This window comes from Salvelinus fontinalis, unplaced genomic scaffold (genome assembly GCF_029448725.1).
Source record: "Salvelinus fontinalis isolate EN_2023a unplaced genomic scaffold, ASM2944872v1 scaffold_0065, whole genome shotgun sequence".
Classification (NCBI taxonomy): domain Eukaryota; kingdom Metazoa; phylum Chordata; class Actinopteri; order Salmoniformes; family Salmonidae; genus Salvelinus; species Salvelinus fontinalis.
In genome coordinates, this window is record NW_026600274.1 from 270147 (window position 1) to 412586 (window position 142440).

At 45.7% G+C, this 142440-nt stretch overlaps 9 protein-coding genes across 13 annotated transcripts in view; 6 read left to right on the forward strand and 3 right to left on the reverse strand.

The window, feature by feature from the left end:
• Positions 1–3028, forward strand: part of LOC129842769 (mesothelin-like protein) — a 24954-nt gene extending 21926 nt beyond the window's left edge. The window contains exons 12-14 of the mRNA XM_055911408.1: positions 878–1039; positions 1166–1456; positions 2899–3028. Of these exons, the coding sequence (XP_055767383.1) occupies positions 878–1039; positions 1166–1306 (303 nt within the window). The 3' untranslated portion in view covers positions 1307–1456; positions 2899–3028. The remainder of the gene's footprint in view (positions 1–877; positions 1040–1165; positions 1457–2898) is intronic.
• Positions 3029–22760: 19732 nt separating this feature from the next.
• On the reverse strand, positions 22761–41303 carry LOC129842767 (thioredoxin domain-containing protein 11-like). Its single transcript, XM_055911407.1, has 13 exons — positions 41112–41303; positions 40201–40593; positions 37313–37529; positions 36602–36699; positions 36024–36153; positions 35276–35369; positions 34602–34714; positions 31934–32137; positions 30908–31685; positions 26011–26165; positions 25389–25501; positions 25001–25081; positions 22761–24410 (listed from the first exon to the last, which is right to left on the reverse strand). The coding sequence occupies exons 2-13, from the start codon at positions 40323–40325 to the stop codon at positions 23786–23788; spliced, it is 2733 nt and encodes a 910-aa protein (XP_055767382.1). The 5' UTR covers positions 40326–40593; positions 41112–41303; the 3' UTR covers positions 22761–23785.
• A 2085-nt stretch (positions 41304–43388) lies between these two features.
• On the forward strand, positions 43389–47503 carry LOC129842800 (phospholipase A2-like). The gene is made up of 4 exons (XM_055911460.1): positions 43389–43592; positions 44109–44337; positions 46829–46935; positions 47253–47503. The coding sequence occupies exons 1-4, from the start codon at positions 43550–43552 to the stop codon at positions 47399–47401; spliced, it is 528 nt and encodes a 175-aa protein (XP_055767435.1). The 5' UTR covers positions 43389–43549; the 3' UTR covers positions 47402–47503.
• A 365-nt stretch (positions 47504–47868) lies between these two features.
• LOC129842796 (bifunctional apoptosis regulator-like) lies at positions 47869–81589 on the reverse strand. Its single transcript, XM_055911456.1, has 9 exons — positions 81250–81589; positions 76493–76822; positions 72804–72902; positions 67533–67632; positions 63116–63285; positions 62033–62177; positions 59829–60011; positions 54408–54604; positions 47869–53086 (listed from the first exon to the last, which is right to left on the reverse strand). The coding sequence occupies exons 2-9, from the start codon at positions 76813–76815 to the stop codon at positions 52894–52896; spliced, it is 1410 nt and encodes a 469-aa protein (XP_055767431.1). The 5' UTR covers positions 76816–76822; positions 81250–81589; the 3' UTR covers positions 47869–52893.
• Positions 81590–81938: 349 nt separating this feature from the next.
• Positions 81939–88007, forward strand: LOC129842797 (zinc finger and SCAN domain-containing protein 2-like). Of its 2 annotated transcripts, XR_008757682.1 has the most exons (4): positions 81939–82632; positions 82835–83493; positions 84239–87652; positions 87719–88007. XR_008757682.1 is itself a non-coding variant. In XM_055911457.1 (3 exons), the coding sequence occupies exons 1-3, from the start codon at positions 82227–82229 to the stop codon at positions 84548–84550; spliced, it is 1377 nt and encodes a 458-aa protein (XP_055767432.1). In that variant the 5' UTR covers positions 81939–82226; the 3' UTR covers positions 84551–88007. The 2 variants fall into 2 exon arrangements, 1 of the variants encoding a protein (XP_055767432.1); XM_055911457.1 differs by having other exon boundaries at positions 84239–88007.
• A 2107-nt stretch (positions 88008–90114) lies between these two features.
• LOC129842770 (zinc finger protein OZF-like) lies at positions 90115–97505 on the reverse strand. Its single transcript, XM_055911409.1, has 9 exons — positions 97400–97505; positions 96587–96776; positions 96428–96509; positions 94724–94752; positions 94216–94638; positions 93861–93967; positions 92104–92297; positions 91108–91276; positions 90115–90999 (listed from the first exon to the last, which is right to left on the reverse strand). Exons 1-9 carry the CDS (start codon positions 97409–97411, stop codon positions 90718–90720), a joined length of 1488 nt encoding a protein of 495 aa, XP_055767384.1. The 5' UTR covers positions 97412–97505; the 3' UTR covers positions 90115–90717.
• Positions 97506–97568: 63 nt separating this feature from the next.
• Positions 97569–121979, forward strand: LOC129842785 (zinc finger protein 850-like). Of its 2 annotated transcripts, none has more exons than XM_055911437.1 (18): positions 97569–97916; positions 98315–98896; positions 99252–99315; positions 103814–104049; positions 104859–105252; positions 108668–108989; positions 112156–112245; positions 112361–112456; positions 112625–112754; positions 112987–113137; positions 113434–113930; positions 116957–117178; positions 117674–117839; positions 118092–118253; positions 118331–118504; positions 118752–119118; positions 119531–119602; positions 119703–121979. In XM_055911437.1, the coding sequence occupies exons 1-18, from the start codon at positions 97908–97910 to the stop codon at positions 119947–119949; spliced, it is 3981 nt and encodes a 1326-aa protein (XP_055767412.1). In that variant the 5' UTR covers positions 97569–97907; the 3' UTR covers positions 119950–121979. The 2 variants fall into 2 exon arrangements, with proteins under 2 accessions (XP_055767412.1, XP_055767414.1); XM_055911439.1 differs by having other exon boundaries at positions 118107–118253.
• Positions 121980–122414: 435 nt separating this feature from the next.
• Positions 122415–133152, forward strand: LOC129842793 (zinc finger protein ZFP2-like). 3 transcript variants are annotated; one of them, XM_055911449.1, is made up of 7 exons: positions 122415–122513; positions 123709–123853; positions 124181–124722; positions 125568–125837; positions 130229–130296; positions 130510–130705; positions 131771–133152. In XM_055911449.1, the coding sequence occupies exons 3-7, from the start codon at positions 124323–124325 to the stop codon at positions 132310–132312; spliced, it is 1476 nt and encodes a 491-aa protein (XP_055767424.1). In that variant the 5' UTR covers positions 122415–122513; positions 123709–123853; positions 124181–124322; the 3' UTR covers positions 132313–133152. The 3 variants fall into 3 exon arrangements, with proteins under 3 accessions (XP_055767424.1, XP_055767422.1, XP_055767423.1); XM_055911447.1 differs by having other exon boundaries at positions 122422–122787; positions 124198–124722; XM_055911448.1 differs by having other exon boundaries at positions 122422–122787; positions 123769–123853; positions 124198–124722.
• A 1660-nt stretch (positions 133153–134812) lies between these two features.
• Positions 134813–142440, forward strand: part of LOC129842795 (zinc finger protein 664-like) — a 16323-nt gene continuing 8695 nt past the window's right edge. The window contains exon 1 of the mRNA XM_055911455.1: positions 134813–135099. Coding sequence (XP_055767430.1) covers positions 135049–135099 — 51 coding nt within the window. The 5' untranslated portion in view covers positions 134813–135048. The remainder of the gene's footprint in view (positions 135100–142440) is intronic.

The following is a 142440-nucleotide window of genomic DNA, read 5'->3' on the forward strand; positions in this document are numbered from 1 at the left end:
TGATATAAATACAGTATCATTACATCTGATATAAATACAGTATCATTACATCTGGTATAAATACAGTGTCATTACATCTGATGTAAATACATTATCATTACATCTGATATAAATACAGTATCATTACATCTGACCTGATATAAATACAGTATCATTACATCTGACCTGATATAAATACAGTATCATTACATCTGACCTGATATAAATACAGTATCATTACACCTGACCTGATATAAATACAGTATCATTACATCTGACCTGATATAAATACAGTATCATTACATCTGACCTGATATAAATACAGTATCATTACATCTGACCTGATATAAATACAGTATCATTACATCTGACCTGATATAAATACATTATCATTACATCTGATATAAATACAGTATCATTACATCTGACCTGATATAAATACAGTATCATTACATCTGACCTGGTATAAATACAGTATCATTACATCTGACCTGATATAAATACAGTATCATTACATCTGATATAAATATAGTATCATTACATCTGATATAAATATAGTATCATTACATCTGATATAAATACAGTATCATTACATCTGATATAAATACAGTATCATTACACCTGATATAAATACAGTATCATTACATCTGACCTGGTATAAATACAGTGTCATTACATCTGATATAAATACAGTGTCATTACATCTGATATAAATACAGTATCATTACATCTGATATAAATACATTTATCATTACATCTGACCTGATATAAATACATTTATCATCACATCTGAATAACAGAGAGAATGTATAGATAGTATGACATGGGTGCTATGAAGCTTTATCCTTCTGTTAGATTATGTGACTGTACTTCCTGTTTCCTGTGTCCCGCCCATTAGGCCTACTCCGTAAACGCCACCATCCCAGAAGCGAAGGTGCAGGTTCTTGGTCCGGCTTCGCGCGTCGCCACTAATGCTGACATCACCATGTGGAACATCACCAAGATCGACACACTGTCAGCTCTGATGGACCCCTCCTATGGAAACTGGGATGCTGCCATGGTAACCAGATGTATTTGTCTGTCTGTCTGTCTGTCTGTCTGTCTGTCTGTCTGTCTGTCTGTCTGTCAAGTGATTAACCAATCAATCAGTCTGCCATTTACCAATCTAATCATGTCCCCCCTATAGGCACAGGCCATCATCAGTAAGTACCTGACGAACTCAGGAAATACACTGGGCAGTGCAGAGCTCAACTCCATCGGTGGACCCAACCTGTGTTCACTAGACATCAGCCTCCTGAAGATCATTACACAGAGTAGCCTGAGGTAAGACAGAGAGGAGGACCCAACCTGTGTTCACTAGACATCAGCCTCCTTAAGATCATTACACGGAGTAGCCTGAGGTAAGACAGAGAGGAGGACCCAACCTGTGTTCACTAGACATCAGCCTCCTGAAGATCATTACACGGAGTAGCCTGAGGTAAGACAGAGAGGAGGACCCAACCTGTGTTCACTAGACATCAGCCTCCTGAAGATCATTACACAGAGTAGCCTGAGGTAAGACAGAGAGGAGGACCCAACCTGTGTTCACTAGACATCAGCCTCCTGAAGATCATTACACAGAGTAGCCTGAGGTAACATTATTACTAAGATGGGTAACAGGGCTAACATTTTCCATAGGAAAACATGTAACACTTAGCCTCTATGCTAACACTAGCTTGCCAGCATCCTGAAGACCGTTACTACAGAGGAGAGCCTAATGTAAGAGACAGAGGCTCCTCCCCTCCCCCCGTTACCGTGGAAACACCACAGAGGCTTTTTTTTAGATCAGTCCGGGGGAGGGAGATGACAGCAGCATTTCAGTTCTATTGGATCATTTTTAAAGCCGCTGGTTTCAATTTGTTGGAATATTTCAAATGGAAACTAATGACCTATTTTGTGGTTTGATTCTGTACTCAAATGTGACGGGCTGTTACAGTCTGGGCTGTTACCAGTCTGGGCTGTTACCAGTCTGGGATGTTACCAGTCTGGGCTGTTACAGTCTGGGCTGTTACCAGTCTGGGCTGTTACCAGTCTGGGCTGTTAAAGTCTGGGCTGTTACCAGTCTGGGCTGTTACCAGTCTGGGCTGTTACCAGTCTGGGCTGTTACCAGTCTGGGCTGTTCTAGGAGATGGCTGTTACCAGTCTGGGCTGTTACCAGTCTGGGCTGTTCTAGGAGATGGCTGTTACCAGTCTGGGCTGTTACCAGTCTGGGCTGTTACCAGTCTGGGCTGTTACCAGTCTGGGCTGTTACCAGTCTGGGCTGTTACAGTCTGGGCTGTTAACAGTCTGGGCTGTTACCAGTCGGGGCTGTTACCAGTCTGGGCTGTTCTAGGAGACACAGGTCATCACCTATAGTGTGATGACCTGTGTCTTATCCTGAACTACCTATAGTGTGATGACCTGTGTCTTATCCTGAACTACCTATAGTGTGATGACCTGTGTCTTATCCTGAACTACCTATAGTGTGATGACGTGTGTCTTATCCTGAACTACCTATAGTGTGATGACCTGTGTCTTATCCTGAACTACCTATAGTGTGATGACCTGTGTCTTATCCTGAACTACCTATAGTGTGATGACCTGTGTCTTATCCTGAACTACCTATAGTGTGATGACCTGTGTCTTATCCTGAACTACCTATAGTGTGATGACCTGTGTCTTATCCTGAACTACCTATAGTGTGATGACCTGTGTCTTATCCTGAACTACCTATAGTGTGATGACCTGTGTCTTATCCTGAACTACCTATAGTGTGATGACCTGTGATGTATGTTTTATCCTGTTTGTCAACAATAAGACGGGTGTGATGTATGTTTTATCCTGTTTGTCAACAATAAGACGGGTGTGTTGACGTGCGCTATCTGTTTAACCGTGTTGCAGTAAGGCCAGTGCCCTGACGGTGACCAACTGCAACATAACGAAGAAGAGGACGCTGTTCATCATCGCTGAAGGAGCCTTCCAGAGCCGTAGTGCTGTCTCTGCTACCTCCTACCAGCTAACACAGCCATACATAGGTACCTCCTACCAGCTAACACAGCCATACATAGGTACCTCCTACCAGCTAACACAGCCATACATAGGTACATCCTACCAGCTAACACAGCCATACATAGGTACCTCCTACCAGCTAACACAGCCATACATAGGTACCTCCTACCAGCTAACACAGCCATACATAGGTACCTCCTACCAGCTAACACAGCCATACATAGGTACCTCCTACCAGCTAACACAGCCATACATAGGTACCTCCTACCAGCTAACACAGCCATACATAGGTACCTCCTACCAGCTAACACAGTCATACATAGGTACCTCCTACCAGCTAACACAGCCATACATAGGTACCTCCTACCAGCTAACACAGCCATACATAGGTACCTCCTACCAGCTAACACAGCCATACATAGGTACCTCCTACCAGCTAACACAGCCATACATAGGTACCTCTACCTCCTACCAGCTAACACAGCCATACATAGGTACATCCCACCAGCTAACACAGCCATACATAGGTACCTCCTACCAGCTAACACAGCCATACATAGGTACCTCCTACCAGCTAACACAGCCATACATAGGTACCTCCTACCAGCTAACACAGCCATACATAGGTACCTCCTACCAGCTAACACAGCCATACATAGGTACCTCCTACCAGCTAACACAGCCATACATAGGTACCTCCTACCAGCTAACACAGCCATACATAGGTACCTCCTACCAGCTAACACAGCCATACATAGGTACATCCCACCAGCTAACACAGCCATACATAGGTACCTCTACCTCCTACCAGCTAACACAGCCATACATAGGTACATCCCACCAGCTAACACAGCCATACATAGGTACCTCTACCTCCTACCAGCTAACACAGCCATACATAGGTACCTCCTACCAGCTAACACAGCCATACATAGGTACCTCCTACCAGCTAACACAGCCATACATAGGTACCTCCTACCAGCTAACACAGCCATACATAGGTACCTCCTACCAGCTAACACAGCCATACATAGGTACCTCCTACCAGCTAACACAGCCATACATAGGTACATCCCACCAGCTAACACAGCCATACATAGGTACCTCTACCTCCTACCAGCTAACACAGCCATACATAGGTACATCCCACCAGCTAACACAGCCATACATAGGTACCTCTACCTCCTACCAGCTAACACAGCCATACATAGGTACCTCCTACCAGCTAACACAGCCATACATAGGTACCTCCTACCAGCTAACACAGCCATACATAGGTACCTCCTACCAGCTAACACAGCCATACATAGGTACCTCCTACCAGCTAACACAGCCATACATAGGTACATCCCACCAGCTAACACAGCCATACATAGGTACCTCTACCTCCTACCAGCTAACACAGCCATACATAGGTACATCCCACCAGCTAACACAGCCATACATAGGTACCTCTACCTCCTACCAGCTAACACAGCCATACATAGGTACATCCCACCAGCTAACACAGCCATACATAGGTACCTCTACCTCCTACCAGCTAACACAGCCATACATAGGTACCTCCTACCAGCTAACACAGCCATACATAGGTACCTCTACCTCCTACCAGCTAACACAGCCATACATAGGTACCTCCTACCAGCTAACACAGCCATACATAGGTACCTCCTACCAGCTAACACAGCCATACATAGGTACCTCCTACCAGCTAACACAGCCATACATAGGTACATCCCACCAGCTAACACAGCCATACATAGGTACCTCTACCTCCCACCAGCTAACACAGCCATACATAGGTACCTCCTACCAGCTAACACAGCCATACATAGGTACATCCCACCAGCTAACACAGCCATACATAGGTACCTCTACCTCCCACCAGCTAACACAGCCATACATAGGTACATCCCACCAGCTAACACAGCCATACATATGTACCTCTACCTCCTTCCAGCTAACACAGCCATACATAGGTACCTCCCACCAGCTAACACAGCCATACATAGGTACCTCTACCTCCTACCAACTAACCCAGCCATACATAGGTACCTCTACCAGCTAACACAGCCATACATAGGTACCTCTACCAGCTAACACAGCCATACATAGGTACCTCCTTCCAGCTAACACAGCCATACATATGTACCTCTACCTCCTTCCAGCTAACACAGCCTTACATACAGTTGAAGTTGGAAGTTTACATACACTTAGGTTGGAGTCATTAAAACTCATTTTTCAACACTCCACAAATTTATTGTTAACAAACTATTGTTTTGGCAAGTCGGTTAGGACATCTACTTTGTGCATGACACAAGCAATTTTTCCAACAATTGTTTACAGACAGATTATTTCACTTATAATTCACTGTATCACAATTCCAGTGGGTCAGAAGTTTACATACACTAAGTTGACTGTGTCTTTAAACAGCTTGGAAAATTCCAGAACATGATGTCATGGCTTTAGAAGCTTCTGATAGTCTAATTGACATAATTTGAGTCAATTGGAGGTGTACCTGTGGATGTATTTCAAGGCCTACCTTCAAACTCAGTTTCTCTTTGCTTGACATCATGGGAAAATCAAAAGAAATCAGCCAAGACCTCAGAAAAAAAATTGTAGACCTCCACAAGTCAGGTTCATCCTTGGGAGCAATTTCCAAACGCCTGAAGGTACCACGTTCATCTGTACAAACAATAGTACGCAAGTATAAACACCATGGGACCACGCAGCCGTTATACCGCTCAGGAAGGAGACGCATTCTGTCTCCTAGAGATGAACGTACTTTGGTGCAAATCAATCCCAGAACAACAGCAAAGGACCTTGTGAAGATACTGGAGGAAACAGGTACAAATGTATCTATATCTACAGTAAAACGAGTCCTATATCGACATAACCTGAAAGGCCGCTCAGCAAGCAAGAAGCCACTGCTCCAAAACTGCCATAAAAAACCCAGACTACGGTTTGCAACTGCACATGGGGACAAAGATCGTACTTTTTGGAGAAATGTCCTCTGGTCTGATGAAACAAAAATAGAACTGTTTGGCCATAATGACCATCGTTATGTTTGGAGGAAAAAGGGGAAAGCTTGCAAGCCGAAGAACACCATCCCAACCGTGAAGCACGTGGAGACTACGGTTTGCAACTGCACATGGGGACAAAGATCGTACTTTTTGGAGAAAAGTCTGTCCACTAGGGGGTGCTGACTCAGTCTACTCTGTCTGTCCACTAGGGGGTGCTGACTCAGTCTACTCTGTCTGTCCACTAGGTGGTGCTGACTCAGTCTACTCTGTCTGTCCACTAGGGGGTGCTGACTCAGTCTACTCTGTCTGTCCACTAGGGGGTGCTGACTCAGTCTACTCTGTCTGTCCACTAGGGGGTGCTGACTCAGTCTACTCTGTCTGTCCACTAGGGGGTGCTGACTCAGCCTACTCTGTCTGTCCACTAGGGGGTGCTGACTCAGTCTACCCTGTCTGTCCACTAGGTGGCACTGACTCAGTCTACTCTGTCTGTCCACTAGGTGGTGCTGGCTCAGTCTACTCTCTGTCTGTCCACTAGGGGGTGCTGACTCAGTCTACTCTCTGTCTGTCCACTAGGGGGTGCTGACTCAGTCTACTCTCTGTCTGTCCACTAGGTGGTGCTGACTCAGTCTACTCTGTCTGTCCACTAGGTGGTGCTGACTCAGCCTACTCTCTGTCTGTCCACTAGGTGGTGCTGGCTCAGTCTACTCTCTGTCTGTCCACTAGGGGGTGCTGACTCAGTCTACTCTCTGTCTGTCCACTAGGTGGTGCTGAATCAGTCTTCTCTCTGTCCACTAGTGGGTACTGACTCAGCCTACTCTGTCTGTCCACTAGGTGGTGCTGACTCAGTCTACTCTGTCTGTCCACTAGGTGGTGCTGACTCAGTCTACTCTGTCTGTCCACTAGGTGGTGCTGACTCAGTCTACTCTGTCTGTCCACTAGGTGGTGCTGACTCAGTCTACTCTGTCTGTCCACTAGGGGGTGCTGACTCAGTCTACTCTCTGTCCACTAGGGGGTGCTGACTCAGTCTACTCTGTCTGTCCACTAGGTGGTGCTGACTCAGTCTACTCTGTCTGTCCACTAGGTGGCACTGACTCAGCCTACTCTCTGTCTGTCCACTAGGTGGCACTGACTCAGTCTACTCTGTCTGTCCACTAGGTGGCACTGACTCAGTCTACTCTGTCTGTCCACTAGGTGGCACTGACTCAGTCTACTCTGTCTGTCCACTAGGTGGCACTGACTCAGTCTACTCTGTCTGTCCACTAGGTGGCACTGACTCAGCCTACTCTCTGTCTGTCCACTAGGTGGCACTGACTCAGTCTACTCTGTCTGTCCACTAGGTGGCACTGACTCAGTCTACTCTGTCTGTCCACTAGGGGGCGCTGACTCAGTCTACTCTGTCTGTCCACTAGGTGGCACTGACTCAGTCTACTCTGTCTGTCCACTAGGTGGCACTGACTCAGTCTACTCTGTCTGTCCACTAGGTGGCACTGACTCAGCCTACTCTCTGTCTGTCCACTAGGTGGTGCTGGCTCAGTCTACTCTCTGTCTGTCCACTAGGGGGTGCTGACTCAGTCTACTCTGTCTGTCCACTAGGGGGTGCTGACTCAGTCTACTCTGTCTGTCCACTAGGGGGTGCTGACTCAGTCTACTCTGTCTGTCCACTAGGTGGCACTGACTCAGTCTACTCTCTGTCTGTCCACTAGGTGGCACTGACTCAGCCTACTCTCTCTGTCTGTCCAATAGGTGGCACTGACTCAGCCTACTCTCTCTGTCTGTCCACTAGGTGGTGCTGACTCAGCCTACTCTGTCTGTCCACTAGGTGGTGCTGACTCAGTCTACTCTGTCTGTCCACTAGGTGGTGCTGACTCAGTCTACTCTGTCTGTCCACTAGGTGGTGCTGACTCAGTCTACTCTCTGTCTGTCCACTAGGTGGCACTGACTCAGTCTACTCTCTGTCTGTCCACTAGGTGGTGCTGACTCAGTCTACTCTGTCTGACCACTAGGTGGTGCTGACTCAGTCTACTCTCTGTCCACTAGGTGGTGCTGACTCAGTCTACTCTCTGTCTGTCCACTAGGGAGTGCTGACTCAGTCTACTCTCTGTCCACTAGGTGGTGCTGACTCAGTCTACTCTGTCTGTCCACTAGGGGGTGCTGACTCAGTCTACTCTGTCCACTAGGTGGTGCTGACTCAGTCTACTCTCTGTCCACTAGGGAGTGCTGACTCAGTCTACTCTGTCTGTCCACTAGGTGTTGCTGACTCAGTCTACTCTCTGTCTGTCCACTAGGTGGTGCTGACTCAGTCTACTCTGTCTGTCCACTAGGGGGTGCTGACTCAGTCTACTCTGTCTGTCCACTAGGGGGTGCTGACTCAGCCTACTCTGTCTGTCCACTAGGGGGTGCTGACTCAGCCTACTCTGGCTGTCCACTAGGGGGTGCTGACTCAGTCTACTCTGTCTGTCCACTAGGTGTTGCTGACTCAGTCTACTCTCTGTCTGTCCACTAGGTGGTGCTGACTCAGTCTACTCTGTCTGTCCACTAGGTGGTGCTGACTCAGTCTACTCTGTCTGTCCACTAGGGAGTGCTGACTCAGTCTACTCTCTTTCTGTCCACTAGGTGGTGCTGACTCAGCCTACGTCCAGCGTCTGTCCACCTCTAACATCAGTATGGACATGGACAGTTTCATCAGCCTGGACCCTACTGTTATACAGGTGTGTCTGTGTGTGCGTTTCTACATCTGTCTGTCTGTTTGTTTGTGTGTGTCTGTCTGTGTGCGTTTCTACATCTGTCTGTCTGTTTGTTTGTGTGTGTGTGTCTGTGTGCGTTTCTACGTCTGTCTGTCTGTCTGTCTGTCTGTCTGTCTGTGTGTATGTGTGTGCGTTTCTACATCTGTGTGTGTGTGTGTCTGTCTGTGTGTGTTTCTACATCTGTGTGTGTGTGCGTGCGTGCGTGCGCGTTTGTGTGTGTGTGTGTGTGTGTTTCTACAACTGTATCTAGTTATCCCCCTAACCCCTCCTCCCTCAGACTCTGGATGTGAGCCAGGTCAAAGGTCTGCTGGGTTCTAACCTGCCAGAGCTGAGGAGCTATGAGAACCAGAGCGTGGTCCAGACCTGGATCAGCACCCGTTTCCAGGCCGACCTGGACTATCTGGGGCTGGGTCTTAAGGGGGGCAAGGCTGACCCCACCTCGGTTGGTGTGGGAACCATCCTACTTCCTAGTACCAGTGCAGGGGTAGCTGGAGGAAATGGGGTAGTCACCACCGTGGCTGGAGGAGCTGGAGCAGTCACCACCGTGGCTGGAGGAGCTGGAGCAGTCACCACCGTGGCTGGAGGAGCTGGAGCAGTCACCACCGTGGCTGGAGGAGCTGGAGCAGTCACCACCGTGGCTGGAGGAGCTGGAGCAGTCACCACCGTGGCTGGAGGAGCTGGAGCAGTCACCACCGTGGCTGGAGGAGCTGGAGCAGTCACCACCGTGGCTGGAGGAGCTGGGGCAGTCACCACCGTGGCTGGAGGAGCTGCTACTACAGGTAAAACATGACAGTTCCTTTTTATCTATGAAAGATCAGCCGGTTATTTTTCATTTCTCTGTGAGAGAGTGAGAGAGAGAGAGAGTGAGAGAGAGAGAGAGAGAGAGAGAGAGAGAGAGAGAGAGAGAGAGAGAGAGAGAGTGAGATATGATTCAGTGAACAAAGTTATAATGTATGTTTGTTTCTGTGTAGTGAGCGGCGGAGCGACCAACAGACCAACGTTCGGCCTCCACCTTCTCCTCGCCACTCTGGCCGTCGCTGTCCTGTACATTCTACACTGATTTCACAGATAACTGACTCCATAGCATCAAGTCGCATTAGGCTCAGACAGGGAAAAACATCATGTAAAGTTCTCAAACAGGAAACAAAAATGTATACATTTAGAGTCAAGTAGTGCCTTAGATATTGTAAATATCACTGAATACAAGGATATACTGGACCTATCAAAAGACTATAAAACAATCTAGCACTTTAGTCACGTCAATGTTTCTGCTCTGACAAGTTCTGCACACCATTTTATTTAAGTGTATTCACTTTGTATGTTGTTCTGTCTTGGTGGTTGGAATGTTGTTGAAATGAAGTCTGTTCTGTCTTGGTGGCTGGAATGAAGTCTGTTCTGTCTTGGTGGCTGGAATGAAGTCTGTTCTGTCTTGGTGGCTGGAATGAAGTCTGTTCTGTCTTGGTGGCTGGAATGAAGTCTGTTCTGTCTTGGTGGCTGGAATGAAGTCTGTTCTGTCTTGGTGGCTGGAATGAAGTCTGTTCTGTCTTGGTGGCTGGAATGAAGTCTGTTCTGTCTTGGTGGCTGGAATGAAGTCTGTTCTGTCTTGGTGGCTGGAATGAAGTCTGTTCTGTCTTGGTGGCTGGAATGAAGTCTGTTCTGTCTTGGTGGCTGGAATGAAGTCTGTTCTGTCTTGGTGGCTGGAATGAAGTCTGTTCTGTCTTGGTGGCTGGAATGAAGTCTGTTCTGTCTTGGTGGCTGGAATGAAGTCTGTTCTGTCTTGGTGGCTGGAACGTTGTTTAAAGAAGTATTTTTAGGGCTCTATTCAGTCTGTATAGCTGAAATGTAAAGGTCATTTCCTATTGAGCCGCCATCTGCAGCATTTACCGTGACTGCCGTCTACGCTACGGGAACATGCCCTTTACATTTCAACCACGCCGTAACGCTGAACTTCCACCATGTGGATTGAATAGAGCCCTTTGTCTTCGTCTTCCGTTCAAAATATGAAGCTATTTCATTAGATGACAAAGAAGTCTTGTGTTGGTGATGTCGTCTTTCTGGGACAGCCATTTGTTTTATCAGGGTTAGTATCTCCAACACTTATCTAGCGAGCCAAAACGCTGTTCAATGTCATGACCACCGATTCCACTAGTGAAGGATGATTCTGTCATTAGAATGTCACTGTGCTTCTGTTCACGTCAGCTCAGACTGTTGTCTGTCTTCTCAATGCTGCCATTTGATGCTACTAACTAGCAGATGTTGAATGTATGATTTAATTAATAAAAATGTATATTATTGCACAATCCCCCCCAATTTTTTTACATTTTATTTATAAAGAAATAAACAGCCTATGAACTAACAGCTGATAATAAAAAATGCGTTTTTCAACAAATTTAACAAAATATTTTAGCGGTTGTGAAATGATTGTATTTTTCAGGGCTCAGTTTATTCCAAACAAACCAGTAGAGTCCCGAATCAGAAAGACTCACAGTGCTGCATTGAGTCCATTATACTAATATAACTTACAGATCATACCACAACCATCAAAACATCAATATTCACATTCTATGTTTTCTATGGCACAAATATTTTACCTTTGCCAAGGCAGCGGGGAACTGCATAGCAAGGGACAGGATGGAACACTGTCAATGACAACATTCTGTGACAGTTAAATTGTTCTATTGAGTTAAACTAATTAAGTTGTACATTTTTGCCATTGCCAAGGCAACGGTTAACTGCATAGCAAGGGACAGGATGGGACACTGTCAATGACAACATTCTGTGACAGTTAAATTGTTCTATTGAGTTAAACTAATTTGTCTTTCAAACTGCTGTGCAGTTCTACTGGGTGGTGAGAAACAACAGACTGTTGTGGAAGAACAACTTGTCTCAGAAGACAAGACACAATGTTGTAGCGAGCTTCCCAAAAGACACGGGAGACTCCTGCAGGTTATTATGTGCTTATAAGCGCTTATAAACCCCCAGGATGGTCTTGCAGGAGGGACACGTGTGCTTGGCGTCTTTGAGCCGGTCGAAACAGAAAGGGATGAGGCAGCAACCCAGAACAAACCTGAGGAGGAGAAACAACGGTCAAACATTGTATGGAGATGCATCTTAAGGCCTAAAAGGGATGTTTTTTCTCTTAAATTACAATCAACTTTTACCAGTTAAATGTAGACACAAATAAAAATACACTTTGTATTAAAAAAAAATCCAAATATCTCATTAAATACAGTATATGCATATTTACAGAAATGCATTTCACTCTGGACACTGGATGAAGTCAGCGTGAATATTTTGGTTTCATTTTGTTAAGACACTCCAGAACTGGACTTGACCAGAGCAGCTTGTGGATAAATACAGTTTTCATCTTTCTATCTGTAAAATACTAAAGTCGTAGGTAAAAAATGCAGTTTTTGGTGCATTGTTTCCAAAGAAAATGTGATCTAGAGTAAACAATTAACAACATATCAACAATTCTCTCTGGGCAAGTCTGGAGAAAACATCTAAGCATCACCTCACAACATGTGCTTATCTGAGTCTGACTTTCAGGAAATGGCAGTTAAAAGTACTCTGAAATTAGATCTCCAAAGCCTAATTAGACCCAATCACAATCTCATCAAAGTAAGTTACAAAATATAGTCCAGTTTGTAACATTCTTTATGAAATGGGCTTTTATAATTTAATGTAGTGAGCTTTGAAATTATTGATTCATGTTATTTTTTATGACGGTAGTATGATAAACAAATACATACATTTTCATCAAGTTTGCTATTTGTATGTTTATTTTGTGAAAATACTAATATTAATGGATCAAAATACCAACAAGCCTCAAAATGTATATATAGATGCAAGTCATTTCAGCCTGTGGTGCCTGACCTTAACCCACTGACTAACAGTAGGATAGGCTTTCACCACACACACACACACACACACACACACACACACACACACACACACACACACACACACACACACACACACACACACACACACACACACACACACACACACACACACACACACACACACACACACACACACACACACACACACTCTTGTACGTACCCACAGAAGAAGAGTCCTCCACAGAAGAGGTAGGTGAAGACACCAGAGGAGAAGTCAACTTGAGTGACCACGGTCTGGTGACAGTGAGGACAGGTCATCTGGACAGGACTGTCCCCAAATGCACCGATGGCAACTGGAGGAGGGGGGGGAAGTATTAGTAGACAAAGTATTAGTTCATTCTCTAATGCATTCATTTGTTAATTCATTCATCTCTACAGTACCTCACAGCATGGCTTCAATCATTTATCAATTCATTCATTCATCCATTCATCCATTCATCCATTCATCCATTCATCCATTAATTCATCCATCCATTATTTACTTTCTTCCAACTATCTGTCCACTGAAAACACATGGCTGTTTCACTTCCTTTATAGTTAACAAGAGTTTCACTCAACCCAAAGTACAGTAGGACATACCAACAGGCACCTGGACGTTGGCCATCCTCCCTGAGAGGAAAAAGGAGTTGGGTACTAACGAAGAATACACAGAAAGACATACAATATACTAATGGAACACTCAACAAATGCTGATAACCACAGAGAAAACATTCCAACTACAAAATAAAAGTCTTATTTTTGATAAGCTTACATTTTTCATCATTACTTTTCCAATAACAGACACATATCTCTTATAAAAGTACTTACTGCTCTGCTGTGAGGGAGGGTCTTACTGCTCTGCTGTGAGGGAGGGTCTTACTGCTCTGCTGTGAGGGAGAGTCTTACTGCTCTGCTGTGAGGGAGGGTCTTACTGCTCTGCTGTGAGGGAGGGTCTTACTGCTCTGCTGTGAGGGAGAGTCTTACTGCTCTGCTGTGAGGGAGAGTCTTACTGCTCTGCTGTGAGGGAGGGTCTTACTGCTCTGCTGTGAGGGAGGGTCTTACTGCTCTGCTGGTCCAAAAGGAGTCTGTTACTCAGACTTTTCTTCTACTCAGTAACACAGGAGGGTGAACAGAGTCAGTAGCCGGACCCGCCCATCCTACCAAACAGCCTATACTGTTATCTACTGTACCCCGCCCTTGTCTCCTACCAAACAGCCTATACTGTTATCTACTGTACCCTGCCCTTGTACCCTACCAAACAGCCTATACTGTTATCTACTGTACCCCGCCCTTGTCTCCTACCAAACAGCCTATACTGTTATCTACTGTACCCCGCCCTTGTCTCCTACCAAACAGCCTATACTGTTATCTACTGTACCCTGCCCTTGTCCCCTACCAAACAGCCTATACTGTTATCTACTGTACCCCGCCCTTGTCTCCTACCAAACAGCCTATACTGTTATCTACTGTACCCCGCCCTTGTCTCCTACCAAACAGCCTATACTGTTATCTACTGTACCCTGCCCTTGTCTCCTACCAAACAGCCTATACTGTTATCTACTGTACCCTGCCCTTGTCTCTCACCAAACAGCCTATACTGTTATCTACTGTACCCTGCCCTTGTCTCCTACCAAACAGCCTATACTGTTATCTACTGTACCCTGCCCTTGTCTCTCACCAAACAGCCTATACTGTTACCTACTGTACCCTGCCCTTGTCTCCTACCAAACAGCCTATACTGTTATCTACTGTACCCTGCCCTTGTCTCCTACCAAACAGCCTATACTGTTATCTACTGTACCCTGCCCTTGTCTCTCACCAAACAGCCTATACTGTTATCTACTGTACCCTGCCCTTGTCTCTCACCAAACAGCCTATACTGTTATCTACTGTACCCTGCCCTTGTCTCTCACCAAACAGCCTATACTGTTATCTACTGTACCCTGCCCTTGTCTCTCACCAAACAGCCTATACTGTTATCTACTGTACCCTGCCCTTGTCTCTCACCAAACAGCCTATACTGTTATCTACTGTACCCTGCCCTTGTCCCCTACCAAACAGCCTATACTGTTATCTACTGTACCCTGCCCTTGTCTCCTACCAAACAGCCTATACTGTTATCTACTGTACCCTGCCCTTGTCTCTCACCAAACAGCCTATACTGTTATCTACTGTACCCTGCCCTTGTCTCTCACCAAACAGCCTATACTGTTATCTACTGTACCCTGCCCTTGTCTCTCACCAAACAGCCTATACTGTTATCTACTGTACCCTGCCCTTGTCTCCTACCAAACAGCCTATACTGTTTTCTACTGTACCCCGCCCTTGTCTCTCACCAAACAGCCTATACTGTTATCTACTGTACCCTGCCCTTGTCTCCTACCAAACAGCCTATACTGTTATCTACTGTACCCTGCCCTTGTCTCTCACCAAACAGCCTATACTGTTATCTACTGTACCCTGCCCTTGTCTCCTACCAAACAGCCTATACTGTTATCTACTGTACCCTGCCCTTGTCTCCTACCAAACAGCCTATACTGTTATCTACTGTACCCTGCCCTTGTCTCTCACCAAACAGTCTATACTGTTATCTACTGTACCTTGCCCTTGTCTCCTACCAAACAGCCTATACTGTTATCTACTGTACCCTGCCCTTGTCTCCTACCAAACAGCCTATACTGTTATCTACTGTACCCTGCCCTTGTCTCCTACCAAACAGCCTATACTGTTATCTACTGTACCCTGCCCTTGTCTCCTACCAAACAGCCTATACTGTTATCTACTGTACCCTGCCCTTGTCTCTCACCAAACAGCCTATACTGTTATCTACTGTACCCTGCCCTTGTCTCCTACCAAACAGCCTATACTGTTATCTACTGTACCCTGCCCTTGTCTCCTACCAAACAGCCTATACTGTTATCTACTGTACCCTGCCCTTGTCTCTCACCAAACAGTCTATACTGTTATCTACTGTACCTTGCCCTTGTCTCCTACCAAACAGCCTATACTGTTATCTACTGTACCCTGCCCTTGTCTCCTACCAAACAGCCTATACTGTTATCTACTGTACCCTGCCCTTGTCTCCTACCAAACAGCCTATACTGTTATCTACTGTACCCTGCCCTTGTCTCTCACCAAACAGCCTATACTGTTATCTACTGTACCCTGCCCTTGTCTCCTACCAAACAGCCTATACTGTTATCTACTGTACCTTGCCCTTGTCTCCTACCAAACAGCCTATACTGTTATCTACTGTACCCTGCCCTTGTCTCCTACCAAACAGCCTATACTGTTATCTACTGTACCCTGCCCTTGTCTCCTACCAAACAGCCTATACTGTTATCTACTGTACCCTGCCCTTGTCTCCTACCAAACAGCCTATACTGTTATCTACTGTACCCTGCCCTTATCTGTTTCTGCCACTAACTGTTAAGACTCTTCACATTGGCTGCTTCTACGGTCTATTATCTATCCTGTTGCCTAGTCACTTCACCACTACTCTACAGTGCATTCGGAAAGTATTCAGACCCCTTCACTTTTTCCACATTTTGTTACATTACAGCCTTATTCTAAAATTTAATTTACCACAGGTGGACTCCAATCAAGTTGTAGAAACTTGATCAACGGAAACAGGATGCACCTGAGCTCAATTTCGAGTCTCATAGCAAAGGTTCTGAATATTTATGTAAATAAGGTATTTGTTTTTATAATTTTGAATACATTTGAATAAATTACTATAACCTGCTTTTGCTTTGTCATTATGGGGTATTGTGTTTAAATCGAACAATCAAACGTATTTAAAAAGGCCCTTTTTACCTCAGCTGATGTCAAAGTGCTGTACAGAAACCCAGCCTAAAACCCCAAACAGCAAGCAATGAAGATGTAGAAGCACAGTGGCTAGGAAAAACTCCTTAGAAAGGCCAGAATCTAGGAAATTGATGAGGATTTTTCATATTTTTTATCCACTTTAGAATAAGGCTGTAACTTAACAAAATGTGGAAAAAGTCAATGGGTCTAAATACTTTCCATATCTACCTCAATGACCTCGTACCGCTGCACATGGACTCAGTACTGGTACCCCGTGTATATAGCCAAGTTATTACCTCGTACCCCTGCACATGGACTCAGTACTGGTACCCCGTGTATATAGCCAAGTTATTACCTCGTACCCCTGCACATGGACTCAGTACTGGTACTGTGTATATAGCCAGGTTATTACCTCGTACCTCTGCACATGGACTCAGTACTGGTACCCCGTGTATATAGCCAAGTTATTACCTCGTACCCCTGCACATGGACTCAGTACTGGTACCCCGTGTATATAGCCAAGTTATTACCTCGTACCCCTGCACATAGACTCAGTACTGGTACCCCGTGTATATAGCCAAGTTATTACCTCGTACCCCTGCACATGGACTCAGTACTGGTACCCCGTGTATATAGCCAAGTTATTACCTCGTACCCCTGCACATGGACTCAGTACTGGTACCCCGTGTATATAGCCAAGTTATTACCTCGTATGCCTGCACATGGACTCAGTACTGGTACCCCGTGTATATAGCCTAGTTATTACCTTGTACCCCTGAACATGGACTCAGTACTGGTACCCTGTGTATATAGCCAAGTTATTACCTCGTATCCCTACACATGGACTCAGTACTGGTACCCTGTCTATATAGCCTAGTTATTACCTTGTACCCCTGAACATGGACTTGGTACTGGTACCGTGTCTATATAGCCAAGTTATTACCTCGTACCCCTGCACATGGACACATCGTTACTTATTCTGTATATAGCCAAGTTATCGTTACACAGTGTGTATAGAGCCAAGTTAACATTACTCATTGTGTATAGAGCCAAGTTAGCGTTACGTATTGTGTATATAGCCATGTTATCGTTACTCATTGTGTATAGAGCCAAGTTGACATTACTCATTGTGTATAGAGCCCAGTTAACTTTACTCAGTGTGTACATAGCCAAGTTATCGTTACTCATTGTGTATATAGCCAAGTTAGCGTTACTCATTGTGTATAGAGCCAAGTTAACATTACTCATTGTGTATAGAGCCCAGTTAACGTTACTCAGTGTGTATAGAGCCAAGTTATCGTTACACAGTGTATATAGAGCCAAGTAATCGTTACTCATTGTGTATATAGCCAAGTTATCGTTACTCATTGTGTATAGAGCCAAGTTAACATTATGAAGTGTGTATAGATCCAAATTAACATTACTCACTGTGTATATAGCCAAGTTAACGTTACTCATTGTGTATATAGCCAAGTTATCGTTACTCAGTGTGTATATAGCCAAGTTAACATTACTCATTGTGTATAGAGCCAAGTTATCGTTACTCATTGTGTATAGAGCCAAGTTAACATTATGAAGTGTGTATAGATCCAAATTAACATTACTCACTGTGTATATAGCCAAGTTAACGTTACTCATTGTGTATATAGCCAAGTTATCGTTACTCAGTGTGTATATAGCCAAGTTAACATTACTCATTGTGTATAGAGCCAAGTTAACGTTACTCATTGTGTATATAGCCAAGTTAACGTTACTCATTGTGTATATAGCCAAGTTATCATTACTCAGTGTGTATATAGCCAAGTTATCGTTACTCATTGTGTATATAGCCAAGTTATCGTTACTCATTGTGTATATAGCCAAGTTAACGTTACTCATTGTGTATATAGCCAAGTTAGCGTTACGCATTGTCTATATAGCCAAGTTATCGTTACTCAGTGTGTATAGAGCCAAGTTATCGTTACTCATTGTGTATATAGCCAAGTTATTGTTACTCATTGTGTATAGAGCCAAGTTAATGGTACTCATTGTGTATATAGCCAAGTTATCGTTACTCATTGTGTATATAGCCAAGTTAACTTTACTCATTGTCTATATAGCCAAGTTATCGTTACTTATTGTGTATAGAGCCAAGTTAACGTTACTTATTGTGTATATAGCCAAGTTATCGTTACTCATTGTGTATATAGCCAAGTTATCATTACTCAGTGTGTATAGAGCCAAGTTATCGTTACTCAGTGTGTATATAGCCAAGTTATTGTTACTCATTGTGTATATATTATTAATGATATTAGTGATATACATGTTCCCAATCGTCTAATTAAACATTATCCACCCTGAGGAAGTCATGTGTACATGTTCCCAATCATCTAATTAAACATTATCCACCCTGAGGAAGTCATGTGTACATGGACCCAATCATCTAATTAACATTATCCACCCTGAGGAAGTCATATGTACATGTTCTCAATCATCTAGTTAAACATTACCCTTCCTCAGCATATTTTATGCGCCAATGATTGTATGTATGTATGTATGTATGTATGTATGTATGTATGTATGTATGTATGTATGTATGTATGTATGTATGTATGTATGTATGTACACTGCTCAAAAAAAATAAAGGGAACACTTAAACAACACAATGTAACTCCAAGTCAATCACACTTCTGCGAAATCAAACTGTCCACTTAGGAAGCAACACTGATTGACAATAAATTTCACATGCTGTTGTGCAAATGGAATAGACAAAAGGTGGAAATTATAGGCAATTAGCAAGACACCCCCAATAAAGGAGTGGTTCTGCAGGTGGTGACCACAAACCACTTCTCAGTTCCTATGCTTCCTGGCTGATGTTTTGGTCACTTTTGAATGCTGGCGGTGCTTTCACTCTAGTGGTAGCATGAGACGGAGTCTACAACCCACACAAGTGGCTCAGGTAGTGCAGCTCATCCAGGATGGCACATCAATGCGAGCTGTGGCAAGAAGGTTTGCTGTGTCTGTCAGCGTAGTGTCCAGAGCATGGAGGCGCTACCAGGAGACAGGCGAGTACATCAGGAGACATGGAGGAGGCCATAGGAGGGCAACAACCCAGCAGCAGGACCGCTAACTCCGCCTTTGTGCAAGGAGGAGCACTGCCAGAGCCCAGCAAAATGACCTCCAGCAGGCCACAAATGTGCATGTGTCAGCATATGGTCTCACAAGGGGTCTGAGGATCTCATCTCGGTACCTAATGGCAGTCAGGCTACCTCTGGCGAGCACATGGAGGGCTGTGCGCCCCCACAAAGAAATGCCACCCCACACCATGACTGACCCACCGCCAAACCGGTCATGCTGGAGGATGTTGCAGGCAGCAGAACGTTCTCCACGGCGTCTCCAGACTCTGTCACGTCTGTCACATGTGCTCATGTGCTCAGTGTGAACCTGCTTTCATCCGTGAAGAGCACAGGGCGCCAGAGGCGAATTTGCCAATATTGGTGTTCTCTGGCAAATGCCAAACGTCCTGCACGGTGTTGGGCTGTAAGCACAACCCCCACCTGTGGACGTCGGGCCCTCATACCACCCTCATGGAGTCTGTTTCTGACCGTTTGAGCAGACACATGCACATTTGTGGCCTGCTGGAGGTCATTTTGCAGGGCTCTGGCAGTGCACCTCCTTGCACAAAGGCGGAGGTAGCGGTCCTGCTGCTGGGTTGTTGCCCTCCTACGGCCTCCTCCACGTCTCCTGATGTACTGGCCTGTCTCCTGGTAGCGCCTCCATGCTCTGGACACTACGCTGACAGACACAGCAAACCTTCTTGCCACAGCTCGCATTGATGTGCCATCCTGGATGAGCTGCACTACCTGAGCCACTTGTGTGGGTTGTAGACTCCGCCTCATGCTACCACTAGAGTGAAAGCACCGCCAGCATTCAAAAGTGACCAAAACATCAGTCAGGAAGCATAGGAACTGAGAAGTGGTCTATGGTCACCACCTGCAGAACCACTCCTTTATTGGGGGTGTCTTGCTAATTGCCTATAATTTCCACCTTTTGTCTATTCCATTTGCACAACAGCATGTGAAATCTATTGTCAATCAGTGTTGCTTCCTAAGTGCACAGTTTGATTTCACAGAAGTGTGATTGACTTGGAGTTACATTGTGTTGTTTAAGCGTTCCCTTTATTTTTTTGAGCAGTGTATATAGTGTGTCACTGGCAAACTGATTTTACAGACATGTGGCGCCCTCTACTGTCCATATTGACAAGGTTCTACTCAGATACATGGGATTCTTTAAGCAGACAATATGCAGCTAATATAATTGACATTCTGAAGAAGGTTGAAGCAAAGTAGAAGGTGCTCAACCAATGTCAGACGAGATGCAACCAGCAATCCTATTGGCTGTCGAGATGCAACCAGCAATCCTATTGGCTGTCGAGATGCAACCAGCAATCTTTTTTTTTCTTCTCTTTTTTGGTGGATCAGCTTAATATTGCGGAAAGAATGTTGCTTCCATCAATGTAATTGTCTGCATAATTTCCAATCCCCCATATTTTTGAGGTAAATATATATATCCATACACGCATGCATAGATATACACATACCTATATAGACATATACTTTTTAAAAGAATATACCTTTCTTATTATTCCCCGCAAACCCTACCACCGATCCCCCAATTGGAGTAAACTAATAAACACTTCTGCTTTTACCTTCAATTTATACATCTTATACACATTTTACAGACACAGTCTACTTTACAAAAGTTCTCTCTTGTTTGTTCTTAGTCCTTCCTCTATTTCTGATGTCCATCCAGTTTGATTTCTATTTGTAACTGTGCTATTTCACAACAGTTCTGAACCTATATACATTTTACAGATCCCATATGCTTTACATTGTTTATCTTGTTATTAGTCCCATCCTTCAGCCCCATTCAACCCCTCAACATCATCCATTTCGGATTTCTATTTGCCATATATTTTTCAACTGTGCTGTGATGCTTCACAAAATAATTGAACCTTCCTATTCTCATAGCTTCTACAGATTGTAAATGTAAAAATGTTTTTTTTTGCTAAAATAATAATTATATTATTGATTGATTGACTGGCTTTTCAAATCACCCAGTATTGCTATCTGCAGCGTTAGTTCTAGGCAAATGTTGCAATTCTTCAGCCATTCCTGAACGAGCTACATATGGACAGTACCAAAATAAATGATCTAATGACTCTGCCTCCTCACAGCAGAATCTGCAGAGCTGGGAAGATTGTATCCCCCATTATATATATTACATTCTATTAGTTGCAAGAATTTTGTACAGTAATTTAAATGGAAAAATGTGAAGTTTTGAATCCGGCGTTGTTTTGCGTATATTCATTAACCATCGAAAATCTCAACTATTTTGCAATTTAAATGGCACAGCTGTCAGTTTTTTGGTCCTTAAATGAAATTGGTATATGTTTTAATTTATCACACTTTTCTTTAACCATTTATGTTCTTTAATACTGGGCCGACATACAAGTTCCTTACTTTTTCCCCTTCTACTTGCCTCTTCCATTTTTGTGGTAATGCTGCAATTAATTGGTTGTAATTTTGGGTAGAGCAGACATTTCCATATGTCTGTGTTAGCTGCATGTGTGACATAACTCCACCAGTCCTATTTATGATATCATTCACTAAAATTATACCTTTTTTTCTTCGATAAATATAGTTTTTTAATCAATTAGTATATTTGAATTTAACCACAATATTTGTTAAAGTATTTGTTCAGCCCTTTCAGGTGGATTAAACTAAAATTGCAACCAACTTTCTAAGGCTTGTTTAAAAAAAGAAAGATATTTTGGAGATGATTTCCTTTTCAAACAACTGAAAGTGAGCAGGTGTAATCTGAATAAAATGAGCAGGTGTAATCTGAATAAAGGGGAAAAGGCCCTTCTTGAACATAGGATGAGACATTCCTACCAATTTACTAGAGAACCAGTTTGGATTTAAGTATAACTTTTGTATGACTGATGCCTTTAGTGAGAGGTATAATGCTTTAATATTTAATAATTTCTGCACTCCGAATTCATATTCATTATATAAATAGGCCCTTTTAATTTTGTCTGGCTTGCCGTTCCAAATAAAATTGAATATTTTTTGTTCATATCATTTAAAAAGCAGGTCACTAGGTGTAGGCAAAACTATAAGCAAATAGGTAAACTGTGCTATGACTAAAGAGTTAATCAGGGTGATGTTTCCACAATCAGCCATCCTATTGGCAGTCGGATGAAGGCCAATGCATCTGAGAGTCTGAAGATAACAAATAGTTCACAACGCGGTTGATTAAATTACAACATTTTATTAAATCAGTAAAAATCTGTGCAATATTTTACATGTAAAACAGCTGCATCTTCTTTATACCTGAATTAACGTTACAAAGAAATAGACTTATTTTTTAGCGATTCTTGTAAAAATAGATAAATTTAACAAAAGAAACAAAAAACAAAATACGCATTCTCTATGGAGAAATCACTTGGTGCTCCTTGGAAAATAAAAACCAACCAAAAAGCAAGGAGAAGGCTTCAGAAGACAACACTACTAAATTCACCTAGGGTTATGCCCCAAACGGAACCCTATTAGCTAGACTAGCAATACATAGAGAATAGGGTGCCATTTGGGACGTATTTCTAGTGTTCATCGGCCCATTGGGCTTATTCCATTTATTTTAGTTCCATGTCACCGACTACCCACTTGACATGTATTTGTGTCTCTCTGTGACGGGGCCTGGTCGCTTCTCTCTGACCTCACTGGGTAGAACCTTCTCCCGGACCACTAACCCTTATGGATTCTAGAGTTAGCATTATGATTGGACATTCTAGAGTGTTCCACACATTCTATGTCCGGCGCTTAAAGACGTCATCAACAACACATTTTACAGTTATTTTGTTCCTCTGCACTTTCTGTAGTATCATCTTTTTTCTCTCCCTTCCCGTCTCTCTCTGGTCCCCAAGGACATCCTATGGTACATGGCTATAAAGCTGCTGTCTCTGTCGTGTTCCCTCCATCCACTAGGAGAGAATTATGAAGCTGTGATTCCTCTGGTCTCCCTCCTCCTCTACTCGTGCCACCTGTCAGGGCCCCCCGTAGTATCCTCCTCTTTCTTCTAGGGGGGGGGTGACAGGAGCCTGTGATTCATCAGCTCTGTTTCCTCTCCCTCGGTTTCTGTTCTACCAGCATTACTTGGCATGACATGCCCCTTCTCCATCAAGAGGCCATATAACTCCTCTCCTCCCCAGTCTTCTCCTCCCTCTCCTCCTCCTCCCTCAGGGCTCCCAGTAAAACCCTCAGCAGTGTATTCTCCTCCCCTGTCAAGAGGCCATATAATTCCTCTCCTCCCCTGTCTCCTCCTCCCCTGTCTCCTCCTCCCCTGTCTCCTCCTCCCCTGTCTCCTCCTCCCCTGTCTCCTCCTCCCCTGTCTCCTCCTCCTCTGTCTCCTCCTCCTCTGTCTCCTCCTCCTCTGTCTCTGTCTCCCTGGCTCTCAGGGCTCCCAGTAAAACCCTCAGCAGTGTATTCTCAGTGAGAAGGTTCTCTGATGCGTCTGCTAGTTCCTGTAGTCTCCTGACCGCCTCCCCTAACTGACGACTCTTCTCCTTGTGTTGCTCCACTAGGCTCAGCCTCTCACGTTGCAGCTCGCCATTCTGGGACTGCAGCAGTGCATTGTGGGTCTCCAGGGCCACGGCGTCGAAGGATAACCGCCGGTTGTCTCGCCATAGCTGGGCCAGTTGGTTGGAGAGGCGCTGGCGTGCACGATGTAATGTCTGGACTTCTCCTTGTAGAGCGCGGAACTCCGCCTTGAGGAGAACGTGAGGCTTAGGGTCTGATCCGTCTGCTTTCATTGGCTGGTGGGCGGAGTCGCAGTGCTTCAGGATGAAGCGTAATAGGGTGAGGAGAGTGATGGGCGTGTCCTCCGGGAACTTGACGGACAGGTGTTTCCTAAGAGACGAAGAGAGTCAGGAAGTAACATAAGACTGGTTAGTTTAACTAAATGAGGCATGAGAGGCTGTGGGATATCTTTCCATATTAGTGAATCAAAGCCAACAGGTCTTGTTTAGAACAAAGAGAACAGGGTATTCAACGACAGGTCTTGTTCAGTACAAAGAGAACAGGGTATTCAACAACAGGTCTTGTTTAGAACAAAGAGAACAGGGTATTCAACAACAGGTCTTGTTTAGAACAAAGAGAACAGGGTATTCAACAACAGGTCTTGTTCAGTACAAAGAGAACAGGGTATTCAACGACAGGTCTTGTTCAGTACAAAGAGAACAGGGTATTCAACAACAGGTCTTGTTTAGAACAAAGAGAACAGGGTATTCAACAACAGGTCTTGTTTAGAACAAAGAGAACAGGGTATTCAACAACAGGTCTTGTTTAGAACAAAGAGAACAGGGTATTCAACAACAGGTCTTGTTCAGTACAAAGAGAACAGGGTATTCAACAACAGGTCTTGTTCAGTACAAAGAGAACAGGGTATTCAACGACAGTCTAAGCAGGTCATGTACATACAGGTATGTGTTCTGTCTCACCTGTGTCTGGGGAAGAGGAGGACAGAGGGGAACTGATCCACCATGAACTCCCACGGCAGGTCGTTACGCGCCACATTCACCCTACACGCAGAGACAGTATGACGTCACATCCTGTTACTACAGGAAGTTTAACAGTTGAATATCACTGGAATGTAAAAAAGCTAAATAAAACAGAAACCAATCAACAACCCAATTCAGCACTACGTCACAGCACTACGTCCCAATTCAGCACTACGTCACAAAATAGAAACAACCCCCCCAACCAGCCAACCAATCAGCCAGCCAGCCAGCTAGTCAGTCAACCGGTCAGCCAGTCAGTCAACCGGTCAGCCAACCAGCCAACCAGTCAGTCAGTCAGTCACCCAATCTGCCTGCCAGCCAGCCCTACCTGGCGATGGTGACGGTGCTGTTTCCATGGAACATTCTAGCCAGCTGGATGATGACGTGGTTTAGAACAGAGCAGTAGCCACACCACTGACTGTAGTAGAACAGCAGCACATCCTGGAGAACACAACACGTCAAATAGTCCTTAGTCTGGACCTAGTGCATTTGATTTCAATTATCAGATTTCTGTTGTTTGAATTTGGCGCCCTGGAGTTTTCACTGGCTATTGTCAAATCGATCCCGTTAACGAGATTTGAGCCAAAAGAAGTTAAAGGTCAAATCAAACCACACGGTTATTATGATGTTAAACCAGTGTGAGGTGGGGTGAGGACCATCCACCCTCTCCTTTCTCCTCCTCCCTCTCCTTTCTCCTCCTCTCTCTCTCCTTTATCCTCCTCTCTCTCTCCTTTATCCTCCTCTCTCTCTCCTTTATCCTCCTCTCTCTCTCTCTCCTTTATCCTCCTCTCTCTCTCTCTCCTTTATCCTCCTCTCTCTCTCTCTCCTTTATCCTCCTCTCTCTCTCTCTCCTTTATCCTCCTCTCTCTCTCTCTCCTTTATCCTCCTCTCTCTCTCTCTCCTTTATCCTCCCCCTCCCTCTCCCTGGCTGTCTCCTCTCTCTCACCCACCCTGTGAGGATCCATAACAGTACTAAGGAAAGAGGAGGTGGTCAGCTCTGAGATGAGGGGTCTCTTCTGGGGCCTCCCCTCCTCCTCCTCTCTCTTCCCCACCAGGCGTCTCTGCAGTGGGCTGTGGGGGGTGCTGAAGTTCCTGATGAACAACTCTGAAGGGGCAAGAAGACACACACACACATGAGTAAAGCTGGCTCCTTTAGTATCTTTCAAATGCTTTGCTTTAGCCTGCCTGGAGTGCCAGATGGGTGGGGTTTGCAGTTTCAGGACTTTTCTATTGGTCCATTTAGCCAGGCAAGCTCAATCAAGCACAGCTGCAGAATTTTAAAATGACTTTAAAATGGTATTTAAACCCAGGTCTGTTTCCAACTAGACAGAGACTCTGGAACAGGAGCTAGTTGACCCAGAGACTCTGTAACAGTAGCTAGTTGACCCAGAGACTCTGTAACAGTAGCTAGTTGACCCAGAGACTCTGTAACAGTAGCTAGTTGACCCAGAGACTCTGTAACAGTAGCTAGTTGACCCAGAGACTCTGTAACAGTAGCTAGTTGACCCAGAGACTCTGTAACAGTAGCTAGTTGACCCAGAGACTCTGTAACAGTAGCTAGTTGACCCAGTAACTCCCCAGAGGCTCTGTAACAGTAGCTAGTTGACACAGTAACTCCCCAGTCTTACCCAGTGACTCTGTAACAGCAGCTAGTTGACCCAGTAACTCCCCAGAGGCTCTGGAACAGCAGCTAGTTGACCCAGTGACTCCCCAGAGACTCTGTAACAGTAGCTAGTTGACCCAGTAACTCCCCAGTGGCTCTGTAACAGTAGCTAGTTGACCCAGTAACTCCCCCGAGGCTCTGTAACAGTAGCTAGTTGACCCAGTAACTCCCCCGAGGCTCTGTAACAGTAGCTAGTTGACCCAGTAACTCCCCAGAGGCTCTGTAACAGTAGCTAGTTGACCCTGTAACTCCCCAGTGACTCTGTAACAGTAGCTAGTTGACCCAGTAACTCCCCAGTGACTCTGTAACAGTAGCTAGTTGACCCAGTAACTCCCCAGAGGCTCTGTAACAGTAGCTAGTTCACCCAGTAACTCCCCAGATGCTCTGTAACAGTAGCTAGTTGACCCAGTAACTCCCGAGAGGCTCTGTAACAGGAGCTAGTTGACCCAGTAACTCCCCAGAGGCTCTGTAACAGGAGCTAGTTGACCCAGTAACTCCCCAGTGACTCTGTAACAGTTGCTAGTTGACCCAGTAACTCCCCAGTGACTCTGTAACAGTAGCTAGTTGACCCAGTAACTCCCCAGTGACTCTGTAACAGTAGCTAGTTGACCCAGTAACTCCCCAGAGGCTCTGTAACAGTAGCTAGTTGACCCAGTAACTCCCCAGTGACTCTGTAACAGTAGCTAGTTGACCCAGTAACTCCCCAGTGACTCTGTAACAGTAGCTAGTTGACCCAGTAACTCCCCAGAGGCTCTGTAACAGTAGCTAGTTGACCCAGTAACTCCCCAGAGGCTCTGTAACAGCAGCTAGTTGACCCAGAGGCTCTGTAACAGTAGCTAGTTGACCCAGTAACTCCCCATAGACTCTGTAACAGGAGCTAGTTGACCCAGTAACTCCCCAGAGACTCTGTAACAGGAGCTAGTTGACCCAGTAACTCCCCAGTCTCACCCAGAGGCTCTGTAACAGTAGCTAGTTGACCCAGTAACTCCCCAGTGACTCTGTAACAGTAGCTAGTTGACCCAGTAACTCCCCAGAGACTCTGTAACAGGAGCTAGTTGACCCAGTAACTCCCCAGAGACTCTGTAACAGTAGCTAGTTGACCCAGTAACTCCCCAGAGACTCTGTAACAGGAGCTAGTTGACCCAGTAACTCACCAGTCGTACCCAGAGGCTCTGTAACAGTAGCTAGTTGACCCAGTAACTCCCCAGTCTCACCCAGAGACTCTGTAACAGTAGCTAGTTGACCCAGCAACTCCCCAGAGACTCTGTAACAGTAGCTAGTTGACCCAGTGACTCCCCAGAGACTCTGTAACAGTAGCTAGTTGACCCAGTAACTCCCCAGTGGCTCTGTAACAGTAGCTAGTTGACCCAGTAACTCCCCAAAGGCTCTGTAACAGTAGCTAGTTGACCCAGTAACTCCCCAAAGGCTCTGTAACAGTAGCTAGTTGACCCAGTAACTCCCCAGAGGCTCTGTAACAGTAGCTAGTTGACCCAGTAACTCCCCAGTGACTCTGTAACAGTAGCTAGTTGACCCAGTAACTCCCCAGTGACTCTGTAACAGTAGCTAGTTGACCCAGTAACTCCCCAGTGACTCTGTAACAGTAGCTAGTTGACCCAGTAACTCCCCAGTCTTACCCAGTGACTCTGTAACAGAAGCTAGTTGACCCAGTAACTCCCCAGTCTTACCCAGTGACTCTGTAACAGTAGCTAGTTGACCCAGTAACTCCCCAGTCTCACCCAGTGACTCTGTAACAGTAGCTAGTTGACCCAGTAACTCCCCAGTCTTACCCAGTGACTCTGTAACAGAAGCTAGTTGACCCAGTAACTCCCCAGTCTTACCCAGTGACTCTGTAACAGTAGCTAGTTGACCCAGTAACTCCCCAGTCTCACCCAGTGACTCTGTAACAGTAGCTAGTTGACCCAGTAACTCCCCAGTCTCACCCAGTGACTCTGGAACAGTAGCTAGTTGACCCAGTAACTCCCCAGTCTCACCCAGTAACTCTGGAACAGTAGCTAGTTGACCCAGTAACTCCCCAGTCTCACCCAGTGACTCTGGAACAGTAGCTAGTTGACCCAGTAACTCCCCAGTCTCACCCAGTGACTCTGGAACAGTAGCTAGTTGACCCAGTAACTCCCCAGTCTCACCCAGTGACTCTGGAACAGTAGCTAGTTGACCCAGTAACTCCCCAGTCTCACCCAGTGACTCTGTAACAGTAGCTAGTTGACCCAGTAACTCCCCAGTCTTACCCAGAGACTCTGTAACAGTAGCTAGTTGACCCAGTAACTCCCCAGTCTTACCCAGAGACTCTGTAACAGTAGCTAGTTGACCCAGTAACTCCCCAGTCTCACCCAGTGACTCTGGAACAGTAGCTAGTTGACCCAGTAACTCCCCAGTCGTACCCAGTGACTCTGTAACAGTAGCTAGTTGACCCAGTAACTCCCCAGTCTCACCCAGTGACTCTGTAACAGTAGCTAGTTGACCCAGTAACTCCCCAGTCTTACCCAGTGACTCTGTAACAGTAGCTAGTTGACCCAGTAACTCCCCAGTCTTACCCAGAGACTCTGTAACAGTAGCTAGTTGACCCAGTAACTCCCCAGTCTCACCCAGTGACTATGGAACAGTAGCTAGTTGACCCAGTAACTCCCCAGTCTCACCCAGTGACTCTGGAACAGTAGCTAGTTGACCCAGTAACTCCCCAGTCTCACCCAGTGACTCTGGAACAGTAGCTAGTTGACCCAGTAACTCCCCAGTCTCACCCAGTGACTCTGTAACAGTAGCTAGTTGACCCAGTAACTCCCCAGTCTTACCCAGAGACTCTGTAACAGTAGCTAGTTGACCCAGTAACTCCCCAGTCTCACCCAGTGACTCTGGAACAGTAGCTAGTTGACCCAGTAACTCCCCAGTCGTACCCAGTGACTCTGTAACAGTAGCTAGTTGACCCAGTAACTCCCCAGTCTCACCCAGTGACTCTGTAACAGTAGCTAGTTGACCCAGTAACTCCCCAGTCTTACCCAGTGACTCTGTAACAGTAGCTAGTTGACCCAGTAACTCCCCAGTCTTACCCAGTGACTCTGTAACAGTAGCTAGTTGACCCAGTAACTCCCCAGTCTTACCCAGTGACTCTGTAACAGTAGCTAGTTGACCCAGTAACTCCCCAGTCTTACCGAGAGACTCTGTAACAGTAGCTAGTTGACCCAGTAACTCCCCAGTCTTACCCAGAGACTCTGTAACAGTAGCTAGTTGACCCAGTAACTCCCCAGTCTCACCCAGTGACTCTGGAACAGTAGCTAGTTGACCCAGTAACTCCCCAGTCTCACCCAGTGACTCTGGAACAGTAGCTAGTTGACCCAGTAACTCCCCAGTCTCACCCAGTGACTCTGGAACAGTAGCTAGTTGACCCAGTAACTCCCCAGTCTTACCCAGAGGCTCTGGAACAGTAGCTAGTTGACCCAGTAACTCCCCAGTCTCACCCAGTGACTCTGGAACAGTAGCTAGTTGACCCAGTAACTCCCCAGTCTCACCCAGTGACTCTGGAACAGTAGCTAGTTGACCCAGTAACTCCCCAGTCTCACCCAGTGACTCTGGAACAGTAGCTAGTTGACCCAGTAACTCCCCAGTCTCACCCAGTGACTCTGGAACAGTAGCTAGTTGACCCAGTAACTCCCCAGTCTCACCCAGTGACTCTGGAACAGTAGCTAGTTGACCCAGTAACTCCCCAGTCTCACCCAGTGACTCTGGAACAGTAGCTAGTTGACCCAGTAACTCCCCAGTCTTACCCAGAGGCTCTGTAACAGTAGCTAGTTGACCCAGTAACTCCCCAGTCTTACCCAGTGACTCTGTAACAGTAGCTAGTTGACCCAGTAACTCCCCAGTCTCACCCAGTGACTCTGGAACAGTAGCTAGTTGACCCAGTAACTCCCCAGTCTTACCCAGTGACTCTGTAACAGTAGCTAGTTGACCCAGTAACTCCCCAGTCTTACCCAGAGGCTCTGTAACAGTAGCTAGTTGACCCAGTAACTCCCCAGTCTTACCCAGAGGCTCTGTAACAGTAGCTAGTTGACCCAGTAACTCCGCAGTCTTACCCAGTGACTCTGTAACAGTAGCTAGTTGACCCAGTAACTCCCCAGTCTTACCAAGTGACTCTGTAACAGTAGCTAGTTGACCCAGTAACTCCCCAGTCTTACCCAGTGACTCTGTAACAGTAGCAGTTCCTCTGTGGTCCAGAACGTAGTTCACCTCATCCTTCAGGTTCACGATGGTCGCAAACGACCGTACGCCATCACCGGTCCCGTTGCCTAGCAACCTTCCTAACTCCCCTAGGCCACCGCCACCCATCTCGTTGTTGCCTAGCGCCCCGAGACGCACCGCCAGCGGCCAGTGGAGGGCGGAGTCCAGGATGTAGAACCTGAGCGTCTTATTTGTCCGACACCTCAGCCCTTTAATCCCGGCCGCTTCCTGGTCCTGGGAGGACGGGGAGGAGTCCTGGGAGGAGGATGGTGAGGGAGTGGGTGTCCCGAACACCTCGTTGTCTAGCCCTAGCCCCTGCTGTGGGGGCAGGGAAACCCCTAGCTGTCCCAGAGTTCTACAACAGGCACTGTAGCGACCTGACGACGGGCTGTAGCTACTCAGGATGTTACTACAGACAACCGTCGTTGCCGTCACAGCAACAGGTAGGCAGCATCGTCTGAGGTAGGACTGGAGCACGGCAGCACCACCTGATGTCTGGGAGGGGAAGGTGCAGAGGGGAGAGCGACCCGGGTTGGACTGGGACTGGTTGAGACAAAGCTCACACACCCTGGAGGTGGAGCCTAGGAGGGGGTGTGGCCTGGGCAGAACCACTGAGAGGCAGCAGAGAGGGGGGGACAGGGGCTGGGAGGGTCCACTGTAGTAGGAGTGGTCAGAGGGGTGGTGGTGGTGAGGGGAGTCGCTACAGGAATGGTAGCGAACCGCGACGTCTGCAATCTAGAAGGGGGAGGGGGTCGAAGAGTTCAATTAACGTGGATATAAAAATTTAGAGATTTAGAAATTCTCATCTTCAGAGATCTAAAGTCATCTAATCTAACTAAATCCATCTAGATAGAACAATTCATAATGATGTTCTTGAGACATGTTTTTTTCTTCATCACATCAAAATATTAAATGTTGTAGTAAAATGTATTTCTTTTTCATTGTAGTAGTGGTTGTTGTAAGGGTCGTCGTTGGTGACTCACCTGCGTCAGCAGCAGGTCGGGGACGAGCCCCAGGGGATTGTGGGGCAGGAAGAGCAGGAGGGCAGGGCCTTTGGTCAGTTCCTGCTCCAGGAGGCGGGACTTAGCGCCAGTCGGCGCCAGCCATTGGAGGACGGTCTCGCGGTGCTCAAAGACCCAGGAACAGATGCCTTCAGAGGTGAAGTTACGCTCCCAACTAGGGAAAATCTGAGGGGGGAGGGAGGAGGCGGGGGAGAGGAGAGAGACGGTGGAGAGACAGGGAGAGAGGGAGGAGAGAGGGAGGAGACGGGGAGGAGAGAGGGAGGAGAGAGGGAGGAGACGGGGAGGAGAGAGGGAGGAGAGACGGTGGAGAGACGGGGGAGAGACGGGGGAGAGACGGGGGAGAGAGGGAGGAGACGGGGAGGAGAGAGGGAGGAGAGAGGGAGGAGAGAGGGAGGAGACGGGGAGGAGAGAGGGAGGAGAGACGGTGGAGAGACGGGGGAGAGACGGGGGAGAGACGGGGGAGAGAGGGAGGAGACGGGGGAGAGAGGGAGGAGACGGGGGAGAGACGGGGGAGAGAGGGAGGAGACGGGGGAGAGACGGGGGAGAGACGGGGGAGAGACGGGGGAGAGAGGGAGGAGACGGGGGAGAGACGGGGGAGAGAGGGAGGAGACGGGGGAGGAGACGGGGGAGGAGACGGGGGAGAGAGGGAGGAGACGGGGGAGAGAGGGAGGAGACGGGGGAGAGAGGGAGGAGACGGGGGAGAGAGGGAGGAGACGGGGGAGAGAGGGAGGAGACGGGGGAGAGAGGGAGGAGACGGGGGAGAGAGGGAGGAGACGGGGGAGAGAGGGAGGAGACGGGGGAGAGAGGGAGGAGACGGGGGAGAGAGGGAGGAGACGGGGGAGAGACGGGGGAGAGAGGGAGGAGACGGGGGAGAGAGGGAGGAGACGGGGGAGAGAGGGAGGAGACGGGGGAGAGAGGGAGGAGACGGGGAGAGAGGGAGGAGACGGGGAGAGAGGGAGGAGACGGGGGAGAGAGGGAGGAGACGGGGAGAGAGGGAGGAGACGGGGGAGAGAGGGAGGAGACGGGGGAGAGAGGGAGGAGACGGGGGAGAGACGGGGGAGAGAGGGAGGAGACGGGGGAGAGAGGGAGGAGACGGGGGAGAGACGGGGGAGAGAGGGAGGAGACGGGGGAGAGAGGGAGGAGACGGGGGAGAGAGGGAGGAGACGGGGGAGAGACGGGGGAGAGAGGGAGGAGACGGGGGAGAGACGGGGGAGAGACGGAGGAGACGGGGGAGAGAGGGAGGAGACGGGGGAGAGACGGGGGAGAGACGGAGGAGACGGGGGAGAGAGGGAGGAGACGGGGGAGAGACGGGGGAGAGAGGGAGGAGACGGTGGAGAGACGGTGGAGAGACGGTGGAGAGAGGGAGGAGACGGTGGAGAGACGGTGGAGAGAGGGAGGAGGCGGTGGAGAGACGGTGGAGAGAGGGAGGAGGCGGTGGAGAGACGGGGGAGAGACGGGGGAGAGACGGGGGAGAGACGGGGGGAGAGACGGGGGAGACGGTGGAGAGACGGGGGAGACGGTGGAGAGACGGGGGAGAGAGGGAGGAGACGGTGGAGAGACGGGGGAGAGAGGGAGGAGACGGTGGAGAGACGGGGGAGAGAGGGAGGAGAGAGGGAGGAGACGGGGGAGAGAGGGAGGAGAGAGGGAGGAGACGGGGGAGAGAGGGAGGAGACGGGGGGGAGACGGGGAGACAGAAAGGTAGAGCTAAACCTCCTTAGGAACAAATGACAGTACCAGGAGTTTTTCCTGAACATTTGACCCGACCAGGAGAAAGTCACTGTTTCACATTAGAGGAAAACAAGACTGCTCTCAGGGCCGGCCTGCTGGTGCTCAGTAGCAGAAGTGACCTTTCCCAGCAGGTTAGGATAATTAACGTGGCATGTTAGGATAATTAATGTTGAGGGTTAGTAGAATTAGGTTAAGAAAAGGTTTAGCTAAAATTGTCCCCGACGCGACTCGAACATATCTATCTACAACCAGGTCTGCCCTGAGAACAGTCTTGGTTTCCACTAATGCGATACTGTGAGAAACTCTGGGCTCTGACAAGTCTGTTTGTCATGTGCTGATGACATCATCACTGAGCAGTGAGTAGTTAGTGTCAGTAGACAGGGTGTGTGTGTGTGTGTGTGTGTTGACTGACCAATGAGGAGTTAAAGTGTCAGTAGACAGGGGTGTGTGTGTGTGTGTTGACTGACCAATGAGGAGTTAAAGTGTCAGTAGACAGGGGTGTGTGTGTGTGTTGACTGACCAATGAGGAGTTGAAGTGTTGGTAGACAGGGGTGTGTGTGTGTGTTGACTGACCAATGAGGAGTTAAAGTGTCAGTAGACAGGGGTGTGTGTGTGTGTGTGTGTTGACTGACCAATGAGGAGTTAAAGTGTCAGTAGACAGGGGTGTGTGTGTGTTGACTGACCAATGAGGAGTTGAAGTGTTGGTAGACAGGGGTGTGTGTGTGTTGACTGACAAATGAGAAGTTGAAGTATCAGTAGACAGGGGTGTGTGTGTGTGTTGACTGACCAATGGGGAGTTAAAGTGTCAGTAGACAGGGGTGTGTGTGTGTGTTGACTGACCAATGAGGAATTGACGTGTCAGTAGACAGGGGTGTGTGTGTGTGTGTGTGTGTGGACTGACCAATGAGGAGTTGAAGTGTCGATGCAGGTAGACGGTCTGGTCATCTCTGACTGAGATGGACTCTGCCACCTGTCTACTGGTCACCACCCCGAAACGCACCGCACCACGGAAGTCTGCAGCGGGGAACAGCAACACACGCTTTCATTCATCCTCATTCATCCTCTATTAATGCAGGTTTGCCACTAATCATTTCTATAGACACAGAACTAGAATGAGTAGAACAGGCCTTGCTATGGGCAGAGCTTCCAAGTCTGGTCTATTCATTCTATTTCAATGGCTATGACTCCAGCAGCAAAACCCAGTGAGTAGCGGTTATGAAAGAGACACTGGATTAGAGGACTTACATTTATCCATCTCCCGTCAAGGAGAGGAAATCCAGAAATGTAATAATTGTAAAATATTGGGACAACATGGATGTTAATGTTTAGGTTACCTCTCTTCGGGGCTTTAGGGAGTTAGCCAGTTAGCATGTAGCGGTTAGCTTACCTCTCTTCAGGGCTTTAGGGAGTTAGCCAGTAGTGGTTAGCTTACCTCTCTTCAGGGCTTTTGGGAGTGAGCATGTGGCAGTTAGCTTACCTCTCATCAGGGCTTTAGGGAGTTAGCCAGTTAGCATGTAGCGGTTAGCTTACTTCTCTTCAGGGCTTTAGGGAGTTAGCATGTAGCGGTTAGCTTACCTCTCTTCAAGGCCTGCAGAGCTGAGGAGAGGTATGTGATGTAGCCGGGAGGCTGAGGAGAAGAGTTGAACTGGAAATAACCCACTACCCCCGGCTGGGAGGCAGGAGAGGAGAACAGACAAGAAACACGTGACTTGGGTTGCAAAAATCCAGTAACTTCCTCAAAATTCAAAGGTTTTCCCAGAAACCTTGGTTAGAGGATTCTGGATTTCCTGTTTATTCCCTCCTGATTCTGTGAATCCTCCAAACAGGATATCTGTTCAACCTGGGCATTATGGGAAAGGTACTGTGACATCACAGGGTCATAGAACAGTAGAAGCAGTCAGCCATGTGATAAGCACTCACTTTTATCTCAGTCATATCTACAGGCTAAACCCTGCTAGCAAAACAAACCAGGCTCTCTGTTGTGAGAGACAGAGGCACTGCAGAAAGGATTAAACAAGAAACTGGCTAAGCAGCTCCTCAACACCCTCCACCATACCGTACACTACACCTGACCCACAGGTACACCACACCTAGCGGACCACTCACAAATGGCACCCGTTTTCCCTATATAGTGTCCTACAGTTAACCATAGTAGCACACGACAAAGGGAACAGGGTTCCATTTGAGATATTGTCACATAGAACTCTGTCTTTCTCTCTAACAACAGAAAATAACACCCAGAGCAAAACACTCATTTCCTCTCATCTCCGTTTCTCTGATCTACCTATATTCTTACTCCCTTCAGCATCAACCCCCCCCATACCTCATGATAAGACAGGAAGTCTTGTAGTGTGGCTCGTGATGGTAGGTAGGTCAGTGGGGTGATGACTCTCAGGATGAACCTCTCTACATAGGAAGCCGTGAACGGACCTTTGTATTCTATAGGGCCAAACCTCCAGAGACAGACAGGGGAGAGTCAGATACAACAGGTTCTATGTATCAGACATGTCAGAGTAGGAGGGCCCATTTAGAGTCAGAATGAAGATTACATGGATAGAGGGGGAATAATACCTTATAAAGTAAACAGAAGATTATCACAACGACAGTAACAACCAAACAAGACACAACATGAATATACTAGATTCTCCCTCTAGATATAAAATGAATAGACTAGATTCTCCCTCTAGATATAAAATGAATAGACTAGATTCTCCCTCTAGATATAAAATGAATAGACTAGATTCTCCCTCTAGATATAAAATGAATAGACTAGATTCTCCCTCTAGAACAGGTGGATGACAGGGTATATATAGAGCAACTAGACTGTATCTCCCTTACCTCTTGTAGAACAGGTGGATGACAGGGTATAGATATAGAGCAACTAGACTGTATCTCCCTTACCTCTTGTAGAACAGGTGGATGACAGGGTATTGGTAGAAGCTCTTCTGTTTCCTGCATTTCCCCTGGCTCCACCAACAGTTCACTGCCACAAACTGCACCTGTACAAACAGTGCAGACAGCAGAGACAGAATAAGACCACAGCACACCACCTGCACAGACAAGGAGTCACATTTATAATCATTTAGTACAGTAACTCTGAGGTGTATTGAGTTGTGCTGTCTACAGTAGAAACAGACTGGCACCCAGCCTATATAGCACCATACTGTAGCTGTGCAATAGACCAGGGGTGTATTCATTTGTTGAAAACCGTTGCTAAAACATTTGGTCTGTTGCAAAACATTTAGCAACAGAAACCGCTTCCTCCAAATGGAAAACATTTTGCAATGAAAACAGGTTTCTACACAACAAATTCAAGAAGGTCCCACCCTGTTTGCTTCCTGAGCAGTAAACGGTTTCCATTGCAAAAGGTTTTGCAACAAGCCAAACGTTTTGCAACGGTCTGTGACTAATGAACACAACCCTGTTCTGAACCATCCCTCAGCACTATAAGCCAGTCCAGAATGTGCAGTTCCCTGCCTGTCTGGCCAGCCCCTGGGCGACCTCTTGGCGAGTGGCGATGGAGTGTGAGCGTGTATTCCTGTGTGTGTGTGTGTGTGTGTGTGTGTGTGTGTGTGTGTGTGTGTGTGTGTGTGTGTGTGTGTGTGTGTGTACCTGTTTGACCAGCCTCCGTGCGACCTCCTGGACCTCGTGGCGAGCGGCGATGGAGTGAGCACACCAGGGAGCGTAGAAGAAGATGACAGACACCTCTGCCGCGCCCCTCAGCCTCTCCACCTGCTCCAGCTGGCCCAGGTACAGGTCCACTACAGGGGCCTCGGCAGAGAAGAACCTCACCGGGGGACGCGCCGACGCAACCACATTCTTAGCCCGGCTAGGAGGGAGAAGAGGGATGCAAGGGGGTGGGTGCCGGAGAGAGGGAGAGAAAGACGCCACCACATTCTTAGCCCGGCTAGGAGGGAGAAGAGGGATGCAAGGGGGTGGGTGTCCGGAGAAAGGGAGAGAAAGACGCTAGGAAGAGACAGGAATGACTTCCATACAAGTCGTTTATCATTTGTCTCGTTTTGAAACAAGCTGTGTGTAACAACATACATTGAGTCTTCTCTAGGCTTTCCTCATTCTAACATGTCAGTCCATCCAGAACCACTCAGTCCAAATGACCATTTAAGTCTCCTAGGACCAGAAGTGATATGAACCCGGGGCTCCTGTAACAGTATAACTTTAAACCGTCCCCTCGCCCCGACACGGGCGCGAACCAGGGACCCTCTGCACACATCAACAACGGTCGCCCACAAAGCATCGTTACCCATCGCTCCACAAAGGCCACGGCCCTTGCAGAGCAAGGGGCAACACTACTAATAGGTTTCAGAGCAAGTGACGTAACTGATTGAAACGCTACTAGCGCGTACCCGCTAACTAGCTAGCCATTTCACATCCGTTACACTCACCCCACTTTCAACCTCCTCCTTTTCCGCAGCAACCAGTGATCCGGGTCAACAGCATCAATGTTACAGTATAACTTTAGTACGTCCCCTCGCCCCGACACGGGCGCGAACCAGGGACCCTCTGCACACATCAACAACAGTCACTCACGAAGCATCGTTACCCATCGCTCCACAAAAGCCGCGGCCCTTGCAGAGCAAGGGGCAACACTACTTCTAGGTTTCAGAGCAAGTGACGTAACTGATTGAAACGCTACTAGCGCGTACCCACTAACTAGCTAGCCATTTCACATCCTTTACACTCCCACGGGAGAAACAATATTTATATCTCCTAGGACCATAAGTATGTCTGACAGCCTGAAGACAGAATCTCTGACAACTGCTAGAAGTACACGGCAGACAGTCAGTCTCTCTATTTATTTTTTTATTTATTTTTATTTTACCGTTATTTTACCAGGTAAGTTGACTGAGAACACGTTCTCATTTGCAGCAACGACCTGGGGAATAGTTACAGGGGAGAGGAGGGGGATGAATGAGCCAATTGTAAACTGGGGATTATTAGGTGACCATGATGGTTTGAGGGCCAGATTGGGAATTTAGCCAGGACACCGGGGTTAACACCCCTACTCTTACGATAAGTGCCATGGGATCTTTAATGACCTCAGAGAGTCAGGACACCCGTTTAACGTCCCATCCGAAAGATGGCACCCTATACAGGACAGTGTCCCCAATCACTGCCCTGGGGCATTGGGATATTTTTTAGACCAGAGGAAAGAGTGCCTCCTACTGGCCCTCCAACACCACTTCCAGCAGCATCTGGTCTCCCATCCAGGGACTGACCAGGACCAACCCTGCTTAGCTTCAGAAGCAAGCCAGCAGTGGTATGCAGGGTGGTATGCTGCTGGCTATGACGACAAGCAGCAGGACATGAGACAGGCGACTGGCAGACAGTCAGTCTCTGATGACAAGCAGCAGGACATGAGACAGGCGACTGGCAGACAGACAGTCTCTGACGACAAGCAGCAGGACATGAGACAGGCGACTGGCAGACAGTCAGTCTCTGACGACAAGCAGTAGGACATGAGACAGGCGACTGGCAGACAGTCAGTCTCTGACGACAAGCAGCAGGACATGAGACAGGCAATACGGACAAACAAAACACAACAATGATGGCCTCCCACTGTAGGCTATGGGTCCAGTGTTTATGAACAGAAAGCCACAAACACAGTGATCTAGCAAGCTGCACTGCAATGTTTAATAGAAAACAGACCCTAAACAGCTGTCTAGATTAGAACGCACACTGAACACGTCACTGTTCAATCTACTACACCACTAGCGACCCAAACAAAGGCGGAAGTTACATGTCTAGGTAGATATCCAACCAATGAGCCTCTGATTTCCACATCAAACACACTGCAGGTGAGTTAGCCTAGACTGTTCTCTACCTATAAAAGTTACCCAGCAGATCCGACCCGCTTACTTACAGCTGCACGAGGATCAGACAGCATTCTTCTGTAGATTAAGCCGGTGAGAGACGTGGATCGGAAAACGTACCTCAATCCAGGGATGAGAAATTAGTTGTATTTCGAAATGTCCCATTATTCCAACTGTTATACCAAGCAGATTGAACGACCGCTTAAAACTAGCATCTTCTCTAATGGGACAATTAGGAGCACAACGCATTTCTAATGCCTGGATTGAGGTACGTTTTCCCGAGCCATATCTCGCACCGACTCCGTGGTGTGTTAATCTACACAGCAATGCTGTTCGACCCTAGTGCAGTTGTAATCAATTTGGTCGGATCTGATGGCTAACCATAACTGTTAGCACACAGGCTGAAGTTGTAACGTTAACCAGCAGTTGGCTGGACAGATAGCTAGATCAGGGGGGTTTACCTCTCCTCGGGGACCCCCAGTTGTTCCATGTATTTGATCTAGTCCAGAGCTAGCACACCTGATTCAACTTGTCAACTAATCATCAAGCCCTTGTGAATCAGGTGAGCTTGTTCAGGGCCACAACAACACTGAAATTCCTGGGGGTTTGTCACTGAAAACCACGGATAACTTACGGTAGATGACCAACCATCACAACGATGTTACCTACCTGCAGGTAAATGTAACGGCCAGTAGTAGCAGGACGCTCAGCAGTATCGCCCCGCAGACAAGCGCTGGTCTCCGGGCCATCAGACTAGACACCTGCCTAAGAGACTGCCGCAGCCACCGAAGCATTACAGGGAACTACCCGGCTGGCCCTCCCATCGGATCTACACGCCCTGGCCGTACAAGGCCATTCAGCTAGCGGGCGGGGAGGTTGTTTGAAGACTTGGCGAGGCGCGGTAGGGTTATTGTAGGTTCCGTAGGTTGCACATTTATCGTGTTTTAGGCAGAGTTTAGTTCAAACACGAACACGCCAACCTTCCTTCCCCACGTAGACTTAGCTACTTCCGCAATGACGCTACTCCACGTCAAGGGAGCGTCGGGAAGTAATCGGTAAAATCTGAAAAGTAGAATCGTTCGAATGCATTGTAGTAGTAGTTCATCAAATAGGCAATCAGAATAAAAGTGTCTTACGGTATGAATTTACTTCATTGCTTATAGTTCTAAATGGATACGTATTGCATCGTAAAAGTAAAGGGTTTGTTTTGTAAGGTTTCGTGTTATGAATTGCTTCGTTATTGTCAGATTGTTTCTCAAACTGCAGAACCGCAGCTGTCATATCTGTGGTATTACTGTCAAAGACCGCTAGTTCTCCACTACAACGCTTTCTCTGAGTGTTCGGCAATGCAGCCGACTTAAGGCGAGACTGACTAATACAAATAATCTTGCATAATAAATACTCGATACTATTTGTAGATCAGTTGGTCACAATTTACACATGATACATCACGGTTTTGATGCAGTCATTAAAAATTAAAAACTTTTATGTAAGTAGGCAAGAACAAATTCTTATTTACAATGACGTGGGACCTGGGAACAGCGGGATAACTGCCTTGTTACAGAAGGAGAGACTTATACCTTGTCAGCGCGGGGATTCGAGCCAACAATCTTTCGGTTACTGGCCCAACGCTCTAACCACTAGGTTACCTGCCGCCCCATGTCCAACACCGCCAATGTGTCCATGACCATGAAAGGTGTATTCAATCACAGGTACCGCCTCCTGGGTGGATGCTGCCCTCAACCCCTGTCCTAAAATCGAAGTACATTCATTCTAACCTTAAACGGGTCGGGGGACTGGCCTAAGATCAGCTTCCGGGGAAACAAATTTCTTTTTAATCGCCTATGGCAGGAGATCCCAAACCTTTTTTGGCCCACGACCCCATATTGATATCTGAAAATTCTCGTGACCAAAACCATGTTAAAAAACAGATGTAATTAACAGCCAATGTTTCGTTTATTTGGGGCTATGGCAGTCAATTGAAAAACATTCTAACAACATTTCTGATTGTCTTCTCAACTCACCACCGCATACTTTAATGTGGGGCTATGACAGTAAATTGCAAATGAGTCTGACATAATGTATATCTCACCACCGCTAATGAGATGGCTGTGGTTGATGCATGTCGTCTCGAAGCTTCTCAGTCAGGATCAACCTGGATCGATATTGTGTTTTGATGCAGAGGAGAGCATTGAATCCAGCTTCACACATATATGAGCTGGCAACGGGTAGCCTATCATACGTTTTATGGTGCTTTCAAGACAACTGGGAACTCGGAAAAATACGAGGTCAAATCAAGACGTCAGTGATCTTCAGGTCGAAAAAGTCGGAGCTCGGAGCCCTAGAAAAATGTTGGAATTCCGAGTTGGATGACCGTTCAAAACGATTTTCCCAGCCGGAGTTCGTTTCTTTCCGAGTTCTCAGTTGTCTTGAACGCACTGAAGTCGGAGATTTCCGAGTTCCCAGTTTTGAGTTCCCAGTTGTTTTGAACGCGTCATTTATGCTCAGAGGGAGAGTGCAGGGTATTTGGATGTGGTTTGATGTACATAGTTTACAATCGAAGTTACCTGCTACAGTATATCTCCAAGTTCTGTGCTCAGCCCTTTTTCAAGCCAGTTGCTCTCAATGTATCATACAATGCGTCCATATGGCAGAGAGAGACACATTGATAACTCGAGTGCAGAGGCCTGCCCGCCGTCCCACCGATAGATGTAGCACCATCTGTGCAAGTGTCCACGATTCGATCCCATATGGAAACTGTTTTTCTTCAATTTCATGCTCGGGAATCGTGAAACATAACAATATGTCCTCGAAAATAGCATCCCCTGACATGTATAGCGAACAAACGCATGGGCATCTAGGCCCTCACAGCTAACGGCCATTTGGACAGCATAAGCTGGGGAGTTGTTGAATCGTTCAGTCAAAACATAAATACTTCGTTTAGCAGTGTTATCTGAAAAAGGGTATCGGTGTGAGTTTCTGTGCCTCTGCCTGACCACAAATTGTTTTTACCATATCAATTGCGACCGGTATTATCAAAGTCTCTGCAGTAGTGTTGTGGTTTGCATAATGAGCCGAGCCATTCACTGTGGGAACGATTCAAGTGCGGCCTTTCCCATGATCTGAGGGCGCTCTCTGGTTGAATTTATTTTAGATTGGAAAAATTTTCATTTAGATTTTTAAGGTTAATCACATTACGATGATTTTGAAATACAAATACAATATAATATTGTATGCTATTTATTGTACATACTGTATATACATTTTTTTCTTCGGGATTTTGTCAATTCTCCCGCACAGTGGCGATTTCAGCATGTAAATCTTAGTGGGGCAAACAAAAACATGGGGGATGCATGCCAGCAAAGCCACTACACAACACTAAACAATAAATTCATTGCACAAGGTGACAAACGGTGCCCACAAACTGTTACGGTCTACATAATGCTGTCCCAACAGCAGAGTCCCAACACCTCACCTTGTGAAGGTGGCGCAGCGGTCCATTGTGGGCATATTTTGTCATCAAAGTCTGGCATTCTCTGTATTTATGGTGATACTCTGGGGGGAAAAAACCACACAGCCACTCCATTCGTTCGTGGTTGCTTTGCAATGCTTGCAGTTAGCCACTGATTCCTTCCAAACGATTTATTGTTGAATTTGCGATTTCCGTCTTGTTGTGTAATCTTTATGTTCAATGGCGATAATTTCTCTTCATATGACAAGGATTAAAAAGGATTTGCCAGTAGATTGTCGACTGTCATGATGACGACTGCTAGCTAATATTTTGAAAGTAAGATGTTGACATGATCAGTCCAATCAAAGCTACCGTAATTTGACATTAATTTAAAAAAAAAGGTGCTAAAAATGTGGGGCTGAAAACTGAATGATGGTCGCCACTGCTCCCGCAACCCCATTTTCATATCAGGCGACCTCACATGGAGTCGCGACCCCTAGTTTGGGAAACACGGTCATAAACTGACGCGCTCTAGAACAGAAGACCATTACTAGGCGCGTGGCTTGCATGGAGATGTCTGCTTTATACCTCGCTTTGCTGCTGTTCTCGGGTAAGTGTTCTGTTCTCTGTCACTTTCAGAAAAGTAGTTTTACACAATTGTATCTAAACAGCAGCATTGATGTCAAATTATATTGCGTGGTTATTTTCAGAAAATCAAAAAAAGCTGTGCGTCAATTGGAATGGGTGCACATATGCCCAAAGGGGTGAAGGCTATAGGTTATCAATAAAAGGGAGTTTCATCCTTTTCGACACAAAACAGTTTTATGTATGGATTTGTCATATAGGTGAATCCCACAGTGGTGTTCCTGCATTGTACAGCAGACTGTTGTCTGGTCTATAAAGGACAGTCTACAGAACAGGGGAAAGTTGACGTGTGCGTGTTAGAATCCTACAGCAATATGAGAACATTTCTCCAAAACCAAAGCCGTCAAATTGTACATCAATTTAGTTTGTTGTACACTGTAGCCTGTGTGTGTGTCTCTCTGTAAGTATACACACACTCACAGCGGTTATAGTTCATACATCAACCGTTTATTTAACAATACCTATTACAATCTAAATTTAGAGCATGTTATCGACGGGATAACCAGATCTTATGAAGGGACTGAGTTAGCGACAACACCGACAGTCACCTCCCCGTTACCGGAGCGATGGCGGCGGCGGGACAAGCGGGGCTTGTTGGATTTGGCGGGCGTCGTTAAATGCAGCACTGGGAGGTCGGCGGTGGCTTACATCATGTATGGATGTTACTGCGGGCTGGGAGGCCAGGGATGGCCCCGAGACAAGGCTGACTGGTGAGTACCATCACACACACACAGCTACTACTGGACAAGGACTCGTTGGCCCTGGTCAAAAGTCTACTAGGACTCGGCACTTAGCCCTGGTGTAATTACGGCTGTGGCTTGACACAAACCCGGTTGGCACCAACTCTGATTTTTAAATCCATCCACAGACATTGAATATCTACAAACAGTCATTGCATGCTGTAATGTGGTGTCTGTCTGCCAGGGCCGGCTCCAGGCATAAGCAACATAAGCGGTGGCTTTTGGCCCCACCCAAAAAAAAAATATATATGTTTGTATTTCTTTTTAGGAACTCAGTCGGTGTCTCAACTTCCTGTTGAGAGTTAGAATAGGTGTACAGTTCGAGATTTTGTGGTACATCAGCAGTTTCTCTTGTTTTGTCTGTCACTGACAGTCACTCAATTAGAGATGTCAGCTAACAATTTTCAGATTGGTACATTAGTCTAGCCAGTTACAGTTGAAGTCGGAAGTTTACATACACCTGAGACAAATACATTTAAACTCAGTTTTTCACAATTCTTGACATTTGATCCTAGTAAAAAATCCCTTTCATAGGTCAGTTAGGATCACCACTTTATTTTAAGAATGTGAAATGTCAGAATAATAGAGAGAATAATTTATTTCATCTTTTATTTCTTTCAGCATTGCCTTTAAATTGTTTAACTTGGGTCAAACGTTTTGGGTAGCCTTCCACAAGCTTCCCACAATAAGTTGGGTGAATTTTGGCCCATTCCTCCTGACAGAGCTGGTGTAACTGAGTCAGGTTTGTAGGCCTCCTTGCTCGCATACACTTTTTCAGTTCTGCCCACACATTTTCTGTAGGTTTGAGGTCAGAGCTATGTGATGGCCACTCCAATACCTTGACTTTGTTGTCATTAAGCCATTTTGCCACAACTTTGGAAGTATGCTTGGGGTCATTGTCCATTTGGAAGACCCATTTGCGACCAAGCTTTAACTTCCTGACTGATGTCTTGAGATGTTGCTTCAATATATCCACATAATTTTCCTCCCTCATGAGGCCATCTATTTTGTGAAGTGCACCAGTCCCTCCTGCAGCAAAGCACCCCCACAACATGATGCTGCCACCCCCGTGCTTCATGATTGGGATGGTGTTCTTCGGCTTGCAAGCATCCCCCTTTTTCCTCCAAACATAACGATGGTCATTATTGCCAAACAGTTCTATTTTTGTTTCATCAGACCAGAGGAGATTTCTCCAAAAAGTACGATCTTTATCCCCATGTGCAGTTGCAAACCGTAGTCTGGCTTTTTTATGGCGGTTTTGGAGCAGTGGCTTCTTCCTTGCTGAGCAGCCTTTCAGGTTATGTCGATTATAGGACTCGTTTTACTGTGGATATAGATACTTTTGTACCCATTTCCTCCAGCATCTTCACAAGGTCCTTTGGTGTTGTTCTGGGATTGATTTGCACTTTTCGCACCAAAGCACGCTCATCTCTAGGAGACAGAACGCGTCTCCTTCCTGAGCGGTATGGCGGTATGGTGTTTGTACAGATGAATGTGGTACCTTCAGGCGTTTGGAAATTGCTCCCAAGAATGAACCAGACTTGTGGAGGTCTACATTTTTTTTTTCTGAGGTCTTGGCGGATTTCTTTAGATTTTCCCATGATGTCAAGCAAAGAGGCACTGAGTTTGAAGGTAGGCCTTGAAATACATCCACAGGTACACCTCCAATTGACTCTAATCATGTCAATTAGCCTATCAGAATCTTCTAAAGCCATGACATCATTTTCTGGAATTTTCTAAGCTGTTTCAAGGCAGTCAACTTAGTGTATGTAAACTTCTGACCCACTGGACATGTGATACAGTGAACTATAAGTGAAATAATCTGTCTGTAAACAATTGTTGGAAAAATTACTTGTCATGCACAAAGTAGATGTCCTAACCGACTTGCCAAAACTATAGTTTGTTAACAAGAAATGTGTGCTGTGGTTGAAAAACTATTTTTAAATGACTCCAACCTAAGTGTATGTAAACTTCTGACTTTAACTGTATCTAAACTTGTAGGAATCATGGCCAAATACCGGCTGGGCATTCAGGGCACGTGCCCAGGGGGCCTGACCTCCAGTGGGCCCCAATTGTGTTAGTCACACTCACAGATATCATTAAAGTTGCAATATGTAGAAGTCTCTCAGCCATTTTCTGGTTGCTAAAATTCTAATAGTTTGCCTAATAGTTGACCAAATCTCGGGTTAGGACCCCCCCAAAAGGCTAGATCCGGCCCTGCTGTCTCCTATCCCATGGCCAACAGCTAGTTCCTCAGACCCTCCATTTTGAGCTTGGAAAAAATCTGGAGTGAATTCTGCTTTGTTGATGAGCTGCTACATAAAGAGGACACAACCCAAAGCCACTGTCCTCCACGTAGTGGATAGCAGACTGGATTTACATAACTTCTCAAAGTACTTTATACATTGTACCAGAGTTAACTCCCATCAACAACATGATTGCGTTGTTTTCTGTCCACAAGGTGCTGTCACAAGCATGACTGTTGCTATGGGAAGGCTGAGGATCTGGGTTGTCAGACCAAGACGGACAAGTACCAGTGGACCTGTGAGAACAAGATGTCCAACTGCGGTACGAACTACACATCCCATAATGCAACACTGTATTTCTGTACTCCTAAGCATTCTCTGGGATAGTGGTTCATCATTATGCCTAACCCTAACCTTAAATGAAAAGCTTAAAGCACATTTATGATATAGCCAATATTGACTTTGTGGTTGTGGTAACTAGTATCAACTGTGGATACAAGCTGTATTTCCAGGTCTGAAGCAAAGGGGTAATTTTCCATCGATATTGTGAAAAAGTACAGTTATATTTTATTCTATTTAGTCCTATTGCATTCTAAGAGTTCTAAATTCCACCCGGTCTGTTCTGTCCGGAGGTTCTAGAGTCCCTCAAGAACAGGTGCGACAAGATTCTGTGCAGGTGTGACCGGGAGGCGGCCAGGTGTCTGAGGAGAGCTCCCTTCATCCCTAAATACTCTGTCTGGCCTGACTTCATGTGTGGATACGAACAGCCCTCCTGTACCCGTCACTGATGCTGTTACACAGTGTGTGTGTGTGTGTGTGTGAGAGACTAGAGTTTTCTCAGGTTTGTCCTGGCTAGTGGTGTGTGTATAATAAAGACATCCAGTACTGTACCCACTGCCCATGTGATTCATGGGTCTGATTAACAGTGTGATTATATCACCATGACAGACCTGGTGGGGGTGTACCATTAAGTCCATGACTGAGGACTCAAAACAGCAGCTCTATAAACAGGTTGTAGACTGACATTTTCAATGTACAAAGAAAACAGTAAGGACATTATTCTAAATGGCGTGTGTGTGTTAGAATCCCTCAGCAATATGACGGCATTGCTCCAAAACTAAGCCATCAAATTGTTGGCGTGTGCATGTTAGAATCTAATGGCGTGATTTCATCTGTAGGCCTAAAATAAAAATACATTCATTTCATCTGTAGGAAAAATCTTTGGAACAAACAAAGTTTCATCCCATTCTTAAAATAAAAATAAAAAGTATTTTATTAATTTGTTTGCTAAGTCTAAGAAACCATAACAACCCAGCATCAGAGGGAATCAGTCAAATTAAATGTTGTTTGTCACAGACACATATTTAGCAGATGTTATTGCGGGTGTAGCAAAATGCTTGTGCACCTTCACCATGGTAACACATCAGAGAGAATCACAGTGCACCACCAGTTTAATTAAAGGGACATTCCACCACTGTTAAACCTCATATTCATCCTCTTCCAGTATACAACTTAGTTTGTCCTGAATGGCATCCCTTATATTTAACCAGGCAAGTCAATTAAGAACAAATTCTCATTTACAATGACGGCCTAGGAACAGTGGGTTAACTGCCTTGTTCAGGGGCAGAATGACAATTTTTACCTCGTCAGCTCTGGGATTCAATCTAGCAACCTTTCGGTTACAGGCCCAACACTAACCACTAGGCTACCTGCCGCCCATATATAGACCATTACTTACAGAAAAGTGGTGGAATTCCTCTAAATGAAAAAAGAAATCAGAATAAAAATAAAAAAGACAGATATTTAATAATTCAATCTACGCAATTTGAAACAATCAACCACAGGACAGGTGGAACAGAATACCGCAAAGAATGAACCTATTCATGAACAATTAAACAAATTGACAACATTTACACATTTTGTCATATACAAACAAAACATCCTTCAGGCCATTGGTTACACGAGCGGGACCAATGAAGCGATAGCCCTTTTATGTTAAACAATGGAGTCTCACCTGTCCTAGGGTTCATCCCAAATGGCTCTCTATTCCCTACGTAGTGCACTACTTTTGACCAAAGCCATATGGCTTACCCTCTAGGCCCTGGTCAAAAGTAGTGCACTACATAGGGAAGAGGGGGCCATTTGGGACGAATACTCAAAACAGGTGATTTCCTTCAATTGAAAATGACAACAGTTGGATATCGCCATGTTTCAACTCTTTCTGAATGCAGGAAGTAGAACTTGTGATTATTTACTATTACCATCTGAAACTCAAGTGCCTAACTATTTATTTTTGTTTAAGTAAAAAGGCATTATGTGTGTTGCCTTCCAACGAGACAAGCTGAGCTAGCGCCACATCACCATGGAAACAGAATGTTGTGGCACCCTATTCCCTACATAGTGCACTACTTTTGACCAGAGGTTCTGGTCAAATATAGTGCACACTGCACTATATAGGGAATAGGGTGCCATCCGGGACGCAGACAGAGAATAAAACTAACAAGAACCTGGGCACGTATTCACTAAGGTTCTCAGAGTTGGAGGGCTGATCTAGGACCAGTTTTGAGATCAATCAATACGATTATGGATCATCATTTAAATCATAATGAATGAGATTATATGGACGGGGAGGGAATCTGACTCTAGATCATCACTCTGACACGCTGTGTGAATAGGGCAGGGCTCTCCAACCCTGTAGGTTTTAACTCCAACCCTGACACGCTGTGTGAATAGGGCAGGGCTCTCCAACCCTGTAGGTTTTAACTCCAACTCTGACACGCTGTGTGAATAGGGCAGGGCTCTCCAACCCTGTAGGTTTTAACTCCAACCCTGACACGCTGTGTGAATAGGGCAGGGCTCTCCAACCCTGTAGGTTTTAACTCCAACTCTGACACGCTGTGTGAATAGGGCAGGGCTCTCCAACCCTGTAGTTTTAACTCCAACCCTGACACGCTGTGTGAATAGGGCAGGGCTCTCCAACCCTGTAGGTTTTAACTCCAACCCTGACACGCTGTGTGAATAGGGCAGGGCTCTCCAACCCTGTAGGTTTTAACTCCAACCCTGACACGCTGTGTGAATAGGGCAGGGCTCTCCAACCCTGTAGGTTTTATCTCCAACCCTGACACGCTGTGTGAATAGGGCAGGGCTCTCCAACCCTGTAGGTTTTATCTCCAACTCTGACACGCTGTGTGAATAGGGCAGGGCTCTCCAACCCTGTAGGTTTTATCTCCAACTCTGACACGCTGTGTGAATAGGGCAGGGCTCTCCAACCCTGTAGTTTTAACTCCAACCCTGACACGCTGTGTGAATAGGGCAGGGCTCTCCAACCCTGTAGGTTTTAACTCCAACCCTGACACGCTGTGTGAATAGGGCAGGGCTCTCCAACCCTGTAGGTTTTAACTCCAACCCTGACACGCTGTGTGAATAGGGCAGGGCTCTCCAACCCTGTAGGTTTTATCTCCAACCCTGACACGCTGTGTGAATAGGGCAGGGCTCTCCAACCCTGTAGGTTTTATCTCCAACCCTGTTCCTGGAGAGATACCCTCCTGTAGGTTATCTCCAACCCTGTTCCTGGGGAGATACCCTCCTGTAGGTTTTAAATCCAACCCTGTTCCCGGAGAGATACCCTCCTGTAGGTTTTAAATCCAACCCTGTTCCCGGAGAGATACCCTCCTGTAGGTTTTAGGAGGGTATCTCTCCAGGAAGGAGGGTATCTCTCCAGGAAGGAGGCTATCTCTCCAGGAAGGAGGGTATCTCTCCAGGAAGGAGAGTCTCTCTCCAGGAAGGAGGGTATCTCTCCGGGAAGGAGGGTATCTCTCCAGGAAGGAGGGTATCTCTCCAGGAAGGAGGGTATCTCTCCAGGAAGGAGGGTCTCTCTCCAGGAAGGAGGGTATCTCTCCAGGAAGGAGAGTCTCTCTCCAGGAAGGAGGGTAGCTCTCCAGGAAGGAGGGTCTCTCTCCAGGAAGGAGGGTATCTCTCCAGGAAGGAGGGTAGCTCTCCAGGAAGGAGGGTCTCTCTCCAGGAAGGAGGGTAGCTCTCCAGGAAGGAGGGTAGCTCTCCAGGAAGGAGGGTCTCTCTCCAGGAAGGAGGGTAGCTCTCCAGGAAGGAGGGTCTCTCTCCAGGAAGGAGGGTATCTCTCCAGGAAGGAGGGTAGCTCTCCAGGAAGGAGGGTCTCTCTCCAGGAAGGAGGGTCTCTCTCCAGGAAGGAGGGTCTCTCTCCAGGAAGGAGGCTATCTCTCCGGGAAGGAGGGTATCTCTCCGGGAAGGAGGGTCTCTCTCCGGGAAGGAGGGTAGCTCTCCGGGAAGGAGGCTATCTCTCCGGGAAGGAGGCTATCTCTCCGGGAAGGAGGCTATCTCTCCGGGAAGGAGGCTATCTCTCCGGGAAGGAGGCTATCTCTCCGGGAAGGAGGCTATCTCTCCGGGAAGGAGGCTATCTCTCCGGGAAGGAGGCTATCTCTCCGGGAAGGAGGCTATCTCTCCGGGAAGGAGGCTATCTCTCCGGGAAGGAGGCTATCTCTCCGGGAAGGAGGCTATCTCTCCGGGAAGGAGGCTATCTCTCCGGGAAGGAGGCTATCTCTCCGGGAAGGAGGCTATCTCTCCGGGAAGGAGGCTATCTCTCCGGGAAGGAGGGTATCTCTCCAGGAAGGAGGGTATCTCTCCAGGAACAGGGTTATTAGTTATTACCACTGACCACCATAACAGACAAACACACAACCTCTTTCCTTCAATATGAATTAAACTCATTATATATATATATATATTTATAAACTGAGTGGTTCCAGTCCTGTATGCTGATTGGCTGACAGCTGTGGTTTATCAGACCGTATACAACGGGTGTGACAAAACATTTATATGTACAGCTCTAATTATGTTCGTAACCAGTTTATAACAGCAATAAGGCTCCTCAGAGGTTTGTGGTTGTTGATTTATATATTTAACCTTTATTTAACTAGGCAAGTCAGTTAAGAACAAATTATTATTTACAATGACGGCCTACCGGGGAACAGTGGGTTAACTGCCTTGTTCAGGGGCAGTACTAGGCTCTAACCACTAGGCTCTAACCACTAGGCTCTAACCACTAGGCTCTAACCACTAGGCTCTAACCACTAGGCTCTAACCACTAGGCTCTAACCACTAGGCTCTAACCACTAGGCTACTCCGCATTATGTCGTGCATAAGAACAGCCCTTAGCCGTGGTATATTGGCCATATACCACACCCCCTCTGGCCTTATTGCTTAAATATACTATTTTAATTAAGACATTAGGAGAAACCATCCAATATTATATAGAATTTGGTCTGCGTTCCCAATGGTAACCCATTCCCTATATAGTGCACTGCTGTTGACCAGAGCCCTATGAGGCTTCCTACAGACCCTGGTCAAAAGTAGTGCACTATATAGGGAATAGGGTGCCATTAGGGATGTATCTCAGGGTAAAATAGTGCACTATGTAGGGAATAGGGTGCCATTTGAGACGCAGACACATTAAGACATTGGGTTGTCTGGCTCACAGATGGCTGCCTGTTGCTATGATACTGTGGGCTATGCTGGCATCCATCCTGTTGCTATGATACTGTGGGCTACGCTGGCATCCATCCTGTTGCTATGATACTGTGGGCTACGCTGGCATCCATCCTGTTGCTATGATACTGTGGACTACGATGGCATCCATCCTGTTGCTATGATACTGTGGGCTACGCTGGCATCCATTCTGTTGCTATGATACTGTGTGCTACACTGGCATCCATCCTGTTGCTATGATACTGTGGGCTACGATGGCATCCATCCTGTTGCTATGATACTGTGGGCTACGATGGCATCCATCCTGTTGCTATGATACTGTGGGCTACGATGGCATCCATCCTGTTGCTATGATACTGTGGGCTATGATGGCATCCATCCTGTTGCTATGATACTGTGGGCTACGATGGCATCCATCCTGTTGCTATGATACTGTGGGCTACGATGGCATCCATCCTGCTGCTATGATACTGTGGGCTACCTATTCCCTTTACAGTGGGCCCCATTCGGGAGGCAGGCCATAGCATCTCCTCATTTATGGCACTTGACACCCTTTTCCCTACATAGTGCACTACTTTTGACAAGAGTCCCTATGGGTAGTGCACAATAAAGGGAATAGGGAGCCATTAAAAAGACACATCCCGTGTTTAAACGGTACCTCCTCACTCACGGCTCTTACGTACCTATTCCCTATATAGTGCACTACCCATAAGGGGCACTGGTCAAAAGTAGTGCACTACGTAGGGAACAGGTCAGTCCTTCACGGCCCTTGTGTGTCAGGATGCATTAGCTGCTGCACCACCAGGTCTATGTTGATGATGGGGTTGAAATACAGAGCCCAGTAGAACAGACAGTTACACACAAACTGAGGGATCACCGGCCAGAACAGGGCGAAGGCAAAGCCCTGGGAGGACATCCTCCACAAGTGACCCCACATCTTCTGAGGGAGACTCCTGGAGGGGAGAGGACACTTGGGTTCATTAAACAACAAACTATGCAGAGATGGTGGAGAGAGAGGTAGTGAGGGATGAGCTGAGGGGGGAGAGAGGGGTAGTGAGGGATGAGCTGAAATGGGGAGAGAGAGGGGTAGTGAGGGATGAGCTGAGGGGGGAGAGAGGGGTAGTGTGGGATGAGCTGAGGGGGGAGAGAGAGGGGTAGTGAGGGAAGAGCTGAGGGGGGTGGAGAGAGGGGTAGTGAGGGAAGAGCTGAGGGGGGTGGAGAGAGAGGTAGTGAGGGGGGAGATGAGGGGGGAGAGAGGGGTAGTGAGGGATGAGCTGAGGGGGGAGAGAGGGGTAGTGAGGGATGATATGAGGGGGGAGAGAGAGGGGTAGTGAGGGATAAGCTGAGGGGGGAGAGAGGGGTAGTGAGGGATGAGCTGAGAGGGGAGAGAGAGGGGTAGTGAGGGATGAGCTGGGGGGGGGTGAGGGATGAGATGAGGGGGGAGATAGGGGTAGTGAGGGATGAGCTGAGGGGTAGAGAGAGGTAGTGAGGGATGAGATAAGGGGGGTAGAGAGAGGTAGTGAGGGATGAGGTAAGAGGGGAGAGAGAGGGGTAGTGAGGGATTAGATAAGTGGGGAGAGAGAGGGGTAGTGAGGGATGAGATGAGGGGGGAGAGAGAGGGGTAGTGAGGGATGAGATAGGGGGGAGAGAGAGGTAGTGAGGGATGAGATGAGGAAGTGTGACAGGGAGAGAGGGGTAGTGAGGGATGAGATGAGGAAGTTGGTGTGACAGGGATAGAGACAGTGAGACGAACAGAGGAAGTTGGTGTGACAGGGATAGAGACAGTGAGACGGACAGAGGAAGTTGGTGTGACAGGGATAGAGACAGTGAGACGGACAGAGGAAGTTGGTGTGACAGGAATAGAGACAGTGAGACGGACAGAGGAAGTTGGTGTGACAGGGATAGAGACAGTGAGACGGACAGAGGAAGTTGGTGTGACAGGGATAGAGACAGTGAGACGGACAGAGGAAGTTGGTGTGACAGGAATAGAGACAGTGAGACGGACAGAGGAAGTTGGTGTGACAGGAATAGAGACAGTGAGACGGACAGAGGAAGTTGCTGTGACAGGGATAGAGACAGTGAGACGGACAAAGGAAGTTGGTGTGACAGGGATAGAGACAGTGAGACGGACAGAGGAAGTTGGTGTGACAGGGATAGAGACAGTGAGACGGACAGAGGAAGTTGGTGTGACAGGGATAGAGACAGTGAGACGGACAGAGGAAGTTGGTGTGACAGGGATAGAGACAGTGAGACGGACAGAGAGACACACGGTACCTGATCTCAGCTCGGTTATAGAACCTCCACAGGACGCAGCCCTCCAGGACAGACAGCAGCATGGCGTTGACCATGATGAACCGTGACGTCCAGTAATGAACCGACAGCCAATCCCAGGCAAACTCAGCGATCAGCTGGTATGGAAGGAGGAGGTACTTAACTAGGAACTCCGCCCACTGGCGCCAGCTGGGGTGCACCTGGAGGGACAGAGAGAGACCGATATCGTCAGTATGACCAGACAACATGTACAGTAGTCTACGTCTTGGTGTCTATGACCAGCCATACTGACAACATGTACAGTAGTCTACGTCTTGGTGTCTATGACCAGCCATACTGACTACATCTACAGTAGTCTACGTCTTGTCTATGACCAGCCATACTGACTACATCTACAGTAGTCTACGTCTTGTTGTCTATGACCAGCCATACTGACGACATGTACAGTAGTCTACGTCTTGGTGTCTATGACCAGCCATACTGACTACATCTACAGTAGTCTACGTCGTGTTGTTGTCTATGGCTGGAGTCATACCGACACACCTACCTTTTTTTATTAAATAAATACAATCAACATGACAGTTCATGCAGCTGCAACTGCAATGGCATTTGGAAATCATGACCCATCTTGAGTTGGGTTCTGGGATGGTGCAACTATTGAGAAAGTGAGCTTATGGTTGTGTGGGGGTAAGGGCTGAGTGTGTATGTGTGTATCCCACAACTGTTGCGAAAGAAGAAGTAAAAGATGTAAGGTACAATAGAGGATGATCCACAGCTATATATAATACAAATCGAGGTGACGGCAATGGAAATGCATATGGCAATTGATTTACTTCAATTCGGTAAATGGAACTGTATGCTCTTTTCAAAGAATGGATCCCAGTCGGTTCAGGGCTATGGGATACAGGGGGTCGAGGGTGGTCTGCCGGGCATTGGGATGACAAGCCATCTCGAGATGAGGCCTTTTAGCGGGTGGAATAGTAGGGACCAATTGGAGGTTTACTTAGTAGAAATGCAAATATCATGGTACAACTATATAGACACTCAATCATTATGTTACTTTTTAATAGTACGTTTACAAAAATATATTCTGATTAAAAGAATGAAAGGTGTGTCTCATGGTAAGTGGTGAAATAAGTATAGCCAGTTACAATTGTAATGGCTTAGCAGATAATAAGAAAAGACGATCAGTATTTACCTGGCTAAAAGAGAAGGATTATAATATTTATTGTTTACAGGAAACCCATTCAACAGTTTTAGATGAAGTTTTGTGGAAAAAGAACTGGGTGGGCAAAATATATTTCTCCCATGGGCAAAGAAATTCAAAAGGGGTGATGATCTTAATTAACAATAATTTTGATCCAAATGTGCAAATTGTCCAAACAGATCCTCAAGGTAGATGGATTATTTTAAATATGTTATTGGACAATAAACAAATATGGCTTGTTAACCTATACGGTCCGAATAATGATGATCCAAGCTTCTTTGAAAATATATATAAGAACTTATCAACTCTACAAGCAACACTAGACTCTATTATTATAATGGGAGATTTTAATACGGTCTTAAATAGCTCTATAGACCGGAAAGGAAATCACACTACAAATTATCACCCTCAGGCACTTAAGGAAATCATGAATGTCATGGATATATTGGAATTAGTGGATATATGGAGACTTAAATACCCTGATTTAGTGAGATATACATGGCGGAGGCTGAATCAAGCTAGTCGTCTTGACTACTTTCTTATTCCATTCTCTCTGGCACCAAAAGTTAAAAAAGTGTTGATAGGGGATAGAATGCGGTCGGATCATCACATAATTGGCATATATATTTCTCTTACAGAATTTCCACGTGGGCGAGGATATTGGAAATTTAATCAAAGTCTACTAGATGATAAATTGTTTAGAACTAGGACAGAAGATTTTATAACTGACTTTTTCAGACATAACATAGGTACAGCAGATCCCCTTATTGTATGGGACACTTTTAAGTGTGCCTTTAGAGGCCATGCAATTCAGTACTCATCTATAAAACAAAAGCAATTTAGATCAAGAGTCCATATTAACAAAGGAAATTGAAGGACTAACAGTACAGTTAGATAGCAATAAAAACGGTACCATAGAGGCACAGAATAATTTAGAGGAAAAACAAAAAGAAATGGAGGAACTTATTCAAGAAAGATCCAGTGTAATATATTATAAAAATAAAGCGAACTGGATGGAATATGGGGAAAAATGCACCAAATTCTTTTTCAATCTTCAATATAGAAATGCTACCAAAAAAAATGTATTAAAACTTGTGACAAATGATGGAGTCACGCATGATTCACCAAATGATATTTTGAAAGAGGAAGTAAAGTACTTTAAGAATATGTTTTCGTTTCAGGCTCCTCCATCTCCACTAACTGAAACTAATTGTATGGATTTTTTTCCTATTAATAATGTAAAATTAACATCTGAACAGAAAGACTCATGTGAAGGCCAAATTACAGAGGAGGAACTGCTTGTTGCAATTGGGGCCTTTAAAGATGGGAAAACTCCAGGGCTGGATGGCATACCAGTGGAAGTATACAAAACGTTTTTTGATATACTCAAAGGACCATTATTAACTTGTTTTAACCACTCCTATATAAATGGTAGATTATCAGACACACAACAAGAAGGTCTGATATCGTTATTACTGAAACAGGACCCAAGTGGTATATATAAAGATCCAGTCCAATTAAAAAATTGGAGACCTCTTACACTTCAGTGTTGTGATGCAAAAATCCTAGCAAAATGCTTGGCGCATAGAATAAAAAAAGTTTTGTCAGATATTATTCATCCTAATCAGACAGGTTTTTTACATGGACGATACATTGGAGATAATATAAGGCAAGTACTGGAAACAATAGAACACTATGAGATATCGGGGACACCAGGCCTGGTTTTCATAGCTGATTTTGAAAAGGCTTTTGATAAAGTACGACTGGAGTTTATATATAAATGCCTAGAATATTTCAATTTTGGGGAATCTCTTATAAAATGGGTTAAAATTATGTATAGTAACCCTAGGTGTAAAATAGTAAATAATGGCTACATCTCAGAAAGTTTTAAACTATCTAGAGGAGTAAAACAAGGTTGTCCACTATCGGCATATCTATTTATTATTGCCATCGAAATGTTAGCTGTTAAAATTAGATCAAACATTATTATTAAAGGATTAGAAATCCATGGCTTAAAAACTAAGGTGTCATTGTACGCTGATGATTCATGTTTTCTTTTAAAACCACAACTAGAGTCTCTCCAGGGCCTCAGAGGATCTAGATACCTTTGCTATCCTCTCTGGATTAAAACCAAATTATGATAAATGTACCATATTACGTATTGGATCACTAAAAAATACACATTTTATATTGCCATGTAGTTTACCAATTAAATGGTCTGACGGAGATGTGGACATACTCGGTATAAAAATCCCAAAAGAAAGAAATGATCTCACTCCAATAAATTTTTATAGAAAGTTAGCAAAAATAGATAAGATCTTGCTACCATGGAAAGGAAAATACCTGTCTATTTGTGGAAAAATCACCCTAATTAACTCTTTAGTCATATCACAGTTTACCTATTTGCTTATGGTTTTGCCTACACCTAGTGACCTGTTTTTTAAATTATATGAACAAAAAATATTCAATTTTATTTGGAACGGCAAGCCAGATAAAATTAAAAGGGCCTATTTATATAACGAATATGAATTCGGAGGGCAGAAATTATTAAATATTAAAGCATTAGACCTCTCACTAAAGGCATCGGTCATACAAAAGTTATACTTAAATCCAAACTGGTTCTCTAGTAAACTGGTACGAATGTCTCATCCTATGTTCAAGAAGGGCCTTTTTCCCTTTATTCAGATTACACCTGCTCATTTTCGGTTGTTTGAAAAGGAAATGATCTCCAAAATATCCTTATTCTTTAAACAAGCCTTAGAAAGTTGGTTGCAATTTCAGTTTAATCCACCTGAAAGGACGGAACAAATAGTACAACAAATATTGTGGTTAAATTCAAATATAATAATTGATAAAAAAACTGTATTTATCGAAGAAATGTTTAAAAAAGGTATAATTTTTGTGAATGATATCATAAATAGGACTGGTGGAGTTATGTCACACATGCAGCTAACACAGACATATGGAAAAGTCTGCTCTACCCAAAATTACAACCAATTAATTGCAGCATTACCACAAAAATGGAAGAGGCAAGTAGAAGGGGAAAAAAGTAAGGAACTTGTATGTCGGCCCAGTATTAAAGAACAAAAATGGTTAAAGAAAAGTGTGATAAATAAAAACATATACCAATTTCATTTAAGGACCAAAAAACTAACAGCTGTGCCATACAAATTGCAAAATAGTTGGGAAGAGATTTTCGATGTACCCATTCCATGGCACATGGTTTATGAATTGATACGCAAAACAACGCCGGATTCAAAACTTTGAATTTTTCAATATAAATTACTGTACAAAATTCTTGCAACTAATAGAATGTTATATATATGGGGTATACAATCTTCCCAGCTCTGCAGATTCTGTTGTGAGGAGGCAGAGTCATTAGATCATTTATTTTGGTATTGTCCATATGTAGCTCGTTTTTGGTCACAGGTCCAGGAATGGCTGAAGAATTGCAACATTTGCCTAAAACTAACGCTACAGATAGCAATACTGGGGGATTTGAAAAGCCATAGTCAATCAATCAATAATATAATAATTATTTTGGCAAAGATGTTTATTTTTAATTTACAATCTGTAGAAGCTATGAGAATAGGAAGGTTCAGGTCTTTTGTGAAGCATCACAGCACAGTTGAGAAATGTATGGCAAATAGAAATCCGAAATGGATGATGTTGGAAGATAGATGGGAGGGGTTGGGTGGAGCTGAAGGGTGGGACTAATAACAAGATAAACAATGTAGGGCATACGGGATCTGTGAAATGTGTATAGGTGCGGAGCTTTTGTGAAATGGCACAGTTACAAGTGGAAATAAAATTGGATGGACAACAGAAATAGAGGAAGGACTAAGAACAAATAAGAGAGAACTATTGTAAAGTGGACTGTGTCTGTAAGATAGGTATAAGATGTAGAAATTGAAGGTAAAAGCAGAAGTGTTTATAAGTTTACTCCAATTGGGGGATTGGTGGTAGGGTCGCGGGGAATAATAATAAAGGCATATTCTTTAAAAAAGTATGTATGTCTATATGGGTATGTGTATGTATATATGTGTATATGTATGCATACGTGTATGGATATATATATTTACCCCAAAAAATATGGGGGAATGGAAATGATGCAGACAATTACATTGGAAGCAACATTCTTTCCGCAATACTAAGCTGATCCTCCCCTAAAAAAAAAAAAAAAAAAAAAACATGACAGTTGAGCCGTCCAATGGTACCTGGTGGTTGAGGGGGAGCCTGTTCTCCATTGGCTCGCTGGTGCGCGAGAGGGTGGGGCAGCAGGTGTGCAGGAAGGGGAGGAAGGTTTCGGAGTAGTCGAAGAGGTAGAGGTAGAGGATGGTGAGGCGAGGAGAACTCTTCAAAGCATAGAGCAGGAACAGAGATTTACCTGCATTCACAGCCTGGTGGGGGGGGAGAGGAGAGGGGTAAAGAGGAGAGGGGTAGAGAGAGGGTGGGAGAGAGGAGAGGGGTAGAGAGGAGAGGGGTAGAGAGAGGAGAGGGGGAGAGAGGAGAGGGGTAAAGAGGAGAGGGGTAGAGAGAGGGTGGGAGAGAGGAGAGGGGTAGAGAGGAGAGGGGTAGAGAGAGGGTGGGAGAGAGGAGAGGGGTAGAGAGGAGAGGGGTAGAGAGAGGAGAGGGGGAGAGAGGAGAGGGGGAGAGAGGAGAGGGGTAGAGGAGAGGGGTAGAGAGAGGAGAGGGGGAGAGAGGAGAGGGGTAAAGAGGAGAGGGGTAGAGAGGAGAGGGGTAGAGAGGAGAGGGGTAGAGAGGAGAGGGGTAGAGAGGAGAGGGGTAGAGAGAGGGAGACAGAAGAGGGGTAGATAGGAGAGAGGTAGACAGAGGGAGACAGTAGAGAGGTAGACAGGAGAGAGGTAGACAGAGGGAGACAGGAGAGAGGGAGACAGGAGAGAGGTAGACAGAGGGAGACAGGAGAGACGTAGACAGAGGGAGAGAGGAGAGGGGTAGACAGAGGTAGAGAGGAGAGGGGTAGACAGGAGAGAGGAGAGGGGTAGACAGGAGAGACGTAGACAGAGGGAGAGAGGTAGACAGAGGGAGAAAGGAGAGAGGTAGACCGAGGGAGAGAGGAGAGGGGTAGACCGAGGGAGAGAGGAGAGGGGTAGACAGAGGGAGAGAGGAGAGAGGTAGAGAGGAGAGGGGTAGACAGAGGGAGAGAGGAGAGGGGTAGACAGAGGGAGAGAGGAGAGAGGTAGAGAGGAGAGGGGTAGACAGGAGAGGGGTAGACAGGAGAGAGGTAGACAGAGGTAGAGAGGAGAGGGGTAGACAGGAGAGGGGTAGACAGGAGAGAGGTAGACAGAGGGAGAGAGGAGAGGGGTAGACAGGAGAGGGGTAGACAGGAGAGGGGTAGACAGAGGGAGACAGGAGAGGGGTAGACAGAGGGAGAGAGGAGAGGGGTAGACAGAGGGAGAGAGGAGAGAGGTAGAGAGGAGAGGGGTAGACAGGAGAGGGGTAGACAGGAGAGGGGTAGACAGGAGAGGGGTAGACAGGAGAGGGGTAGACAGGAGAGGGGTAGACAGAGGTAGACAGAGGGAGACAGGAGAGGGGTAGACAGAGGGAGAGAGGAGAGAGGTAGACAGAGGGAGACAGTTCAAACCATCATTAAACCCTAAATGACTCATCATCAAATGATGCACACAGCATATCTTAACGGACTTCAACCAGAGCATATCAAGTATTTATTAAGTGTGCGCCAATAGCACCCTATAACCTATGTAGCGATGTGGTCCAAAGTAGTGCACTACATAGGGAATACGGTGCCCTTCAGGATGCAGCCTGTGTTTCTGTTAGCAGAAATACAGTGTATCTAATTGCTAATGACATGTACTGACAGTACATCACATTAGCATTAAAACAGCAGAAACTGGGATATGACTTGCTAGTTCAGCAGACCAAACCACTATTATGAAAATCGAATTCAACAATACCAAATACTGTAAATATTCAATTTGACTGTTGCTATCAAAAGCAGCTTAAACAAAACATGTAAATCTACAGTCATTGAGTTCTACCACGCAAATATATCGTGAGTTACAGGGAAATAATGCACACTCTAGAATGCCCTTCAAGCCAATCAGAAAGGATTATTCAACAATGCCATGGTATAATTAAGCCATGGTATAATTAAGGTGTGGTGTATGGCCAATATACCACGGCTAAGGGCTGTTCTTAAGCATGATGCAACGCGGAGTGCCTGGATACAGCCCTTAGCCGTGGTATATTGGCCATATACCAAACCCCCGAGGAGCCTTATAGCTATAATAAACTGGTTACCAATGTAATTAGAGCAGTAAAAATACATGTTTTGTCATACTGTCTGATATAACAACGGCTGTCAGCCAATCAGCATTCAGGGCTCGACCCAGGCAGTTTCTACGTTGATATAATACGTAATATTTCTGGTTTCTGTCACCTTGTACTCCCAGAGGTTCTGAGGTGGCTTGACCCCCAGTTCCTTGATCCTCTCCAGTTCAGCCAGCACCGCTCTCCTGTGGGCCTGGTTGTCTATGTTATAGGGAGGTCTGGTCAGCTCCTCATCGCCGAGCATCAACAATAACCTGAGAGATATATCAGAAAACCATTAAATAACCATAGGGAACTATGTTAACTCATCACTACCTAACAACAACAACCTGACCATGAAAGAAAGAAAGAGAGACAGAGACAGAGAGAGAGAGAGACAGAGAGACAGAGAGACAGACAGAGACAGAAAGACAGAGAGAGACTGAGACAGAGAGAGACTGAGACAGAGAGAGACTGAGACAGAGAGAGACAGAGAGAGACAGACAGAGACAGAGAGAGACAGAGACAGAGAGAGACAGAGACAGAGAGAGACAGAGACAGAGAGAGACAGAGACAGAGAGAGACAGAGACAGAGAGAGACAGAGAGAGACTGAGACAGAGAGAGACTGAGACAGAGAGAGACTGAGACAGAGAGAGACTGAGACAGAGAGAGACAGAGAGAGACTGAGACAGAGAGAGACTGAGACAGAGAGAGACTGAGACAGAGAGAGACTGAGACAGAGAGAGACTGAGACAGAGAGAGACTGAGACAGAGAGAGACTGAGACAGAGAGAGACTGAGACAGAAAGAGACTGAGACAGAGAGAGACTGAGACAGAGAGAGACTGAGACAGAGAGAGAGAGAGAGACACAGAGAGAGACACAGAGAGAGAGAGAGAGACACAGAGAGAGAGAGAGAGACACAGAGAGAGACACAGAGAGAGAGAGAGAGAGAGACACACAGAGAGAGAGAGAGAGAGAGAGAGAGAGAGAGAGAGACACACAGAGAGAGAGAGAGAGAGAGAGAGAGAGAGAGAGAGAGAGAGAGAGACAGAGAGAGAGAGACAGAGAGAGAGGGAGGAGCGAGAGGGAGGAGCGAGAGGGAGGAGCGAGAGAGACAGAGAGAGAGACACAGAGAGGTCCAGGGTCCCAGGCGTTCCAACCAGAACAGAACCGTACTACAAACATACCACAAACTGTTAAACATTCCTCACCGTCCGTTAACGTTCTCCTGTAGGAAGGGTTCTTTATAGAGAGAGGTCCATGCCCCAAGGTGTTCCAACCAGAACAGAACTTCCTCCGGCGTCCATTTTGACACAGGTTTACTGACCAAGAGGTCATGGACCCCATCTCCACTGGACCAGTGGTACACCAGAAACATCACCTGGTATGAGAGACACACAGATAGGAGAGAAGTGAGACAGGTATGAGAGAGGTAGACAGTATGAGAAAGGTGAGATGGGTAGGATGGATAGGTAGGAGAGAGGAGAGACAGGTAGGAGAGAAGGGTAAGAGAGGAGTAAGAGACGGGTAGGAGTGAGGAAACAGTTAGGAGAAACAGGTAGGAAAGATAGGAGAGGAGAGACAGGTAGGAGAAAGGAGAGATGGTAGGAGAGAGGAGAGATGGGTAGGAGAGAGGAGAGACGGTAGGAGGGATGAGAGACGGGTAGGAGAGAGGAGAGACGGGTAGGAGAGAGGAGAGACGGGTAGGAGAGAGGAAAGACGGGTAGGAGAAACAGGTAGGAAAGATCGGAGAGGAGAGACAGGTAGGAGAAAGGAGAGATGGTAGGAGAGAGGAGAAATGGGAAGGAGAGAGCAGAGACGGAGAGGAGAGATGGTAGGAGAGAGGACAGGTAACAGACAGGTGTGAGAGAGGTGAGACGGGCATAGAATAGGACTAGAGATACGGTAGGAGACAGAAAGGCGAGACACAGACAGACGAAACACAGACAGACGAGACAGAAAGTTAATTCCCACTAGTTTCGCACATATTAACATGAAGCATTCAGACTGTCATTCAAATAAACAGACAGACAGACAGACACACTGCCACGCGAAAAGATACACACAGACGTTGCTCTCTTACTGCCACGTGGACAGAACAAATAGACAAAACCACACATACACACACATCCCCCCCCAACCCACCACTACCCCCACACCCACTTTGACCTTTTCTGCCACACGTAGAGAAAAGTAAGCTGACACACACTGTGACTCAACACCCCCCCACCCCCCCAACCCCCACACCCACTTTGACCCTTTCTGCCACACGTAGAGAAAAGTAAGCTGACACACACACTGTGACCCTTCAACACACACACACCCCCCCCCAACCCACCACTACCCCCACACCCACTTTGACCCTTTCTGCCACACGTAGAGGAAAGTAAGCTGACACACACACTGTGACCCTTCAACACCCCCCCCCCCCCCCCCCCCCCCCCAACCCACCACTACCCCCACACCCACTTTGACCCTTTCTGCCACACGTAGAGAAAAGTAAGCTGACACACACTACAAGCATTCCTGTCCCACACACACACAGATTTGCAATTGTCCCTTATGTGCTTGTTATGTATACACGCTGTCTCCTTCCCGTTGACCTCTCCCCAGGTCCCCCTCACTGACTCCTTCCTGTTGACCTCTCCCCAGGTCCCCCTCACTGACTCCTTCTCGTTGACCTCTCCCCAGGTCCCCCTCACTGACTCCTTCTCGTTGACCTCTCCCCAGGTCCCCCTCACTGACTCCTTCCTGTTGACCTCTCCCCAGGTCCCCCTCACTGACTCCTTCCTGTTGACCTCTCCCCAGGTCCCCCTCACTGACTCCTTCCTGTTGACCTCTCCCCAGGTCCCCCTCACTGACTCCTTCCCGTTGACCTCTCCCCAGGTCCCCCCTCACTGACTCCTTCCTGTTGACCTCTCCCCAGGTCCCCCTCACTGACTCCTTCCTGTTGACCTCTCCCCAGGTCCCCCTCTCTGACTCCTTCCTGTTGACCTCTCCCCAGGTCCCCCTCACTGACTCCTTCCTGTTGACCTCTCCCCAGGTCCCCCTCGCTGACTCCTTCCTGTTGACCTCTCCCCAGGTCCCCCTCTCTGACTCCTTCCTGTTGACCTCTCCCCAGGTCCCCCTCACTGACTCCTTCCTGTTGATCTCTCCCCAGGTCCCCCTCACTGACTCCTTCCTGTTGACCTCTCCCCAGGTCCCCCTCTCTGACTCCTTCCTGTTGACCTCTCCCCAGGTCCCCCTCACTGACTCCTTCCTGTTGATCTCTCCCCAGGTCCCCCTCTCTGACTCCTTCCTGTTGACCTCTCCCCAGGTCCCCCTCACTGACTCCTTCCTGTTGATCTCTCCCCAGGTCCCCCTCTCTGACTCCTTCCTGTTGACCTCTCCCCAGGTCCCCCTCACTGACTCCTTCCTGTTGATCTCTCCCCAGGTCCCCCTCACTGACTCCTTCCTGTTGACCTCTCCCCAGGTCCCCCTCGCTGACTCCTTCCCGTTGACCTCTCCCCAGGTCCCCCTCGCTGACCTCTCCCCAGGTCCCCCTCACTGACTCCTTCCTGTTGACCTCTCCCCAGGTCCCCCTCACTGACTCCTTCCTGTTGACCTCTCCCCAGGTCCCCCTCGCTGACTCCTTCCCGTTGACCTCTCCCCAGATCCCCCTCTCTGACTCCTTCCTGTTGACCTCTCCCCAGGTCCCCCTCGCTGACTCCTTCCTGTTGACCTCTCCCCAGGCCCCCCTCGCTGACTCCTTCCTGTTGACCTCTCCCCAGGTCCCCCTCGCTGACTCCTTCCTATTGACCTCTCCCCAGTGCCCCCTCGCTGACTCCTTCCTATTGACCTCTCCCCAGTGCCCCCTCGCTGACTCCTTCCTGTTGACCTCTCCCCAGGTCCCCCCCGCTGACTCCTTCCTGTTGACCTCTCCCCAGGTCCCCCTCGCTGACTCCTTCCCGTTGACCTCTCCCCAAGTCCCCCTCGCTGACTCCTTCCCGTTGACCTCTCCCCAGGTCCCCCTCGCTGACTCCTTCCCGTTGACCTCTCCCCAGGTCCCCCTCGCTGACTCCTTCCTGTTGACCTCTCCCCAGGTACCCCTCACTGACTCCTTCCTGTTGACCTCTCCCCAGGTCCCCCTCACTGACTCCTTCCTGTTGACCTCTCCCCAGGTCCCCATCGCTGACTCCTTCCTGTTGACCTCTCCCCAGGTCCCCCTCGTTGACCTCTCCCCAGGTCCCCCCTCGCTGACTCCTTCCTGTTGACCTCTCCCCAGGTCCCCCCTCGCTGACTCCTTCCTGTTGATCTCTCCACAGGTCCCCCTCGTTGACCTCTCCCCAGGTCCCCCTCACTGACTCCTTCACGTTGATCTCTCCCCAGGTCCCCCTCGTTGACCTCTCCCCAGGTCCCCCTCGTTGACCTCTCCCCAGGTCCCCCCTCACTGACTCCTTCCTGTTGACCTCTCCCCAGGTCCCCCTCGTTGACCTCTCCCCAGGTCCCCCCTCGCTGACTCCTTCCTGTTGACCTCTCCCCAGGTCCCCCTCGTTGACCTCTCCCCAGGTCCCCCCTCGCTGACTCCTTCCTGTTGACCTCTCCCCAGGTCCCCCTCGTTGACCTCTCCCCAGGTCCCCCTCGTTGACCTCTCCCCAGGTCCCCCTCACTGACTCCTTCCCGTTGACCTCTCCCCAGGTCCCCCTCGCTGACCTCTCCCCAGGTCCCCCTCGCTGACTCCTTCCCGTTGACCTCTCCCCAGGTCCCCCTCGCTGACTCCTTCCCGTTGACCTCTCCCCAGGTCCCCCTCGCTGACCTCTACCCAGGTCCCCCTCTCTGACTCCTTCACGTTGACCTCTCCCCAGGTCCCCCTCACTGACTCCTTCCTGTTGACCTCTCCCCAGGTTCCCCTCGATGACTCCTTCCCGTTGACCTCTCCCCAGGTCCCCCTCACTGACTCCTTCCCGTTGACCTCTCCCCAGGTCCCTCACTGACTCCTTCCCGTTGACCTCTCCCCAGGTCCCCCTCACTGACTCCTTCCCGTTGACCTCTACCCAGGTCCCCCTCACTGTCTCCTTCCCGTTGACCTCTCCCCTGGTCCCCCCTCGCTGACTCCTTCCTGTTGACCTCTCCCCAGGTCCCCCTCGTTGACCTCTCCCCAGGTCCCCCTCACTGACTCCTTCCCGTTGACCTCTCCCCAGGACCCCCTCACTGACTCCTTCCTGTTGATCTCTACCCAGGTCCCCCTCACTGTCTCCTTCCCGTTGACCTCTCCCCTGGTCCCCCCTCGCTGACTCCTTCCTGTTGACCTCTCCCCAGGTCCCCCTCGTTGACCTCTCCCCAGGTCCCCCTCACTGACTCCTTCCCGTTGACCTCTCCCCAGGACCCCCTCACTGACTCCTTCCTGTTGATCTCTCCCCAGGACCCCCTCACTGACTCCTTCCTGTTGATCTCTCCCCAGGTCCCCCTCGCTGACTCCTTCCTGTTGACCTCTCCCCAGGTCCCCCCTCGCTGACTCCTTCACGTTGACCTCTCCCCAGGACCCCCTCGCTGACTCCTTCCTGTTGATCTCTACCCAGGTCACGCTGGGAAAAAAGGCTTCTAACCACAAGGCTCTTTTCCTAGTTAAACCCAGTCTCTCTCTCTTACCGCGACACAGGTGAGTGCAGTGAGGACTCCAGAGAAGAACCCTCCTGCTCCTCTACCAGGACTGGTCTTGGGGATTCCTCTGGCTGCCTGATCACCATACCTACAGACAAGTTACACACAGACAGGTTACACACAGACAGACAGGTTACACACAGACAGACAGGTTACAGACAGACAGACAGGTTACAGACAGACAGACAGGTTACAGACAGACAGGTTAGACAGGCTACAGACAGGTTACAGACAGACAGACAGGTTAGACAGGCTACAGACATGTTACAGACAGACAGACAGGTTAGACAAGCTACAGACAGGTTACAGACAGACCGGTTACAGACAGGTTACAGGAAGACATGTAACAGACAGGTTACAGATAGACCGGTTACAGACAGACAGACAGGTTAGACAGGCTACAGACAGGTTACAGACAGACAGACAGGTTAGACAGGCTACAGACATGTAACAGACAGGTTACAGACAGACAGGTTAGACAGGCTACAGACAGGTTACAGGAAGACTGGTTACAGACAGGTTACAGATAGACCGGTTACAGACAGACAGGTTAGACAGGCTACAGACAGGCTACAGGAAGACCGGTTACATACAGGTTACAGGAAGACCGGTAACAGACAGGTTACAGACAGACAGACAGGTTAGACAGGCTACAGACAGGCTACAGACAGGTTACAGGAAGACTGGTTACAGACAGGTTACAGATAGACCGGTTACAGACAGACAGGTTAGACAGGCTACAGACAGGTTACAGGAAGACCGGTAACAGACAGGTTACAGACAGACAGACAGGTTAGACAGGCTACAGACAGGCTACAGACAGGTTACAGGAAGACCGGTAACAGACAGGTTACAGGAAGACCGGTAACAGACAGGTTACAGACAGACAGACATGTAACAGACAGGTTACAGGAAGACGGGTTACAGACAGACATGTAACAGACAGGTTACAGGAAGACAGGTTACAGACAGGTTACAGACAGGTTACAGACAGACAGACAGACAGGTTAGACAGGTTACAGACAGACAGACAGGTTAGACAGGCTACAGACATGTTACAGGCCGGTAACAGACAGGTTACAGGACGACCAGTTACAGGAAGACAGGTTACAGACTGGTTACATGAAGACAGACAGGTTACAGGAAGACATGTAACAGACTGGTTACATGAAGTCAGACAGGTTACAGGAAGACATGTAACAGGCTGGTTACATGAAGACAGACAGGTTACAGGAAGACATGTAACAGACTGGTTACATGAAGACATGTAACAGACTGGTTACAGGAAGACAGACAGGTTACAGGAAGACATGTAACAGACAGGTTACAGATAGACCGGTTACAGACAGACATACAGGTTAGACAGGCTACACACAGACAGACAGGTTAGACAGGCTACAGACATGTAACAGACTGGTTACAGGAAGACCGATAACAGACAGGTTAGACAGGCTACACACAGACAGACAGGTTAGACAAGCTACAGACAGGTTACAGGAAGACCGGTAACAGACAGGTTACAGGAAGACCGGTAACAGACTGGTTACAGGAAGACCGGTAACAGACTGGTTACAGGAAGACCGGTAACAGACTGGTTACAGGAAGACCGGTAACAGACTGGTGACAGGAAGACCGGTTACAGACTGGTTACAGGAGGACCGGTAACAGACTGGTTACAGGAAGACCGGTAACAGACTGGTTACAGGAGGACCGGTAACAGACTGGTTACAGGAAGACCGGTAACAGACTGGTTACAGGAAGACCGGTAACAGACTGGTTACAGGAGGACCGGTAACAGACTGGTTACAGGAAGACCGGTAACAGACTGGTTACAGGAAGACATGTAACAGACAGGTTACAGGAAGACCGGTAACAGACTGGTTACAGGAAGACCGGTAACAGACTGGTTACAGGAGGACCGGTAACAGACTGGTTACAGGAAGACCGGTAACAGACTGGTTACAGGAAGACATGTAACAGACAGGTTACAGGAAGACCGGTAACAGACTGGTTACAGGAGGACCGGTAACAGACTGGTTACAGGAAGACCGGTAACAGACTGGTTACAGGAAGACCGGTAACAGACTGGTTACAGGAAGACCGGTAACAGACTGGTTACAGGAGGACCGGTAACAGACTGGTTACAGGAAGACCGGTAACAGACTGGTTACAGGAGGACCGGTAACAGACTGGTTACAGGAAGACCGGTAACAGACTGGTTACAGGAAGACCGGTAACAGACTGGTTACAGGAGGACCGGTAACAGACTGGTTACAGGAGGACCGGTAACAGACTGGTTACAGGAAGACCGGTAACAGAGGGGCCCTAGGTATGAGCAACATGTTCATACAGCTGGGGTTCCATGCTATCAAGCGTCTCAGAGTAGGACTGCTGATCTAGGATTGTGTTGAGTCAAGTTCTTCCACACTGATCTCGCCAAACCATATCTGTTTGGACCTCGCTTTGTGCATGGGGGCACTGTCATGCTGAAACAGGAAAGGGCCTTCCACAAACTGTTGGAAGCACAGAATCGTCTAGAATGTCATTGTATGCTGTAGCGTTGAGATTTCGCTTCGCTGGAACTAAGGAGCCCGAACCATGAAAAACAGACCATTATTCCTCCAACAAACTTTACAGCTGGCACTATGCTTTGGTGTATGTAGTGTTAACCTGGCATCCGCCAAACACTGATTCATCTGTGGGACTGCCAGATGGTGAAGCGTGATTCATCACTCCAGAGAACGCGTTTCCACTGCTCCAATGGCGGCGAGCTTTATACCACTCCAGCCGACGCTTGGCGTTGCGCATGGTGATCTTAGGCTTGTGTGCGGCTCCATGGAAACCCATATCGTGAAGCTCTTGTGTTGACGTTGCTTCCAGAGGCATTTTGTAACTCTGTAGTGAGTGTTGCAACCGAGGAGGATTTTTATGTGCTTCAGCTCTCGGCGGTCCCGTTCTGTGAGCTTGTGAGGCCGACCGCTTCACATCTGAAAAGGTGGCACGACGGTGCCACGTTGACAGTCAGAGCTCTTCATTAAGGCCATTCTACTTACAATGTTTTTCCTATGGAGATTGCAAAGCTCTACGCTCAATTTTATACACCCGTCAGCAACGGGTGTGGCTGAAATAGCCGAATCCACTAATTTGAAGGGGTGTCGACATACTTCTGCAGATACAGTGCATTCAGAAAGTATTCAGACCCCTTCCCCCTTTTCCACATTATGTCACAGCCTTATTCTAAAAAGGATTAAATAAAATATTTTCCTTATCAATCTACACACAATACCCCATAATGACAAAGCTAAAATAGGTTTAGAAATGTTTGCAAATGTATTTTTGAAATCCCTTATTTACATAAGTATTCAGACCCTTTGTTATGCGACTCAAAATTTAGCTCAGGTGCATCCTGTTTTCATTGATCATCCTTGAAATATTTCTACAACTTGATTGGAGTCCACCTGCGGTAAAATCAATGGATTGGACGTGATTTGGAAAGGCACACACCTGTCTGTATAAGGTTCCACAGTTGACAGTGCATGTCAGAGCAAAAACCTAGCCATGAGGTCAAAGTAATTGTCCGTAGAGCTCCGAGACAGGATTGCGTCAAGGCACAGATTTCGGGAAGGGTACCTTAAACATTTCTGTAGCATTGAAGGTCCCTAAGAACACAGTGGCCTCCATCATTCTTAAATGAAGGACGTTTGAAACTACCAAGACTCTTCCTAGAGCTGGCTGCCCGGCCAAACTGAGCAGTCGGGAGAAGGGCCTTGGTCAGGGAGGTGACCAAGAACCTGATGGTCACTCTGACAGAGCTCCAGAGTTCCTCTGTGGAGATGGGAGAACCTTCCAGAAGGACAACCATCTCTGCAGCACTCCACCAATCAGGCCTTTATGGTAGAGTCGCCAGACAGAAGCCACTCTTCAGTAAAAGGCACATGACAGCCCACTTGGAGTTTTCCCAAAAGGCACCTACAGACTCTCAGACCTGATGAAACATGATTCTTTGGTCTGATGAAACCAAGATTGAACTCCTTGGCCTAAATGCCAAACGTCATGTCTGGAGAAAACCTGGCACCATCCCTATGGTGAAGCACGGTGGTGGCAGCATCATGCTGTTTTTCAGTGGCAGGGAGACTAGTCAGGATCGAGACAAAGATGAACGGAGCAAAGTACAGAGAGATCCTTGATGAAATCCTGAGCGCTCTGGAGCAGGTTGTCAGACTGGGGCAAAGATTCACCTTCCAAAAGGACGACCCTAAGCGCAAAGCCAAGACAACGCAGGAGTGGCTTTGGGACAAGTCTCTGAATGTCCTTGACTGGCCCAGCCAGAGCCCAGACTTGAACCCGATCGAACATCTCTGGAGCAGCAAATGCTCCCCATCTAACCTGACAGAGCTTGAGAGGATCTGCAGAGAAGAATGGGAGAAACTCCCCAAATACAGGTGTGCCAAGCTTGTAGCGTCATTCACATTAAGACTCGATGCTGTAATCGCTGCCAAAGGTGCTTCAAGAAAGTACTGAATAAAGGGTCTGAAAACGTACGTAAATGTGATAGTTTTTTATTAATAATTTAATGAGGAAAAAAAACAATTTGATCAATTTTAGATTAAGGCTGTAACCTAACAAAATGTGGAAAAAGTCAAGGGGTCTGAATACTTTCCGAAGGCACTGTATATGTACAGTACCAGTCAAAAGTGTGGACACACCTACTCATTCAAGGGTTTTTCTTTATTTTTACTATTTTCTACATTGTAGAATAATAGTAAAGACATCAAAACTATGAAATAACACATGGAATCATGTAGTAACCAAAAAAGTGTTAAATCAAAAGCAATTTTATATTTGAGATTCTTCAAAGTAGCCACCCCTTGCCCCGAAGACAGCCCTGCACACTCTTGGCATTCTCTCAACCAGCCTCATGAGGTAGTCACCTGGAATGCATTTCAATTAACAGGTCTGCCTTGTTAAAAGTTAATTTGTGGAATTTCTTTCCTTCTTAATGCCAAGAGTGTGCAAAGCTGTCAACAAGGCAAAGGGTGGCTACTTTGAACAATCTCAAATAGGCCAGCTGGCTCCGAGTGTGTTAGTACGGTACCTCTGAAAGGCCAGCAGGCTCTGAGTGTGTTAGTATGGTACATCTGAAAGGCCAGCAGGCTCTGAGTGTGTTAGTACGGTACCTCTGAAAGGCCAGCAGGCTCTGAGTGTGTTAGTACGGTACCTCTGAAAGGCCAGCAGGCTCTGAGTGTGTTAGTACGGTACCTCTGAAAGGCCAGCAGGCTCTGGGTGATCTTGGGGTTCCTCTGGATCTCTGCTCTCCTCCTACCCACCACCTCTGAGAACAACCGCTCTACTGCATCTCTGAGAGAGGGAGGGGGCGGGTAGAAAGGATGGAGGAGGTGGAGGGAGAAGGAGAGGGAGGGGTAGAGGAAGGAGAGGGGTAGAGGAGGGAGAGGGGTAGAGGAGGGAGAGGGGTAGAGGGAGAGTGGTAGAGGAGGGAGAGGGGTAGAGGAGGGAGAGAGAGCGAGAAGGGAAGGGTGGAGAGAGGAGGGAGAGAGAAGGGTAGAGGATGGAGAGAGGAGGGGATGAGAGAGGGAGGAGTAAAAGGTAAGAAAGAAAGTTGATATGAAAACAAATAGAACAAGAAGAGAAAATCTGGTTAATGGGATGAAGAAGTCTATAAAATAAATTGTCCGTGTTTACATGGATGGATTTTGGCAAGGCTACCTTGGAGCTAGGTAAGACATGCCTCATTATTTGAAGTTAAACATAAAGTAAAAAGCGTCACATTGCAAAGTGGTGGGTGACGCGCTGATACCCTGCCTACCACTGACTGTAGCCCAGGTCGGCCCAACCCACTTCCTGGAGATCTACCGTCTTGTAGGTTTTCAGCCCAACCCACTTCCTGGAGATCTACTATCCTGTAGGTTTTTAGCCCAACCCTCTTCCTGGAGATCGACTGTCCTGTAGGTTTTCAGTCCAACCCTCTTCCTGTAGATCTACTGTCCTGTGGGTTTTCAGTCCAATCCTCTTCCTGGAGATCTACTGTCCTGTAGGTTTTCAGTCCAACCCTCTTCCTGGAGATCGACTGTCCTGTAGGTTTTCAGTCCAACCCTCTTCCTGTAGATCTACTGTCCTGTAGGTTTTCAGTCCAACCCTCTTCCTGGAGATCGACTGTCCTGTAGGTTTTCAGTCCAACCCTCTTCCTGGAGATCTACTGTCCTGTAGGTTTTCAGTCCAACCCTCTTCCTGGAGATCTACTGTCCTGTAGGTTTTCAGGCCAACCCTCTTCCTGGAGATCTACTGTCCTGTAGGTTTTCAGTCCAACCCTCTTCCTGGAGATCTACTGTCCTGTAGGTTTCAGTCCCTCTTCCTGGAGATCTACTGTCCTGTAGGTTTTCAGTCCAACCCTCTTCCTGGAGATCTACTGTCCTGTAGGTTTTCAGGCCAACCCTCTTCCTGGAGATCTACTGTCCTGTAGGTTTTCAGGCCAACCCTCTTCCTGGAGATCTACTGTTCTCTAGGTTCAGTAATGTGGTATATTGATAAATTTCATTTATTTTGTGACCTCATTCTTTTAATAAAAAATAGCCGTGACAAAATGTTCAGCTGCCCCTTTAAGGGCGGCAGGTTACCGTGGTAACGGGGCCACTCGAGTCTTGTCATGTGTGTCTGTGTGTGTGAGATTTGGGATCTGACTGGCGCGTCTCATTGGCTATCAGTTGAAGCAGCACTCAAACTGACGTTGAAAAACAACCGCACAATGTAAATAGCCAAGAAACACCAGGACAAAGTCTCACTTTGTAGACTTGAGAGAAATTAGACCAACTTTTGTGCCTCTGAGAAAACATGAATCCATCAGCACGTCCCTCATTGCACAGCTCCCCTGCCAGGCAGTATTACTGTGTGTGGCGGGATCTAGGAACCCTATTTCTTCCTAATTAACAGCCCTGAAACTAAACAGCAGAAACACTTTGAAAACAGGTACCTACCACTACCTAAACCTACCACTACCTAAACCTACCACTACCTAAACCTAAACCTACCACTACCTAAACCTACCACTACCTAAACCTACCACTACCTAAACCTACCACTACCTAAACCTACCACTACCTAAACCTACCACTACCTAAACCTACCACTACCTAAACCTACCACTACCTAAACCTACCACTACCTAAACCTACCACTACCTAAACCTACCACTACCTAAACCTACCACTACCTAAACCTCCCCGCATTTGGCAGGTGGTGGGTGTTGTTAATTGTATGCCCTGCCTACCGCAGTAGGATGTTGACTTTGGCGAAGCCCTCCCGCCCTGACCTCTGATATCTTAGCTCGACCTATACATTCACCATACAGAGAGGATAGTAGTGATGGAGGGAGGGGGGACAAATTGCTAGTTACATATCAGGGTATTATTTTTGACCATATATCGTATTGTTTTGACAGTATCGCAGTATTATTTCTGCACTAGTTGGCTGTACCTGTACCAAAACTACAGTATTATTTCTGCACTAGTTGGCTGTACCTGCACCAAAACTACAGTATTATTTCTGCACTAGTTGGCTGTACCTGTACCAAAACTACAGTATTATTTCTGCACTAGTTGGCTGTACCTAAACTACAGTATTATTTCTGCACTAGTTGGCTGTACCTGCACCTAAACTACAGTATTATTTCTGCACTAGTTGGCTGTACCTAAACTACAGTATTATTTCTGCACTAGTTGGCTGTACCTAAACTACAGTATTATTTCTGCGCTAGTTGGCTGTACCTGCACCTAAACTACAGTATTATTTCTGCACTAGATGGCTGTACCTGCACCAAAACTACAGTATTATTTCTGCACTAGTTGGCTGTACCTGCACCTAAACTACAGTATTATTTATGCACTAGTTGGCTGTACCTGCACCAAAACTACAGTATTATTTATGCACTAGTTGGCTGTACCTGCACCAAAACTACAGTATTATTTCTGCACTAGTTGGCTGTACCTGCACCTAAACTACAGTATTATTTCTGCACTAGTTGGCTGTACCTGCACCTAAACTACAGTATTATTTCTGCACTAGTTGGCTGTACCTGCACCAAAACTACAGTATTATTTCTGCACTAGTTGGCTGTACCTGCACCAAAACTACAGTATTATTTCTGCACTAGTTGGCTGTACCTGCACCTAAACTACAGTATTATTTCTGCGCTAGTTGGCTGTACCAAAACTACAGTATTATTTCTGCACTAGTTGGCTGTACCTGCACCAAAACTACAGTATTATTTCTGCGCTAGTTGGCTGTACCAAAACTACAGTATTATTTCTGCACTAGTTGGCTGTACCTGCACCAAAACTACAGTATTATTTCTGCACTAGTTGGCTGTACCAAAACTACAGTATTATTTCTGCACTAGTTGGCTGTACCTGCACCTAAACTACAGTATTATTTATGCACTAGTTGGCTGTACCTGCACCTAAACTACAGTATTATTTCTGCACTAGTTGGCTGTACCAAAACTACAGTATTATTTCTGCACTAGTTGGCTGTACCTGCACCTAAACTACAGTATTATTTATGCACTAGTTGGCTGTACCTGCACCAAAACTACAGTATTATTTCTGCACTAGTTGGCTGTACCTGCACCAAAACTACAGTATTATTTCTGCACTAGTTGGCTGTACCTGCACCAAAACTACAGTATTTTTCCTTCATATCTGCCTCTCCATCTTTTTAAATAGTGAGCCAATTTGTTTTCAGCACTTTTATTTCCATGACTGATCTAAACTCGTTCACCGTAGTTAGGTGCCGATACGATATGTATTGTGATTGTCACATTGTAATACATATGGTATCGGCACCTAAGTAGGGTGATAATATGGTGAGGTCTCTGGCAGTGGCCAGCTCTAGAGAGTAGAACCAGTACGTCAAGTTCATGTACTCTAGTACCTTACCTCAGCAGGATGTTGACTTTTGGGAAGCCCTCCCACTTCTCCCTGCACTCAGGGCACTCAGTCTTCCTACTAGACTCCCACCAGAGAGCCAGGCAGTGGCGGCAGAAGCTGTGACCACAGTTCAACGTTGTCGGGTTTACCAGGACGTCGTAGCAACAGTGGCACCCAAACTGGTCCTCGCTGATGAAGGGGCCGGCAGAGGGCCGGGGGTACGGAGAGGGAGGGGGGTCAGAGGTCACAGGAGGGGTTAGGGGGGAGGAGAGATCGGAGAGAGGGTTGGGGACGGGGGCAGCAGCAGCCCCCCCCTCCATCTGCTGGATCATCTGGGGTCTGGAAGAGAGAGAGAACCAAAGCATAAGTGAGAGGGGGACAGAGGAGAGAGAGAGAGCGCAAGAGAGAAAGAGAAGTGTGAGAGAAAGAAGTGTGAGAGTGAGCGCGAGAGAGAAAGAGTGCGAGAGAGAAAGAGAAGTGTGAGAGTGAGCGCGAGAGAGAAAGAGTGCGAGAGAGAAAGAGAAGTGTGAGAGTGAGCGCGAGAGAGAAAGAGTGAGAGACAAAGAGCGAGAAAGAGAATATAGGTTGTAAAAAAAAACGTTCACTATTTGCACATCGTTACAACACTGTATATCTACATAATATGACATTTGAAATGTCTTTATTATATTGGAACTTCTGTGAGTGTAATGTTTACTGTTTTGTTTATTATCTACTTAATTTGCTTTGGCAATGTTAACATATGTTTCCCATGCCAATAAAGCCCTTGAATTGAATGAGAGCGAGAAGAAAAAGAAAGAAAGAGCGCAAGAGAGAGACAGACAGAAAAACACAAACAAAGAGACAGAGAGAAAGGCAGAGAGACAGAAAGGGTAAGGCAGAGAGACAGAAAGGGTAAGGCAGAGAGACATAAAGGGAAAGGCAGAGAGACAGAAAGGGAAAGGCAGAGAGAGACAGAAAGGGAGAGAGAGACAGAAAGAGAAAGGCAGAGAGACAGACAGAAAGAGAAAGGCAGAGAGAGAAAGACAGAAAGAGAAAGGCAGAGAGACAGAAAGAGAAAGGGAGAGAGAGAGACAGAAAGATAAAGGGAGAGAGAGAGACAGAAAGAGAAAGGGAGAGAGAGAGACAGAAAGAGAAAGGGAGAGAGAGAGACAGAAAGAGAAAGGGAGAGAGAGAGACAGAAAGAGAAATGCAGAGAGACAGAAAGAAAAAGGCAGAAAGAGAAATGCAGAGAGACAGAAAGAAAAAGGCAGAAAGAGAAAGGCAGAGAGACAGAAAGAGAAAGGCAGAGAGACAGAAAGAGAAAGGGAGAGAGAGAGACAGAAAGAGAAAGGGAGAGAGAGAGACAGAAAGAGAAAGGGAGAGAGAGAGACAGAAAGAGAAAGGGAGAGAGAGAGACAGAAAGAGAAAGGGAGAGAGAGAGACAGAAAGGGAGAGAGAGAGACAGAAAGGGAGAGAGAGAGACAGAAAGGGAGAGAGAGAGACAGAAAGGGAGAGAGAGAGACAGAAAGGGAGAGAGAGAGACAGAAAGGGAGAGAGAGAGACAGAAAGGGAGAGAGAGAGACAGAAAGGGAGAGAGAGAGACAGAAAGGGAGAGAGAGAGACAGAAAGGGAGAGAGAGAGACAGAAAGGGAGAGAGAGAGACAGAAAGAGAAAGGCAGAGAGACAGAAAGAGAAAGGCAGAGAGACAGAAAGAGAAAGGCAGAGAGACAGAAAGAGAAAGGCAGAGAGACAGAAAGAGAAAGGCAGAGAGACAGAAAGAGAAAGGCAGAGAGACAGAAAGAGAAAGGCAGAGAGACAGAAAGAGAAAGGCAGAGAGACAGAAAGAGAAAGGCAGAGAGACAGAAAGAGAAAGGCAGAGAGACAGAAAGAGAAAGAGAGAAAGAGAAAGAGAGAGAGACAGAAAGAGAAAGAGAGACAGAAAGAGAAAGAGAGACAGAAAGAGAAAGAGAGACAGAAAGAGAAAGGGAGAGACAGAAAGAGAAAGGCAGAGAGACAAATAGAAAGGCAGAGAGACAAATAGAAAGGCAGAGAGACAGAAAGAGAAAGAGAGAGACAGAAAGAGAAAGGGAGAGACAGAAAGAGAAAGGGAGAGAGACAAACAGATAGAGGGAGAGAGAGACAAACAGATAGAGGGAGAGAGAGACAAACAGATAGAGGGAGAGAGAGACAAACAGATAGAGGGAGAGAGAGACAGAAAGGGAGAGAGACAAACAGATAGAAGGAGAGAGAGACAAACAGAAAGCGGGAGAGAGAAACAGATAGAGGGAGAGAGACAGAAAGAGAAAGGGAGAGAGACAGAAAGAGAAAGGGAGAGAGACAGAAAGAGAAAGGGAGAGAGACAGAAAGAGAAAGGGAGAGAGACAGAAAGAGAAAGGGAGAGAGAGACAAACAGATAGAGGGAGAGAGAGACAAACAGATAGAGGGAGAGAGAGACAAACAGATAGAGGGAGACAGAAAGAGAAAGGGAGAGAGACAAACAGATAGAGGGAGAGAGAGACAAACAGATAGAGGGAGAGAGACAGAAAGGGAGAGAGACAAACAGATAGAGGGAGAGAGAGACAAACAGAAAGAGGGAGAGAGAAACAGATAGAGGGAGAGAGAGACAAACAGATAGAGGGAGAGAGAGACAGAAAGGGAGAGAGACAAACAGAAAGAGAAAGGGAGAGACAGAAAGAGAAAGGCAGAGAGACAAACAGATAGAGGGAGAGAGAGACAAACAGATAGAGGGAGAGAGAGACAAACAGATAGAGGAGAGAGAGACAAACAGATAGAGGAGAGAGAGACAAACAGATAGAGGGAGAGAGAGACAAACAGATAGAGGGAGAGAGAGACAAACAGATAGAGGGAGAGAGAGACAGAAAGGGAGAGAGACAAACAGATAGAAGGAGAGAGAGACAAACAGAAAGCGGGAGAGAGAAACAGATAGAGGGAGAGAGACAGAAAGAGAAAGGGAGAGAGACAGAAAGAGAAAGGGAGAGAGACAGAAAGAGAAAGGGAGAGAGACAGAAAGAGAAAGGGAGAGAGACAGAAAGAGAAAGGGAGAGAGAGACAAACAGATAGAGGGAGAGAGAGACAAACAGATAGAGGGAGAGAGAGACAAACAGATAGAGGGAGACAGAAAGAGAAAGGGAGAGAGACAAACAGATAGAGGGAGAGAGAGACAAACAGATAGAGGGAGAGAGACAGAAAGGGAGAGAGACAAACAGATAGAGGGAGAGAGAGACAAACAGAAAGAGGGAGAGAGAAACAGATAGAGGGAGAGAGAGACAAACAGATAGAGGGAGAGAGAGACAGAAAGGGAGAGAGACAAACAGAAAGAGAAAGGGAGAGACAGAAAGAGAAAGGCAGAGAGACAAACAGATAGAGGGAGAGAGAGACAAACAGATAGAGGGAGAGAGAGACAAACAGATAGAGGAGAGAGAGACAAACAGATAGAGGAGAGAGAGACAAACAGATAGAGGGAGAGAGAGAGAAAGGCAGAGACAGACAGATAGAGGGAGAGAGAGAGAAAGGCAGAAAGAGACAAACAGATAGAGGGAGAGAGAGACAAACAGATAGAGGATGAGAGAGAGAAACAGATAGAGGGAGGGAGAGAGAAACAGATAGAGGGAGAGACAGACAAACAGATAGAGGGAGAGAGAGAGACAAACAGATAGAGGGAGAGAGAGACAAACAGATAGAGGGAGAGAGAGAGAGACAGATAGAGGGAGAGAGACAAACAGATAGAGGGAGAGAGAGACAAACAGATAGCGGGAGAGAGAGAGACAAACAGATAGAGGGAGAGAGAGAGAAACAGATAGAGGGAGAGAGACAGAAACAGATAGAGGGAGAGAGAGACAAACAGATAGAGGGAGAGAGAGAGAGACAGATAGAGGGAGAGAGAGACAAACAGATAGAGGGAGAGAGAGAGAGAGAGAGACAGATAGAGGGAGAGAGACAAACAGATAGAGGGAGAGAGACAAACAGATAGAGGGAGAGAAAACTATGAACTGTGTGAGACCTCAATTGGCACCTTATTACCTCAAATCAAAGTGTATTGGTCCTTTACACAGATGTTCAATGTTATCGCAGGTGCAGCAAAATGCAAACCTTTCTAGCGCCAACAGTGCAGTAATAACGAGCAATACACACAATCCAAAAGCAGGAAAAAAAACAAGAAATATCATAACGACTACTTTTGACCAGAGCCCAGGGCCCATAGCATAGGCACTCCTCCATAGCCCTATGGGCCATGGTCAAAATGTGTACACTCATTATACTAGGAAATAGGTTGCAATTTGGGACGAAAAATGTCAAAATATTACAGAATAACTGTCTTTGAGTTCTGGCGATGTATTTTATAGCTAATAAAGTTATTACTACTACGACAGGAAGCCACTTTCATAACTTCCTTAATTGAGTAGTAACTGACGTTTTGACAGAAATGCAGTTTGGCTAACTAAATGATAGTTAGTAAACAGGAAGCAACTCAAATGCACATAACATTACACGAACACTGTAACAAATGCGTAATTGTCAACTCCGCAGATCAACTTATACTGACGGGAAACCTGTTCCTAGGAAAGAGAGGTTCTTGTAGGTTCTCATATACTGCTAGCCATTCAATAAAAACAATAATTATTTTAGTTACCTAATTCTTGACCAAATCACTGTATCTAACGTTAGCTGCTAACTAGTTAGCTAGTCAGTGGCAAACCCCCCAATTTGGCTAACGTTAGCTACCGTTAGGTATAAAACAGCATTTGTCATCTTTAGTTTCCTACCTCAGGAATAACGGCCGTTGCAACCAAGCTGGAAAATCACATCACTGCCGAATAGATGCTTTTCCAAAGTAAGTTTTGATTATGCTAGCTAGCTAATAAGACACGTTGACATTTCCGAGCAGTCAGACGGGTAGCTAAACAGCTAGCTAGCTTCTCATTTCACTTCTTTCTTGCCCAGGGTATATTCATTACGCGGAAGCAAACAGAACCAATTGGGAGGGACCTATATTTATTTATTTTCGTTGCAAAATGTTTTCCGTTTGGAGTGAAAGGTTTCCGTTGCTAAACGTTTTGCAACAGACGAGACCTTTTGAAGCGGAATCCGCGTAATGAATACACCCACAGACTCGCTAGGGAAATTATGCGTTCAAAACAACCTGAAAAAATACGAATTTATATATCGTCGTTAGTGATCTTCAGGTCGGAAAGTCGGAGCTCTAGAAAGAGGACCGAGTTCTCGAGTTGGATGACTGTTCAAATACATTTTTCCCCTCGGGCCTCATTTATTTTCCGAGTTCCCCGTTGTTTTGAACACACTGATGTTGGAGCTTTCCGAGTACCTAGTTTGCGAGGTTCCAGTTGTTATGAACGCGGCAAAACTCACACTCTGGTCACGCGAGCCGCGCGGTGACGAAATCATGAGCTAAAAAAAAAAATGTGCTAATGCTCTTCCAGTTCAAAGTTCGATTGTTTTGTCCTTTCGTAGAATCTGTTTCCTGTTTATTATTTTCATGGAAAGTCGTCTATCACACCACGTATGTAGTAATTATCATAGTACATGTCTACGATTCCAGCGTGAGTGACGTAAGGCGGAAGCTGAAAGAATCAAATGGTTAACGTCAGCAAAGCTGTCAAACTGTGTTCTAGAGATATCGCCCTCTTCCCCGAGCAAACTGGCTACATAGGGCTCTAAAAAGGAGCTATCAGTGAGCTAACTCTGTATATTGTGCTACGTTGAACCAAAACCCATAGTCACCATGGATACTCTCTACACTTATAGATTACTACCACCCACGTATACCAACACGAAGGACCCTGAATACAGTTATAGACTAGTGAAGCTCGAACTTGTAGACTGCTGGCAAACTCCAGACCTGAACATCATCATCAAACAAGAAGAGGAGGAGGAAGAGGATAGCTTTCTACATGTTAAAGAAGAGGAGGAGGAAGAGAATATCTCTGTACATGTTAAAGAGGAGGAGGAGGAAGAGGATATCTCTGTACAAGTTAAAGAAGAAGATCATGCTTTCATGGTCAAAGTAGAGGAGGAGGAGAAGGACAAAGCTCTTGTAGTTGAAGAAGAAGAAGAAGAAGAGGAGGAGGGTGGTTTTGCAGTCAAAGAAGAAGAAGAGGAAGAAGCTATAGGAGTTTTTATTTTTTCTGGTATGTACAGATAATGGGTACATCTCAAAATGGCACCCTATTCCCTGTAGAGCCCTACAGGCCTTGGTCAAAAGTAGTGCCCTATAAAGGGAATAAGGTGCTAATTGGGACGCAGGCCAACATTGAGTGTTTGCTAGTATGAACCTTAGCATGGTACTGTTTCTTCAGATTTAACCCAGCACTCTTTATTTCCTTGACGCAGACGGAAACTGCAACCAGTGGCCTGTCAGTGGGAAGAGTCCCTCCGTATCAGAAGAACCTCAACAACAACCAAAACAAAAACACACTCGACCAAAGAAACAGCAAAAACAGACCCAGGAACGCCACCACTCCCCTCTGTACTGCCCCGACTGTGGGGTGACCTTTGTCAGCCCTGGGATACTGAACGCGCACCGCAGAATCCACCAGCCCAGAATAATCCACACCACCACCACTACCACTACCGGTGAGCCGTCTCACTACTGCCACGACTGCGGCAAGACCTTCGACACCGCCCGCTACCTCAACAAGCACCGCTTGGTTCACACAGCAGAGAGGACGCACCACTGCTCTCAGTGTGACCGGAGCTTCCTGAGACTCCAGCATCTCAAAGAACACCAGAGAACCCACAGCGGAGAGAAGCCTCACTACTGCTCCGTGTGTGGGAAGGGCTTCACCAAGGTCCGACTGCTCCGGACACACCAACGGCTGCACGCCGTGGAGGGGGCTGACGTCGTCGGGGACGGGACGGGGAGGAAGGAGGGTAGTGGGGTGGTGATGTCAGCGATGGGACGGAAGAGAGCTCTGAGAGTTCTGGCCGGAGTGGACTACTACTACTGCTCTGAGTGTGGGAAGAGCTTCTCCAGTGCGGCCTATCTTAAGGTGTGTAAAATAGAATCTCTCACACTACGTCTGTTCCCATTACCACCTGTATTGACAAGCCTATACAGTGGGCCGGCCTTTCTGTTCTTTTCTTCCTCACGTACTTTATTAGCCCAGCACCTACGTTTGTTAAGGATGTGGGTATTGACCACAAATGTTTCTACAAATATCAAATCAAATTTTATTTGTCACATACACATGGTTAGCAGATGTTAATACGAGTGTAGCGAAATGCTTGTGCTTCCAGTTCCGAGCATGCAGTAATATCTAACAAGTAATCTAACCTAACAATCACGCTGACATGCAGTTGCCAGACTTGGCTCAGTAGCCGTCTCTCCCACTGAAATAGAATGAATAGAACGGACGTCCCCGTTCAAGTCCGTGATGTCTTAATGGGTGGATGGCGGTTCAGTTTGCCAGTAAAATTGCCCCTGGTTGGCGGTTCCTAGCCCGTTCCACTCATTCCATTTCTATGGTGTCTCCAAATAACCATGCACAATAGAAAACCTATTGTACATGAAACGTTCAGATAGACTATTTCTATCTAGAACAAACATGCCTCTCTGACATGTAGCATAAGGAATCACGCCGGCTCTATTCATGGCATTTCTATTCTGCAAAGTTCAGCAACTTTTTGGCTACTGAACGTGGCCCTGTTGTTTCAATTTTGACGAACGATGCGTTTCTAAACACAGAGATCCTGTAAAATAAAGTTCTAATATGTAATTCTATGTTTCTGTTTCAGGTGCATCAGAAGGCTCACACAGGAGACAAACCATATCAGTGTGCTCACTGTAAGAAGTCATTCGGCACGTCATGGGGTTTAAAGGTTCACCGGCAGAATCGCTCTGGAGAGAAGCCCCACCAGTGCGCCGACTGTGGGAAGAGGTTCTCGGACCTGCGCAGCCACAAAGCCCACCAGAGCACCCACACTGGAGAGAAACCATACACATGCCCTGTCTGTGGAAAAGGCTTTGCCTGGCAAAAGAGCCTACAGAAACACCAGGCCACACACAGCAGCAGTGGTGGTGGAATCATAGAAGTATATATAGAATAATGTATGATATCCTGGAGGGTTTCACTCCAACCTCAATCTAGCAGGTTATTTACAACTACGGGACAGGAGGGTAGCTCTCCAGGAACAGGGTTGGGTTATAGGAGGGTAGCTCTCCAGGAACAGGGTTGGGTTATAGGAGGGTAGCTCTCCAGGAACAGAGTTGGGTTACAGGAGGGTAGCTCTCCAGGAACAGGGTTGGGTTATAGGAGGGTAGCGCTCCAGGAACAGGGTTGGGTTATAGGAGGGTAGCTCTCCAGGAACAGGGTTGGGTTACAGGAGGGTAGCTCTCCAGGAACAGGGTTGGGTTACAGGAGGGTAGCTCTCCAGGAACAGGGTTGGGTTATAGGAGGGTGGCTCTCCAGGAACAGGGTTGGGTTATAGGAGGGTAGCTCTCCAGGAACAGAGTTGGGTTACAGGAGGGTAGCTCTCCAGGAACAGGGTTGGGTTACAGGAGGGTGGCGCTCCAGGAACAGGGTTGGGTTATAGGAGGGTAGCTCTCCAGGAACAGGGTTGGGTTATAGGAGGGTAGCTCTCCAGGAACAGAGTTGGGTTACAGGAGGGTGGCGCTCCAGGAACAGGGTTGGGTTATAGGAGGGTAGCTCTCCAGGAACAGGGTTGGGTTATAGGAGGGTAGCTCTCCAGGAACAGAGTTGGGTTACAGGAGGGTGGCGCTCCAGGAACAGGGTTGGGTTATAGGAGGGTAGCTCTCCAGGAACAGGGTTGGGTTATAGGAGGGTAGCTCTCCAGGAACAGAGTTGGGTTACAGGAGGGTGGCGCTCCAGGAACAGGGTTGGGTTATAGGAGGGTAGCTCTCCAGGAACAGGGTTGGGTTATAGGAGGGTGGCGCTCCAGGAACAGGGTTGGGTTATAGGAGGGTAGCTCTCCAGGAACAGAGTTGGGTTACAGGAGGGTGGCGCTCCAGGAACAGGGTTGGGTTATAGGAGGGTAGCTCTCCAGGAACAGGGTTGGGTTATAGGAGGGTAGCTCTCCAGGAACAGAGTTGGGTTACAGGAGGGTGGCAATCCAGGAACAGGGTTGGGTTATAGGAGGGTAGCTCTCCAGGAACAGAGTTGGGTTACAGGAGGGTGGCGCTCCAGGAACAGGGTTGGGTTATAGGAGGGTAGCTCTCCAGGAATAGGGTTGGGTTATAGGAGGGTAGCGCTCCAGGAACAGAGTTGGGTTACAGGAGGGTGGCGCTCCAGGAACAGGGTTGGGTTATAGGAGGGTAGCTCTCCAGGAACAGAGTTGGGTTACAGGAGGGTAGCTCTCCAGGAACAGGGTTGGGTTATAGGAGGGTAGCTCTCCAGGAACAGATTTGGGTTTATAGCAGGGTAGCGCTCCAGGAACAGGGTTGGGTTATAGGAGGGTAGCTCTCCAGGAACAGGGTTGGGTTATAGGAGGGTAGCTCTCCAGGAACAGAGTTGGGTTACAGGAGGGTGGCGCTCCAGGAACAGGGTTGGGTTATAGGAGGGTAGCTCTTCAGGAACAGGGTTGGGTTATAGGAGGGTAGCTCTTCAGGAACAGGGTTGGGTTATAGGAGGGTAGCTCTCCAGGAACAGGGTTGGGTTATAGGAGGATAGCTCTCCAGGTTAATCAAGTCACATCACCTGGATTTTAACTTTTATTTTAAGCCTTTCCAGAAATGAGAATTAGATTCAAAATTTACATTTACATTTAAGTCATTTAGCAGACGCTCTTATCCAGAAAATGAAAGCAATGGTCTCAGTGTGGTGCCGGAGAACGGGGCTGGACCAGCTGACATAAAAAGATGGGGCTGGACCAGCTGACATTAAAAGATGGGGCTGGACCAGCTGACATAAAAAGATGGGGCTGGACCAGCTGACATTAAAAGATGGGGCTGGACCAGCTGACATAAAAAGACGGGGCTGGACCAGCTGACATTAAAAGATGGGGCTGGACCAGCTGACATTAAAAGATGGGGCTGGACCAGCTGACATAAAAAGATGGGGCTGGACCAGCTGACATTAAAAGATGGGGCTGGACCAGCTGACATAAAAAGATGGGGCTGGACCAGCTGACATAAAAAGATGGGGCTGGACCAGCTGACATAAAAAGATGGGGCTGGACCAGCTGACATAAAAAGATGGGGCTGGACCAGCTGACATTAAAAGATGGGACTGACCAGCTGACATAAAAAGATGGGGCTGGACCAGCTGACATTAAAAGATGGGGCTGACCAGCTGACATAAAAAGATGGGGCTGGACCAGCTGACATTAAAAGATGGGGCTGGACCAGCTGACATTAAAAGATGGGGCTGGACCAGCTGACATTAAAAGATGGGGCTGGACCAGCTGACATAAAAAGATGGGGCTGGACCAGCTGACATTAAAAGATGGGGCTGGACCAGCTGACATTAAAAGATGGGACTGGACCAGCTGACATTAAAAGATGGGGCTGGACCAGCTGACATTAAAAGATGGGGCTGGACCAGCTGACATTAAAAGATGGGACTGGACCAGCTGACATTAAAAGATGGGGCTGGACCAGCTGACATAAAAAGATGGGGCTGGACCAGCTGACATTAAAAGATGGGGCTGGACCAGCTGACATAAAAAGATGGGGCTGGACCAGCTGACATTAAAAGATGGGGCTGACCAGCTGACATAAAAAGATGGGGTTGGACCAGCTGACATTAAAAGATGGGGCTGGACCAGCTGACATTAAAAGATGGGGCTGGACCAGCTGACATAAAAGATGGGGCTGGACCAGCTGACATAAAAGATGGGGCTGGACCAGCTGACATAAAAGATGGGGCTGGACCAGCTGACATAAAAAAGATGGGGCTGGACCAGCTGACATTAAAAGATGGGGCTGGACCAGCTGACATAAAAAAGATGGGGCTGGACCAGCTGACATAAAAGATGGGGCTGGACCAGCTGACATAAAAGATGGGGCTGGACCAGCTGACATTAAAAGATGGGGCTGGACCAGCTGACATAAAAAGATGGGGCTGGACCAGCTGACATAAAAAGAAAAGGGGACAGTTTGATTAAAAGCTTTAAATAAAAGTAAAAATTCAGGTCAAAACACAGGGCCCTAATTATAGAAACACCGGATGGTAATGCTCTGTCTTGGATGAGGTAATGCTGATGTGTCAGGACTGTTTTAATTAACACAGCGGATGGTAATGCTCTCTCTTGGATGAGGTAATGCTGTTGTGTCAGAAGGACTGTTTTAATTACATCAAAATGTCACATGAGTATGTGACTTGTAATTTATATATTTTAGATGTTTATATTCATACACAAATGTAGTTTGTAAGCCTAGTTTTTGTTCTCTCAACGTGTTCTTTGGATGGATTGTGCAACAGGTGATGGCTATCTTTTCTTTCCCCGACAGCAAAATGTTCTCACTATAACATGAAGTGTTTGGAGTAATGTTTGGATCTGAAATGAATGGATGATGAAAATAGACATGGTCAGTTGTTGCACTCCGGTCTGATTTCTGTCTTTATTTTGTAGCTGAGTTCAAAGCACATGCTAACGTCTGGTAGCATAACATCTGATTTCTGTCTTTATTTTGTCGCTGAGTTCAAAGCACATGCTAACGTCTGGTAGCATAACATCTGATTTCTGTCTTTATTTTGTAGCTGAGTTCAAAGCACATGCTAACGTCTGGTAGCATAACATCTGATTTCTGTCTTTATTTTGTAGCTGAGCTCAAAGCACATGCTAACGTCTGGTAGCATAACATCTGATTTCTGTCTTTATTTTGTCGCTGAGTTCAAAGCACATGCTAACGTCTGGTAGCATAACATCTGATTTCTGTCTTTATTTTGTAGCTGAGTTCAAAGCACATGCTAACGTCTGGTAGCATAACATCTGATTTCTGTCTTTATTTTGTAGCTGAGCTCAAAGCACATGCTAACGTCTGGTAGCATAACATCTGATTTCTGTCTTTATTTTGTCGCTGAGTTCAAAGCACATGCTAACGTCTGGTAGCACAACATCTGATTTCTGTCTTCATTTTGTCGCTGAGTTCAAAGCACATGCTAACGTCTGGTAGCATAACATCTGATTTCTGTCTTTATTTTGTAGCTGAGTTCAAAGCACATGCTAACGTCTGGTAGCATAACATCTGATTTCTGTCTTTATTTTGTAGCTGAGCTCAAAGCACATGCTAACGTCTGGTAGCATAACATCTGATTTCTGTCTTCATTTTGTCGCTGAGTTCAAAGCACATGCTAACGTCTGGTAGCATAACATCTGATTTCTGTCTTTATTTTGTAGCTGAGCTCAAAGCACATGCTAACGTCTGGTAGCATAACATCTGATTTCTGTCTTTATTTTGTCGCTGAGTTCAAAGCACATGCTAACGTCTGGTAGCACAACATCTGATTTCTGTCTTCATTTTGTCGCTGAGTTCAAAGCACATGCTAACGTCTGGTAGCATAACATCTGATTTCTGTCTTCATTTTGTCGCTGAGTTCAAAGCACATGCTAACGTCTGGTAGCATAACAGTTCACCACATATTCACGTCTTCATATCCGCTTTGAAGCCTTTCAAAAAGGAGATCTGTCAATGGAACTGGAGGGTGAGCAAAACCACTCTATTGAGCAGTGGAGGCTGGTGGGAGGATCTACAGGAGGACGGGCTCGTTGTAATGGCTGGAAAGGATTGAAATGGAATGGAGCCAAACGCGGTTTACATATGTTTGTTATTGTTTGATATCGTTTCATTTCTGACATGACAATGACCCAGTCTTCCTATAGCTCCTCCCACCAGCCTCCACCGATATTGAGGTGTGTAACCCCCCTCCAAAACATGGCTGTAGTTACGAGGCACACTACTTTAACAGATAGTGATTTAGAGATTTTGTTTCGTTTCTGTTATCTTTATTGACTGGTTGTATTGATTAATTATATTGACTGACATGGTTTAATGGTAACCTTTACACAAACATGATTGCCAACAAATCAGTGCGTGATGACGTAGTGAACGCAAAATGTACTTTTCCCACTTAAATTTCATGTACCGAATACATTTTTTCAATGTGTTTCTGTTGCATTTTCAACACTACGGATAGTTTTGTCACAAAAACTGTTGCGTTAAATGGCAAATGTGCCTAGTCTGGTTTTGGCACGTGCGCTCTAGCCAGCAGCTCACAGATAGAGTTTGGGTAGGTTAGTCTACAATAAATTATGAGATTATGGATAAGAGCGAGAATATTTTGATTTGTCAAAAGGCAATCAATCATCGACGATCATGTCACCAGAATAAGACCCTCAACAGTTATTGGAAAGGAGCATCAAGATCACCGTGGACTTTCACCACCCTGTGAAGTTCATCATCACTGATTTCATCTGTAGCCTAATAAACTGCTTGCTTTCCCGACGAGTCATATGGGGAGGACCACGTCATCGCGTGAGTGACCTCCAAACTTACTTCGATATGACGGGTAATATATCAATATTTGCACATAAAGCCATTTCCAGCGCCATTTCTCGCATAAATAATTTGACCGACACAAAAAGATCCCATCATGTCGACGCACAAATTATCTGTCGGCATTTATAAAATTGTATCAAAAACTAAACAGCTGTCATTCTTTTTTTGGTTTATACAGTATGACTTTACACACATAAAAACTGTAATGGAAACGTAGTAAAATGTGTCTTTCATGTAATGTCAGTTTCTAAACAACCTAAAAAAAATGTCTCAAAACATTTAATCAAAAGGATCATTCTATCGGCATCTTAAACAGAGCATTGACCTCGTGTCTGTTCAGTGCAACGACAGAACATTCTAATAGACATGTTGACATCACCACTGTGACGTCATCACGGAACGAGTAGAGTGCTAGCAAAGTAATGTGATATATATTTTTCTAACAATTTGGTCACTCTTTCCAATGATGTGGCATCGATGGCATCACTGAGGATGATAAATATATATTTTTTGGGAGGGGGTTTCCGAGGGGCACAGTGGTCTAAGGCACTGCATTTCAGTGCAAGAGGCGTCACTACAGTCCCTGGTTTGAATCCAGGCTGTATCACATCCGGCCATGATTGGGAGTCCCATAGTGCGGCGCACAATTGGCCCAGCGTCGTCATTATAAATAAGAATTTGTTCTTAACTGACTTGCCTAGTTAAATAAAGGCAAAAAAAATAAAATATGTCTGTTTCTAGCCAACTAAAAAAAAAATCAAGACATCGTTACATCATCATCGTGTGACGTAGAGTAGAGCTTGTCCTCGTCCTCTATGTTATTGAGTCCGCTACGTGTGGTGCTGTGGTCCGGGTTGAACTTCATATGTTCCTTCAGCTGCTTCAGCTGATAGTAACTCTTCCCACAGTCATAGCAGTAGAAGGGCTTCTCTCCTGTGTGAATCCTCTGGTGCACCTTTAACTCTGAGGACGTGATGAAACGCTTGTCACAGTCTAAGCAGGGGTAAGGCCTCTCTCCTGTGTGAGTCCTCAGATGCACCTTCAAAGCAAAAATACAAATTGTATTAATTAATAACAATTTCAGTATACTGTACACAGCAAGTATTATGTTGTGTAACTGAGAGAGAAAAACATAGTTATAGTGTACCTTTAAGGTCCCCTGAGCACGGAAGGTCTTGTCGCAGTAGGAGCAGACGTAAGGCTTCTCCTCAGAGTGTATTCTCTGGTGGAGCTTGAGGTTGGACAGCTGTTTGAATGCCTTGTCGCAGTAGGAGCAGCTGTGAGGCTTGTCCTGGCTGTGGATCTTCTCATGGACCCTGGAACAACAGGCAATGCATGAACACTGGTTAAGTACTAGTAGTTCTAGTTCACTTGAATATCCCACATTGGGAAATTGGTTTGTCACAGTAAAAAAAAAAAAGACATGACAACATTGAATCATAACAGCAAATACAGTTTAATGAAATAAATTACGACATAACGGATGTCGTAATAAAACAGATTACTTGATAACTTTTTCTCCAGATAAAAACGTAACTTATTACAATGTCCGGTGGTTATTACGTTATCAGGTGAGTAACACATGGGCCCATACTCATAAAGCATCTCAAAGTAGGAGTGTGGATCTAGGATCAGGTCCCCTTGTCCATGTGATGTTGTTCAGATCAGATCCAATAGGAGTGCTGATCTAGGATCAGGTCCTCTTGTACATGTGATGCTGTTCAGATCCAATAGGAGTGCTGATCTAGGATCAGGTCCCCTTGTACATGTGATGTTGTTCAGATCCAATAGGAGTGCTGATCTAGGATCAGGTCCTCTTGTACATGTGATGCTGTTCAGATCCAATAGGAGTGCTGATCTAGGATCAGGTTCCCTTGTCCATGTGATGTTGTTCAGATCAGATCCAATAGGAGTGCTGATCTAGGATCAGGTCCTCTTGTACATGTGATGCTGTTCAGATCCAATAGGAGTGCTGATCTAGGATCAGGTCCCCTTGTACTTGTGATGTTGTTCAGATCAGATCCAATAGGAGTGCTGATCTAGGATCAGATCCCTCCGTCCAGTCATTATAATCTAAAAGACAAAACGGATCCTAAATCCGCACTCCTACTCAGACGATTTATGAATATAGGCCCTGAGTTACCTGAGCTCGCTGGAGGAAGGGAACTTCATGGGGCAGCTGCTGCAGTGGTACGGCTTCTCTCCTGTATGGATACGCTGGTGCTTCTTCAGGTGGCCAGACTCGACAAATGTCTTCCCACAGAAAGAGCAGGAGAACGGTCTCTCTCCGGTGTGCCTGCGCTCGTGGGATCTCAGGTTCCCCGTTTGGGCAAAACCCTTAAAACCAAATCAAATGTAAAATGCATTTAAAATCACAACACACTTGTGCCAGAGTCTGGAGTATTTACAATGAGTGGCCAAAACATTAGGAACACCTTGCTAATATTGAGCTGAACACCCCCCCCCCCTTTTGCCCTTAGAACAGCCTCACTTCGTTGGGGGCATGGCCTCTACAAGCTGTTGAAAGAATCCCACAAAGATGCTGGCCCATGTTGACTCTAATGCTTCCCACAGTTGTGTCAAGTTGGTTGGATGTGCTTTGGGTGGTGGACCATTCTTGATACACACAGGAAATTGTTGAGCGTGAAAAACCCAGCAGCGTTGCGATATCTTGACACACTCAAACCAGTGCACCTGGCACCGACTACAACACTCCGTTCAAAGGCACTTAAATATTTTGTCTTACGTCTCAAGGCTTATCAATACTTCTTTAACCCGTCTCCCCCCCTTCATCTTCACTGATTGAAGTGGATTTAACAAGTGACATCAATAAGGGATCATAGCGTTCACCTGGATTCACCTGGTCAGTCTGTGTCATGGAGCAGGTGTTCCCTAATGTTGTGTACACTCAGTGGATTCACCTGGTCAGTCTGTGTCATGGAGCAGGTGTTCCCTAATGTTGTGTACACTCAGTGGATTCACCTGGTCAGTCTGTGTCATGGAGCAGGTGTTCCCTAATGTTGTGTACACTCAGTGGATTCACCTGGTCAGTCTGTGTCATGGAGCAGGTGTTCCTAATGTTGTGTACACTCAGTGGATTCACCTGGTCAGTCTGTGTCATGGAGCAGGTGTTCCCTAATGTTGTGTACACTCAGTGGATTCACCTGGTCAGTCTGTGTCATGGAGCAGGTGTTCCCTAATGTTGTGTACACTCAGTGGATTCACCTGGTCAGTCTGTGTCATGGAGCAGGTGTTCCCTAATGTTGTGTACACTCAGTGGATTCACCTGGTCAGTCTGTGTCATGGAGCAGGTGTTCCCTAATGTTGTGTACACTCAGTGGATTCACCTGGTCAGTCTGTGTCATGGAGCAGGTGTTCCCTAATGTTGTGTACACTCAGTGGATTCACCTGGTCAGTCTGTGTCATGGAGCAGGTGTTCCCTAATGTTGTGTACACTCAGTGGATTCACCTGGTCAGTCTGTGTCATGGAGCAGGTGTTCCCTAATGTTGTGTACACTCAGTGGATTCACCTGGTCAGTCTGTGTCATGGAGCAGGTGTTCCTAATGTTGTGTACACTCAGTGGATTCACCTGGTCAGTCTGTGTCATGGAGCAGGTGTTCCTAATGTTGTGTACACTCAGTGGATACACCTGGTCAGTCTGTGTCATGGAGCAGGTGTTCCTAATGTTGTGTACACTCAGTGGATTCACCTGGCGACATGGGTACAAATCCTCTCTCTCTCTCTGTATCTGTCTCCTCTATACATTCCGACTATCACAGTCCATAAAAAACGATAAATTACTACAAAATCTATTTTAAAATCGCAACAGTCTTTACAGTACAAACAATCAAATGGCAAAAAGTAAACAATCAGTAAAAGAGACCAACCTTTCCACACACCTCACAGACGTAAGGTCTCTCTCCTGTGTGTGTTCTCTGGTGGGTCTTTAACGCAGCCAGTATGGTGAAGCTCTTGTCACAGTCTGTACAGGGGAATGGTTTCTCTCCTGTATTGGATGAGGACACAAAACACACAATGTATTGAACTTGAATGTCTGATGATTAAATGCTTTTTTTAAAAAGGTACACTAGAATGACCTTAAAACAATTCAACCAAAAAAAGTGGACAAAACTTGTGGCAAAAATATTTATTGACCAGATCAGTTTAGAACTTGACTCTTAATTTTTCACTTGATTCAACTTTGAAAATAAATTTAGACTGAATACTTTCGAAAGTAACCAAAGTAAAAGAAACCTGTGTGTGTGAGTGTGTGTCTCTTCAGCTCGGCTGGTGAGCAGAACCTCTTGGTGCAGGCCGGTACGGAGCAGGGGTACGGCCTCAGTCGGGTGTGGATGATCTGGTGTTTGTCTAAGCTAACAGTGGTGGATAAACGCTTCCCACACCTAGAGCAGGGGAACGGCCTCTGATGACCGCCTTTGGTCTTGTTGGGCTTAGTCCCTGGGTTTGCTGAGATCTGGGAGCTCCTCTCGTCTCCCTCCTCATCTTCCTCTCCGGATGCAGGGTCCTTGTCCGATGCCCCTCCACTGGCAGGGCCAGACCTGGGGTCGTTGTTATGGCGGGGGTTGTTCTTGTCAGGGGTGGCTCGAGGGCCATTGTCAGGGCTGGAGTCGTCAGAACTGTGGCTGGTAATGTCAGAAGTGGGGCTTGGGTTGTCATCTGAGGGAACAGACACATCTCAGGTCAGATAAGTGTTTCAAGGCTTAGTAACTCCATGGTAGCTCCTCTGTGATGCTGTACTCACTAGGCTGTATAGGATATACTATGGCTCCTCTGTGATGCTGTATAGGATATACTATGGCTTCTCTGTGATGCTGTACTCACTAGGCTGTATAGGATATACTATGGCTCCTCTGTGATGCTGTACTCACTAGGCTGTATAGGATATACTATGGCTCCTCTGTGATTCTGTACTCACTAGGCTGTATAGGATATACTATGGCTCCTCTGTGATGCTGTACTCACTAGGCTGTACAGGATATACTATGGCTCCTCTGTGATTCTGTACTCACTAGGCTGTACAGGATATACTATGGCTCCTCTGTGATTCTGTACTCACTAGGCTGTATAGGATATACTATGGCTCCTCTGTGATGCTGTACTCACTAGGCTGTATAGGATATACTATGGCTCCTCTGTGATTCTGTACTCACTAGGCTGTATAGGATATACTATGGCTCCTCTGTGATGCTGTACTCACTAGGCTGTACAGGATATACTATGGCTCCTCTGTGATGCTGTACTCACTAGGCTGTATAGGATATACTATGGCTCCTCTGTGATTCTGTACTCACTAGGCTGTATAGGATATACTATGGCTCCTCTGTGATGCTGTACTCACTAGGCTGTACAGGATATACTATGGCTCCTCTGTGATTCTGTACAGGATATACTATGGCTCTTCTGTGATTCTGTATAGGATATACTATGGCTCCTCTGTGATGCTGTACAGGATATACTATGGCTTCTCTGTGATGCTGTACTCACTAGGCTGTATAGGATATACTATGGCTCCTCTGTGATGCTGTACTCACTAGGCTGTATAGGATATACTATGGCTCCTCTGTGATGCTGTACTCACTAGGCTGTATAGGATATACTATGACTCCTCTGTGATGCTGTACTCACTGGGCTGTATAGGATATACTATGGCTCCTCTGTGATGCTGTACTCACTAGGCTGTATAGGATATACTATGGCTCCTCTGTGATGCTGTACAGGATATACTATGGCTCCTCTGTGATGCTGTACTCACTAGGCTGTATAGGATATACTATGGCTCCTCTGTGATGCTGTACTCACTAGGCTGTACAGGATATACTATGGCTCCTCTGTGATTCTGTACAGGATATACTATGGCTCTTCTGTGATGCTGTACAGGATATACTATGGCTCCTCTGTGATGCTGTACTCACTAGGCTGTATAGGATATACTATGGCTCCTCTGTGATGCTGTACTCACTAGGCTGTACAGGATATACTATGGCTCCTCTGTGATTCTGTACAGGATATACTATGGCTCTTCTGTGATTCTGTATAGGATATACTATGGCTCCTCTGTGATGCTGTACAGGATATACTATGGCTTCTCTGTGATGCTGTACTCACTAGGCTGTATAGGATATACTATGGCTCCTCTGTGATGCTGTACTCACTAGGCTGTATAGGATATACTATGGCTCCTCTGTGATGCTGTACTCACTAGGCTGTATAGGATATACTATGGCTCCTCTGTGATTCTGTACTCACTAGGCTGTATAGGATATACTATGACTCCTCTGTGATGCTGTACTCACTGGGCTGTATAGGATATACTATGGCTCCTCTGTGATGCTGTACTCACTAGGCTGTATAGGATATACTATGGCTCCTCTGTGATGCTGTATAGGATATACTATGGCTCCTCTGTGATGCTGTACTCACTGGGCTGTATAGGATATACTATGGCTCCTCTGTGATGCTGTACTCACTAGGCTGTATAGGATATACTATGGCTTCTTCCTCTTCCTCCTTCTTGACGTTGAAGAACCCTGAAGGAAACACACAAGATTGAAATCACGCTAAGTTGTAAATAAACAAATCACAAAGAGAGAGAAGGCAAGAGCACCTGTACTTGGGTGAGCCACACCCCATATCTCTTCCTCCTCTTCTTCTGTTTTCACATGGGCAAAACTCAGGTACGTTGTTAGGGGTGTTGTTAGGGGCCCACAGTCCTCCTGCTTCACCACCCTCAGGGTCTGCATTACTTGGTCTCCATGGATACCTTTGGGCCCAGGGGACCCTGGGAGTTTGGTCTCCTGAGAGAGAAGAAAACTGAAGTGGATTTGGCACATGTACACTTACTAAGAATGTTTCCAGACAAGGCATTTTTAGGGTTACATGTAACTTTGTAACTTTCTTTAGTATATATTTATTTATTTATTGAATTATTGAATTTATTTGGTGTTTTTTTTCGAAGCACACGCCGGCCGTAACAGTAGTAATGCTGATATTTGTTCAGCTTAACTCCATTCTTTGGTCGGTACCGAACATATTTTAACATGATTAAGTTTGAAAAATTGTGAATGGCAAGTTGAATGGCTGTTTCCTGGGCTTATAGGAGAATCGCAATATTCAACTGACTCCTTCGTAAACCCAGATTCTGGTTTATTCTACATCATACCTGAACATGCATCTACAAATATTCATTTGAGGAAACTGCTAGCCTGGTGGAACCAACATGATCGCTGCATTGACCATTCTATGCTATTTCACTTCACGTATGTAACGTAAAATAGAACGGTGAACGTATCGATTAGACTGCTTCCACCAGGCTAGGAAACTGCTGCGTTGTTCAGATCTGGCCGCCAAAAACAAAAAACATACGCCCACCTTCGAAACATTATACACGTTATATTTGAGTTTATTATTATCTACTCACCACCACGTCCATTGTATATAGTAGTGCTCTTTAAAAAAGCTCAGAATATGAAAAAAACTGGTTGTTGTTTTCGTCCCGCTTCCGCCTCAGTGTCGTCAGACGTGATCATCTAGACACGATAGACGAGAGTAATCAACTACCGCTTGTGATTTCGCTAGTATCTTTTACTTCGGTCTTTTTACTGTTAAGCTAGCAAGTTTATAGTTAGCCGATGGTAGCTTCTTATCTTCCCATTTTTGCATTTGCTAATACAACTATTCAGCTATGAACTTCGCTTTTGTCTTACGTTCATCGGCCACAGGACTTCGTTGAACAGCAACTTTTGGAGAACACCGTACTATTATGTACTGGGCAACATCGTAAGCCTAACAGGTTAACAGGTTTAGCTACTGTTAGCCATGGCCCTGTCCTGTGTGACATGACAACTTTCCCGACCTGCTGATGGTCCGTGTGTCATCTCAGTGATCCTATGATATTCCTGCCTGGTGGACCATCTTAACAACACAGCATGGATGAGGTGAGAGGAATCTTGTGGGAGGAGGAACCGCTTTCTTTCAAGATATGAGTGTAAAGATTTCATGTAGCTAAGCTTGCTGGCTTGTCGCCGATGCCTACTAGTATCTGCTTTCAGTTGAATTGTTGGTGTAATAACATTGTAGCTTTTAGCTAATCATATAGTCACCCTTTCATGTGTCTGGCGTTAACTGTGTTGTTTCGCAATGTGAAAGAAAGCAGTAACAACTTCTTGATTTTTAGGAATGTTTACTTTAGCTTCCGGCAGGAGACAATACAGCACAGCAGTGTAGCGATGTTCCAAACTCAGGGTCCAGCGGAGTAGACTGAACCAAGTGCTGAATTTGTTTCAATTGTTTACCTGTACGGATGTAGCCTAGCCTGTGCTGTTCTCTGCTGCAGGAGTCTGTCGACCAAGCGGCCAGCCTGTCTCCTCTTCGCCACAACGCTGGAGCTGACTGTAACCATGGTGACCAGAGCTCACTGTTGAGCCAGCAGAAGATGGTGTTGGAAAACCACGATTATCTCCATCGTTGTGAAACACTGGCCTCAAAGGTTTCAGCGGAAGAGAGAGGAGTGTGGTGTGAGTCTGATGTCTCTGTAGTACAACAGAACAACCTCTACAACACAACATCATCCACTAAGAAGTCTTTCCCCTGCTCTGTGTGTGGACGACTCTTCATTACAAAACAGTCCCGGGACCGACACATGAAGACCCACACGGGAGAGAAGCCGTTCCACTGCACCGTGTGTGGGAAGAGCTTCTCTCAGCAGTCCTCCTTTAGGATACACCAGCGGAGCCACACTGGGGAGAAGCCCTACCGCTGCCTTGCACCTGACTGTGGGAAGAGCTTCTACCAATCAGGAGCCTTGTTGAGACACGGAAGGGGTCACGCTGAGGGGTCGACTAGACTAAGAGCTGCTGGAGATGTGCTGCCTCACCAACAGGAGCTGCTTGTCCAACAGGACGATACTAGTAACAAGGTGGGGGAGATCTAGGGCTGTGTCTCAATTGGAGGAATTAGGACTGTGTCTCAATTGGCACCCTACTCCTTATAAAGTGTACTACTTTTGACCAGGCACCAGGGGCCATCTCTATATAGTGCACTACTTTTGACAGGAGCTGGCTATAATCAGTTACTCAGTCCTATGGGCCCTGGACAAAGGTAGTGTACTATTTAGGGAATAGGGATTGGTCCTGGTGCCTGGTAAAAAAGTAGTGCACAACATAGGGAAGAGAGTGCTATTTGAGACGCGACCCTAGACAACTAGCTGTACAATAACTTTTCAACAGGTATGTTTTAACCGTCTTTAACTTTTCATTGTTGCTTCATTTTAGAATTCTAAACTTCAGGCTGTAGTGGATGTGCTGCCAGAACAACAGGAGGTCCGTCTGGCTCAAGGTACTGATGGGGGGTTTAGGAAGACATGTTGCTACTATGACATGTTGCTACTATGACATGTTGCTACTATGACATGTTGCTACTATGACATGTTGCTACTATGACATGTTGCCACTATGACATGTTGCCACTATGACATGTTGCCACTATGACATGTTGCCACTATGACATGTTGCCACTATGACATGTTGCCACTATGACATGTTGCCACTATGACATGTTGCCACTATGACATGTTGCCACTATGACATGTTGCCACTATGACATGTTGCTACTATGACATGTTGCTACTATGCAAACAAACAAACGAACACACATCTTCAATTGCAAATCATGTTCAAATGAGTTGCTGGCCCTTTGAGGACCAAAACATTAAGAACACCAGCTCTTTCCATGACATATAAATACATATTTTTTATATATATTTTAATCCCCGTCCCCGCAGGAGGCATTTTGCCTTTTGGTAGGCTGTCATTGTAAATAATAATTAGTTTTTCACTGACTTGCCTAGTTAAATAAAGGTTAAATATTTTTTTTTTAAATAAACATAGACTGCCCAGGTGAATCCAGGTGAAATCTATGATCCCTTATTGATGTCACCTGTTAAATCCACTTCAATCAGTGTAGATGAAGGGGAGGAGACAGGTTAAAGAAGGATTTTTAAGCCTTGAGACATTAGAGACATGGATTGTGTATGTGTGCCATTCAGAGGGTGAATGGGAAAGACAAAAGATTTGTGCCTTTGAACAGGGTGTGGTAGTAGGTGTCAGACGCACCGGTTTGTGTCAAGAACTGCAACGCTGCTGCGTTTTTGACACTTAACAGTTTCCTGTGTGTATCAAGAATTGTCCACCACCCAAAGGACATCCAGCCAACTGGACAGCGCAAATTGTCTCTAACCAGAATAGAAACCTCTACGCAGACGACACCATTCTGTATACTTCCGGCCCTTCCTTGGACACTGTGCTATCTAACCTCCAAACGAGCTTCAATGCCATACAACACTCCTTCCGTGGCCTCCAACTGCTCTTAAACACTAGTCAAACCAAATGCATGCTTTTCAACCGTTCGCTGCCTGCACCCGCACGCCCGACTAGCATCACGACCCTGGGCGGTTCCGACCTAGAATATGTGGACATCTATAAGTACCTAGGTGTCTGGCTAGACTGCAAACTCTCCTTCCAGACTCATATCAAACATCTCCAATCCAAAATCAAATCTAGAGTCGGCTTTCGATTCCGCAACAAAGCCTCCTTCACTCACGCCGCCAAACTTACCCTAGTAAAACTGACTATCCTACCGATCCTCGACTTCGGCGATGTCATCTACAAAATAGCTTCCAATACTCTACTCGGCAAACTGGATGCAGTTAATCACAGTGCCATCCGTTTTGTTACTAAAGCACCTTATACGACCCACCACTGCGACCTGTATGCCCTAGTCGGCTGGCCCTCGCTACATGTTCGTCGTCAGACCCACTGGCTCCAGGTCATCTACAAGGCTATGCTAGGTAAAGTGCCGCCTTATCTCAGTTCACTGGTCACGATGGCTACACCTACCCGTAGCACGCGCTCCAGCAGGTGTATCTCACTGATCATCCCTAAAGCCAAAACCTCATTTGGACGCCTTTCCTTCAGGTTCTCTGCTGCCTGCGACTGGAACGAATTGCAAAAATCTCTGAAGTTGGAGACTTTTATCTCCCTCACCAACTTTAAAAATCTGCTATCCGAGCAGCTAACCGATCACTGCAGCTGTACATAGTCCATCTGTAAACTACCCACCCAATTTACCTACCTCACCCCCATACTGCTTTTATTTATTTACTTTTCTGCTCTTTTGCACACCAGTATCTCTTCTTGCACATGATCATCTGATGATTTATCACTCCAGGGTTAATCTGCTAAATTGTAATTATTCGATTTATTGCCTACCTCATGCCTTTTGCACACATTGTATATAGATTCTCTTTTTTCTACCATGTTATTGACTTGTTTATTGTTTACTCCATGTGTAACTCTGTGTTGTTGTCTGTTCACACTGCTATGCTTTATCTTGGCCAGGTCGCAGTTGCAAATGAGAACTTGTTCTCAACTAGCCTACCTGGTTAAATAAAGGTGAAATAAAAAAATAAAAAAAAATAAAGAGGAGTGGGGGGCCCCGGTGCACAACTGAGCAAGAGGACAAGTACATTAGAGCGTCTAGTTTGGAGAAATAGACGCCTCACAAGTCCTCAACTCGCAGCTTCATTAAATAGTACCCGCAAAACACCAGTCTCAACGTCAACAGTGAAGAGGCGACTCCGGGATGCTGGCCTTCCAGGCAGAGTTACAAAGAAAAAGCCTTATCTCAGACTGGCCAATAAAAATACAATATTAAGATGGGCAAAAGAACACAGACACTGGACAGAGGAACTCTGTGGCCATGGAAGTTGAGCATTTACCCAGTGAAGTCGGTTTCTATGCTGAACAGCAGTCGGGTCAAGACCCCGGTGAGGACAACGAGCACGCAAATGAGCTGCCCTGAGACGTTTTCTGACAGTTTATGCAGAAATTCTTTGGTTGTGCAAAACCCACAGTTTCATCAGCTGTCCGGGTTGCTGGTGAAGAAGCCGGATGTGGAGGTCCTGGGCTGGCGTGGTTACACGTGGTCTGCAGTTGTAAGGCCGGTTGGACGTACTGCCAAATTCTCAAAGATTTTACATTAAATTCTCTGGCAACAGATATGGTGGACATTCCTGCAGTCAGCATGCCAATTTCACACTCCTTCAAAACTTGAGATATCTGTGACATTGTGTTGTGTGACAAAACTGCACATTTGAGTGGCCTTTTGTCCCCAGCACAAGGTGCACCTGTGTAATGATCATGCTGTTTAATCAGCTTCTTGATATGCCACACCTGTCAGGTGGATTGATTATCTTGGCAAAGGAGAAATGCTCACTAACAGGATGTAAACAAATTTGTGCACAAAATGTTAGAGAAATAAGCTTTTTATGGGAAATTTCTGGGATCTTTTATTTCAGCTCGTGAAACATGGGACCAACACTTTACATGTTGTGTTTTATATTTTTGTTTAGTGTATTTGAAGTCATTCCAAATACTTTATCTGGGATTAATTGGGCTTGTCTTGCGCAATGGAACCAATAAGAGTAGCCGCAAAAACCACAAACCCCGCCCATCTGGTACTCCTGGCAAGCTAGAGCAAACGCTAACAGTATCTGAAAGATTTCAGATAGGTTTTGAACCCAGGTCTGGTGGCCACTGGTCTAACCCAGAGACATATTTAGAGTGTTGGACCAACTTTGAAATTGTAATATTGTTCTAATTCTAGACATGGAGTGACATAGAATTATTTAAATGTTTCCCATGTTATGCTAATGGGGTGCTAACATGGCCCCATAGAATGTTGAAGTGTCATGTAAATGCATCATAATGCCGAAGCCTTAATCGCCCAGCTGTCTAAACACATGGTTCTGGTCTAACCAATCAATCAATCAAATGTATTTATAAAGCCCTTTTTACATCAGCTGATGTTTAAGTGCTATATAGAAACCCAGCCTAAAACCCCAAACAGAAAGCAACGCAGATGTAGAATCACGGTGGCTAGGAAATACTCCCTAGAAAGGCAGGAACCTAGGAAGAAACCTAGAGAGGAATCAAATAGCAGTCAGATTAAAAAAGACCACGTAATACAAACATTTCACTTGCCAGAGTTTACATTGTACATTTGAAACCAGTTGAAGAATGCAATATGGGAAAGTTTTTAAAGTAAGCTGTCGTCAAGTGAGGTATGAGATTCTGGGCCTTGTCAGGCCCGTTGCAGTTTTCCGGGTTTTTATAACTGAGATTGTAGCAGCTTATAGTTTTGAGGAGAGACCCAGTAACTGGACTGTGATCTTGAGATCCCTGACACTGAGAAACACAAACAAAACAACATTGTTTTTCCTATGAGGGGTGGCCAGTCGTCTTCTGGCTGTGCCGGGTGGAGTTTATAACAGAACATGGCCAAGATGTTCAAACGTTCATAGATGACCAGCAGGGTCAAATAATAATAATAATCACTGGTTGTAGAGGGTGCAACAGGTCAGCACCTCAGGAGTAAATATCAATTGGCTTTTCATAGCTGAGCATTCAGAGTTAAAGATAGCAGGTGCAGTAGAGAGAGAGAGAGAGAGTCGAAAACAGCAGGTCCGGGACAGGTAGCACGTCCGGTGAACAGGTCAGGGTTCCATAGCCGCCGGCAGAACAGTTGAAACTGGTGCAGCAGCACGGCCAGGTGGACTGGGGACAGCAAGGAGTCATCAGGCCAAGTAGTCCTGAGGCATGGTCCTAGGGCTCAGGTCCTCCGGGAGGGGAGGGAGAGGGAGAGAGAGAGAATTAGAGGGAGCATACTTAAATTCACACAGGACACCGGATAATAAAGGATAAATACTCCAGACATAAGACTGACCCTTGCCCCCCGACACAAACTATTTCAGTATAAACCTATCTCATTCCCACAGGAAACAGTCCTGCTTCTCCTCCCAGCTCCGTCTCCTCTCCACCGGGAGGACTAGCTGTCCGACACCGGCAGAACCACAACAACACTTGCCACACCTGTCAGAAGTGCGGAGAGCAGTTCCATACCTTCTACAAGCTGCGTGTCCACCTGACCACCCACAGGGGAGAGAAGCCCTTCTCCTGTCCAGACTGTGGTCAACGCTTCTCAGCCCGGGGGTACATGGAGTCACACCAGAGGGTAGGTTGAGTTGATTTGAGTGCGTCCCCAATGGGATCCTATTACCATTGGGCTCTTGTCAAAAAGTAGTGCTCTATATATAGAATACAGGGCCATTTGGGACATATCCTTGATTTCTTTATTTCAATTGTTTTTCAGTTTAAAACTATTTTAAAAGTACAAAGAAATCCCAGAGGACAGTGAAAGTGTTAAAGCTGAAATCCCAGAGGACAGTGAAAGTGTTAAAGCTGAAATCCCAGAGGACAGTGAAAGCGTTAAAGCTGAAATCCCAGAGGACAGTGAAAGCGTTAAAGCTGAAATCCCAGAGGACAGTGAAAGTGTTAAAGCTGAAATCCCAGAGGACAGTGAAAGTGTTAAAGCTGAAATCCCAGAGGACAGTGAAAGCGTTAAAGCTGAAATCCCAGAGGACAGTGAAAGCGTTAAAGCTGAAATCCGTAAAGGGGGGAAACGGTGCCGCTGTTCACCCAGGCGCTAATGTTGTTGAGGGTCCAGCAGCACAAAAACATATGGTGTTCTAGCGCACGTGCAATGATGTGTGAGGGAAAAGTAAAGTGTTCATTGTTTTCAGTAACTTTTTTATTATTGTAGTATCCCGAATGGACATGGCAGTTTCACCAAATACAGATTCCAGGATCTAAAGGATCACTTTAGTCAAACAATATATTTTGGTATTTACAACCCCCCCCCATTTTGTGCATGTCAAGTTTTCAAGATTGAGCACTTTTTGTCCAAAGCAAAAACTCAGATCGTTTTTTAATAAACTATATTCCTTTTAAATACACGTATTTCCAATGTGGTCCTGGGTGTAGGTACACATCAAGGAGAGACCACACCCCTGCCCCGACTGTGGTAAAAGGTTCCTCTCCCTGGGAGACCTGAAGAGACACCAGCAGAGCTTTTCCGAGGAGAGACCGTACAGCTGCTCCGAGTGCAGGAAGAGTTTCACCCAGCCGGGGTTCCTAAGGGCACACCAGAGGACACACACCGGGGTAAAAGGTTACCGCTGCCCCTACTGTCACAAGGACTTCTTCACTGCCTCCAGTCTGAGGAGACACAGGAAGCAGGTGCATGCGGAAGAGACCGTCACGCTGCCCCCTAGTGGTGGACTCCAGCTGTCACATGCTGGAGAGAGCCTGGGTCAAGCTGAAGCTGGTGTACCAGGACTGAAGGTCATAGTGAAGGAGGAGGAGGATCCTGCTTTTGGTGAGTACATGTTCTGTCACATGTCATAGTCATGCCTGATTGTGTCAGACCGGTTTAGTTACACACCAACTACTAATAAAACGAAGTAAGGAGGGCTTCTCCTATAAAATATAAATCATTAAAGCTAGAGTCCTTAATTAAAACAATAACAAAGCGTGCACCCCGCCTCTGTTTTGGTAAAAGAAACTGAGGAACAGGCCTGGAGAAATGTAACCACTCTCAAATGCATAGACTGAGCTATGAATGCAAGGACTGACAATCTATGATATCAAAATGTATAGTTTTAACCAGTGTTTGCTAAAAATGTTCATTGTTCACAAACATTGGAGCAAAATAATTTTGAGTTCTGATGGGGTACGACAGTTGAACTAAACTCATTAAATATTAATAAGTTATATTCTACAAGAATCAATGGGTTTATATCATTAAAGGAACGTTCCACAGCTTGGCTCCACAACTCCACAGCAAGTTGTTACACACAAACCTCTCCGGCCACGTTGCGTGCATGAGCGGTGCAAAAAGAAATGCACACATACAGTACATGTCATTCAATCATTTCACCCACACCACTCGCGTACATGAACTAGCGTCTGTGTAGCCAAGCGCTAAAATAGAACTTGGTTTTATTTGAGATGCTCCACCCACTGCAAGACCCCTCCTTTTTGGATATCAGGAAGATACAAGCCCAAGACCCCTCCTTATTGGATATCAGGAAGATACAAGCCCAAGACCCCTCCTTATTGGATACCAGGAAGATACAAGCCCAAGTCTCCTCCTTATTGGATACCAGGAAGATACAAGCCCAAGTCTCCTCCTTATTGGATACCAGGAAGATACAAGCCCAAGTCCCCTCCTTATTGGATATCAGGAAGATACAAGCTCAAGTCCCCTCCTTATTGGATACCAGGAAGATACAAGCCCAAGTCCCCTCCTTATTGGATATCAGGAAGATACAAGCCCAAGTCCCCTCCTTATTGGATATCAGGAAGATACAAGCCCAAGTCCCCTCCTTATTGGATACCAGGAAGATACAAGCCCAAGTCCCCTCCTTATTTTTATTTATTTATTGGTATTGGAACCAGGAGAATGAGGGTAGGGCTGCCTTATTATCGACTCTCAACCAATCATGCTATTTTGTTTGTTTTTTTGCGTTGTTCGTAACTTGTTTTGTACATAATGTTGCTGCTTCCGTCTCTTGTGACTGAAAAGAGCTTCTGGACATCAGTACTGGCATTATTCACCTCAAATTGGACCAGGAGTTCTTCTTCAATGAGTCGGACTCGAGGGATATACTGCAGACACCAGACCAGGACCCGATCCCTGTGATTTACTGGAGAAGGAAACAGAGATTTTGAGGCAAAAGATCAGGGTGCCTTGCGAGGATCAGGCGATGAGTGGTTAATTTGCCCTTGCCTTCTGTTCTGTTAGCTAACGTTCAATCGCTGGAAAATAAATGGGACGAACTGAAAGCACGTATATCCTACCAACGGGACATTAAAAACGGTATTATCTTATGTTTCACCGAGTCGTGGCTGAACGACGACGTTAAGAACATACAGCTGGCGGGTTATACACTATCGGCAAGGCAACAGTAGCCTCTGGTAAAACCCGGGGCGGGAGGGGCCTATGCATTTATGTAAACAACAGCTGGTGCAGTGAGTGGATATAAACCCTTGGTCTTACCCCATTCTACTTTAGTATTACATTTAATATGTTTTTAAACACAGATACCATTTGAAAAAAGATTGCAATTTATTACAGTTCATCCAGAGGAACATCAACCTGGATGAAGCCTCTGTAGTGACCATCAGGCGATAGATATTCCTCATCAACCTGGATGAAGCCTCTGTACTGACCATCAGGAGATAGATATTCCTCATCAACCTGAATGAAGCCTCTGTACTGACCATCAGGAGATAGATATTCCTCATCAACCTGGATGAAGCCTCTGTAGTGACCATCAGGAGATATATATTCCTCATCAACCTGGATGAAGCCTCTGTAGTGACCATCAGGAGATAGATATTCCTCATCAACCTGGATGAACCCTCTGTAGTGACCATCAGGAGATAGATATTCCTCATCAACCTGGATGAAGCCTCTGTAGTGACCATCAGGAGATATATATTCCTCATCAACCTGGATAGATATTCCTCATCAACCTGGATAAACCCTCTGTAGTGACCATCAGGAGATAGATATTCCTCATCAACCTGGATAAACCCTCTAGTACTGACCATCAGGAGATAGATATTCCTCATCAACCTGGATGAAGCCTCTGTACTGACCATCAGGAGATATATATTCCTCATCAACCTGGATGAAGCCTCTGTAGTGACCATCAGGAGATAGATATTCCTCATCAACCTGGATGAAGCCTCTGTAGTGACCATCAGGAGATAGATATTCCTCATCAACCTGGATATAGCCTCTGTACTGACCATCAGGAGATAGATATTCCTCATCAACCTGGATAAACCCTCTAGTACTGACCATCAGGAGATAGATATTCCTCATCAACCTGGATGAAGCCTCGATATTATTGTGGGAGCACACCCAGCAGCCAAATATGGCAATTTTCAAGTCAGTGTTACAATACTTTTCTCTACGTTACCAGCTAGGCTATGTCAATGCTACCACTTTTCTCTACGTTACCAGCTAGGCTATGTCAATGCTACCACTTTTCTCTACGTTAATAGCTAGGCTATGTCAATGCTACCACTTTTCTCTACGTTAATAGCTAGGCTATGTCAATGCTACCACTTTTCTCTCCGTTACCAGCTAGGCTATGTCAATGCTACTACTTTTCTCTACGTTACCAGCTAGGTTATGTCAATGCGCTAGCTCTAGATGTAAAGAAACTAGGCAGATCTCTAAGTTAAGTAACGATAGCAGAACTAACGATTCACAACAGCACTATAATGTTATGTCCTTTCAATATAGAAACATTAGCTGGCGCACAACACTTACTCTGCTGTTATCTGTCTTCTTCGCTGGTTTAGGATGTCTTCTCCAGTTGATCTTCAGGATTACAGTCTCAAGGCTGTTTAACTAGGAACACACACATTTTCCCCTGCATTCGAGGGGGCGGGGCAAGCAGAGAGGACCTCGCTCCTCTCTGAAGCTCGTTCTAGTTTTTAAAGAAACGTGGTTACCCCCAAATATGCCACTGATGGTAAAATCCGGATACAACAAAGAATACCTAGCTTTTGATCTACAGTCCTGGACAACAATGTTGAGGTCAAATATGGCCATAGAGTTCCTTTTTATTTTAAGTCCAAAAATGGATGTAGCAACTGCAGATGCTAGCTTTTTATTTTTATTTCTCATTATCCTTTGACCTTCAGCTCTCATGTTAAGTTAGTTAGTTATGGTTTAGTATATTTAACCCAAACTATTGTCCTCATCCACACAGGAGACATTTCTAACAACCACCACTCTGAGACTACTGAGGAGAGTCTCCCTGCAGCCGTAGAGCATAAACAGCAACACCATAAACAGCATCACAGCTGTCACAGAAGAGCCCACCCCTGCCCTGTGTGTGGAAAGGAGTTTCCCATTGCATACAAGCTACAAGTCCATATGAGAATCCACACTGGAGAGAAGCCTTACTCCTGCTCTGTGTGTGGGAAGAGCTTCGCCCAGAAGGGGAGCCTGACGCTCCACCAGATTGTTCACACCGGAGAGAAACCTTACTCCTGCCCCGACTGCGGGAACACCTTCTCCCAGATGATCAGGTGTGTTGTTGTTATCAGCGTAGACCAGTGTCGTATTAATTAGTGCACAAACGTTTTGCAAAGGAAAGCGAAAACAAGCGTTTCTTATTGAACGACTACAGGTCATCCCTTCTCTGTTACGGCCGTGTGCATCCTTTTGGTTCCTAGTGAATACAACCCCGGTCCGTCCTTTTTCGCCTTTCTAGCTCAGGGGTTCCGCTAGCGGAACACCCACACCATTCCACTGAAAAGGCAGCGCGAGAAATTCAAAAATATTTTATTTGAAATATTTAACTTTCACACATTAACAAGTCCAATACAGCAAATGAAAGATAAACATCTTGTTAACCTTTTACGGGGGCAGCCCGACACCGGTACACTTATGACAACATCCAGCTCAAAGTGCAGGGCGCGAAATTCAAAATCTATTTTTTTTTTATATTTAACTTTCACTCATTAAGTCCAAGACACCAGATGAAAGGTGCACATCTTGTGAATCAAGCCAACATGTCCGATTTTTAAAATGTTTTACAGGGAAGACAAAATATGTAAATCTATTAGCTAACCACGTTAGCAAAAGACACAACTTTTCTAACTCCATCAGTTTCTTACTCCATCAGGTGCTATCACAAATTCGACCAAATAAAGATATAAATGGCCACTAACCAAGAAACAAATTCATCAGATGACAGTCTGATAACATATTTATTGTATAGCATATGTTTTGTTAGAAAAATTAGCATATTTCATGTATAAACCATAGTTTACATTTCAGCTACAATCCGAAATTGCACCGAAAGCAGCCATAATATTTACAGACACCAACGTCAAATAGCTAATTACTCATCATAAAACATTTCTGAAAAATACATAGTCTGCAGCAATTGAAAGACAGGCATCTTGTGATTCCAAACAATATTTCCGATTTATTAAATGTTTTACAGCGCAAACAAAATGTATCGCTATATTAGCGTAGCTACAATAGACAGAAATAATTGGGCGCCCACGGCCAGTTCACATGCACGACAGATATATGAAATAACATCATAAAATGGGTCTTACTTTTGCTGATCTTTCATCAGAATGTTGAAGAACGTGTCCTCTGTCCAGATGAGTCGTTGTTTCGATTCAGAATGGCAAATGTCCCTCTTCAATTAGCATTGGCACTAGCCGAGTGGCATAAATTTCTCCAACGTAAACACAGTCAGAGGACGGAACACGGCAAAACTCCCGAATAAAGTTTCAATAATCTGATTAAATTATATTGAAAAAACATACATTACGATGATATGGTCACATGTATCAAAAAAAATTAGAGCCGGAGACGTTAGCCGTTCGTTACCAAGGCAAAACAGAAGTCAATCCCACTTCCTTCAGAGTACCGGAAGTGGACAGTCACGTCAAAGAAATAGTTTTTTTTCCACCACAGACCAAGAGGAGCAAAAAAAATTCTTCTCTGACATCCTCTTTACACCAATAGGAAGGCGTATAGAGTGTCAGCAGACTCCTAAGTGTTAAGACCATGTATAGGCATCAAGTTGAAAAGAGCATCGATTTCTGACATTTCACTTCCTGGTCAGGAAAAGTGCTGCAGAAGGACTTCTGTTTCACTCAGAGAAATAATTCCAACTCTTTTAGAAACTAGAAAGTGTTTTCTATCCAAAAATAATAATAATATTCATATTGTACGAGCAAGATTTGAGTAGGAGGCCATTTGAAATGGGCACGATTTCACTGGCTACTCAACACTTTGCCTTGCAGCCATATTAATCTACCCATGGTGTCCGATTTCAAAAATGATTTACAGTGAAAGCACAACATATGATTATGTTAGGTCAGAGCCAAGTCACAAACACACACAGCCATTTTTTCAGCCAACAATAGGAGTTAGAAAAAGCAGAAATATAGTTACAATGAATCACTAACCTTTGATTATCTTCATCAGATGACAGTCATAGGACATCATGTTATACATGTATTGTGTGTTTTGTTCGATAATGTGCATATATATATAAAACAAATCTCAGTTTACATTGGCGCGTTACGTGCAGTAATGTTTTGATTCCAAAACATCCGGTGATTTTGCAGAAATACTCATAATAAACATTGATAAAAGATGCAAGTGTTATTCACAGAATTAAAGATAAACTTATCCTCTATGCAACCGTTGTGTCAGATTTCCCCCAAAAAATTACGGAAAAAGAATAATCTGAGACCGGCGCTCAGAGCACAATCTAGCCAAAGAAATAGCCGCAATTTTGGCGTCAACAGAAGCTAGAAAAACACTATAAATATTCACTTACCTTCGAATAACTTAATCAGAAGGCACTCCCAGGATTCCCAGTTCGACAATAAATGACTGATTTGTTCCATAAAGCCCATCATTTAGCCACTTGTTGTTAGCATGTTCCGCCCAGTAATCCATTTTCATGACACACGAGCAATCCCTTCAGACAAAAACTCAAAAAGTTCCGTTACGTGTCGTAGAAACAAGTCAAATGATGTATGCAATCCATATTTAGGATGTTTTTAACATTAATCATCAATAAGGATCCAACCGGAGAATTTCATTGTCTGAAGAAAGAGCATTAGAACGAGAGCACTCTCTCTCGTGAGCGCGCACAATAAGACCAAGAATTTCTGCAGACCACTCAGTAAAATAGCTCCTATGAGCCCCTCCTTTATAGTAGAATCATATAACCAGAATCTAAAGACGGTGACATCTAGTGGAAGCCCTAGGAAGTGTTTGCTCATCCATAACTAAAAGGGATATCATTTGGCACTGTTTTGAAAATCGAGTTCTCACTTCCTGTTTGGATTTCTTCTCAGGTTTTTGTCTGCCATATGAGTTTTGTTATACTTACAGACATAATTCAAACAGTTTTAGAAACTTCAGAGTGGTTTCTATCCAATAGTAATAATAATATGCATGTATTACCATCTGGGACATAGTAGGAGGAAATTCAGTTTGGGCACGCAATTCGTCCAAAGTGAAAATGCTGCCCCCTGTCCCGAAGAAGTTTTAAGTATATATATATGTATATATATATGTATGTGTATTTAGTTTGGCATATGCCATTTGCATGCTCATGGAGTTCATTGGTTCGTTTTGACTCGCTGCTATGTGGGTGTAATAAAACTTGAACTACATATAACTAACTTGTAACTTATCTTTATAATTGATCAGCCTGAAGAGACACCAACTGCTGCACACGGGAGAGAGACCGTACCGCTGCTCCGAGTGTGGGAGAAGCTACACCCAGCAGAGAAACCTGAGGTATAAACTATGCTTTTTATTTATCAATTCTAAGGTTTATAGGGTCATTTCAAGTAGTCAGAAGTGTTTTTTTATTTAAATTATTATTTTTTAATCTATTTTGATCTTATCTTAGGGCCCACCAGCTGAAGCACACAGCAGAGAGACTTCACCGCTGCTCTGTGTGTGGGAAGAGCTTCTTCACACCCTCAGGACTCAGGGATCACCAGAGGTTAGTATGGACTTGAATCAATGATTTCACTATTTTTGTAATCTTTTTTATTTGATGTTCCTTTATTAATCTCTTTTATTGCCTTCTGTTGTTTTTTTGATCTCCTAAATTTCATTGTTAAACGTTGTGATTTTAAATACACGTTAAATAAAGTTTGATTTGATTCAGGTCTCACACAGGAGAGAAACCATTCCTCTGCTCTGTGTGTGGGAAGAGCTTCTCACGGCCTGGTCTCCTGAGAGAACACCAGCAGACTCACACAGAAGATGGTGGACAGGTGGAGCGAAACCGCAGCAAGGTGTGAGACAATTATAGCTACGTCCCAAATCGCAATAGCCTGGGCCTTGGGAATAGGAAATAGGGAATAGGGTTCCATTTAAATTATGACTGACAGTGCTTCAAGTGTTTCAAGAGGAGACGTCAATATTCTGTAATCTAGGGAACCTTCATAGGTAGTTAGGGCCAAGAGCTTTGTTATTCCTATCTTGTTTTAAAAAATATATATATATTTAATTAAATTTCCATTCTAGGACCCTGGTGACCGATCAAGCCCCAAACCCAAAGAGTCCCTTGGTAAAATTCTGGGACTGAAAAAGGGGAAGGAGGCGAGAGAAGAGGATGAGGAACTTGGTGGTTTGATTAATTCCGACGGAGAGGAAATTGGTCACGATTCTCTTTCTAGTAAGAGGCAGAATGTTGACGATTTTTGATTGAGCTCTTCATTGTTGAAGGATGCGTCCCAAAAATGGCACCCAATTCCCTACATAGCACTACTTCTGACCAGAGCCCTTTAGGGAAAAGGGTGCCATTTGGGACACAGCCTGTGTGTGTTAGTTAGTCGTTCAGCTAGTGTTAGCATAACGGCTAAGTATTTGTTTAACCTGCTCTACACTTTTGCCCATAGGGCTCTATGTCGGGGATAGGGAGTCATTTGGGGACGCAGATCCATTGTTTAACCTCTGCACTTCTCCACACAGGAAAAAGCCCTGTCCCAGTCTTTGTTAGCGGTGAGATTCCCTCGACATCAGCAGAACCTGAACAACACCAACAAATCCAGGAGAAACGGTGCAGAACCAAGAAGCCTCACCTCTGCTCGGTGTGTGGAAAGGAGTTCCCTAAACCATCGAAGCTAGTTGCACATCTCCGCACACACAGTGGAGAGAAACCCTTCCGCTGCTCCGTGTGCGGTAGAGGTTTCTCCACAGGGGGTATCACTCTACAGAGACACCTTCTGACACACACGGGGGAGAAACCTTACCACTGCTCTGTCTGTGGGAAGAGGTTCATCCAGCGAGGGAATCTGTTAAAACACCAGAAGGTACACACCGGAGAGAAACCTTACTCCTGCTCCGTGTGTGGACGGAGTTTCCCTCGATTTGAGCGTCTGAAGGACCACCAGCGGACACATACAGGAGAGAAACCTCAATCTTGCGATGTCTGTGGGATGAGGTTCTCCTACGCGTCCTCCCTCAAGGTCCTTTACCCATTACTACCACACTTCCCTACATTTTTTTTTTATCACTCAAATCTCATTTTATTTGTCACATGCTTTGTAAACAACAGGTGTAGACAACAGGTGTAGACTAGATACACAATGAGTAACGATAACTTGGCTATATAAGCACAATGAGTAACGATAACTTGGCCAGTACCGAGTCCATGTGCAGGGTTACGAGTTAATTGAGGTAGATATGTACATGTAACTAGGAATAAAGACTAACAAACTATTTATTAGTCTTATGTCTTGGGGGGGTAGAAGCTGTTCAAGGTCCTGTTGGTTCCTGGTGCATCGGTACCGCTTGCCGTGCATTAGCACATAGAGCAGGCTTTCTGCCTGGTATAGAGGTCCTGGATGGCTGGGAGCTTGGCCCCAGTGATGTACTGGGCCGTACGCGCTACCCTCTGTAGTGCCTTGCAGTCAGATGCCAAGCAGTCGCCATACCAGGCAGTGATGCAACCAGTCAGGAGACTCTCGATGGTGCAGCTGTAAAACCTTTTTGAGGATCTGAGGACCCATTCCAAATCTTCTCAGCCTCCTGAGGGGGAAGAGGCGTTGTCGTCTTCACGTGTTCTGTGTTTGGACCATGATAGAGCCTAAGTGATGTGGACACCGAGGAACTTGAAGCTCTCAACCTGCTCCACTACAGCTCCATAGATTGTGAATGGGGGAGTGTTCAGCCTTCCGTTTCCTTTAGTCCACTGTCAGCGCCTTTGTCATGCTGACATTGAGGGAGAGGTTGTGGTCCTGGCACCACACTGCCAGGTCTCTGACCTCCTCCCTATAGGCTGTCTCATTGTCGTCGGTGATCAGGCCTACCACCGTTATGTTGTCAGCAAACTTAATGATGGCGTTGGAGTCGTGCACGGCCAAGCAGTCATGGGTGAACAGGGAATACAGGAGGGGACTGAGCACACACCCCTGAGGGGCCGCCGGATATATAATAATATATACGTATGTATATATTACAGACTGGCTCAGGGAGAGATTGAAAATGTAAGTGAAGACACTTGCCAGCTGGTCAGCGCATACTCTGAGTATGCATCCTGGTAATCTGTCTGGCCCTGTGCGCATAGTGAATATTAACCTGTTTAATGGTCTTACTCACATCGGCTACAGAGAGTGTGATCAGAGTCGTCCGGAACAGCCGGTGCTCTCATGCAAGGTTCACTGTTGCTTGCCTTGAAGTGAGCATAAAAAGCATTTAGCTTGTCTGGTAGGCTCGCGTCATTGGGTAGCTCTCGGCTGTGCTTCCCTTTGTAATCTGTGATAGTTTGCAAGCCCTGCCACATCCGTTGTGTGTCAGAGCCAATGTATGAGGATTCGATCTTAGTCCTGTATTGATGCTTTGCCTGTTTGAGGGTTCATCGGAGGGCGTAACAAAATTTCGTATAAGCTTCCGGATTAGAGTCACGCTCCTTGAAAGCGACAGCTCTAGCCTTTAGCTCAGTGCAGATGTTGCCTGTAATCACTGGCAGCAGAGAACTGGAAGGAAAGGCGGCCAAATGAGGTGTTGGCTTTGGGGATGATCAGTGAGATATACCTGCTGGAACGTGTGCTACGGGTGGGTGTTGTAATCGTGACCAGTGGACTGAGATAAAGCGGAGCTTTACCTAGCATAGACCTATAGATGACCTGGAGCCAGTGGGTCTGGCGACGAGTATGTAGCGAGGGCCAGCCGACTAGAGCATACAGGTCGCAGTGGTGGGTGGTATAAGGTGATATGGTAACAAAACGGATGGCACTGTGATAGACTGCATCCAGTTTGCCGAGTAGAGTGTTGGAAGCTATTTTGTAGATGACATCGCCGAAGTCGAGGATCGGTAGGATAGTCAGTTTTACTAGAGTAAGTTTGGCGGTGTGAGTGAAGGAGGCTTTGTTGCGAAATAGAAAGTTGATTCTAGATTTCATTTTGGATTGGAGATGTTTAATATGAGTCTGGAAGGAGAGTTTACAGTCTAGCCAGACACCTAGGTATTTATAGTTGTCCACATATTCTAGTTCGGAACCGTCCAGGGCGGTGATGCTAGTCGGGCGGGCGGGTGCGGGCAGCGAATGGTTGGAAAGCATGCATTTGGTTTTACTAGCGTTTAAGAGCAGTTGGAGGCCACGGAAGGCGTGTTATTTGGCATTGAAGCTCGTTTGGAGGTTAGTTAGCACAGTGTCCAAGGAAGGGCCAGAAGTATATAGAATGGTGTCGTCTGCGTATTAATGAAGCCGGTGACTGATGTGGTAAACTCCTCAATTCTGGAACATATTCCAGTCTGTGCTGAAGAGAAACAGTCCTGTAGCTTAGCATCCACTTCATCGGACCACTTCCGTATTGAGCGAATCACTGGTACTTCCGGTTTGAGTTTTTGCTTGTAAGCAGGAATCAGGAGGATAGAGTTCTAGTCAGATTTGCCAAATGGAGGGCAAGGGAGATATTTGTATGCGTTTCTGTGTGTGGAGTAAAGGTGATGGTAGAAATGAGGTAAAACAGATTTGAGTTTCCCTGCATTTAAAATCAACGGCCACTAGGTGGATGAGCATTTTCGTTTTCTTGTTTATGGCCCTATTTTGGTAAATAGTGTGGTCTACAGCTTATCATGAGGTTTTCTAACTCGGGCGAGCAGAACCTTAATTTTAGAGATCGAGCAAACAGCTGTTGTTAAGAGACACACACCTCCCCCTTTGAGCTTACCTGACGCTGCCGTTCTGTCCTGCTGATGCATAGAAAAACCAGCTTGATAATCCATATCTTTGTTCAGCCACGACTCAAACATCGATATTCCAGTTCTTCAGGTCCCGGTGATATGATAGTCTCGAAGGGAGCTCATCCAGTTTGTTCTCCAGTGATTAAACGTTCGCCAATAGAATGGTAGAGGCGGATTATGTAAACCGACGTAGTTCACTAGTTATCTCCACATTCCCTTTTCCCTACATTCTTTCTATCCCTTTAATGATGTGAGGTGAGTTGTGACCCGTCTAATATGCGTTTTAATTCAATTCTGACTTGACAGGTCCATCGCAGGATGCACACCGGGGAGAGACCTTACCAGTGCTCTGTCTGTGGGGAGAGCTTCAACTCAACAGCAAACCTGAGGAAACACAGACAGTCCCACACTGGAGATAATAGGTCTGCTACCATGAAGAAGGGTCGGCTCCTGAGGTCGTCCCACACTGGAGATAATGGGTCTGCTGCTGTTACTGGAGGATTTCAGACTGCTGGAGGTGACGCTCAGGTAAATCATCAGACTATACCTGTGAACTATTCAAACCAGATGGGGGAATAGGACGTCACTGACAGGATTCATTTATTGATTTTTGGCTACAACATTTGTACAGTTTAAAAAGTACAAAGAAATGCCAGAGGATAAAGCATTTTATAAACTGGGTGGTTTGAGCCCTGAATGCTGATTGGCTGACAGCCGTGGTATATCAGACCGTATACCACGAGTATGACAAAACATTACATTTTTCTGCTCTAATTACGTTGGTAACCAGTTTTATAATAGCAATAAGGCAGCTTGGAGGTTTGTGGTCTATGGCCAGTATACCGCGGCTAAGGGCTGTATCCAGGCACTCCACGTTGCGTTGTGCGTAAGAACAGCCCTTAGCCGTGGTATATTGGCCATATACCACACCGCCTCGTGCCTTATTGCTTAAAAATACACGTATTTCATCAGAGTATCACAGTCTCTTAACTCAACATACTGTCTGACTCCTCTGCCATTTAGGGAACCGTCGTCAAAGATAAACGCTCTCTTGGTCCTGACCAAGGCCACGGTGAAGGCTGCTGTCAAACATCTACCTCATATATCCATAGTAACGAAGAGGAGGAGGAAGAGGAAGTGGGTGGTTTGATCAATTCCGAAGGAGAAGAAGTTAATTGGGATTACCTCAGTAAGTAAAAGATTATTGGTGATGTACAGGCTGAATCCTACATAGTGAACTAGATGGTGGTTGATGTACAGGCTGAATCCTACATAGTGAACTAGATGGTTGGTGATGTACAGGCTGAATCCTACATAGTGAACTAGATGGTTGTTGATGTACAGGCTGAATCCTACATAGTGAACCAGATGGTTGTTGATGTACAGGCTGAATCCTACATAGTGAACTAGATGGTTGTTGAAGTATTGGCTGAATCATCAGGTCCTGGATCTACAGCATTGCAGGGTCCGAAGTCAGTTTCTGAAAAGTTTGAGAACCAAGTTGAAGATGAAGAAGAAGATGGTGATGATGTGGAAGAAGAGGAAATTGGTGGTCTGATCAATTCAGACGGAGAAGAAATTGGTTGGGATCGTCATCGTATCAGTAAGTGATAGAATGTTGACAGTTAGAATTTTAATGATTCATTCGTTATCTAACCCCATTCTGTTTCATCAACACAGGACAGAGTGTCAGCCGTCCTTCTGACAGCGAGGAGAGTCCTTCCGCATCAGGAGAACCTGAACAACACCAGGAGAATCACAACAACACCAAGACCAAGTCTCACCACTGCTTTAGATGTGGGAAAGACTTTGCCAACATCTCTAACCTTCGGCGACACCAGAAGAGACACTCAGGTTGTTGTCTCCACTGAGTGCCTCTTAAATGATCAGTTCTAATATGGAATTCCACATGATGTTCTTTGATTCCTTTTCATTGATAAGTCGTTGTGACCCATGTAGAATTCGCTTTGTTCCAAATGGCACCCTATTCCCTTTGCAGTGTCCTACTTTTGACCAAAGCCCTATGGGCTCTAGTGAACCACCAAGGGAATAGGGTGTCAATTGGGACACTGACCTAAATACTGTAAATCTGACTTGACAGAAGAGAATTCCGAACACAGATCCGACAGCGAAGCCAGGAAGTCCCACTGCTGCCCAGAATGTGGAAGAGACTGTAAGAAGCTATCAGCTCTACATAAACACATGAAGATCCACACAGGAGAGAAGCCGTACCCTTGCTCCGTGTGTGGGAAACAGTTCCGTGAAAGAACAGCCCTCCGAGACCACCAGAAAGTGCACACGAGAGAAAAACCTTACCCTTGCCCCGACTGTGGGAAGAGGTTCGCTCACTCAGGAGCTATGAAGAGACACCTGCTGACGCACACCGGAGAAAAACCTTACTCCTGCTCTGTGTGCGGGAGGAGCTACACCCAGATAGGGCGACTGAGAGAACACGAGCGAACACACAGGTTGGTTCTATGTTAAGTTTAGATGTTCTACTGTTTAGTCTTTGCTGGCTCCTTTTTAGTCTGCCTATCTTGTAGTATTAGTCACACACATATTTGAGGGCTTTTTTTAAAAAGCATTTCTACCGCTGTTGCTGATGCACATCAGATCTGGGCCACAAAACTTCTCAGAGTAGAAGTGCTGATCTAGGACCTGTCCATATAATCTTATTCATTATGATCTAAAAGGCTAAACTGATCCTAGATCAGTACTCCTACTCTGAGAGGTGTTGTGAATACGGGCCCAGCTCGTTTGTCAAATAATTGGGCAAAAGATCAGAATTAGGCTGCCTGTGCAAACGTAACCTTTGTGATTTCTGCGTGTAATAAAAAGTGGTCTACACATAAAATGCATTTATTATTATTATTATTACAGCGAGGAGAAACACGACTGTTCCATCTGTTGGAGGAGCTTCTCCAAAGCTACGGCCCTCGTCACTCACTTCAGGTAAAGCACTTTGGGACAACAACTGATGTTTAAACTGGCTTTATTAAATACATTTGTGATACACTGATTAATTCATGAATTTATGTTTTGATTGATTCAGGACCCACACTGGAGAGAGACCCTACAGCTGTGAGGAGTGTGGGAAGAGCTACGTACGAACCCAGAACCTCCGAGCCCATCAGAGGAAAAGTCACAACAGCTCAGTACCAAACCCTGGGACTGGGACAGGGCAAGACCTGGCTGCAGGGGTGAAGAGTGAAGAGGATTCTGTTAGTATCAGTGATGAAGAGGAGAAGGAGTTGATGCTGGCAGGGTGGAGGAAAACGACGACTAGCCTTACACATTAGGACAGATTCCTCTTTGTGCTGACCATCTCTAGACACCGAATGAATACAATGGACCAAAACAAGGACCAGCCGTCCACATAGGATTTTCTGCATCAAAAATGGTACTCTATTCCCTCAATACCAGGTCCTGGTCAAAACTAGTGCACTACATAGGGAATAGGGTGACATTTGGGATGCAGTTAGTCTTTGTGGTGATGATCTGTAGACAAAGAACCAATAGAATGGACTGTAGTTCTAAATTCCACCATAGGAGGGCAGCAAAGTCGGACGAAAATTATTAGTGTTGAGAAATTGAGTTTGATCTAAAACATACACTACATGACTAAAAGTATGTGGACACCTGCTCATCTAACATCTCATTCCAAAATCATTCTCATTAATATGGAGTCGGTCCCAACTTTGCTGCTATAACAGCCTCCACCTCTTCTGGGAAGGCTTTCCACTAGATGTTGGAACATTGCTGCGGGGACTTGCTTCCATTCAGCCACAAGTGCGTTAGTGAGGTCGGGTACTGATGTTGGGCGATTAGGCCTGGCTCGCAGTCATCGTTCCAATTCATCCCAAAGGTGTTCGATGGGGTTGAGGTCAGGGCTCTGTGCAGGACAGTCAAGTTCTTCCACACTGGTCTGAACAAACCATTTCTGTATGGACCTCACTTTGTGCACAAGGGCATTGTCATGCTTAAACAGGAAAAGGCCTTCCCCAAACTGTTGCCACAAAGTTGGAAGCACAGAATCGTCTAGAATGTCGTATGCTGTAGCGTTAAGATTGGTGGCGAACTTTACACCACTCTGCCCGACGCTTGGTATTGAGCATGGTGATCTTAGGCTGTGTGTGGCTGCTCGGCTATGGAAACCCATTTTGTGTATCTCCCGACGAACATTTATTGTGCTGATGTTGCTTCCAGAGGCGATTTGGAACTCGGTAGTGAGTGTTGCAACCGAGGACAGGCGATTTTTACACACTTCAGCACTCTGCGGTCCTGCTCTGTGAGCTTGTGTGGCCTACCACTTTGTGTGGCCTACCGCTTTGTGTGGCCTACCGCTTGTGTGGCCTACCGCTTTGTGTGGCCTACCGCTTTGTGTGGCCTACCGCTTTGTGTGGCCTACCACTTGTGTGGCCTACCACTTGTGTGGCCTACCACTTGTGTGGCCTACCGCTTTGTGTGGCCTGCCGCTTTGTGTGGCCTACCGCTTTGTGTGGCCTACCGCTTTGTGTGGCCTACCACTTGTGTGGCCTACCGCTTTGTGTGGCCTACCGCTTTGTGTGGCCTACCGCGTTGTGTGGCCTACCGCGTTGTGTGGCCTACCGCTTTGTGTGGCCTACCGCTTTGTGTGGCCTACCGCTTTGTGTGGCCTACCACTTTGTGTGGCCTACCACTTTGCGGCTGAGCCGTCTTTGCTCCAAGAAGTTTCCACTTCACAATAACAGCACTTACAATTAGTTGAACAGGTGGCATCCTATGACGGTGCCACATTGAAAGTCACTGAGCTCATCAGTAAGGCCTTTTTACTAGTTTGTCTATGGAGATTGCATGGCTGTGTGCTCGATTTGAAACACCTAGCAGCAAAGGATGTGACTTAAATAGCCGAATCCACTCATTTGAAAGGGTGTCCACATACTTTTGTATATATAGTGTATAGAAGGGTTGTCTTTAATTTTTTTAAACTGCATTGTTGGTTAGGGGCTCGTAAGTAAGCATTTCACTGTAAAGTCTACACCTGTTGTATTCAGCGCATGTGACTAATACAATTTTATAGTCACGAAAATGATGCGTGCAAGTGGATGGGGCAGAAGGCCATGAGTTATGATTCTGAACGTCATATAGCAAGCAACAGTGATAAGAAGCTGCCATAGTTTCACCTTGTTCTCGATACCATGTCTTGTTGTGACTGATGTCTCATCTACGCTAATATGGCTAAAATTCACTAGCTAGCTAACCAACAACTGTAACGATATATTTGAGCTATTTGAATAAGTGCTCATTGTGCAAATGTATTGGTTTTCAATAAACATTTGGAGAATAAAAATATAGTTTACATATTGTCAACAATATAAGCCAACCACGCCTATTTTTCCACCACGTTGCGCCCTCACTGCTAGTTGCTAAACAACCGACCCATCTACTGACCACGAACATTCCGTTGAATGACAGTCAGGTTTGGAGAACCCGACTGAAGAGATTCTGCAATTATGTTAAATTCCTTCACATTTTATCATATTTGTCAAAGTTCTGGTGGTGCCAATCATAAACCCAGTGCGTTGTAGCCAACGCGTGCAATACCACCACTCACTGACGTCTATGCACAATCAATGTCATGATTTAATAAATAACCCTTAAAAACCTGCTCCTTTCCCTAGATTTACGAATAAATTATGTTTTAATTCATGTCACTAGGGTCTATTGCAGTTTACCAGGCAGTTGCCCCTCTCCCTCATTTTTACTGCCTTTCTCCTCCCAATACGTAGCGGTAGAGCGCCAGAAGCTGCTCACTGACCGAAGAAGAATATCCCGGAAGTAGGTGGATGCAGGCGCAAGTTAGCTACTTCACTTCAAAATACTGGTAACATATGTCCATATGCCATTTCTGATACGGTTGTGATTGGCATAGACATTCGCCCGTCTGTCAAAAAACATGATGTAACTCTAACGAGGTAGACGCGAGGAGGCACAAAACTACTTTGGTAACTTAGCTTGTTTAGCTAACAAGTTAGCTGTCAAATAGTTTCACGACAACTGATCCGACACCGTTCTGAGGTGACAGTTGGTTTCAGTGGACATTTCTCCAAACCCCAAAGTTTACTGAAGAACTGTTGGGTCGATTCACAATGGATGAGGTGAGAAAGCGCACATCTAGTAACAAACGTTCGCTAGGTAGCTAACTAGCGCCATGGTTTGTTGTCATACCAAATGTTAGTGGCTAGTTATCGTAGAATAAAAGGCAAGCGGTCAGTTGATTCCTGTGTTATTGCTCCATCTAATGATCGTTATATTCCATTACAGTAAGTAATGGTAGTAAATGCAATCTTTCGCGTTCTGTCAAATTCATAATGTAGGCCGCAGATTTATCCCTGACTAAAGACCACGTGACCTGGCCAGGAACACTCTGGGCCTTGTGGAGCGTTTCCTGATCAGATCGTATTGGCCTGTTCCAAGTGGCACCCGATTCTCTTATATAGTGTACTGCCTTTGATCAGGGTCCATAGGACTGAAGCATTGTACTATGTAGCCATTTGGGAAGGAGACATTGTCAGGGTAAAACTCATGGTCTTAGTAGTATAATAATACATTGTAGTTGGCATCAGACATCCCTCTGTTCCGTCATTGTATCTGTGGCAGATAGCCTAGCGGTTACAAGCATTGGGACAGTCACTAGTTAGAATTTGATTTATAACATTTTTATTTAACTAGGCAAGTCAGTTAAGAACAAATTGTTATTTACAATGACGGCCTACACCGGCCAAACCCAGAAGACGCTGGGACAATTGTGCGCCGCCCTATGGTACTCCCAAACACAGCAGGTTGTGATACAGCCTGGATTCGAACCAGGGTGTCTGTAGTGAAGCCTCCAGCACTGAGACACAGTGCCTTAGACCGCTGCGCCACTCGGGAGCCTTCCGGAATCCCCCTAGCCGACTAGGTGAAAAATCTGTTGATGTGCCCTCGAGCAAGGCACTTAACCCTAATTGCTCCTGTAAATCGCTCTGGATTAGAGTGTCAGTTAAATGACTAAAATGTCATGTCAACATTTATTGTAGGACGGTGATGGCAGATCCAGCCTGTCTAACTCCTGTCCTACTCGACCTAAACCCACACAGTCACCAGTTCCTGTCAGGAACCACAGGAACCAGAGAACACTGCAGGGTCCCAAGCTGCTAAAAGTTGACTGGGATTCTCTTTTTAGTAAGTTGGAATGTTTTGAATTTGAATGTTTGGGACAGAATAGTCATTTAACAGAAAATGACTTATCATTGGATGATTTACGTTCATCTGTGTTTTTCAAACCTGGTCCTGGGGACCCAAAGGGGTGCACGTTTGAGTGTTTGCCCTACCACTCAAACACTTTCAACTCACCACCAACCCTTGATTTGAATCAGGTGTTTAAAAAAATAAATACAACATGTGCACCCATTTGGGTCCCTGGGACCAGGATTGGGAAAACACTGGTCTAACCCAGATGTGTTGAATTCATGTATTTCCACCAATCAAACTAATGTTATAACGCTTTAGTGGCATCATTCACACAGGAGAGAGACAACTTCCATCAGGAGCAGCTAAACTACACCAGGAGAATCAGCAGAAACCCAAGACATTTCACGCCTGTCCAGTGTGTGGAAGACACTGCCAAAAGTTATCCATCCTGCAGATCCACATGAGGATCCACACGGGAGAGAAGCCGTACCCCTGCCCCGACTGTGGCAAGAAGTTTGCTCACCTGGGAGCCATGAGACGACACCATCTCACACACACAGGAGAGAAGCCTTACTCCTGCTCTGTGTGTGGGAAGAGTTTCACCCAATCAGGACATCTGAAAGAGCACCAACAGTCTCACTCCGGAGAGAAGCACCACTGTCTGATCTGTCTGAAACAGTATATCAGAGCAGAAGATCTGAAGATTCACCACAGAGTTCATACGGGAGAAAGGCCCTACCGCTGTGCAGAGTGTGGCAAGAGCTACATCAGGTCAAAGAATCTCCGGGCTCACAAGCTGACTCACCAGAGGACAGGAAGTGGTGGTAAAAGTGACGGGGAGATGGCAGCTACTATCCAGGGTGAGTTGGAAGATCATTTATTAATAATAAACAATGCATAAAGGATTGGGAGTGTCCCGAACAGAGTGAGCCTAGACCTGGACTAAGAAGAGCTTTTAATGGAGAATCTCTATTGATAATGCTTGTTAGTCCTGCACTAGGCCCATTGAGAATGCTTGTTAGTCCTGCACTAGGCCCGTTGAGAATGCTTGTTAGTCCTGCACTAGGCCCATTGAGAATGCTTGTTAGTCCAGCGCTAGGCACATTGAGAATGCTTGTTAGTCCTGCACTAGGCCCATTGAGAATGCTTGTTAGTCCGGGACTAGGCCCATTGAGAATGCTTGTTAGTCCGGGACTAGGCACATTGACAATGCTTGTTAGTCCAGCACTAGGCCCATTGAGAATGCTTGTTAGTCCAGCACTAGGCACATTGAGAATGCTTGTTAGTCCAGCACTAGGCCCATTGAGAATGCTTGTTAGTCCGGGACTAGGCACATTGAGAATGCTTGTTAGTTCAGGACTAGGCCCATTGAGAATGCTTGTTAGTTCAGGACTAGGCCCATTGAGAATGCTTGTTAGTCCAGGACTAGGCCCATTGAGAATGCTTGTTAGTCCAGGACTAGGCCCATTTGAGAATGCTTGTTAGTTCAGGACTAGGCACATTGAGAATGCTTGTTAGTTCAGGACTAGGCGCATTCTGTGTCTGGAAAACTGTCCCCAAGAGGTTTTCCTGACCACATGACCTGATGATGATGATGATGATGATGATGATGATTAGTTCTACATTGGGATTAAAGATGCCTGTACATCAATAGCTGTGTCATAAATTAACAAACATGTGCTTTGTCTTTCTCTCTGCCTGCCAGTGAAAGTGAAGGAGGAGGAAGAAGAGGAGGAGGTTGGTGGTTTTATCAATGCTGAAGGAGAGGAGGAGGAAGAGGTTGGTGGTTTTATCAATGCTGAAGGAGAGGAGGAAGAGGAGTCGGTTGGTGGTTTTATCAATGCTGAAGGAGAGGAGGAGGAAGAGGAGGAGGTTGGTGGTTTCATCAATGCTGAAGGAGAGGAGGAAGAGGAGTCGGTTGGTGCTTTCATCAATGCTGAAGGAGAGGAAGTTGGCTGGAGTTTCCCTGATCTCAGTAAGTAGAGGCAGAATGGTGACACAATCAGTTGTATCGGATGTGTGTTCCAATTGACACTATTCATTTTATAGTGCACTTCTTTTGACCAGTGCCCTGTGGGGAATAGGGTGCCATTTTGGACACAACCTAGACCCCTTGTTGGCTTATTTACCAAACCCAATTAATTAACTCACAAATTATCTCCACAGGAGAGTCCGTAATACCAACCTATCTCCACAGGAGAGTCCGTAATACCAACCTATCTCCACAGGAGCGTCCGTAATACCAACCTATCTCCACAGGAGAGTCCGTAATACCAACCTATCTCCACAGGAGAGTCCGTAACACCAACCTATCTCCACAGGAGAGTCCGTAACACCAACCTATCTCCACAGGAGAGTCCGTAACACCAACCTATCTCCACAGGAGAGAGTCCGTAACACCAACCTATCTCCACAGGAGAGTCCGTAACACCAACCTATCTCCACAGGAGAGTCCGTAACACCAACCTATCTCCACAGGAGAGTCCGTAATACCAACCTATCTCCACAGGAGAGTCCGTAATACCAACCTATCTCCACAGGAGAGTCCGTAATACCAACCTATCTCCACAGGAGAGTCCGTAATACCAACCTATCTCCACAGGAGAGAGTCCGTAACACCAACCTATCTCCACAGGAGAGTCCGTAATACCAACCTATCTCCACAGGAGAGAGTCCTGTGCATGGCTCTGGTAGTCTCATTATAACCAAAAATACCAACCAGTGAAAGTTGACATTGTGTTTCTAAATGCTATCACCAAGAGGTAGAATATGTAGTGAAAACAATAGGGGTCCTAAAACGGAACTTTGAGGAACACCGAAACTTACAATTCAGAAGACAAACCATCCACAGAGACAAACTGATATCTTTCACGACAGATAAGATCTAAACCAGGCAAGAACTCGTCTGTGTAGATCAATTAGGGTTTCCAATCTCTCCAAAAGAATGTGGTGATCAATGGTGTCAAAAGCAGCACCAAGGTCTAGGAGCACAAGGACAGATGCAGAGCCATGGTCTGATGCCATTAAAAGGTAATTTACCACCTTCACGAATGCAGTCTCAGTGCTATGATGGTGTCTAAAACCAGACTGAAGCGTTTCATATACATTGTGTTCAGGAAGCAGTTCAACAATTTTGAGAGGAATGGGAGATTCGATATAGGCCAATATTTGTATTTATTTTCTGGGTCAAGATTTGGCTTTTTCAGGAGAGTCTTTATTACTGCCACTTTTAGTGAGTTTGGTACACATCTGGAGGATAGGGAGCTGTTTATTATGTTCAACATAGGAGGGACAAGTACAGGAAGTAGCTCTTTCAGTAGTTTAGTTGGAATAGGGTCTAGTAGGCAGCTGGAAGGTTTAGAGACCATTACTTTTTTTTCATGAATATTTGCGAGAGATACAGGATTAAAAAACTCTAGTGTCTCCCTTGATCCTAGGTCCTGGCAGTTCTGTTCAGACTCAGGACACCTGCGTTTTGGAGAAATATGCAGATTCAAAGAGGAGTCTGTAATTGCTTTCTGATGATCATGATCTTTTTGTCAAAGAGGTGCCTGAAATGATCACTGCTGAAGTGAAGGCCATCCTGTCTTGGTGAATGCTGCTTTTTAGTTAGTTTTGCAACAGTATCGAACATACACTTTGGATTGTCTTTATTCTCCTCAATCAGGTTGGAAAAGTAGACTGATCGAGCAGCTAATCGAGGGCTCTTTGATATTGCACGGTACTGTCTTTCCAAGCTAGTCAGAAGACTTCCAGTTTGGTGGAGCGCCATTTCCTTTCCAATTTTCTGGAAGCTTGTTTCAGGTCTCAGGTATTTTCTGGAAGCTTGTCTCAGGTATTTTCTGGAAGCTTGTTTCAGGTCTTGGGTATTTTCTGGAAGCTTGTTTCAGGTCTCAGGTATTTTCTGGAAGCTTGTTTCAGGTCTCGGGTATTTTCTGGAAGCTTGTTTCAGGTCTCAGGTATTTTCTGGAAGCTTGTTTCAGGTCTCAGGTATTTTCTGGAAGCTTGTTTCAGGTCTCAGGTATTTTCTGGAAGCTTGTTTCAGGTCTCAAGTATTTTCTGGAAGCTTGTTTCAGGTCTCGGGTATTTTCTGTATACCAGGGAGTTAATTTCTTGTGACAAATATTTTTTTTTTAGAGGTGTGACTGCCATCCAGGGTATTACGCAAAGTTAAATGTAGATACCCTGTTAGGGGGTTAATTGATTTTTGTACTCCGATGTCCTTGGGTAGGTGGAGGGAGTCTGGAAAGGCATCTAGGAATCTTTGGGTTGTCCTGAGAATTTATAGCACAGCTTTTGATAATCCTTGGTTGCGGTTTGAGCAGATTATTTGTTGTGATTACAAACATAATAAAATGGTGGTCCGATAGTCCAGGATTATGATCCACAATATTTATTCCACGGGATGAAACTAGATCCAGAGTATGACTGTGTCAATGCGTAGGTCCAGAGACATGATGTCGTTGATGGCTCCGAAAGCCTTTTGGAATGAGAATGTGGATTTCTCCATGTGAATATTGAAGTTGCCAAAAATGTGAATATTATCTGCCATGACTACAAGGTGCGATAGGAATTCAGGGAACTCAGTGAGGAACGCTGTATACGGCCCAGGAGGCCTGTAAACAGTAGCTATAAAAAGTGCTTGGGTAGGCTGCATAGATTTCATGACTAAAAGCTCAAAAGATGAAACTGCTTTAAAAAAAAAAGATATATATCAATTGAAATTAGCTGTCAAATGTTAGCAACACCTCCGCCTTTGCGGGATGCGCGGGGATGTGGTCACTAGTGTAACCTGGAGGAGAGGCCTCCATTTAACTCAGTAAATTCATCAGGCTTAAGCCATGTTTCATCAGTCAGGCCAATCACATCAAGATTATGATGAGTGATTAGTTCATTGACTATAACTGCCTTGGAAGTGAGGGATCTAACATTTAAGTAGTCCTATTTTGAGTTGTGAGGTATTATCACAGTCTCTTTTAATAATTACAGGGATGGAGGTCTTTATTCCAGTGAGATTACTAAGGCGAACACCGCCATGTTTAGATTTTCCCAACCTAGATCGAGGCACAGACACGGTCTCAATGGGGTTAGCTGAGCTGACTACACTGACTGTGCTTGTGGCAGACTCCATTAAGCTGGCAGGCTGGCTGACAGCCTGCTGCCTGGCCTGCACCCTGCTGCCTGGCCTGCACCCTATCTCATTGTGGAGCTAGGGGAGTTAGAGCCCTGTCTATGTTCGTAGATAAGATGTGAGCACTCCTCCAGCTAGGATGGAGTCCGTCACTCCTCAGCAGGCCAGGCTTGGTCCTGTTTGTGGGTGAGTCCCAGAAAGAGGGCCAATTATCTACAAATTGTATCTTTTAGGAGGGGCAGAAAACAGTTTTCAACCAGCGATTGAGTTGTGAGACTCTGCTGTAGAGCTCATCACTCCTAACTGGGAGGGGGCCAGAGACAATTACTTGATGCCGACCTCTTTCTAGCTGATTTACACTCTGAGGCTAAATTGCGCTTGGTGACCTCTGACTGTTTCATCCTAACATCGTTGGTGCCGACGTGGATAACAATATCTCTATACTCTCTACACTCACCAGTTTTAGCTTTAGCCAGCACCATCTTCAGATTAGCCTTAACGTCGGTAGCCCTGCCCGCTGGTAAACAGTGTATGATCGCTGGGTGATTCGTTTTAAGTCTAATACTGCGGGTAATGGAGTTGCCAATGACAAGGGTTTTCAATCTGTCAGAGCTAATGGTGGGGAGGCTTCGGCCTCTCAGACCCCGTAACGGGAGGAGGAGAGACCAGAGAAGACTCAGCCTCTGACTCCGACTCGTTGCTTAATGGGAGGAACCGGTTGAATGAGCGTCACCGGTTGAGCATGCCAACAGCATTTCCTTCCAGAAGCCATGAGAAATTGTCCGGCTGCGGGGACTGTGCGAGGGATTTATACTACTATCTGTACTTATTGTTGGCACAGACGCTGTTTCATCCTTTCCTACACTGAAATGACTCTTGCCTAACGATTCTGTCTGAAGCTGGGCTTGCAGCACGGCTATCCTCGCCATAAGGCGATAGTTCTCCTGTATATTATGAGTACAGCGACTGCAATTAGAAGACATCATGTTAATGTTACTACTTAGCTTCGGCTGGTGAAGGTCCTGTAGAACCAAGTCCAGATAAAGCGTCCGGGTTAAAAAGTTGAATGGGAAAAAAATAGAGCGAGGACGAAACTAAGAAGTTGGCAAAATTTGTTGAATGCAAAGTTTTAATGAAATGGTTAATGAAAGTAAAATTAAATGAAAAGTTTAGCAGGTAGCCAAGAAGCAACAAAATTGTTATTTATAGCCCATAATACCAACCTATCTCTACAGATGAGAGTCCTGTCCATGGCTCTTCTGGTAGTGAAGGAGGAAGTCTCCCTACATCACACATCAACAAGGTGGGAGAAAAAATGACCAACATTTTATGAGATTAAATTATTTCTTTTTTAAATGCTACACAGGGAACCTTCTAAGCTGATGTCATAGTTCTCAGGTCTTGAACCTTCTAAGCTGATGTCATAGTTCTCAGGTCTTGACAGGATTGAACAGAAGTCTTGTATTGTGTTTATAAATAGAGTTCTAACACGGTTATTGATATGTTTTCATTGTAGGATCCCGGTGACCAATCCCGCACCAAAGCTACAGAGTCCCAGGGTCCTGATCCAAGACATGAGGACATCACTCAAACACCTGGGATCAACGTTCATATTGTAGATGAGGAGAAGGAGGAAGTGAAAGAGGAGGATGAAGTTGGTGGTTTCATCAATTCTGAAGGAGAAGAATTTGACTGGGATTCTGTTCAACATAGTAAGTGGAGGCAGAATGCTGACTGTTCTTTAGTTGACTGGGGTTCTGTTCAACATAGTAAGTGGAGGCAGAACACTGACTGTTCTTTAGTTGACTGGGGTTCTGTTCAACATAGTAAGTGGAGGCAGAACGCTGACTGGGGTTCTGTTCAACATAGTAAGTGGAGGCAGAATGCTGACTGGGGTTCTGTTCAACATAGTAAGTGGAGGCAGAACACTGACTGTTCTTTAGTTGACTGGGGTTCTGTTCAACATAGTAAGTGGAGGCAGAACACTGACTGTTCTTTAGTTGACTGGGGTTCTGTTCAACATAGTAAGTGGAGGCAGAATGCTGACTGTTCTTTAGTTGACTGGGGTTCTGTTCAACATAGTAAGTGGAGGCAGAACGCTGACTGGGGTTCTGTTCAACATAGTAAGTGGAGGCAGAACGCTGACTGGGGTTCTGTTCAACATAGTAAGTGGAGGCAGAACACTGACTGTTCTTTAGTTGACTGGGGTTCTGTTCAACATAGTAAGTGGAGGCAGAACGCTGACTGGGGTTCTGTTCAACATAGTAAGTGGAGGCAGAACGCTGACTGGGGTTCTGTTCAACATAGTAAGTGGAGGCAGAACACTGACTGTTCTTTAGTTGACTGGGGTTCTGTTCAACATAGTAAGTGGAGGCAGAACGCTGACTGTTCTTTAGTTGACTGGGGTTCTGTTCAACATAGTAAGTGGAGGCAGAATGTTGACTGGGGTTCTGTTCAACATAGTAAGTGGAGGCAGAACGCTGACGGTTCTTTAGTTGACTGGGGTTCTGTTCAACATAGTAAGTGGAGGCAGAACGCTGACTGTTTTTTAGTTGACTGGGGTTCTGTTCAACATAGTAAGTGGAGGCAGAACGCTGACTGTTTTTTAGTTGACTGGGGTTCTGTTCACCCAATCTCCTATAAAGTGCACTACTTGTTGACCAGGGTCCTGAACGAAGTGGATGCACTATGATAGAGAATAAGGTACCATTTGGGATACGGACTGTGAATGAAAGTCGACTTGCCTCGATACCTAACCCACTCTGTTATTCACACAGGCGAGAGCCCTGACTGTGGCTTAGACAGCAAAGCGATTCCCGCTACATCAGAACATCCTGAACACCAGGAGAGTCACAAAACTAAGACGTCCCACCGCTGCTCAGTGTGTGGCAGAGAGTGCTACAAGCTCTCGGTACTACAGATCCACATGAGAATCCATACGGGAGAGAAGCCGTACCCCTGCCCCGACTGTGGCAAGAAGTTCGCTCACCTGGGAGCCATGAGAAGACACCTACTCACACACACGGGAGAGAAGCCTTACTCCTGCCCTGTGTGTGGGAAGAGTTTCACCCAATCAGGACATCTGAGGGAGCACCAGCAGTCTCACTCCGGAGAGAAGCCTCACCTGTGTCTGGTCTGTGGGAGAGGGTTCTCTAGAGCGTCAGACCTCAGGATACACCACAGAGTTCACACAGGGGAGAGACCGTACAGCTGTGACTACTGTGGGAAGAGATACGGCCGCTGTCAGAAGCTACGGGCTCACCAACGGACACACCACAGTGACAGGACACACGCTGATACTGGAGAAGAGACGAAGTGAATAACCAGGAGGATTTGAACTTAAGACATGATAAGCTTAGTATTCCTATAGGTGATGTTAGCCGGCTGGACAAAAACAATGATACACGTTGGTCATCATCAGACAGGAGAACAATAGACTCCATTGGAATAGACATAGTTCTAAATTTCACCTAAATGATTCACAGAATTCTGATGCAGGACACAGGCTGCTGGGGAGGGGACAGACGCTGGGTGAAGTTCCCCTGCCTGAATCCTAACCTTAACCATTAGTGGGGGAGATGCAAAACTGACCAGCGTCTAGGGGCAACTTCACCCTACTCCGTTGGGGGAAAGAATGGGGAAGCTTTATCAGTAAGTGTTGACAGTAGAACTATGGGTGTTCGTTAGTAGGGTGGACAAACACAACTATTAAACTTATGATGAAGAACGATAGGCTCGGTTAGAACAATTACAATGGACGTGGTTCTAAATTCCACTTGAAGAAAGCACCCAGTTCTGATCGAGAGATGACATAATCAGCGCTGTCCAGTTTGTTATAGAACTTGAACCAGAGAAAGTGAACCCAAAATGGCTGCTAGACGGTGTTCTAAATTGGAATCGCGGAATGCTTGTTCTCCGTCCACCCCATCCTGTGTGAGGAACCCAGTTAAAATAATTGTTGAATTTTTTTTTTAACGTAATAATTCTGTTCTTTATTGGATAACATCCAAATAATGTTCAGTCGCAGGACATTTGATCACAGAGAGCTATGGCTCTGTCCAGGATTTCATTCAGTTCGATACGCCGCTATAAGATAGTAAACAAAGGTGTGTCATGGTGATTGAATAAAGAGGTTACAAAAACCTGCCTCTTAACTTTTTATCTATTAAAAAAATACGTTTCTGTTTCTCTTTTCACACTAATGAGCCAAGCTGATGGATATCAAGAATAAGGTTTTATTTGCTATGCTTGAAGACGGCCTTGGTAAACGTGGGCTTTATAAGGCGTGCAGAAAATGTAACACGCAATATTGAAGTGTTTACTATGATTACGGCAGGGGAACTGTCAGTATACTCAGTTGAACTGTTGGTGATAATAGTCGCCCTCCAGTGGGTGGAGGACGTACAACCTGTTAGAATTATAGTTTGCTCAGATTCTCTGTCTTGAATAGTTTATCATCTGGTCAATCTGATAGGAGTGACCTACTATTGGATGTGTTAATGTTATTATGGAAAATTGAGAGAATGGGTGTATACTATATGCTGCTCAATACTATATGCTGCAACTCCCCAACGGGCTTGGGAGAGGCGAAGGTCGCCAAGCTGCGCTTCTTAACACCCGCTCGCCAGGAAGCCAGCTGCACCAATGTGTCAGAAGAAACATCATTCAACTGATGACCGAAGTCAGCCTGCAGGCGCCCAGCCTGCCACAAGGAGTCTCTAGAGCGCGATGAGCCAATTAAAGCCCCCCCAGCCAAACCCTCCCCTAACCTGGACGATACTGGGCCAATTGTGCACCGCCCTATGGGACTCCAGTCACAGCCGGTTGTGACACAGCCTGGGATCGAACCCCAGGCTGTAGTGATGCCGCAACACTGCGATGCAGTGCCTTAGACCGCTGCACCACTTGGGAGGCCAGTAGTGATATTCTGCTGGGTCCCAGTACATTTGGGTGTGGAAGGGAATGTAATTGTAGACCAGTTAGCCAAAAGAGCTTTGAAACTAAATATAATTGATATTAATGTTCCACTGGGTAGAGGTGAGGCCAGATGTAAGATCAGGGCCATTTTGATAGATGTGTGGCAGAAGAGATGGGACTCTGAGCCCAAGGGACAGCATTTATATTCCCTCTAAAGAAAGGTCAGTGGACCAAGGTTCAAAGGTCAGATTAGGAAGGAAGAGGTGGTGATTGCGCTTAGGATATTGTACATTGAACTCGTCATTACATCTGGTTGGCAGCATGTGAATGGTGTGTGTCTGGAGTGTACAGTCGATGAAACGGTGGAGCATGTGTTGTTATATTGTCTTAAGTATGTTTAACAGAGGGAAAATGGAAGTGTAGGGTCATTGAGGTGGGACGGGGATGGGGGAGGGTCTTTTAGAAGTTAGTAGGGCTATTTTGTTTTTCAGAAGCACTGAGGTAGGAGGATTTAGACCGCGATTGACCCTTCAGCAGCATAGTAGGTGGCGGCATGCACCTTTAACGTTGGTTTGAGGACCGAGTGGCGCAGCGATCTAAGGCACTGCATCTCAGTGCAAGAAGCATCACTACAGTCCCTGGTTCGAATCCAGGCTGTATCACATCCGGCCGTGATTGGGAGTCCCATAGGGCAGAGCACAATTGGCCCAGTGTCGTCCTTGGCCGTCATTGTAAATAAGAATTTCTTCTTAACTGACTTGCCTAGTTAAATAAAGTTAAAATAAAATAAAAATATATAACTGAACAAGATTCCTGCAGGTTGTGAGCGCCTTGTATTGCCTGCCTTCTCACTCCTGTACACAAGGTGGCGCTATTGTACCAGGTAGTTTAGTCATGCAGAAGAATCATACCCGGAAGTACGGTGATGCAGTAACGCAGACAGTCGGCTTATTTACCTCTCTTCTAAACAGTCTAGCTAGCTAGTAACTGTTAAAATGGCAACATATAGGATTTCTGCATGTATTGCCTTCGTTTAGATGGCTGGTTAGGTTTCAAATCGTTTCACGACCAGTAAATTGTTCAACTGACGTGAGTGACCTCGAGCTGAAGTGAACGTAAAAGAACAACAATCAATAACATGTCGGCAGAATTCACTCCTCCCGGTTCTGACCGACCCACAATGGACGAGGTAAGACACGGGAGGGACGAATGCCCGTTAGCTAGCCAGCCAAATCTACTAACATTGTCCTGGCCCTTCGGACTCGAATGCCTCACATGACATGAATGGGCATCTTTGTCCCAAATCGGGTTGTGAAAACTCCATTGCTGTAATTGCAAGACGATGCGTGACCGAGTTGGAGTAATAGCACAGACCGGTTATGCCAGGTCCGTTTATGCTCAGTCATCTGAAAACTGATTTGATTGTGGTTGTCAATGTAACAAAGTATCAAGCTGGCGGTTAGTTTACTGCTGCTGCTCAGTCAGTCTGTAGTGACACCATGCGACTGGGTGGGTCTTTTGAGACAGGGCCAGTCTTATCTGCAGAGCGGTGGGTGCAGTCTTTTGTTCCTACCAAGCACTAACACAAACACACTGATCTAGGATCAGTTTTGCTTTAGGATTACCTGGACAGGGAGGGTCTGAGTTCAGCATTCTTACTGTTAGATGCTTTGTGAAATACAGGCCCTGATTCCCTGATCAAAGTATTGGACACTCATATAGTCTACCACAACAAAACACTCATATAGTCTACCACAACAACAACACTCATATAGTCTACCACAACAACAACACTCATATAGTCTACCACAACAACAACACTCATATAGTCTACCACAACAACAACACTCATATAGTCTACCACAACAACACACTCATATAGTCTACCACAACAACACACTCATATAGTTTACCACAACAACACTCATATAGTCTACCACAACAACACACTCATATAGTCTACCACAACAACACACTCATATAGTCTACCACAACAACAACACTCATATAGTCTACCACAACAACACACTCATATAGTCTACCACAACAACACACTCGTATAGTTTACCACAACAACACACTCGTATAGTTTACCACAACAACACTCGTATAGTCTACCACAACAACAACACTCATATAGTCTACCACAACAACAACACTCATATAGTCTACCACAACAACAACACTCATATAGTCTACCACAACAACAACACTCATATAGTCTACCACAACAACAACACTCATATAGTCTACCACAACAACAACACTCATATAGTCTACCACAACAACAACACTCATATAGTCTACCACAACAACAACACTCATATAGTCTACCACAACAACAACACTCATATAGTCTACCACAACAACAACACTCATATAGTCTACCACAACAACAACACTCATATAGTCTACCACAACAACAACACTCATATAGTCTACCACAACAACAACACTCATATAGTCTACCACAACAACAACACTCATATAGTCTACCACAACAACAACACTCATATAGTCTACCACAACAACAACACTCATATAGTCTACCACAACAACAACACTCATATAGTCTACCACAACAACAACACTCATATAGTCTACCACAACAACAACACTCATATAGTCTACCACAACAACAACACTCATATAGTTTACCACAACAACAACACACTCATATAGTCTACCACAACACACTCATATAGTCTACCACAACAACAACACACTCATATAGTCTACCACAACAACAACACACTCATATAGTCTACCACAACAACACACTCATATAGTCTACCACAACAAAACACTCATATAGTCTACCACAACAAAACACTCATATAGTCTACCACAACAAAACACTCATATAGTCTACCACAACAACACTCATATAGTCTACCACAACAACAAAACACTCATATAGTCTACCACAACAACAAAACACTCATATAGTCTACCACAACAACAACAACACTCATATAGTTTACCACAACAACAACACACTCATATAGTCTACCACAACAACAACACACTCATATAGTCTACCACAACAACAACACACTCATATAGTCTACCACAACAAAACTCATATAGTCTACCACAACAAAACACTCATATAGTCTACCACAACAACACTCATATAGTCTACCACAACAACAAAACACTCATATAGTCTACCACAACAACAAAACACTCATATAGTCTACCACCACAACAAAACACTCATATAGTCTACCACCACAACAAAACACTCATATAGTCTACCACCACAACACACTCATATAGTCTACCACAACAACACACTCATATAGTCTACCACAACAACACACTCATATAGTCTACCACAACAACACACTCATATAGTCTACCACAACAACAACACTCATATAGTCTACCACAACAACAACACTCATATAGTCTACCACAACAACAACACTCATATAGTCTACCACAACAACAACACTCATATAGTCTACCACAACAACAACACTCATATAGTCTACCACAACAACAACACTCATATAGTCTACCACAACAACACACATATAGTCTACCACAACAACACACTCATATAGTCTACCACAACAACAACACTCATATAGTCTACCACAACAACAACACTCATATAGTCTACCACAACAACAACACTCATATAGTCTACCACAACAACACTCGTATAGTCTACCACAACAACAACACACTCATATAGTCTACCACAACACACTCATATAGTCTACCACAACAACAACACACTCATATAGTCTACCACAACAACAACACACTCATATAGTCTACCACAACAAAACACTCATATAGTCTACCACAACAACACTCATATAGTCTACCACAACAACAAAACACTCATATAGTCTACCACAACAACAAAACACTCATATAGTCTACCACAACAACAACACTCATATAGTCTACCACAACAACAACACTCATATAGTCTACCACAACAACAACACTCATATAGTCTACCACAACAACACACTCATATAGTCTACCACAACAACACACTCATATAGTCTACCACAACAACACACTCATATAGTCTACCACAACAACAACACTCATATAGTCTACCACAACAACACTCATATAGTCTACCACAACAACAACACTCATATAGTCTACCACAACAACACTCATAGTCTACCACAACAACAACAACACACTCATATAGTCTACCACAACAACACTCATATAGTCTACCACAACAAAACACTCAAATAGTCTACCACAACAACAAAACACTCATATAGTCTACCACAACAACAACACGCTCATATAGTCTACCACAACAACAACACGCTCATATAGTCTACCACAACAACAAAACACTCATATAGTCTACCACAACAACAACACACTCATATAGTCTACCACAACAACACAGTCATATAGTCTACCACAACAACAACACGCTCATATAGTCTACCACAACAACAACACGCTCATATAGTCTACCACAACAACAACACGCTCATATAGTCTACCACAACAACACACTCATATAGTCTACCACAACAACACACTCGTATAGTCTACCACAACAACACACTCGTATAGTCTACCACAACAACACACTCATATAGTCTACCACAACAAAACACTCATATAGTGTCACAAGCCGGCTCATAGCCTGTGACAAATGAGAGGACACGAACAACAGGTATAGGCCAATTCAAAAGTGTTCTTTATTATTAAGCAAACTATTAACTTAAACTAAGAAATAGGAATGAGGTGTGGATGTATCATAATGTAAGGTGTATGTAAAGTGCATGGGTGCATGAATATGTGTGTGTGAACATGACTGAGTGGAAACTATGCAAAACTAAAAAGGAACAAACAAATCATGAGCATACCTGGAGGAGCAGAGAGAGAGAGAGCAAGAGAGGGAGAGGTGATTAGTAAGCAGTTTTATACCCTGAGCCCAGGTGGCTCCAATCACTTAACGACCCTCCTCTGCCTGCAGGAGGAACCCCCCCCCTGCACTGCAGAGGAGGAGCCGTGACACCCCCCTCCTTAAAATGAGGGTCCCACCCTCAACCCAACTTCCTCCAACATATTCAAAATAATTCAAATTTCCCAAAAAACAAATAAACAACAAAAAATACCAATCCCGGCTCCTAGCAGTAGCCCCGTGTCCCACCGCTGACTGTCCGCCCCTCAAACTCAGCAGCCCTGGTACCTGGGGAGCAATTTAAGAGAAAAGAGGCGCAGACAGCCCGTAGGGGTCAGCAGAGAAAAGATACAAGCTAGGTTAAAGGAGCACGGGACAGAGCATCAGCAATGATATTATCCTTACCACTAATGTGTCTAATATCAAGGTTGAAAGGTTGCAAGAACAAAGCCCAACGCATCAGGCGCTGGTTTGGGTTTTGCAGAGACCTCAGAAAAACAAGTGGGTTGTGGTCAGTGAACACAGTTAAAGGGGTCAAACCAGAACCAACATAGACCTCGAAGTGCTGTAAAGCCCAAATGAGACCTAAAGCCTCCTTTTCAATTACAGAATAGTTTTTCTGATACTTATTACATTTTCGGGAGAAGAAACTGACTGGACACTCAACCTTGTCGTCATTCTCCTGGAGAAACACAGCCCCAGCACCGATTTGACTGGCGTCTACCTGCAATTTGAAAGGTTTCCCAAAATTTGGTGCTGCCAACACAGGTGCCAAACACAAAAGAGTCTTAACTGCATCAAATGCCTCTTGACACTGGGTGGACCAGATAAATTCAGCCTTGGCCTTCAACAGATTGGTCAGTGGGGACACTACTACCGAAAAGTTTTTACAAAAAGCACGGTAGTACCCCGCCATTCCCAGGAAGCGCATCAGTTCTTTCTTTGTAGAGGGCTGTGGGAACTGCTTCACAGCCTGAACCTTGGCTTCTACGGGACAGACAAATCCCTGACCAACAACCTTGCCTAGGTATGTGACTGTAGCTTTGGCAAACTCACATTTTGCCAAATCAATACCTGTGTCCAACATAGACTGCATCTCTGTTTCCAGTTTTAGTCTCTTCTCCTCAGATACACGATAAAATCTGTGTTTGATAGGCTTAGCATCTCCGATGTCTATATCATGTTCAATTAAGTGGGTTTGTGATTGAGTGTCAGAAAACAAAACAGGGTAGTTTCTAATAAGAGCTCCCAATTCATCACGTTTCTCAGGGTCTAAATGATCTACCAAAACCCCAAGGTTTTGCAAAGTCTGAGAGTTTTTCAACCGACCTTGTAAGACCTCATCTGAAACTTTAACTTCCTCTTCTCCCCCCTCCACCAAATTAAAGCCACAAGATGCAGGGACTGGGGCAGCAGTCAACACTGACCTCACTGCTGGAGTGCCTTCAACTTTGCTTAGATCACGGGAGTGATAACATTTTAACAGGTTCACATGGCATAATTTAGAGGACTTCCTATGACTAGGGGTTTCAATAAGATAGTTCAAATCTGACACTTTACGCAACACAGTGAAAGGACCACAGTATTTTGCCTGAAAAGGTGAACTTACAAGAGGCAGAAGAGCAAGTACCCGATCACCGGGACTAAACTCACGCAGCTCAGCCTGTCCGTCATATTTCAGTTTCATTTTCCGTTGAGAACATTTTAGTTTTTCTTTCGCTAGTTCACCAGCCCTATACAACTTCAACCTAAAGCCATTTACATAGTCAATAAGGTTCCGAGGTGGTTCCTCAGGCAAACAACCATCCTGCAACACTGCTAAAGGCCCACGCACCTTATGGCCAAACACTAAGTCATTTGGGCTAAACCCTGTGCTTTCCTGCACTACTTCACGAGCAGCTAGTAACAGCCAAGGTAACCCCTCCTCCCAGTCGGCAGACAGTTCCGTACAATATGCACGAAGCAAGGATTTTAAAGTTTGATGAAAACGTTCCAAAGCTCCCTGGCTCTGGGCATGGAACGCAGTAGACTTGTTGTGTTTAACTTTAAGCTGTTTGAGAACCTGAGCAAATAAATGAGAGGTAAAGTTAGACCCCTGATCTGACTGGATGGTTTTTGGAATCCCAAATGTTGAAATAAATTGAGTTAAAGCTTTAACTACTGATTTTGAAGTTATGGTACGCAAGGAAAAAGCTGCCGGATATCTGGTTGCTTGACACATAACAGTTAATAAGTAGCTATGACCTGACTTGGACCTTGGTAATGGCCCAACACAATCGATAATAAGATGCTCAAAAGGTTGCCCTACGGCTGGTATTGGATACAACGGTGCAGGCTTTACAACCTGATTTGGCTTGCTTGTGCGCTGACACGTATCACAAGTTTTAATAAACTGAGATACATCCCGCTTTAAACGTGGCCAGAAAAAATAACGAAGTATACGATCATACGTTTTACGAACACCCATATGACCTGCCACATCACCATGTGAAGTTTGCAACACTTTATTTCGCAAAGTAGTAGGTACAACTATTTGAAAGACTGGTTCTCCTAAACCCTTATCATAGTGTGGAACCCATTTCCTGACCAACAGCCCATCAAGAAGAAAATAACACTGAGCACTATTCCTCACCACTGAATCAGGAACCACTTTATCAAACAGATCAGCCAAAGTAGTATCGGCTTTTTGCTCAGCCATCAATGAATCTCTAGAACTAGTCAACTGTTCTGTCTGGAGTTTGACTGGCAACTCAAGACTTTCTGGCTTACTCTCAATCTCCTTACGAGAGGCTGCGCGGGTAACCGCACAAACTGGAAATACCTCAGGAGACACACAGTTCTGATCCGGAGATTCCCTTGCAGGGGACACTGAAGGTTGCTTCTTACAGATGTTTAGTTTGCCATCTGCCCACACCTTACTACCTGCCAAGTCATTCCCCAAAATCATGTGCACTCCCTCTACTGGCAACTGAGGTCTAACCCCAACATCTACATCACCCTCTACTAGACCACACTTTAGGGTAACTTTATGTAAAGGACAAGAGAATGGAACTAAACCCATACCACATACCATTACACAACGACCAGTATCAGACTCTTTAGAGAATGGCAACACAGATTCCAGAATAAAAGAATCTAAAGCTCCAGTGTCTCTTAGGATCTTGATTTTAACCTTCTGGTTGCCATCTACCAGGGACACTACACCATCTGAAATAAAGGCTGAAAAATCACAGCGGGAAAACTGAGAATCAAACTCAACTAGTGGCTGACACAGCTCACCCTGGTGGTCAGAGGCTGTAACAGGACTTGCCATCACAGCAGGTTTAACTTGAACTGACTGTTTTGATTTAAGCAGAGGACAATTTTTCTTCCAATGTCCTTCAACTAAGCAGTAGCGACAGGTATTAGCATTAACCGGTGCTTTAAATCCTCCAGACCCAAACTTCTGCTGAGGCCTTTTGAAAAAATCTCCCAAAAAAAATGACCTCCTATTCCTAGGAGTAAAGTTATTCTTATGGTACATGTCACTGTTTGACTCAAAATGGCTTTTATGTGTTAGCCTGTACTCATCTGCAAGGATTGCTGCATCACTTGGAGACTTAACTTTACGTTCATTCATGTATG

What these genes read in the sequence shown, in the direction of transcription:
- LOC129842797 (XM_055911457.1), top strand. Translation starts at nt 82,227, where the DNA reads ATGGATACTCTCTACACTTATAGATTACTACCACCCACGTATACCAAC. An exon ending in AGGAGTTTTTATTTTTTCTG is followed by an intron (nt 82,633 to 82,834) that starts GTATGTACAGAT and finishes TCCTTGACGCAG; the next exon opens with ACGGAAACTGCAACCAGTGG. An exon ending in CCAGTGCGGCCTATCTTAAG is followed by an intron (nt 83,494 to 84,238) that starts GTGTGTAAAATA and finishes TTTCTGTTTCAG; the next exon opens with GTGCATCAGAAGGCTCACAC.
- LOC129842770 (XM_055911409.1), bottom strand. An exon ending in GAGTACAGCATCACAGAGGA is followed by an intron (nt 94,753 to 96,427) that starts GCCATAGTATAT and finishes ACAGCATCACAG; the next exon opens with AGGAGCCATAGTATATCCTA. An exon ending in ACACACACTCACACACACAG is followed by an intron (nt 93,968 to 94,215) that starts GTTTCTTTTACT and finishes CATCCAATACAG; the next exon opens with GAGAGAAACCATTCCCCTGT.
- LOC129842767 (XM_055911407.1), bottom strand. Translation starts at nt 40,325, where the DNA reads ATGCTTCGGTGGCTGCGGCAGTCTCTTAGGCAGGTGTCTAGTCTGATG. An exon ending in GCCGTTACATTTACCTGCAG is followed by an intron (nt 37,530 to 40,200) that starts GTAGGTAACATC and finishes TCTCCCTCCTAG; the next exon opens with CCGGGCTAAGAATGTGGTTG. An exon ending in CTGTTATGGATCCTCACAGG is followed by an intron (nt 25,502 to 26,010) that starts GTGGGTGAGAGA and finishes TGTGTTCTCCAG; the next exon opens with GATGTGCTGCTGTTCTACTA.
- LOC129842793 (XM_055911447.1), top strand. An exon ending in CTACATCACACATCAACAAG is followed by an intron (nt 130,297 to 130,509) that starts GTGGGAGAAAAA and finishes TTTTCATTGTAG; the next exon opens with GATCCCGGTGACCAATCCCG. An exon ending in CTGGGATTCTGTTCAACATA is followed by an intron (nt 130,706 to 131,770) that starts GTAAGTGGAGGC and finishes TTATTCACACAG; the next exon opens with GCGAGAGCCCTGACTGTGGC.
- LOC129842800 (XM_055911460.1), top strand. Translation starts at nt 43,550, where the DNA reads ATGGAGATGTCTGCTTTATACCTCGCTTTGCTGCTGTTCTCGG. An exon ending in CGCTTTGCTGCTGTTCTCGG is followed by an intron (nt 43,593 to 44,108) that starts GTAAGTGTTCTG and finishes ATCTAAATTTAG; the next exon opens with AGCATGTTATCGACGGGATA. An exon ending in GAACAAGATGTCCAACTGCG is followed by an intron (nt 46,936 to 47,252) that starts GTACGAACTACA and finishes CGGAGGTTCTAG; the next exon opens with AGTCCCTCAAGAACAGGTGC.
- LOC129842785 (XM_055911437.1), top strand. An exon ending in ACACCAGAAGAGACACTCAG is followed by an intron (nt 118,505 to 118,751) that starts GTTGTTGTCTCC and finishes CTGACTTGACAG; the next exon opens with AAGAGAATTCCGAACACAGA. An exon ending in GCCCTCGTCACTCACTTCAG is followed by an intron (nt 119,603 to 119,702) that starts GTAAAGCACTTT and finishes TGATTGATTCAG; the next exon opens with GACCCACACTGGAGAGAGAC.
- LOC129842796 (XM_055911456.1), bottom strand. Translation starts at nt 76,815, where the DNA reads ATGATCCAGCAGATGGAGGGGGGGGCTGCTGCTGCCCCCGTCCCCAAC. An exon ending in AGAACCTCTGGGAGTACAAG is followed by an intron (nt 60,012 to 62,032) that starts GTGACAGAAACC and finishes CCCCCCCACCAG; the next exon opens with GCTGTGAATGCAGGTAAATC. An exon ending in GGCTCCCCCTCAACCACCAG is followed by an intron (nt 54,605 to 59,828) that starts GTACCATTGGAC and finishes CTGTCCCTCCAG; the next exon opens with GTGCACCCCAGCTGGCGCCA.